Source organism: Geotrypetes seraphini, chromosome 6 (genome assembly GCF_902459505.1).
Source record: "Geotrypetes seraphini chromosome 6, aGeoSer1.1, whole genome shotgun sequence".
Lineage (NCBI taxonomy): Eukaryota > Metazoa > Chordata > Amphibia > Gymnophiona > Dermophiidae > Geotrypetes > Geotrypetes seraphini.
Window position 1 is genome coordinate 85,936,831 of NC_047089.1, and position 144,179 is coordinate 86,081,009.

The 144,179-nt window shown below is 42.4% G+C and overlaps 1 protein-coding gene across 1 annotated transcript; it reads left to right on the forward strand.

The window, feature by feature from the left end:
• Window positions 1-16,918: 16,918 nt before the first annotated feature.
• EDNRB (endothelin receptor type B) lies at window positions 16,919-97,604 on the forward strand. Its single transcript, XM_033949416.1, has 8 exons — window positions 16,919-17,069; window positions 22,999-23,573; window positions 75,123-75,235; window positions 76,142-76,346; window positions 92,046-92,195; window positions 94,902-95,035; window positions 95,424-95,532; window positions 96,364-97,604. The coding sequence occupies exons 2-8, from the start codon at window positions 23,094-23,096 to the stop codon at window positions 96,493-96,495; spliced, it is 1,323 nt and encodes a 440-aa protein (XP_033805307.1). The 5' UTR covers window positions 16,919-17,069; window positions 22,999-23,093; the 3' UTR covers window positions 96,496-97,604.
• The last annotated feature ends 46,575 nt before the right edge of the window (window positions 97,605-144,179 follow it).

Consider the following 144,179-nt stretch of genomic DNA (forward strand, 5'->3'; position numbering starts at 1 on the left):
TATTTATTTAAATGTTGAAAATAAAAAGCAAAATTTATAAATATAATAGCATATAAATCTAAAGGACCAATGACGAAAAGACACGTAAAGTGTACTACTATGAGAATGTTTTGAGCGGTACGTAGTGTCATTTGCACTACCTACTAATAGGGCAAAGGTTTATTTAAATTATGTTGCATTATTGTATTGATTTTATGATTGTTCATGATGTTGCACCTTTTTTTATTTATAATTTGGTTCATTTCTCATCTGAATGTGCACAATAACTTAATGTTGTACTTTCCAAATCTGAAGGGAAAGATGTCTAAGAAACTTGTTTTGCAAATATGTACTTTATAATTAAAACTGTAAGAGAGCTGTGATTTTAAGTATTATTATATTTAATGTTAATTGGAATTTCCTAGCTTCTTCTAATGTTATTCACGCAGAACCTTATTGGTTTTAATTAAATATAGAAAGCAATATGTTAAATTATAAGGACAAGAAGATCAAACAGGGACAAGAGATCATAAATAAAAACTGAGAACTAAAGGAAGGGAAATGTGAATAGCACATTACATACTATCACTAGATAAAGTAATCCAAGCAGCAGAGAGGTGACAGGAGTGGAGGAACAAAGAAATTACCCTTCTGTATGGCGAATGGGAAAATCAGTGGGTAGATCAGAGCCTAAGGACACCTAATTCATAAAGAGGAGCCTACCTCAATAACACCCCCATGATCTACCCCTAACTATGCCCATTTTTAGTGTAGGCAGTTTGGCCCGGATTCTTGAACCAGTACCAATATAGGCATCCGCCTTATAGGTGCTGCCGATTGTGGGTCAATCATGCATCAGCACCTGTTTCAGAATTGCGCTGACATGAAAGATAGGCACTGGAAACGTAGGCCAGGGTTTTCTGGGCCTACATTTTGAGCACCTATCTTCATGTGAATCATGCCTACATAGACGTTTTAGGCCACCTAATGCCACTTCTGGCATTGGCCAGGCATACTATAGCATTCAGCGGCCTGGCCTCCTGGTTGGCTTAATCTTCTGAGAAGAAATGACTCTGCCTAACCCCAGTGTTCTACCTTGCATACTGGGGCATTTTAACTCCTGTTTTATCTTTTCCTTCATAGATGTAACTCCCTGTACTGACTTGGTTGTGTGTGACAAATGATTAGAAAAAGCTAAATAGGTGTGTGATAGTGTATGTCCTTTATCATGTGTATTCCTGTTCTGCTTTTGCCTTGGCTTTGGAATAGGCTTGTCAGAAACCTGGGTTTCTGAGTTTCTGAACTTAGATTGGCGCTCACAGGGATCTCCCTGTGACACCTTTCAATCTTCCTTTCAAAATAGGGGCATTTGCCAGGAAATCCTGTCTATAATGGAGATACTCTAATACTTCTTAATACACACCTCAAACTGGCTCATTTCCTCACAAACCTCTGAGCTTAACTTAACTTTATAGGTTCTTCTTTGCCTCATTCCTGAGGATTTAGAATCTATACTGCTACAAGGGGCCGCTGAAAAGTTCTCAGCCCAACCCACAATGTTGGGGCAGTCTCCATTGAGGGCTATACACTTAGGGCCTGATTCCGTAATTGGTGCCTAAAAATGATAGGCACCTAAAGCTAGGTATCTATTACAAGTCAGTCACACAAAGGCGCCTGTTACAGAATCACGATTAACTTAAAACTTAAGCACCTGTAATGTAGACCAGGGTTTTAAAGGCCTACATTATTGGTGCCTAAGTCCTTTAGAGAATCATGCCTAGCTGTACCTAAGTCTTTCTTCATCCCTAAACATGTCTACTTTGGAGTTAGATGCTGATAGGCACTATGCGATAGGAACATATCTTTTGTAGAATCATACCTAAGAAGATAGGTACCTACCTCCCAATTAAATTAAATTTTTTTTCAATTCTGAACTTGTTAAAGCTCATTTTTAAGTCAATTTACTAATTAACTCCACCCCCACCCCTTTTATGACAGGCTGTGGTGGTAAAAGTTCCAATGCTCATATGAACCATGGCCTGTGATAAAAACCCTAATGTGGCTTCATAAAAAGGGGGGGGGGGGAGGAGGGTAAGTTAAGTGCCTATCTATTTAGGTGTCTAACTTTAGGCGCTATTTATAGAGTTCTCCAGTTAGACCAGTGATTTTCCACTTTTTTTGTTCTATTGGAAAAATATAGAATGAAAATGTGGGAAATTGCTGAACTAAGAGGGCTCATAATCAAAACAAAAATACGTCTAAAAACCCACCCAAGTGGGCACTTGGACAATCTAAAAGACAGGTAGTCCAAATGGCGATAATCAAAAAGGGTTTTTAGATGTATCGAGATTTTTTAGGCCTCTGAATCCCGCTGTGTGCCCAGAGCTAATAGGGGCGTTTTTGGAGGAGTGGTTAGGGCAGGATGTGGACGGGACGTGGGCCAACCTAGACTTAGTTGTACTACAGGGATAATCGAAAGTTTGACGAAGCTGCCTAGACAGAACTTATATGTTGTGACTTAGGTGATCTATAACCAGGTATAAGTGCTCAAAAGGTATCCAAAGTGTCCAATTAACCACTGCAGAGACAAAGTAAAAACCGACACACACACCCCATGTGCTTGCTGATCCCGTCGCAACCCCCACAAATTTCAGAATAAAAATGTACATACCTGCCTCTGAAACATCAGCACTTGGCATAGGAAAACCTAGTAGAGCTGCACAGAAGTGGCTTAAGTAGTCTGGGGGGTGGGATCTAGGCCCATAAGTCTAACCACTGCCTTCATGGTGGAAAATGTGTACCCACCAAAACCCTACTGTACTGCCATGTAAGTGGCGTCTGCAGCCATAAGGGCTATTGGGGTTGTTGACAGGTGGGTATAGTAGGTTTTGGGAGTGCTTTGGGGGGGCTCACCATGACCTGCAGGGGAGTTCTGGTGAGATGTTTATCTGGCACACTTTTTGTGACGTACACAGCAGTGCCTTGTAAGGTGCTCCATTGCTGTGTTGCCATGTCTGGCCCTTCCCATGTCCAAAAGGTCTTGTTCTAGGTGTTTGGGACTTGGACAATTTTTTAAATAGAATGTGGTATAATGACAGACATATTGGCGGTCTGGACAATCAAATGGATGGAAGTAGAAGTAGATGATTTTTGGGAAAAAAATATTTCCGACATACTTTGAGAATGGACATTTTACCATTGCCAACTTTGGGCAACTAGCGCCCTACACCCAAATCAGACTTGGATTTTTCTTTTGATTATGCCCTTCCACGTGTATAGCCCTCGAAGAAGACTGCCCCAACTTTGTTGATTGGGCTGAGAACTTTTCAGCAGCTCCTCATATGGTAGCGTTGCTTTATCTTTCATTTGGTATCTTAAAGTCTTTCTGCCAAAGTGAGTGCTTCTTTGTCCCACACCAAGAGGTTTCGGTATCTTCTTGACAATGTTGGTGCTACTGTATCACTCTTACTGTCTCTTGGGCCATCATTCTGCTTTTAGTGCTCAAGTGCTGCTTTTCTACTATTATGGTGGCTTGGGGTCTTTATCCCACTTTTGATGTATTGGAATACAGTTGCCTCATTAAAACCCTCCATTGTTTGACTATGAAATTTCTTTCCCATTGACTTTAATAGAACCAGATAAAATAAAATGCCATTGAGCGTGAGTGATCTGAAAATGAACTGAACCAAAAAATATTTTCCATCCACATTCTTGATGGATTTTGAACATTATTTAAGTGAACATTGCTCAAGCTGGGATTCAGTGACCAAAGGTCAGCAGCGCAAGTCATGTGATATTAGATGCATTAAAAAAAAATTCAAAAATATTCTTATTGAGACTGGAAAAAATAAAGGGATTTTTAAGTACTAAGATATTTCTGTCCTTAGTTATCTAATCTAATCTAGTTTTCGATTTATATACCGGGTCATCTCCCAACAGAGCTCGACTCGGTTCACATGTAATTAAGACTAGAGTACATAAGAAGAGCATGAAAGAAGTATTATTATCATTTCGTTGATACTATAGTTAAGCTGTTTAAATATTGTGTGAACAGCAGAGTTTTCAGGGCTTAACGAAATTGTTGCAAGTATGAAAGTCTCATAATAAGTTTTCTAACACTCTCATAGTATTTATAGTAATTGTAAAATCTTGAAATAAAGAGTTAAAAAAAAATATATGTAAGTTATTATGCAGCAGATAGAAGATAGTTTCAATGGAATGTATTAGTTAACAAAAAGCAGAAAAAGGAATTCAACATACTCATAGAGCATAAGTTGATGATGACCTTGGCAAGAAACCTATAGTCAAGCGGCAGCAATATGTTAATGTTTGCTAACCAGAGATAGAAGTAAGGAATAAAGATGTCATTCGTCCCTCTGAATAAGGCCCTTGTTAGACAATGTTTGTAGTATGAAGTTCAGTTATGATAAATCACCTGCAAAAGTTATATCTAAATGTGTGTGGGGGGGAGGGGGGAACCAATAAAAAGGTCATTAATCTAATATAAGGGATCCAATGCCTTACCTTTACTGAAAGATTTTAAAAGCTTTTATTTATTTATGTTTCCTTCTCCCAAGAAAGCATTTAATAGAGGGTGTATTTGTTCCACTGTTAAATATATTAGTAGAGCTTACTTGGATCCCACAGAAGAATCTTATACTCTAAGAGAAGCAAAATGAGCAAAACAGAATTATTCCAGTCTAAATGAAAATATATTTGATTGCCATAAGTTTGCTAATATGAGTCAAGTAACCGGAAATGGTTCAGAGTATAACTTTTTTTGCTTGCAGTGTGTTTTACTGCAGTTTTTGATGGAAGTATATCCCTTTTAGTTATAGATGCTGGAGGAGCCTCGACCCTGATGAAGTATAATTGAAACATGGACATGTTGGGAGAGGCACTCCATAAAATGATTCAAATGCAGATGTTATATTATTATTTTTTTAAATAAATTTATTCATTTGTTACAAAATATAACAATTTCATGAAATAAAAAACAATTCAAGGAAAATACGTCAAACTAAAACAAAATCTTTATCAAGTACACATTATATGAGGGCTGATTATCCTGATGGAGTCACCAAGGAGTTAAGGAAAATAACAGGAAAACAATTATTCAATAAACTTCAAGTCAGGCAAAAAAAACCTTCTATTTTCACTCAACCTCAACCTCTGTAGTAGTTACAGGCAAACAGATGTTATATTATTTGAATATGAATATATAGTATTAAATAGACAAAAAGAAAATATTAAAGAAGGGAAGATCCAATGACGATAGAGGCTCATACAACAGATGCATGAAAATTATGAAGGAGCCAGCTGAGGATCTATGAAATATCTACATTATTAATTCAAGTTATGCACTTGTCATAAGGGGAAAAGTGTTATATTGTGAAATTGGAACCCCTTTTACATCATAGCCAAGTGATGGAGATCTTGGTAGATTACCAGCATTGCGCCTCCCATTAGTAAACTCAGGCCCCTAGTATCCCTTCTCCTTAAGATTCTGATCATTGAACTCAATTATTTATTTATTCAATTTTCTATACCGTTCTCCCAGGAGAGCTCAGAATGGTTTACATGCTTTAATCAGGTACTCAAGCAGTTTTCCCTCTCTGTCCCGGAGAGCTCACAATCTATCTAACATACTTGGGGCAAAGGGGGGATTAAGTGACTTGCCCAGGGTTACAAGGAGCAGCGTGGGTTTGAACCCACAACCTCAGGGTGCTGAGGCTGTAGCTTTAACCACTGCACCAGTATAGTTCTTCTCTCTTTGAATAATCTTATAAAAAACAGACTTTGTTATGCTGAAAATTGACCCAATGATTTCATTTTGAGAATAATTGCAAATATCTAACCTAAAAATTATTCTTATATTCTGTGACATGCTATATATAGTTAGTTTTGCCAAATAGATATAAATGATACGTAAATATATATGCAAATATAGAATATCTAAATATCAGGGCTTCTAAATAATAACTATACATATAAGCTCCCGAATAGTGATACTATAAGTTAATATATTTGGTTCAGACAGCCCAAGTTACATCTGGTTTTCCCACAACTGAGTCAGACATATCTCTCCTACTTTCATCCCTTCTATCTGTCATATCCTATCTTTCACTTTCCACTTCAATTATTCCCAATGCCTTCAAACATGCCAGTTACTTACATCACTTCTCAAAAATCCCTCATTGTACCCTACCTGCCCTTCCATCTATTGCCCCATCTCCTGCGCCATCTCTTTCCTCTCTTTCTTATTCAAACTATTTGAATGTGTTGTTCACTGTTATTGTCTAGACTCAAAAAGAGGGTAAAACCAGGCTCAGACATATTTTTGCACGATTAAGGGCTGCTTTTACAAAGCTGCATTAGCGGTTTAACATGCGTAATAGCGCACGCTAATTTGCCGGCCGCGCTAGCCGCTACCACCTCCTCTTGAGCAGGCGGTAGTTTTTCGGCTAGCCCGGGGGAGTTAGCGCACGCTAAAAAGGTGTGTGCGCTAAAGCCGCTAATGTGGCTTCGTAAAAGGAGCCCTAAGTTTATAGATTAGCATTGCACAGAGTCTATTGGCTTAAATTTGACTTTTAAACAAAGGAGAGGGTTATTTTTAATGCCTGTGAGATTATCACCTGTAAATCCTCCTATCTTGAGAATTGATAGTGGAGGTTGGTTCTGAGGCTTTTTCCTCTCCTTTTATTTTTCATAATTGCCAATGCCTGTGCAATTATTTTTTTTTAGGATGTTGCTTTCTTAATCATTTGTTTGATCTGTTTAAAGGAAGAAGGTTATTGTGTTGTTATATTTATTTCTCTTCCATCCTCTATTGCATTTTCAGTTTTATTCTATAGGGTTGAACCATAAAATGTTTTATTCTGTATTCCATTCAGTTGTACCTTTCTGTTGTGGTATGAACTGGAGTTTACTCAACTGTTGGGATTAGTTAAATGCTTCCTTCTGAATTTTTTTCCCATATGAACGTAGCTCTATCTGATATCTACTGGCTGGTATAGTGTATGCTTGTACTGGGTGTAGAAGGGAGTCACAGCCTGTGTCGTTTGGATAAGAATCAATGCAGTAGGGACCATGCAGGAAGGATAGAGAATGAGAGACATAATGGGGAGAAAAGTGTAACAGCAGCTGTGAATTATGGCTGGAAAGACAGCTTGAGCCCAGATCCATGTAATGAGCAGCAATTTACATTGTGGGGCAGTGAATAAAATCAGGTCACAAATCATCAGGTCACTGATAGATACTGTTCCAGTAGGGGAAAACACATATGGGATGCATAGATGAAACATTAGCCAATGGGTTCCTTTTACGAAGGTGCGCTAGCGTTTTTAGCGCATGCACAAGATTAGTGCACGCTATAGTGCACGCTAGCTGAAAAACTACCACCTGCTTAAAAGGAGGCGGTAGCGGCTAGCGCGCGGCATTTTAGCGTGCGCTAAGCACGTGCTAAAACCGCTAGAGCATCTTTGTAAAAGGAGCCCTATGTGTTCTTATGGGGTATACAAACACTAGTATACAGAAATAACTGGGGCAATAATAAAACCTTACAGTCAATGCTTTTTAAAATTCTAGCCATAATATTTTTAAAAAATGTAACTATATTAAGCATTGCCCTATATTTATATGCATTGGGTTTTATTAAACCAAGGAAGTTGGTTTTACTACTAGTGAGGTAAATTCTCCAACGCTCATAGGAACTGAATGAGTGTCGGAGCAATTACCTCATCGACCCATGGTAAGAATCTCTTTTGTGGTTTAGTAAAAGGAGCCCATTGTCAGTAAAGCCAAATGTACATCTATATGTATGATGGCAATATTCATTCGCTACCATATATTTAGTATCCTAAACTGAGGTCGAACATCCATGTCATGCCCCATTCCCTCCCCACCCCCACATAGGTCTGGCCTCTGTCCAACTGACCAACTGACCCCCATGTCAGATCCAACCTATCTGTGGGACTCCCAAAGCACCAGCAGTGGCAGTGGCTAGCTGTCAGAGGCAGCACTATGAAGAGACTACTTGTGAATGGCCCCGCCAGGGTCTTCCCTTTGCTACATCATCTATCTACAGGAAGTGATGCAGCAGAGGGCAGGCCCTGATGGGGCTGACCGCAAGCAGCCTATTTACAGAGCTGCCTCTGCCAGCCGGCCACCACTGCTGCTTTTGGAGGCCCGCAAGTATGTCAGATCACATGGACGGGGTGATCGGTCGGAGAGAGGCCAGGCCCAATGGGGGAGGGGCAGTTGTCAGATCAGGAACAGAATGGAAGAACTGCATAGTGGGTGCAGAATTCTGTGCAGAGGGGGAATTCTGAGCAAATTCTATGCTATGCAGTTGGCATACATAGAGGTGAAGCATGGTAGGGGCATGGTGCTTTCCTGTGTATAGCTCCTACACATATGCTTTCCTGTGTATAGCCCCTACAAATGTAAGCTAAGTTAAATGGATATTTGTAAAATAGTATTTATGCTACCCGCTAGTATTTACACAGTTATTTATACACATGCACACTTACATGCTACTATTACAGATCATTTTTGTGCACAAGGGTTGCATAATTGTGGGCATCTAAATTATAGACTTGCCCTTTGTATGGTGCAGCCAAAACTTTGCATATAAAGCACTTGGGATTTTATCAAGCTACATTAGGTCACAAGGGCTAGATTCACAAAGCAAATCAATCGTATACCAATCGGTTTGCGATCCCTTTGCGACCAGATTTCCCTCGGGCCCCATTCACTAACCTCTCCAGCGATCCACTTCAAATCCGTGAAAATGAGAAAAAACGCATCCTAGTAGGCAGGAACGCGATTCACAACACAAATTTGGGACACCGATTGTGCTGGCCGATCAAGCATAGAAGCAACTGCTTGGGATCAGTCGCACAGATTTCTGCTAACTCTCCTACTCCATTGCCTTGCTCTCTGCCCCAATCTTACTGTGTAGGAAGAGGTTTCAGGCACCGGGAAAATCATGCGGCTCCTGTCCCTGCTCTTCTCTCTGCCCTGAGAACTGCTTTTGAGCTGATTTCTAACAAATAAAAGGGTGCAGAGAAAGATTAGACCTTAGCTCAAAAGTTCTCTCTCTATGAAACCCTCTGTGCCCAGCACAAATGTTCAGATTAAAGAGAAGGCAGGAAGTGTGACTCTCTCTGCCACCTTTCCTGCAGTGCAGTCCCGCTTTAAACCCACGGGCTCGCACTGCAGGGAAGGCAGCCGAGAGCAGGAGAGTCTGGGCGGCAAGATTGGAAGGGGAGAGCAGGAGAGTCGGCGTGCGTCCACATTCCCAGTTCCTGAATCAGAGAGCTTTCTAGAAGAAAAAAAAAAATCTATGCTGGGCCCAGAGGTCCAGCGTATGTGCAGACCATTTACAGATGGTCTGCGCATGTGCTGGGATTGCTATCGAGCGATCCGGGCAGGCAGATGGGGGGCGTTCCTCCGATCGCCAACATCTGCATATTTTTCTTTGTAGAATTCGTCGGACCTGCCCAGATCGGGCCCGATTGGGCAGGTTTGTGAATCTAGTCCAAAGTCAGGTTATTTGCCCCTTAAAGAATGTTAAAGAGCTCTAATGCAGGGTGTGGTGCTTTAAAATACCATTAAATAAGGGCTAGATTCACTAAATCTCACCTTGTTGGATGATCCGTGGGCGGTCCATGACCGAGTCTTCTCGGGCGACCGATTCATAACGCATCTTCATGCAAATTAATGCGATCGGAGGCATGCCCCACAGCGACCCCACAGAGCACTGCAGAATGATTCGGACGCATGCGCAGACCGCACAAGTGAGGTAAAAATAAAAGGGGGGGGGGGGTGGATTGGCAGCCAGATATGGAACAGAACATGCTGCAGCCAGATTAGAACACGCTTTTAACCCACGGGTTAAAATCACAGGCTTGAAGGGCGGCAGAGAGTAGAGCAACAGGGCAGCAGAGATCAGGGAGCAGGGCACTTTTGCACAAGGGAGAAATTTTATTTCAGGGTTGCAGGCCTGGGATTTGAGGGCAGCAGAGAGCAGGACAGTCGGAACGGACGTGAGCGATTGGTCCTCAACAGTTGCTTCTTTTATGATCAGCCAGCCCAGTTGGTGTTCCTTCTTCTCTTTAGTGAATCGCTGCCTTCTTACTTTGCATGCCATTGCCCCTCATTTGCATGTGCGGATCGGGTGCAGATCGGATCGGGAGAAGGTTAGTGAATTGGGTCGGGGTCGCAAACTGGTCAGGACATGATTGGTAAGCTTAGTGAATCAAGGCCTAAGTTACTACACATTACATAGTACTGAGATGCACAACATGCAAATCTATGTAAAACAGCTCATTACTATGTAAAAGTAGAATTGCAGAATTGCAAGTAAAATTACTCCAGCTTTTATTTTACATTCGGAAGCATTGAGCTGCCATAGCCCGAAGCTTCCAGGATATCTCATAAAGGGTCAGCACAAGACATAATAGTGGGTGGTGGGCATAGCTGTATATCTCTTGTTTATGTTACTTCTCTTGTCCTCTCTTTTCTTTCTTTCTCTTTATTTTCCTTTGCTCCCTTGACTTTAGTTAGGTGGTTGAGTGGGTGGGAGGGGGTGGTTTGGGTGGGAGGTTGAAATTGAAAATTGTTTGAGCTTGCTCTTTGCTGTTTTTGATATACTTTTCACTGAACTATAGATATCTGTGTTAGTTTTGATTGCTTTCGGTTCCTCAATAAAAATGATTTAAACATAATAATAAAAATAAAACAAAACAGCATAATCCTTTCCCTTTCTTGCTGTTTCTGTGCTTTTGTGGAGGGGGAGAATGAGGGAGGGGCATTGGGGTTGGTTTGCTTCCATTTCTGTCTGGTTTACTTTCCCTGTTGGATAGTCATCTGCATTTAGATTAGGTGGCATCTGGATCTCAGTCAATCAGCCGCATTTGACAGTTTTCATCATGCACTGTTATAGGACAAAGTGAAAAAAGATAAGAACCAGGGAAAGAATGTGGCAGGTTAGGCTCCTATTTAATGAGCCAATTAATATAAAGAGAACACGCTTTTGAAGTTGTCCTTTCAAATATAAGATCTGAATTGTTTTTCATACATTCTCCACCTAAATTTTATTTGGGAAACTTGCCCACACAACATTTAGGGCTCCTTTTACGATGGCGCGTAAGCTCTTGAGCAGTCGGTAGTTTTTTGGCTAGCGCGGGGGATTAGCACGTGATGAAAAGTCATGCACGCCGAAGCTGCTACCGCGGCTTCGTAAAAGGAGCCCTTAGTCGGGCAAAAGAAGCGGCACTAGAACAAATAAAAGCCTGAATGAGAGCTGGGAACAGGAAGGAGAAACTGATTGAAAGTTGAATTGAAATAGCTGAGTGAGTGCTGCAGATAGTGACATGAGATTAAAAGAGAGTGAATATCAGGGCCAAGGAGAGACAAATTAGAGACAGGGTGTATGAATTCTGGGGTCATAAAGGGGAGGAGGGGAGAGAGAGAGAGAGAGTGACAGAGAGTGATAGTGACAGGGAGAGGACTTGGGTGAGTTCCCTGTGTCAAGGCGAATAAACACGTCCCTCTGCTAATCTCTTATTGACTGGCTGAGGGACAAAGTTCCAATCACTACACTAGGTGGAGTTTACTTGAGGGTAGGAACCGCATTTTTCTACAGTTTCACCTGCATCACTGGTAGTTTCGTGCAGCCTCCCAAGAGGCCTCGTTGCTTTTAATTTTTCTCCATTTGTGTTGCCCCTACCTCAATCAATTCCCACCTATAATCCACATGGTTGAGTTCTTCACCTTCATATTTCATTGCTATAACTCTTAGCTTCTTGTTTCTGTCTTTGTCAGTCTGTCTTAATTAAATCATAACTTCCAAGGAGTAGTGATTTGTCATTTCTAAGGTGACCTCTTTTTTACACAGAAATAAATTTCCATGGGAAAAAGTTGACTATCACCTGAACTGACCCAGGTACACATTTTTCAGAATAGCCATAAATAAGGATCATTTAGCCATATTACTTGCCATTCATCATTTCCATATTTAACACTACGTTTACGGAATAACTGGCAGTGGAAATTAGAGCTAAGGTTAAGTATCTAAAGTTCAAAAACACTTTGAATATGCCTTTCCATAGTTTCCTTGCCTCTGCTAGGCAAGTTAGGGATGTAATTCCTAGAACTCCATAGCCCGCATGTTTAAGTGCTAGGGATGTCCCTAAGCTTCCATGCCCACTTGCAATTGCATGCTATGGGATTCATTTTCAAAAAATGAAGACATCCAAAATACATAAATCAGCACTTGGACTTTTAAATCGCCAAAACGTCCAATTGTCTATTTTCAAAACTGTTGTAAGAAGTCTTGCAGGGTTTTCACCCTCCAGAACAGTGGTCTCAAACTCGCGACCCGGGGACCACATGCGGCCCGCCAGGTACTATTTTGCGGCCCGCAGTCTGTACTAGTGCTGTCCACTCTTTGCAGCATCCTATGGCTTCCGCCCTGGCCTCCCGCTCTTACCTTCAGATAATTACTGCAGCCTGCAGAGAGGATTGCCTGTGCTATAGCGCTCCTTGCAGGCTGCTGTCGTCCTCAGCAGCACACTCCCTTTGCCGTGATCCTGCCCCTGATGTCAGAGGAGGGGCGGGACCGTAGCAGAGGGAACGTGCTGCATAGGCCGATGGCAGCCTGCAAGGAGCGCTACAGCACTGGCGATCCTCTCTGCAGGCTATGGTAATTAGCTGAAACTAAGACCAGGAGGCTAGGGGGGAAGCTAGAGGATGCTGCAAAGAAGGAGGGGAACATGCAGGTCTTTGGGGGTGGGGGGAAGATTTATAAACTATAAAGAGTTTTACCTCATGCAAAATTGTAATTTCCTTAATAAGACATTAACTATTTTTTTCTGCGGCCCTCCAAGTACCTACAAATCCAAAATGTGGCCCTGCAAAGGGTTTGAGTTTGAGACCACTGCTCCAGAACATCTAAATATTAAGGGGGCATGTAAGAGGCATGTTTTGGGTGGGATTTGGGTGGGCTTAGCACTTGCACATCTTGCAAGAATAATCAAACATTTTTTTCAAGATGTCCATTTAGATGTGCAGGGTTAGACCCGTTTTCAAAGCATCTACTGTAAGTGCCAAAATGTTATTCAAACTTACCAGATGACCACTAGAGGGATGAATGCAAAGCCCCACACACTCCCCCAATGGTCACTGATCCTTTCCTACCCCTCCCCCCCAGGTGTGAAAGAAACAATAAGTATCAGCCTCTATGACAGCTGCAGATCCTAGGGGACATCCTAGGTCATTTTCAAAAAAAAAAAATTAATTTGGATGTCTAATGGTTTTGAAAATGGACATTTCCCCACCCTGACTTTTGAATGTCTTGCGGGAAATGTCCAAAGTCAGACTTAGACACACTATCAAATGTGCTGTCTCGGATTTTGCACACAATACCTACTGATGACACTTATCTACTAATGACAGTTACATTGTAGCTACTAATTAGTGTCAGTTAGCACTAATTAAGAGCAATTATAACCAATTGCTGCTTAACATTGATTAATATTAAATTAAGTTATACCTGTAACTGCCAATTTCTATAAGTTACACACACAACTGTATTTATGTATTAATCATAAAAATGGGTGTACAAGTTATAGAATTAGGGAATAATGGATTAGATATCCATATGTTCTATTCTTTTTTGGTTCTTGAATTTGTTTTTTATGGGTGTTTGTTTTTATTCATTTCTTACCTCAAACTTTGTATTGCTTTTTATTGCTGTTTCTGTCGGAGGGCAGTTAATCAAATTTTAATATACAGTACCTTAAAACTTATATAAGAGCCACAAATTTTACAGATTGGAAGTTTTGAAGGTCAGTTCTATAACTGTGCACATAGTTATGCAGGTCATACATATGAGTGCAAAAATAATTAGCACATAATTGCTTGTTATTGGCACCGATTAAGCTTTATAAATAAATAAATAATCAGTTTATTCTTGTTTGATTCAAGAAAGTTCTTTCACTGATGATGTCAAAACGCATTTAAGATGCACGCGGTTCAGTGCAGGATGCCAGATCATTCGGGGCTCAGTGGACGTCATTATGTTAAGCTGAAACAAACTGTGAAATTGTTCCTGCCCCTGAAGAAAGACCAAAACAGGGCTCTGTCAGACACTCACAGCTAAGTTGGCATTTCCCATATCTTTGGCAAGTTTAATTTTTTGAATGTCTGTTGTTTCACTTTTTTTGGTCTTATGTCATTTATGTTTTGTACCAGATCTTGGGCCGGTATTATGGATTGTTTTTTGAGTGTGATATAAGAGTGGATTAATCCGGAGATATAAATAACTAAAAAAATAAAATAATTTTGCTACAAAATAACATTGTAGAGACTTTGAGCACCATGTACATAAGGTGCTACAGTTATGAGCTCTTAATTTAAGATACCATTAAGGGAGCATTCACTGGTATGCGGGTTGGCTCCCATTATTGATTTCTCTCAAAAAATTATTTATTTATTTCTATATATCTTTCTCCCAGGGGAGCTCAGAATGGTTTGCATGAATTTATTCAGGTACTCGAGCATTTTTCCCTGTCTGTCCCTGCGGGCTCACAATCTATCTAATGTACCTGGGGCAATGGGGGGGAGGATTAAGTGACTTGCCCAGGGTCATACGGAGAAGCGTGGGTTTGAACCCACAACTTCATGGTGCTGAGGCTGTAGCTTTTACCACTGTGCCACACTCTCATATGGTACTTGATTGTTTATTAACCTTTTCCTTGGATTATTCTCCTCAGACAATCATTATTTTTTGCCAGTTATTTCTAGCAATATTTTTTGGTTCTTTTTCATTACAGTTTTATAGAATCTGCTAGTTTTGTGCCTAACAGGTACATCAATGCCAACTTACACTAGTATTCTATAACACCTTGGTGCACAGATGTAGTTATAGAATTGGCGTACAACACTTGATTGGAAGAGATTGTAGTAAAGTGGTTAGAATTATAGCCTCTGCACTAGTGGCTTAGCGAGGGTGAGAGGCACCTGGGGCAGTGGCATCCCTACCCTGCCCTCACCTACTCCCCCTCCTTCCCCAATCCCCCTGCCGCACACCCAACCCCTTCCCTTCCCACATTCCCCTAGTTGTTTACTGCTCTGAGCAACGAGAACTTCAACGTGCTCCTCACAACCCCGTTGTTTCTCCCGCGGATGTCACTTCCTATGCGTGGCACCCGGAAGTGACATCACTGGGAGAATCGACACGATCACGAGGAGCATGTTAAAGTTATTGCTCACGGCGGGAAACAGCTAGAGGTACGGAGAAGGGAAGGCAGCGCGCACGTGGTGAGGAGAGGAGTGGGAGGAGGGATGCTGGCACCCCCACCAACATGGCACCCAGAGCGGACCACCACCCCCCTTACTATGCCACTGCTCAGCACCCTGAGGCTGCGGGTTCAAACCTTGGCACTGCTCCCTGTGCTCCTACGCAAGTCACTCAATCCTCTACTGCCCCAGGTATATTAGAATGACCCATATAACACCGGTTCTAAAACAGCTACACTGGCTGCCAATGTAACAAAGAGGGCACTTTAAAATTTTGTCAATAATATATCCGATATTGTACAATGCATCTCCTATTGTTCTGCAGATTTAAAAAAAAAAAAAAAAAAATCTATCAGCTCAGATGGAGTTTGAGATCGGAAGACAGTATGAAATTATGTTTGAGTGGTAGGATGACAATTTCTCATTCCAGGATTGGTGAGGCTATGTTGTCGGTGGGAGGGGTGGAAAGCTTTGAAATGCTTTGCCAGGAGTTCTGCGATTATGCTCTGTTCGATTGGGTTTTAAGAAAATGTTGAGGATGCAATTGTTCGCAAATGCCTTCTTATGTTGAGACTTTGGGCTCCTTTTACTAAGCTGTACTAGCGGTTTTAGCACGCGCTACAATGCCACGTGCGCTAAACGCTAACGCCTCCATAAAGCTTGTGTTAGTATTTTTCATTTAGCGCGTGGTTTGCGCGCGCGCTAAAAACGCTAGCGCACCTTAGTAAAAGGAGCCCTTTATGTAATATAAGTGCCTGCTGTTTTTTTATTAGATTGATGATTTGAATCTTATAGCAAAGTTTTTTGTAACCATTTAATTTGTATGTGCTGTCCATTATTTATGACTGTAGCTATGTAAACCGTATAGGTAATATACGGTATATAAATTTTTAAATAAATAAATTAGATAGATTGTAAGCCCACCAGGACAAACAGGGAAAATGCTTGAAGTACTTGCATGTGAACCACTTTGACTGTGGCTGTAAAAACTACAAAAAGGCAGTAGTATACGAGTCCCAGTCCCTGGTACACCTATTTTGAAACACCCACGGTGTATATGCTAACCAATTGACAATCTCATAACATTTACAAATGTATAATAAGGTCATCTGGATCCAGATTTTGGTCAGAAATGATAAAATCTCCGGTGTCAACTCCATGTAGGAACAGCAAAATAGGGCTGCGGTCATGCTAACACTCCCCAAGCAGGGAAAACATCCCGCAAATACTAATATTTTGTGACTCCTTGCATTGATACAGCTTGTATGTATCTTGCCTTTTTAACATTTATTGTACTTTTATATGCTAAAATCAAGAAAAACTTTTGAACTTAAAAAAGAAACGATAAAATCTGGCATGCCGCTCTCATCTGAAAAGTTCAACAAATATTTCAGAAAGGGGAAGTCAGACTTTTCCAAAAACCCCTTCAAGCTGTAGCTTTTGATCAGCCTCTCCAGGTTCAGCTGATGCTGCGGGGCAGGCAGCTTAAAGATAGGCCAAAAGAGATGAAATAAGGCGATTCTGCAGGAGAGAGCAGGCGGAGTTTGTGGGCGACTGATGGAGAAATATGTCACTAAGCCAAGGGATTCAAACGCTTCCTTGCACAAGCAAGGTCTGGCTGGTTCCTCACTCACATCCTCTGACTCATTCAGAAAGAGGCAATTCCTGCTGGAGTACTTCAGCACATTTCCAGGGTCACTTGCTAGCAGTCAGCAGTGCTTTGGTCACTTGTGTTTTACCAGGAGTGCCTGAGAATATATGCTTTAGAGGGAGCAATTCCTAAGGTAAATAGTTTTATACATTAATGTATTTAGAGAGTAAAGCATTCTGCTAGTTTTACTAGATAAAGCAATGTAATTTTTAAAAAAATCAGTCAGAAGAAGAATTTATGATTTTATTGCATATATAGGTTGCAAGCCACTCAGTTGTGGTGATGAGTGGATCATAAATTCTTTTAAATAATGAATAAAATATAACTGTAGAATATAGACACTGTGAAGAAATTGTATGTTAAATGTTGGTATAGTGGATTTATCCATATCACTACTTCTACTAGTTATTATATAATGTTTAGAAAATTGGAAGTGGGATATGTTTCAAATACAGATATAATTATTTTTCATCTGTCTTCTTTCATGGTAGTTAGGAGGAAAATTGTACAATATGTTATACTGGGCCGGTGTCTAAAATCTCTTGAGAAGTACAGTTTAAGAAGCTCCAAATTTTATCGTGACAAGTGTAGATGGTCAACCAGGTATCCTGTAACTTCTTTTAAGGAGGACGTTGTCATTGTGAGCTATTGTTAATACATGTTATTATACTATTATTAATAACTAGGTCTCATTGCCTACACTAGGACTTGTCCTAAAATAGTATGAATTAGTGATAAAATAACATCTTAACTGTAACTCTTTTTGATAGCCACGCCTCTTAATGTGACTAAAATCGAATTGAGTCCCAAATCCTTTCCTTTAGTTATGGACATTCACGAGTTTACAGCAATCTTATATAGATGCTATGGAAGCTGTTAGGTTTGAACAGTTTTCATTTTTATTGGGTTTTATTTTGACATGTGATAATGATTGCGTAGTTCCAAGGTGATTTACTTTCCTCCTCAACAGATATACTGTATAGGGATTGTAGACTTTAGTTGTATTAACATTTTGTATGGTGTCTTCAGGAGGACAAAAGTATGCAGGGTTAATCTTGGGCAGAACCAAACTATTGAAATTGGTTGCAAATACAAATGGAAAAAAAGAAGACGAGGATAGTATGAGGGGGGTGCTGAAAAGTTCTCAGCCCAACCGACCATCTTCCTAAATTCTGAGCATTATTTTGCCACTGTCGCTGAAAAGAATGTTAACTTATTTTGTTACGTGCCAATTTGCAGAAACAAAATTTTGGGCTCCTTTTACGACGCCGCGTTAGCGGTTTAACGCGCGTAATAGCGCGTGCTAATTTTCCGGCCGCGCTAGCCGCTACCACCTCCTCTTAAGCAGGCAGTAGTTTTTCAGCCCGCGCTAAAAAGGTGCATGCGCTAAAATCACTAACGCGGCTTTGTTTTTTTTGACTGTTTCAGATTATTGATTGACCCATATCTATGTCATTCTCTTATCGGTTGGGCTGGGAACTTTTCAGCACCCCATGATCTGCAGCCCAGCAGCAGGATTTTCTAAGATGTGAACATGGGCTGCACTTTGTTTCCATTCAATGAATGAATCTATTATAGAAAGATCTCTGGATAAGCAGAAAATTCACCACACAATATTGGTCTCAGATATATTACTTTTTAATTTTAAAATCACATTAAAGATGTTTAGTATTGTTAATATTAATAATTGATGGAAGGGGGTTGGGTATGGTTATGATTCTATAATATTAGTTTGAAATAGTGTATTCTCTGTAATATTTTGCTATTTTCAACCAAATGTATTACACTATTGTAGTTAATAAAATAATAAAAATGTTAAAAATAAAAATCACATGTATTTTGCAAGGAAAGGCTCTGAGGGCTCCTTTTATGAAGCCGCATTAGCGGTTTAATACAAGTAATACCGTGCACTAATTTTCTGGCCGCGCTAGCCGCTACCGCCTCCTCTTGAGCTGGTGGTAGTTTTTCGGCTAGCGCGGGGTGGGGGGTAGCGCACGCTAAAAAGGTGCGTGCAATAAAGCCGCTAACGCGGTTTCATAAAAGGAGCCCTGAATCTATAAATATAAAATAATTTATAATTATAACAGACACTTAACACACACACACCCTTTTACAAAATTGCAATAGTGGTTTTTAGCACAGGTCAGCGCCGGGAGCCGCGCAGAGCATTCAGCGTGCCGGCCTGTGCTATAAAATGCTATTACAGTTTTGTAAATGAGGGGTTAATTAGCTCAAATGTAGGTGTTTGCATAATTTTTTAATACAATTTCTATTTATTCTCTCCTGATATATTGCACTGTGATGCAAACATTTTGAGATAAGTTATATTTTGAATTTAGCTCATACCTTTTTCAGTTGTAGCTCAAGGTAATTCAGATATACAAGGTATTTCCCTTTCCCTAGAGGGCTTCCAATTCGATTTTGTACCAAATCAATAGAGATATAAAAGGGCCTATTTACTAAGCAGCATTAGGTGATGTGTGCCTAATGCAATTTAAAATGGTATACCATGGGACACCCTTAAAAGTTCTGTGGTAACCAGGGCAGGATTAATTCTTCGAGGGCCCCTAGGCACACAAGTACACTAGGCCCCCCCCCCCGGCCCGGCCCCGCCCGTACCCCACCCCATTTATCTGTTTTCTTATTTACTTCTTTATTTCCACCTGTATTTCTTTCTTTTTTTTTTTTAATTCAAAACAAAGATTAGCATACCAGTGGACAGTTTTTCTTCTATGCAACCCCAAACATCTCTGAACAAATCCCCCTTCCTTCCCTTCCCACCTACTTACCCAGGACTTTAACTCTGAACTCTTTCCATACATATATAAAAGTGTTCAAATATATTGTAAAACAGTAATACTATCTGAAATATAAGTCTATATTAATAACCAAGTTTACAACGCCTCTCAACTGCCTCACTCTACATCAACCAACTGTAACCCATATGTATAAACAACCAAATCTATAACTCCTCTAGTACGTTCCACTCCATGTATGTTAATTTGTAACGAAACAACAAGGCAAGCAGTCCAAATAATCCAACATGAAACAAAAGAAGATCGACAGACAATAAGGAAAGTCAAATCAGGTTTATTCAAGGTGCTCCCAAGAACCATGCCTAATGCATTTCGCCAAATAAGGCTAGTCAATGCTAACAGAAAACCATGTCTTTCATACACCCTCACCCAGTATGAAGGGAGCTCTATCTTCATGCGAAGCAGTGTCGGGCCAGCAGCACTCTAAACAGGCTGCTTGGCCTTGTCCATCGGAGATTTCACTCTGCCGCATTACTGAGTGAAATCCCCGACGGTCAAGGCCAAGCAGCCTGTTCAGAGTGCTGTCGGCCCAACGCTGCTTCGCATGAAGGTAGGGCTCGTTCGTGGTCAGCGGGGAGGGAAGAATGGAGGGTCAGTGGGGGTTCGGCTGCGCAGTGGGGGGTCGGAGGGTGCTCAAATGTTCTGCTGCACAAGGGATGGGAGGGAGGGGAGGAAAGATGCTGCACATGTGGGGGAGAGAAAGAAAAGAAGAAGAATTAGGGTGAAGGAGAGGAAGGGAGAGATAGTCATGTGCATACCCCGAAAATAAGACCTAATGCCTTTTTGGGCCCCAAGTAAATATAAGACACTGTCTTATTTTCGGGGTAACATGGTATGTAAAACACATTAAATAGAAAATACATATCAATAAAACTAATAAAGGCAGGGGGGCAAAAACAAACCAGAGCCACATACAACCAGGGAAATGCTGTTAAAATTGTTTTGTTGTTATTCAAGCTAGTTTTTCTAATTTTTTACATAAGGATAATAAAACTATAAATCAACCAAAACTGTTCACAAAGGAAATACTTGATAGAAACAATCAAGTTACCTTAAGTGCAGGCAGCCGGGAGGACCAGGGTGCAGGCAGCCGGGAGGACGAGGCGGACCCAAGCCGTGAAAGCAGTCCGGAGGGTGCAGGTGACCATGAGCGGTGAAGGCAGAGAAAGTGGGAAGCACAGCGTATTAAAGCATGGCGGCCGCATGACTTGAGGCACGTGAATCAGCTGATGCATCGGCAGTAGACAGTGTAGTCGTGGCGGCCACGAGACTTGAGGGCAGTGTCGTCCGGGAGGTTCGTTTTCAGGATGGTCCGACATGGCAGCATTTCTCACTAGCTGCTGGCAGCTGCTCTGAAGTTTTCTCTCTGCCGCAACTTCCTGTTTCCTACAGGGCAGATCGCTGCAGAGAGGGAAAGCTTTGGGGCAGCTGCTGGCAGTTTGTGAGAATGGCTGCCATGTTGGGCCCTTCTGAAAAGGAAAATTTAGCTTTTCAATAAAGCACTTGGACCACGGGGCCCCCTAGATCTGTGGGACCCAGGGCAGCTGCCCTGTTTGCTCCCTATAATGCCAGCCCTGGGGCCCCCCTGACAATGTCGAGCCCTAGGCACGTGCCTCATAGGCCTATTGGTTAATCTGGCCCTGGTGGTAACTGCCAAATATACATGTGCTTACCTCACACTAAAAAATATTTACAATTTATTTCAGGGGGTGTATCTGGAAGTAGATAATGGGTGTTCTTCTACTAATCCGTTCAGTGGCATCATAAGGGGTTGGGGGCAGACCGCCCCAAGTGTCATTTTGGGGGGAGGCACTGGCACCCCTCCACCCCTCAATGCCATGCTCACGCCCTCCCTTCCCCCCCCCTTGTTCTTCTTTAAATCTTTTCCAGTGCAAGTAAGTACGGTCTACTGCTTGCACCACCCTGGCTCCCCTCTGAAATCACTTCTGGATTGTGGGCTAGGACGTGACATCAGAGGAAAAGTCAACTCCAGCATGAGCAGCAGGCCAGAGAAGCTGCTCAGACTGGCGAAGATTTAAAGAGGTATGGGGAAGGGAGGGCGTTAGTATGATGTGGGGGGCATGGAAAGATCGAGGTAGGGTGGAGAGGAGGGTATAAGGGGTGCCACTACCCAGGGCACCTCCTACCCTTGCTACACCACTGAATCCATTGGCGCAGCTACATTACCATGTGCTAACTGGTTAGCACTGGTATAGCACATGAGTCCTTAGTCCCAGATTCTTTAAATGGTGTTGGACATTAGGCGCCTAGAATGGTGTGCCTGGTCAATCTGGGTGCCTAACCTCCCCTGCTTATACTAAGCCACGATAGAGGTTTCTACCGCAGTCCACTCCGACACTGCTCTGACACTCATAGAATCCCTGTGAGTGTTAGTGCAACGTCAGAACTTGTAGTGCTCTGGATTGTGGTAGAAACCTCTACTGCAGCTTAGTGAAAGGGGATCTTAAGGTTTTTTTTTAATTGACTTAATCAGTGCTGATAATTGAAAGTGCCATTAAAAGCCAATTAATAAAACATTTAAAAAAATTAATTAGCTGGTAGACACCTAACTCAGAAGGCACCTACCACTTCGAGGTAGACGTCTACACTAAGACACCTACCAGCAAGTAGTGTGGTTTCACTTTAGGCACTGGTAGGCACCTACCTTAGGTGCACTCATTTAGGCCAAGAAAACCCTGGCCTAAATGCCAGTGTACCTAAGGTTTTAATGCCTACTGATGCCTAAAAATGCTAGGTGCAAGTCTATAAATGGTGCTTAGTGGATGATTGACAATGATGCTCAATGGCGCCTAGGAGCTAGATGTCATTTATAAAATCAAGCCCTTACTGCCTACAAAAAGGATGGCAGTAAGAGCACACACACTATTTTTTTTTTAATGGCTGTGTACTAATAAAAACATTAGCACATGACCATTAAAACTAAAAATAGAAAAAAAGGACATTTTTACAGCTGCAGTAGAAATGGCCATAGCAAGTGGGAAAAACCCACATAAGGGCATGCTAAACTACTTTTTATCTTAATAAAAGGACCTCCTATGTGACTTGTCCAAGATAACAAGGCAGAGCGGAAGGGTTTGAACTGGACTTTCCTGATTGTCAGTCTGATACTATGACCTCTAGGTCATTCTTCTACTCTTCTTTCCTTAAAATTATATAATTTCTATTACTCTGAAGCAGGCATTACAATTTTATCCCCTTCTATTTTGATTCTCTGTCTTTGTTTAGGCACAGTCTGGATAGAGGCAAAAAAAAAAAAAAAAAGTGGAATTATCTCAGGTTTGGTTTTTGTCAAAATTTACTTGTTCCAAAGAGGACTTGCCATGATGGAGAGACTGAGCACACACCTTGCTCCAATGATCTTTATATTTTGTACTGCTCTTGTGCTTGGAGATGACAGCAAACCCCACTTAAGACCAGTCTCCAATGGAAACACCCCATCCCTGGGAACTGCAACAGCACCGCTGAGGTCAGCAGGGGCTAGAGATGGCAGCACCACTGTGTCTAACTCTTCCATGCCCCAACATAATACAACTGATCTGAAAAGTTTGAAACCCAAAGGACCCAGAGCGCCACCTTCTCCAATGTGCCCCAAGCAGACTGAAATCATGGAAACGTTCAAGTACATAAACACAGTGATGTCCTGTCTGATCTTTGTAGTGGGTACAATTGGTAACTCAACCTTACTGAGGATCATTTACAAAAACAAATTCATGAGAAATGGACCTAACATCCTGATTGCTAGCCTTGCCTTAGGAGATTTGCTTCATATCATCGCTGACATTCCTGTCAGTGTCTACAAGGTAAGTGTCCAGATGTCTTCAAGTACAAATGCTAAAGACACTCAATCCATGTGGAGTTGAAAATCACAAACTGCATCTTCATATATAGCTGCCAACAGCAAATATCATAGAACACATTTCAAGTAGAATCAATTATCCAAAGAAAGACTTTGCCATGCTAAAATATAATCAATTGAATGAAAGTATGTTTCAATTTGTATTACTGTTATTTAAGTGCAATTGATTTTTTTATTTTCAGTAATAAAATCCAACCAACAAAGTACAGTCAACCAAAGAATGGTAAAAAAGTAGAACCATTATACTAAGCATATAGACCAAACACCCCATCCCCCATTCCCACCCGCACAACCCCAACCTCAGAACCATGGTGCAGTAGGTAGCAAAGGTAACAGTAGGATATCTAATAGATTTTGCTGATCTGCAGCCCCAATCAATAAGCCATGGCTGTTAGTACCTTAAAGAAATAAGTACTAATTAAGGTAATAATTTATATATATATTGATACTACAAAGCACAAGAAAGGACAGTGGAGTGTTCCTGATGCCAGCATTTATTCAGTCAATCAAATGATGTAGAATCACATAACAACATAAGAATGTTTTGAAAATTTGAGACCCAACACAGTTCATGTTTCAACTAAACCATCTTCCTCAGGGGTCCGGAAATACCTGATTTCAAAGAAAAATGCCAATGTGGATACACAAGAAGCAGAAAAATCAAATTAAAACTTCTCGTTTAAAATATGGCAGCAATTCTTCCCCAAAGTTGAAACTGATCTTGTTGGGTCCCCAACTTTCAAAGCATATGTGGATTCTTATGCTGTTATGTAATTCTACATCATTCGACTGACTGAATAAATGCTGGCATCACAAACATCACCTCCGTGGTCCATTTTTGTGCTTTGTTTCACTGGATTTACTGTGGACCTATTGGGTTCTCTTTTTTGTTTTATATTGGCGCAGCAACAATCCCGAGCCGATATTTGCGAGCAGGACATAATTGCTGCTTTTAGCACTGTGAGGGAGGTGTGGGGGGACACTCCCCACTACATTTACAAGTCCTTGCGCTCCCATTGGGGGGGAACCCCCCCAAGTACACTGAAAACTACCGTTCTCCTTTCTGTTGTCGCTGTTCGGGAGTTTTCAATGTAGTGGGGAGTTTCCCCCCCCCACACACACACACCCCAATGAGAGTGCAAGGACTTGTAAATGTAGTGTGGGGGGGGTTCCCCACACACTCATCCCCTCACAGCGCTAACAGAAAGGCTTAAAAGCAGTGGTACGCATATGTCCTGTGTGCAAATGTCACCGTGGGATTGTAGGCACAACAAAGTCCGGCACACTTTTGACGGGTCACTGAATAAATCCATCTAGTGCCTGTCAGAAACTCCCTTTCTTACCCTCCTTTTAATCAGTTCTAAGAGCTTCTTAACTGTTTCTGATCTCACCGAACTGTTCATTTCCCTTACTCCCAATTTGGTTTTAACTTGGTGGTGGTAGTGGTGGGTGTTTCTGGGTTTGTTTAAGGGGGAATTGAGATTCAGCTACCTGGCTGGCTCCTAAAAGACGAGCCTTATCATGGACTGTCAAGAAAAGCTCTGGAGATGAATGGGTTTGGAGCCATTATTCATCCACTTAAGCCTGCTGCTTTTAAGATCTACTTAACAAGAATTGAAAAGCAGTGGAGAGTTTTTAAAAAATTAACCTTTTTCAGCGCAGTATCTCCTGCTGCTTCTCTTAGGGTTGTGTTCACTGTTTTCTGTTTAGTGTCATTGACACCACTGATCATCGTAATAATTTATACCATCTTATTAAAGATAACTCAAAATGTCTCATCCAGTTTCTGTTCTTAGTACACAAGTTATAGAATACTATATGAATATTTTCTTGCACCTCACTGGATCCTTAACCTCTACTCACTACTCTTAATCAAAATAGGCATTCATGAATACTTGCACATATTTGAAGATGAACCCTTTAATGCAGGGAAAGGATGTTAAAAGTGATAAAATAACATAAATACTGTATAATACAATTATGTTATTGTAGTTGAACATTTGTTTTCAGTACTAGAATGTTTCTGAGCATTTTTTTTTTTCTTGTTTCACACCTAACAAAGAGGAAATGTGTTCTTGCTGTGCCACAGTTATTGTTTCATATGACTGATTCTTACATTCAGTCAAACTGGAATAAAGAATATTTCCTCATTTTCAAATTTTAGGGGAATTTTCAAAACCAGATAGATCCAAAGCCTGTGGGTACTTTCCCCTTGGACTTATGTACCAGTTCTGAAAGGGAAAGTCACTGCATCCTATCTTCTGGAAAAATTTCCCTGCCAAAAAAAGGCATTTTTTCTTATGAAAATAAATGTGCAAAGATTTGAAAATATTCAGCTGACAGCAGTCACTGTTTCTTTAAATGGTGGCCCATGCCAGCTAAATTAGACCTAGATATTTGGTGCCAGACCTTATCTGGGGACCAACACTGAACATCCGAGCACAAAGTGGCCGCTGAAGTTACCTGGGTATTGCTGATATTCAGTAGCGATTCTTGGGTATCTACTTGGTTAAAAACAACCTTTTTGCTGTCCTAAGTTATCTGAGCAATTATCTGAGAACCGCATTAGTGTGCACCCATGCTATGCCTAGACTATGGCCATGTAAAATATGAACAATGTTGGATATGCATTTATTTGCAGAATAGTTCTTAGGTGCATATTCAGTTTATGTGGGCAGATGTGCATATATGTGTGCATTTCTTAGAGGTCCTTATATTAAGGTGCGCTAACTGATTTAGTGCATGCTAAATGCTAAGACATCCATTATATTCCTATGGGATCTTAGCATTTAGTGCGTGCTAATCTTTAGCACGTGCTAAATCAGTTAGCGTACCTTAATAAAAGGATCCTTTTAGTGATCTAAATTATTTGTATTTGTATAAGGCATGTACCCTGCCACATGCCACTTCAGAGAGAGCATTTGGCTACTAGATTCAATTCTCCCTCCTCAACACAGAGGATCTTGATCAGGTCCACTCTATATAGCAACCCTTCCCCTCAGTCAAGAGCCTCCAAAGAGCTGACCCTCAAACTGATCCTCCAAAAGAACTGACCCTCCCTCAATCCCATCCTCTACTCTACTCAAAGGTCTCCCCAGGACGGATCTCCCCAAAACTCTCCCCATAATCTGCCCCAACCCCTATCCAAACCCCCTGGGGTCTTCCTTGTAGTCTGAATATAGGAGCAGTTTTCTTATGTGGAAGGATGACCCTAGTGGTAGCAGTGACACTACTGCTAGGTGGTCATCACTGCTAGTTTGAACCCAGGGCAATGCCAGAACAGGAGTGGAGGGGGAACCTCTTATAGTTTATGTATAGTTCTGCAAAATCCATCATGTACACATGTATTTGCTGGTACTGACATATGTAAATTGCAAAATCATCATTGTCTCAGCTTCATCCTTCATCTAAATTTCTGGCTTTGCATCCTAGGTAGTCTGGCTTTAGATCACCTTTTAGTACTGAGACTGTTCTTACATCATTGTTAAGTGAAATTCACTCCTATCCAGATAGTCATAAGGTCTTCCTAACTATTCCTTGACTTGTCAGTAGCCTTCGACCTGATTCATCCAACACTGCTTCTCTCTCAATTGTCCTCACTAGGTATTACTGGAACTGTACTGAGTTGGTTTTCTTCCTTTTTAACAAATCAGACTTTTAAAGTGTCTCCTCCAATGCCTCTTCCACTACCCAATCTCTTCACTGTGGAATCTCCCAGGGCTCCATACTTTCTTCTCTCCTGCTTAATCTGTTTCTGAGTCCTCTAGCAACAGCCTTGATCCACTCAAAGGATATATCTGTGTCGACAACATGTTACTGATTTACCCAACAGATCCCTACTTTCCGTCTTTGTCTCCATTTCAAGAATGTCTTAACTCTGTAGCAGACATTGGCTCTTAGATCACAGATTGATCCTGAATAAGGAGAGAACTGTTGTGTGTTGATCCCTGGTCACCTCTCACAACCATCTAGTACCATCTCTTTGTTTGGTAATCTAATTACACCTGTTGACTCATTTAGATATAAACTTGGGGTTCAGCTGGATTCCAAACTTTCTTTCATTCCTCAAATGTCACATTTGTATGAGTACAATATTTTCTTTACACTTTGTTAACTGCATTCAGTAAGACATCTTTTTGAACATGATACTCTCCATGGTCTCATCACTGCTAATGACTAAGTTAAATTATTATAATATTGTTTATTCAGGCCTCTTCTCGGTCACTGATGAAAAAACTCCAAACTATTCAAAATGTAGCAATAAATTTATTATGCCATGCAAAGACTTTTGATCATGTCACTCTGCTTCTTTAAAAGAAAGTTTTGGCACCATATAAAACAAAGGATTATTTATAAAGTCTTGATTATTACATTTAAAGCTTATAAAATAGATTTCCCAGATTACCTATCTGTGCTCACAATTCCCTAAAGGGCATCCCACTTTTTTTGTGCTATAAATGACTACCGTCTAATCCTACCAGGTCCAAAGCAGGCTTGGCTTGAATTCACAAGACAATGTGCCTTTTATTTTCTTGCACCGGCAACCTGGAATTCATTACCTTTTACCATCCACAATATATCCTAAATCAAGGCAATTAAACAACCATAAAAACCTGGCTTTTTAGTTTCATATTTTTATTGAGTTTTTAGCATGAACAAAAACATGTACAAACATGAACAAGAATTGTTTCAGACTGTTGTAATCAAAACAAAGTTCAAGTTATCCCCTAAAAGTTGTCTATAGGGGACCATATGCGACATATGGGGTGGAGGAAAGAGGGATGAGTTTATCACAAATGTATTGTTCATATTTCTTTAATAAACATAATGAATTCCACCAAAAGGTGTAATCTAGTAGTGAAGCAGACTTCTAATTTTGCAAGATTTGTTAGATCCCACCGAGATCATGATGTCTATTACCTTGGGATCACATGAGCTAGCTTCAAAGCAGGGATGCAAGGAGCGCATGATAATAATAGCTTAAGTAAGAGCATAAGACCATAAGCAATGCCTCCACTGGGTCAGACTCGAGGTCCATCGCGCCCAGCAGTCCGCTCACGTGGAGGCCCAAACAGGTCCAGGATCTGTGCAGTAATCCTCTATCTATACCCCTCTATCCCCTTTTCCAGCAGGAAATTGTCCAATCCTTTCTTAAACCCCAGTACCGTACTCTGCCCTATTACGTCCTCTGGAAGCACATTCCAGGTGTCCACCACACGTTGGGTAAAGAAGAACTTCCTAGCATTCGTTATGAAACTGTCCCCTTTCAACTTTTCTGAATGCCCTCTTGTTCTTTTATTTTTTGAAAGTATGAAGAATCTGTTCCTCTCTACTCTCTCTATGCCCTTCATGATCTTATAAGTCTCTATCATATCCCCTCTAAGTCTCCTCTTCTCCAGGGAAAAGAGACCCAGTAATATCATTTTGAGCAATTGGTAATAGACTTGATTGTTACCCATAGCTTAGTCCAGAAAGGGCGAATCGAGGGCAGGAAAAAAGCATATGCAAAAGTATTCCCGGGGAGAGGGAGCAGTGCCAGCAAAGATCAGATGTAAGTTTAGCTTTCATTGCCTGTGAGGAGTCCAAATTGCTTTAAAACCTGGCTTTTTAATCAAGCTTTTGAACCTTGATTCTCTCATAGGTCATGATGACTATCCCCTTCTCAGCATCATACCCCTTGAAAGCTTGTCCATCTATTGGAAGTTTGGGATTTTTTGTACTTGTGTGAATGTACCGTAAATCTTTCTTGTCATACTATTGTAATTTCTTTCTATACTTTTATATTTAAGTATTGTAAACCACTCAGTTTTGTGCATGAGCAGCAAAGAAAGTCTAAATAAACCATAAATCATAAACCATAAGTGCAGTCACTTACTTGTGAAACACCCCACATGAAGCTAGAATTTTGGGGGCATGTTTTTCACAAAATGGTTGTTCCCACTGGGCATATTAACAAATAACCATCTACCTTTGAATGCCCTTTTTCATATTTTACAAAAGATCCCATGTTCAGCAAGCCTTTTGTAAAATACCCAGGAAATCTCAACTCGTACGTCCCTTTTCTGACCTAAATGTCCTATACAAAATTGGGCATTATACTGTATGTCAGGAAATGGATAATAAGAGTCATGAATATGGTAATGAGGCTTATAATGCATTCCACAGCAGATTGCAATTGGGCAGGTCCTAAATGCTTCATTAGACTCATGATTGTTCGGTTCACACACACTCTCTCTGATCAAACTTTGAATAACAAGTTCTTTTACTGTCAGCCTTCCAAATAGCCTCCATTCAAATGGAGCAAATAATCTCCAAAATAAGCAATTTGTAGTCTCCATTTTTTTCTTCTAGGATTGCTGAGGGATTGTGAACTATGTGTTGGACATTTAACAATATGCTTACTGATCCAGAAAGCTCCAGAATCACTGTTTAACTCTTTATTTGTCCCTAACGTAGATATAGATAGGTCCGTTAGCGCTATAGAAATGATAAGTAGTAGTAGTGTATAGGGGGTCTTTCAAAAGTACAAAGACTGGAGGACACTCAATGAAATTTCATGGAAATTCTTTTAAAACAAATAGGAAAAAATATTTTTTTCACTCAAATAATAGTTACGGTAAGCTTTGTAACTCATTGCCAGAGGATATGGTAACAGCTGTTAGCACATCTGGGTTCTAAAAAAGGTTTGGACAAGTTCCCGGAGGTAAAGTCAGGGCTGGATTAAAGGGTAGGCCCAGTGGGAACGTGCCTAGGTCCCAAAATTGTCAGAGGGGCCCGCTGAAGCAGGGCAAACAGAGAGCAGTTGCACTACCGTCTCCCTTCACCTCGCCTTTTTTTCAAATGAAATGGAACCCCCCCCCCACATACACACAGCATCAACGGGGCCCCCTTCCCTCTGGCATCAATGCCCCCCCCGCTGGCATCAATGGGCTCCCTCCAGCATCAATGCTCCCCCCCCTCCGGCATCAATGGCACTGAAGATTGGCAACATGGTGCTCAGCCCAACGCTTTCCTTTGACACGAACTGCCTGAGCGGAAACAGGAAGCTGCGTCAGAGGAGAAGCTTTGAGCTGAGCACCACGTTGCCGATGCAGCATCTCCTCAAGGCATTGCAAGCTTCCCGTTCCTTTAAATGGACCTAAACTTCCTGAAAATGAGATTTGCTGGGACAGCGTAACAATACAAGCAAGTACAGTGGAACCTTGATTTATGGGCATAATTCATTCCAGAAGCATGCTCGTAAACCAATTTACTCATATATCAAAGTGAGTTTCCCCATAGGAAGTAAGGGAAACTCGCTTCATTCATTCCCCCTCCCCCCCCCCCCCAGGCCACCGGTGCTGCTCCACCTTGCCCCCCACCCCAAGGCCACCAGAGCTGCTCCACCTTACCCCCCACCCTCAAAGCCATCGGCACTGCTCCACACACACCCCACAATCCGGCATCCCCCACTCACCCACCCAAACACAATCTCTTACCCTGATCTGGCATCAGTACCAGCACCAATGCACAGGACATGCCGATGCCGGTGCCCAAAGATCCTCCATCTTGCTTGGGCTGGGCCATGAGCATCTGTGCATGCTCAAGGTTTTCTAGTTCTCGCTCAGAGAGAGCAAGAACTAGAAGGCCTTGAGCATGCGCAGATGCTCAAGGCCCATCCCAAGCAAGAGGGAGGATCTTCAGGCACCGACACTGGCATGTACTGTGCGTTGGTGCTGGTGCAGGTGCCAGATTGGGATAAGAACATAAGAATTGCCATCTCCGGATCAGACCCTGGGTCCATCAAGTCCGGTGATCCGCACACATGGAGTCCCCGCCAGGTGTACCCTGGCATAGTTTTAGTCCCCATATCACTGTACGCTTTTCAAGGGAGATGTGCATCTAATTGGGTGAGTGGGGGATGCCGGATCGTGGCGGGGAGCGACACGAGGGGAGATGCTGGATTGGCCACTGTTAGAAACAGGATATTGGGCTAGATGGACTATTGGTCTGGCTACTCTTTTCACTTGGTGGTGGTAGTGCGAAGTCTATGTACAAAATGCAAAGTCCATGCAGAGGGCATGCCAAGAATATTGGATGCCCAGGATCTGGTTCTGCATTTCTTCTTCTCTTCATGCCAAGAATATGCCGTGCATTAAGGGGGCAATTCTATAAATGGCACCTCAAGTTAAGCACCTAGATGCAGCATGCTAAGAGCTAATTCTATAACAGCATCTGGGTGCCCAGAATGCATTATAGAATAGTAGTTTAATTTGGCATATATGCACCAACATTTAAGTGCATCTATATATGTGGTACTTTAGCCTATAACTTACAGTATTCTGTTAGTTGCATGCATACATGTGTGACACACCCAAGCCCCACTCACGGGTATAATTCCCTTGCATTTACATGCTAAGGCAGTTGTGCACTTATGTTATAGAATACCATGCACTGGGCAGTGTCTCTCAAACTTTTTAAGCTCTGGCACACTAAGGGCTCCTTTTACTAAGCTGCGCTAGCGGTTTTAGCGCATACTGCATTGCTGTGCGCAGTAGGCACTAACGCTACCATTGAGTTGGCATTAGTTTTTACGCCTAGCGCGGGGGGCAGCATGCGCTAATCAGTTTTGGAGACCGTATCTGGCGAAAGACGTAAGAAGACTTGAGGCGGTCCAGAGGAGGGCGACGAAAATGATAGGAGGCTTGCGCCAGAAGACGTATGAGGAGAGACTGGAAGCCCTGAATATGTATACCCTAGAAGAAAGGAGAGACAGGGGAGATATGATTCAGACGTTCAAATACTTGAAAGGTATTAACGTAGAACAAAATCTTTTCCAGAGAAAGGAAAATGGTAAAACCTGAGGACATAATTTGAGGTTGAGGGGTGGTAGATTCAGGGGCAATGTTAGGAAATTCTACTTTACGGAGAGGGTGGTGGATGCCTGGAATGCGCTCCCGAGAGAGGTGGTGGAGAGTAAAACTGTGACCGAGTTCAAAGAAGCGTGGGGTGAACACAGAGGATCTAGAATCAGAAAATAAGATTAAAAATTGAACTAAGGCCAGTACTGGGCAGACTTGCACGGTCTGTGTCTGTGTATGGCCGTTTGGTGGCGGATGGGCAGGGGAGGGCTTCAATGGCTGGGAGGGTGTAGATGGACTGGAGTAAGTCTTAACAGAGATTTCGGCAGTTGGAACCCAAGCACAGTACCGGGTAAAGCTTTGGATTCTTGCCCAGAAATAGCTAAGAAGAAAAAATTAAAATTAAAAAAAAATTGAAATTGAATCAGGTTGGGCAGACTGGATGGACCATTCGGGTCTTTATCTGCCGTCATCTACTATGTTACTATGTTACGCTAAAAACGCTAGTGCACCTTAGTAAAAGGAGCCCCAAATGAAGCAAATATTTTTCATGGCACATTATAACTGAAATTTTAAAACTGCCCTGGCTTTGGAATAAAAGAGTCTACTGTACTGCTTCTGCTTCAATGAGACAAACACTTTATTTTTTATTATGCAGAATATTTTGGACTCCGGTGAGATTAGAAAAATTAGATAGTACACACTCCAACAGATGTTGGCATTGTCAAATTGAAGCAGGTACTTTAGATCATCTTTTGTTTCATTGTCCTTCAATAAAAGTTTTATGGAGGTCTATTTGGAGCAAAATTATGCTCGTTCTTGAAGTGACTTTACCATTGTCTTATGATACAGTTATCTTCGGTACTTTTTTGTCTAAAAATCCGCTTAGAGCAGATAAAGATAAACTGTTACTAATTATGACTGAAATTGCAATACAGATGATAACGAGAAATTGGAAACATTGGGATTATTTGAATTTTTCATTCTGGTGGGAAACTTTATGCCAGTATTATAGGTTTGAAAGAGAGATGTCAGAAAAATCTGGGTAGTTTCAAAAATTTAAAGAAACATGGGGTCCGCTAGATACATATGTTAATTTTCTTTAAACATACTCAAATAAAATGTACCCTTTTGGACTTGGTTTCAGTTCAAGATCGTTTTATATACAGTGGTGCCTCGCATAACGGACGCCTCGCACAGCGAACGCTGCGCACAACGAACTTTATGTCTTGATCCGTACAACGAACTTCGTTTCACACAACGAAGTCGCCCGAGCTGCATCCTTCCGCGCAGGCACTGCGCTTAACTGCCCTCTCTCCGCCTGGCTCCCTCTTGCCCCCCCGACTCCCCGACACGATCGGGGCAAAAAGGAGCCCAAGCCCTCTTGCCCCGCCGATTCCCCAACTCCCCACACAATATCGGGCCAGGAGGGAGCCCAAGTCCTCCTGGCCACGGCGACCCCCTAACCCCACCCTGCACTACATTACGGGCAGGAGGGATCCCAGGCCCTCCTGCCCTCGACGCAAACCCCCGTCCCCCCAACGACCGCCCCCCCCCAAGAACCTCCGACCGCCCCCCCAGCCGACCCGCGACCCCCCTGGCCGACCCCCACCCCCCTTCCCCGTACCTTTCTGTAGTTGGCCGGACAGACGGGAGCCAAACCCGCCTGTCCGGCAGGCAGCCAACGACGGAATGAGGCCGGATTGGCCCATCTGTCCCAAAGCTCCGCCTACTGGTGGGGCCTAAGGCGCCTGGGCCAATCAGAATAGGCCCGGGAGCCTTAGGTCCCTCCTGGGGGCGGGGCCTGAGGCACATGGGCCCAACCCGACCATGTGCCTCAGGCCCTGCCCCCAGGAGGGCCCTAAGGCTCCCGGGCCTATTCCGATTGGCCCAGGCGCCTTAGGCCCCACCAGTAGGCGGAGCTTTGGGACGGATGGGCCAATCCGGCCTCATTCCGTCGTTGGCTGCCTGCCGGACAGGCGGGTTTGGCTCCCGTCTGTCCGGCCAACTACAGAAAGGTACGGGGAAAGGGGGTGGGGGTGTCGTGGGGGTCGGCCAGGGGGGTCGCGGGTCGGCTGGGGGGGCGGTCAGAAGTTCTTGGGGGGGGCGGTCGTTGGGGGGAGGGGGGTTTGCGTCGAGGGCAGGAGGGCCTGGGATCCCTCCTGCCCGTAATGTAGTGCGGGGTGGGGTTAGGGGGTCGCCGTGGCCAGGAGGATTTAGGCTCCCTCCTGGCCCGAACAACTAGGGGGGGGGGGTCGCCAGGGCCAGGAGGACTTACCGTAAGCACCGTAAGGAGGTAAAGAAGGAGATGTTAGGGCATGTAAAGTAAGGGCATGTAAACAGTACCCGGCGTATAAGACGACCCCCGACTTTGGGGAGGATTTTAAGGTACTGAAAAGTCGTCTTATACGCCGGCAAATACGGTATGTTTTTAGATGTATCTAAATAAAAATAATAACAAAAAATTTATCTTTTTTTATGTCATCTTAGCATATTTTGTGCTACAGAACGAATTATTTTTTTTAACATGTATTGTTATGGGAAAACGCGTTTCACATAACGAACTTTTCGCATAACAAACTTGCTCCTGGAACCAATTAAGTTCGTTGTGTGAGGCACCACTGGGGTGGGGGGTAGGCTTATTTGGGGGGTTGGTCTTAAGTTATTTATGTATAGTTCTTGGTGTTTTCTGAACATATTGCTAATTTATGTAAATTTTCTTACACTGTGTATGAACTATATTATGCTATTTAAAATTAATAAACAATTTTTAAAATTAAAATAAAATAAAATAAAATTGCAAAACCAACAAAAAAATTAAATTTGAGAGTTATTTATTTAAAATTATTTAAGCTATGTATGGGTAATTGTAACAATGGTGAAACTAAAGTAGAACAGAAGTGCTAATCAATGCAATGGATGTGCTTGTTTTTGAGTGCAAATTAACTCAAAATGCAACTCGATACTAGACAAGCAAACACACATTTCATTATCCACCATCTGCAATTCTCTTTTTTTCAATTTACCGTATTTTCGCGGATATAACGCGCGCGTTATACGCGTTTTTACCTACCGCGCATACCCCTCGCGCGTTATATGCCTGAGCGCGGTATACAAAAGTTTTTAAACATAGTTCCCACCCCGCCCGACGCCCGATTCACCCCCCCAGCAGGACCGCTCGCACCCCCACCCCGAACGACCGCTCGCACGCGCTCCCACCCGCACCCGCATCCACGATCGGAGCAAGAGGGAGCCCAAGCCCTCTTGCCCGGCCGACTCCCCGACATCCGATACATCCCCCCCGGCAGGACCACTCGCACCCCCACCCCGAAGGACCGCCGACTTCCCGACAATATCGGGCCAGAAGGGAGCCCAAACCCTCCTGGCCACGGCGACCCCCTAACCCCACCCCGCACTACATTACGGGCAGGAGGGATCCCAGGCCCTCCTGCCCTCGACGCAAACCCCCCTCCCCCCCCAACGACCGCCCCCCCCAAGAACCTCCGACCGCCCCCCCAGCCGACCCGCGACCCCCCTGGCCGACCCCCCCTTCCCCGTACCTTTGGTAGTTGGCCGGACAGATGGGAGCCAAACCCGCCTGTCCGGCAGGCAGCCAACGAAGGAATGAGGCCGGATTGGCCCATCCGTCCTAAAGCTCCGCCTACTGGTGGGGCCTAAGGCGCGTGGGCCAATCAGAATAGGCCCTGGAGCCTTAGGTCCCACCTGGGGGCGCGGCCTGAGACACATGGTCGGGTTGGGCCCATGTGCCTCAGGCCGCGCCCCCAGGTGGGACCTAAGGCTCCAGGGCCTATTCTGATTGGCCCACGCGCCTTAGGCTCCACCAGTAGGCGGAGCTTTAGGACGGATGGGCCAATCCGGCCTCATTCCTTCGTTGGCTGCCTGCCGGACAGGCGGGTTTGGCTCCCGTCTGTCCGGCCAACTACCAAAGGTATGGGGAAGGGGGGTGGGAGGGTCGTGGGGGTCGGCCAGGGGGGTCGCGGGTCGGCTGGGGGGGTGGTCGGAGGTTCTTGGGGGGGGCGGTCGTTGGGGGGAGGGGGGTTTGCGTCGAGGGCAGGAGGGCCTGGGATCCCTCCTGCCCGTAATGTAGTGCGGGGTGGGGTTAGGGGGTCGCCGTGGCCAGGAGGGTTTGGGCTCCCTCCTGGCCCGATATTGTTGGGGAGTCGGCGGTCCTTCGGGTTGAGGGTGCGAGTGGTCCTGCCGGGGGGGGGATGTATCGGACGTCGGGGGGGGGCATCAGGCTTTCAGGATGGGGACAGACCTTCAAGGGGGGACAGGACTTCAAGGGGGGACAGTGCACGGAAAGTCAGGGGGATGAACGGAGAGTCGGGACAGCGCACGGAAAGTCAGGGCAGTGCACGGAAGTCAGGGGGGGGTGAACGGAGAGTCGGGACAGCGCACGGAAAGTCAGGGCAGTGCACGGAAGTCAGGGGGGGGTGAACGGAGAGTCGGGACAGCGCACGGAAAGTCAGGGCGGGCGAAAGGAGCGTCGGGCATCATGCGCGGTATACCCGTGAGCGCGGTATACAAAAGTTTTTGTACATATCATCGTGATTTCTGCGCGCTATACCCGTGTGCGCGTTTTACACGGGTGCGCGTTATATCCGCGAAAATACGGTAATTTCTGTCAGAGCTGAAAATACAAGTTTGCAAAGATAAGACTATCCGAACGGTAACAAAGCCTTGATTGTTTGGTTGCTCAGGTTAGGATAACTACTGCATAAAAAATAAAGCTAAAAGTACTTGCCGTTAGTTTTCAAGAACCAATCACATCAAAGAATGATGCTTGCCTGGCCAGTTGTATCCTTACGCACATAGATGCTCATAACATTGATAGACTCTTGTGTATACGACGTATATGTCATCTATTCGAGTGTATACTTATGAAGGGAATTTTTAAAAATCAAGTAAAATTTTGGAATCTCTCATGGCACACCCGGAATCTCTTTGGGGCACACCACTGTGCTGTGGCACACAATTTGAGAGACACTGGACTAGGGTATTTAAGCATATGGTGTCATAGAATAGTACGAAGGCAGAGACAGACGAAAATCTAATTATTGCCAATTAACTTCAACAATTGATTGTTACCATTATTAAATTGCTAGTTAACAGCTCATTAGCTAATTAAAGATGCATGTACATCTTGCATCCATGCTTCATTTTTGTTGGTGAAATCTTGGCATCATATCTAGAATCTGAGGCCACGTGATCCCCTCCCAAAAAGAAACATGAAACAAAATATTTCTTAGTGCCCATCCCTCCTGTATATTCATTAAGGGGCTCATAATCGAAACAGAAATACGTCTAAAATCCTATCTAAATTGGCACTTGGACGATTAATAAGACAAGTCGTCCAAGTGCCAATAACCGAAATGGGTTTTACATGTATCTAAAAACAACTTAGGCCTTTCCAGTGCTGTTGTACGCCAAAATCTAAAAGGGGAGTTTTAGGAGGAGTGGTCAGGGCTGAATTTGGGTGGCACGTGGGCCAACCTAGACTTAGTCGTACTGCAAGTATAACCGAAAGTTCAACAAGGTTGCCTAGACGGAACTTATACATAGCAACTTAGGCAATGTAAAAACAGGTCTAAGTGCCCAGATGATATTCAAAGTGACCAGATAACCACTGCAGACACAAAGTACAGACCCCTCTCCCCCAATGATCACTGACCCACTCACCCCACTGCCATAAAAATCATAATAAAAACTTTACATATTTGCCTCCAGAACATCAGCACCTGGTATTGAAAGCCTAGTAGAGCTATACAGAGGTGGCTTAAGAAGTTTGGGGGATGGGCTAGTGAACCATAAAGAGGAGGACACAAGACCATAAGCAACTCTAACCACTGCATTCATGGTGAAAAATGTGAGTCCACCAAAAATAAACCCAAGCCCTACTGTACTGCCACATAGGTGGCACTTGCAGCCATAAGGGCTATTGGGGTGGTAGACAGGTGGGCCTAGTAGATTTGGGGGATGTTGGGGGGGTCACCATGATCTATAAGGGAGTTGTGGTGAGATGTTTATGTGGCACCCTTTTTGTGAAATTTGCAGCAGTGCCCTGTAAGGTGCCCCACTACTGTGTTGCCATGGCTAGGTGTCAAGTCCATCACTTTGCTGGCCCCTTCCACATCCAAAAGGTCTGACCCAGCAGTGGCAATTCTTATGTTCTTATTCTTATGTCTTGTTCTAGGCTTTTTTTTTTACTTGGATGAATGTTTAGATGAGAATGGGTTATAAAGATACACGACTTAGCGGTCTGGACAATTACATTACATTAGTGATTTCTATTAAACGGCTGGATGTGCAGGTAGACGATTCTCGGAAAAAAAATATGTTGGATGTATTTTCAAGCAGCATTTTTGCAATCTGAAGTTTGGTCTTTGAGTACTTATTCTTCCTATTTACATTAAAGAAGATTGTTAAATCCCTATCTATTCAATAATTTTTTTGGAGGGGGTTTGATGTATTTCTGCACAACTTTTTGGGAAGTTGTAATAAGTGTTTTGTTGATACATCTAGTTGTAATTTCCTGAATATGTACAGTGTTTTGTTTTGGGGGGGGGGGGGGCTTCTTTTATTAACTTTAGCAAACTTCACGTCTTTTGCAGGCTTGAAATAAAATTTTATTGACGACAGAGGATGCCTATCTATTCGACCTCCTCATCTCTTTAGCTTTAAAGACTCTTGGTTCCTGGAAAGATCTATCTAAAGCTTCTTCTATTCAATGGTGGAACTTAGTTTGTATGACATATAGATTTGAAGCTTACCTAGCGAAGAAATGTGATAGATTTCCTCAGTTTCAACGTATATGTCATTCTCTTAAGATAAGGCTCCAACTCTTGACCTTTATTTTTAAATTTTCTTGCTCCTCCCTCTCTCTTTTCTTTCCTCCTCTTCTCTTTGGTTGATGTGTTGATCCATGCTCTTTCTGGGTTTTAGAGCTAGATGCTTATTGGTCATATGTGAGATTTTCATTATTTGTGTACATATTTTGGAGTACTGGCATATGCAAGTGTGTTCTGTTCAATTTATATTATTATGTAATGTTTCATATCTCACATTGTTTTGTTACTTCCTTGGTTGCAAAACTTTTTCAATAAATAAACTTTGACTTAAAAAAGAAATTCAATTTTATGTTATGTTTTGTTATGTTGTCTAAGCTAATACTTTATTTTGCATTTACTAGGCAGTTCATGGAGTGGCATCTTTTAGGGTGACTCCTGCTTCTGGATGCAAGAGTGTCACACTGTTTCATATAGAGGACCCTTAGGAGTTCAAGGCTCTGGAGGATCAAATATGGCTAGTTGAAAACATGCATTCAATGAGTATATGTGGGTCCTGTCACACTGGTTTCTTTCTTTGTTTTGGGCACGGTCTTCTAGGGAATGCACATGCTTTTTCTGTGTACCTTTGGTAATTTCTGTTGAGTTGCTTATCTTTGTCTTTCTTTCTTGAATTGGATGTCTGCCATGTGGTGTTGGCTGTGTCTCCTGCCTTTCCATTCTATGCTCTTGCTCGTATTTCTATCGCCTCCTTATATTTGAGTTTCTTCACTCTTCTTCCAATTGTCTAATCCAGACAATTCTACCAAGCAAATTTGTATACCCTAAAGTTTGCCATCAAGGTGAAGAGCTGTCTTAGAGGTATAGTTTTATGTGAAATCTTTGTTATTCTGCATCTTCCGTACAGATGCTAAATATCTAAACTCCCTAAAAAGAGCTTTGTCCAGTCTACCCAGAAAAGGCCCTCACAAATTTACTAATTTAAATAAACTAATTTGTATCATATCTCTAATCTATATTTCTTTATAAAAGTTATTGGGTGTAAAGTATACAAACAGACATGTATCTATTTGGAAGAACACCAGTTGTTAGATCATCAACAGTCCAGCATTCAGTCAGACATAGAACAGAGACTCTCTTTGTCCTGGTTCCTGCTGATTTATTATGTTTTTCAAATAGAGATCCAGGCTCTCTTTTAGTTTTGCTGGACCTTTCAGCAACTTGTGATATGGCAGATCTTGGAATTCTGATAAAGAGGTCAGAAGATCAGATGGGAGGGGAAGCTGTTGCATATTTACCAGCTTGTCTTAAGGAAAGGACTGAGAAGATCATCACTGGAGATTTTTATTTTTCTTCTGCCAGCAAACAGAAATTACCAAAATTCAACAATATGTAAAAATACAAAAGGCAATGAACCCAGCAATATGCTGCTAACGATAATCATAAAAATGAGGAAAATGACCTCAAAACGCCACAATGCCAAAAAAAAAAAAAAATAATAAATAAAGCTTTAAAACTGCTAACAGGCTATAGGTATTCTTATTGGTCAAAAACCCTCGTATGAATATTTTAAATATTTTTGTTGTGCCTTTCCACTGAATAAATATGTGTACCCACAAAAAATGTTTTAAGCACTAATGGCTCATGGCCGTTAAATATGCACCAAGAGATAACCACTGAATATTTACAGTCAGCAGCTAGTCCAGTCATATAACATAGCCCGTTCGAGCCAATATTCATTGGCTGACCAGTTAAGTTAGCAACCAGATAGTCCCATATAAATAGCAAGTCTATCTTTGGCCACTATGACTTAGCCAGTCTGCCAATGAATATTGGCTTATCTGGCTATATCAAAAACAGCTAAAAAATAGACTGGAAATTCAATGTTGGTCACTAGCTATGGCCCGGCATTGAATTTCCAGGTTTGCTGCTGATTATGGGAGTCAACCCGGCTAACTTCTGTGGTCTGAATAATCTGCAAAAATGCCCCATTCATGCACCTCCCCCCGTGAACTCCCCCTAGCATTTACATACTAAGGAAGTTGAAAACTAAGATTATAGAATAGCGTCCAATTAGCATTTAGGCAGTATTCTTTAAAAAAAATGTGTGCTCAATTGGAACCTAATTTTAGGCACCAGGTTAAAGACTGAAAGGATAAACTGCTAAATTTTGGAGTATATCAAGTGAGTGACAACTGATGGGAATTTTGGGTGAGGATAACATGAGGATGGTCCCAGCAAATCTTGAAAAATGGTCTAGAATATGGCAGCTAGGATTTAATGTCAAAAAATTCAAGGTCATGCGTTTGGGCTGCAAAATCTTGAGGAAATGGTAGAGTTTAAGTGATGTGACTTTGGTATGATAATATGTGATGACCTTAAAGTGGTCAAGTAGGTAAAAAAGGTGATGATGAAAGGTAGAAGGATACTTGAGTGCATAGGAAGGAGAATGGCCAGTAGGAAAAAGGCAGTAATGATGTCTCTGTATAAGACTCTGGTTGGACCTCATTTAGAATTCTGGAGACTCACCTTCAAAAAGATATAAACAGGATGGAGTAAGTCCAGAGGATGGAGTCAGTCCAGGATGGAGTCAGTCCAGAGGATGGCTACTAAAATAATTGATGGTCTTCATCATGAAGTAAATAAAAAATAAATTGATATCATGACTTTGTCTTCTACTTTGTCATAAAGTGTCATCAAAGACAATACATGGAAACCTTCTGCCCAATGTGCACCCATGGCCAGGGCTGAATTAAAGGGTAGGCCCAGTAGGCACGTACCTCGGGTCTGAAAATCTCAGAGGGGCCCCAGGGCTGGCGTTAGGGGGGGGGAAACAAACAGGGCAGGGAGTGTTCCCTCTAAGCTGAGCAGGTGTCCTCCAGCTGCATTGCTACCACTAGGGGGTGGAATATTTTCAGTCGCTAAGGACAGGTATGTTCCCTGGAGTCCTGCAGAACTTGCCTGTCCCTCACAATTGAAAAATGTGACAGTAAAACAGCACCCTCTATTGGTGAGACTGTGGGTGGAGGACTCCTGCTCAGCTTAGAGGGAACAGTGCTAACACTGTGTGCACTGGCTTCCCTGTTCCTCTGAAACAGGAAGTTATGTCATTCCTGTTTCGGAGGAGTAGGGAAGCCGGTACACACAGTATTAGAGCAAACTGAGCTGCAGTTCAAGCTACTAGGCCTCTAGCACCAAGCTGTTGGATGCTACTTGGGGAAATATGGTGGCAGCACGAGCACTAGGCAGTGGACTCATGATTCTTAAGGTTTGTTTGTATGTTTATTTTATCATGTTTTTGTTTTAAAACTATGTATGCAAACTATGTAAACCGTTTAGTTGTAAAAGGTATAGAAAATTTTTAAATAAATAAATAATGTATCCAAACTGGCTAGATGACCTCTGGACAGATTAAGGCATGATCACACTTTACTCCCCCAGTGGCCATTGACCCCCCCTCCTTCCCCCCAAAGATGTGAAAGAAACATTACATACCAGCTTGAATGACAGCTTCAGATGGTTTGTTTTTTTCCTCTTGAATTCTTTATTTTGATTATTCATTACAATAATAACAAATATTCATGAATATCCACAGAGCATTTGTATATACATACACTGAAACATAAATCTGAAAATTAATCAACCATGATCTAGTTCACATTATAATGGTCGCCAGGTTTTAAATAGGAAATCAAATCTTTCTATTATAGTCTACCTTCATGACAGGCAAATTTGTGGATTAATTCCTGTATCATACAACATCCTCCTAACTGGAAAATAGCAAATTAGATATTAAACTTTTAACAAAGGTTGTCCCTTAATATAATCTTCTAGCTGAACTTGATCAAAAAATATGTATTTGTCACTACCGTACGAGATAAGGCATTTACTTGGGAATTTTAAAAAGAAAGTGGCTCAAATTGCCAAAACCAGCTTTAGCTGAAGGAATTGTTTCCTTTTAAATTGAGTATGTCTAGAGCAGGGGTGCCCAATAGGTTGATCGCGATCGACCGGTAGATCGCCAAGGCAAAGTAAGTCGATCGCGGAGCCCATCCCGGGCTCTGTGATAGACTTGCGTTGTCTTCACAATCTACCAGGCTGATCAGCCTTCCTCTCCCTGATGTCAATTCTGTTGTCGGAGAGGAAGTTCCGGGCCAGCCAATCGCTGCTTGGCTGGCCCGGAACTTCCTCTTCGAAGGCAGAATTGACATCGGGGAGAGGAAGGCTGGTCGACCCGAAGCAGAGAAGCAAGGAGAGATTGGGCGGAGGTGGCTTTGGGGCCTGCTCCCTGATGGCAGCAACAGCTTGGGGGCCTGTTCCCCGATGGTGATGGCAGTGGCTTGGGGGAGGGCAGAGAGAAAGAAAGAAAGGGGGTAGGCAGAGAGACAGAAGGAAAGAAGGGAACAGAAAGAAAGAAAGGGGGCATGAAGAGAGAAAAAATGAAAGGGAGGCAGGGAGAAAGAAAGGGCAGGGAGCAAGGAAGAAAAAGTTGGGGAAGGGAATGAGGTCTGGAGGAGAGGAAGCATACAGGCTGAAAGAAGGAAGATTGGATGCAGAAGAAGAAGAAAGTGCAACCAGAGACTCTTGAAATCACCAGACAACAAAGGTAGGAAAAATGATTTTATTTTCAATTTAGTGATCAAAATGTGTCCATTATGAAAATTTATATCTGCTGTCTATATTTTGTACTATGGCCCCCTTTTACTAAACCGCAATAACGATTTTTAGCGCATGGAGCCTATGAGCGTCGAGTGCAGCACTGGGCATTCAGCGCAGCTCCCTCTGCTAAAAACTGCTATTGTGGTTTAGTAAAAAGGGAGGAGGGTATATTTGTATATTTTTGTATGGTTGTTATTGAGGTGACAGTGCATAGGGTCATCTGCCTTGACCTCTTTGAAAAAAACACTGTAATATAAATGATCATTAACATTTTCTCTGCGTACAGTGTGCTTTATGTTTTTTTAAAATTTTCTTGTTGGCAGATCATTTTGACTTGGTCAGTTTAAAAGTAGCTCACAAGCCCAAAAAGTATTGGCACCCCTGGTCTAGAGACATCAGGAAAAATTTTTATTCGTTGGCCACAGAACAGATCTTGCTTTTTCAAAAAATATAGTTTTAAAATAACCTGTTTCTCTAATTCTGTCTTGAAAGCCACAAGAAGCGTTGCCCATTTATTTATTATGTCTTTAGAAGATTCGAGAAACTGGGATACATTCAAACTATCAGGTGAAACTAATTTGTCCATATCACCTTCTTCGGCTATTTCCTTAGAGGCTCTTGAGATGTAATAGAGGTTATCTGGTTCAAAAGTTTCCACATTAGCATAATGTAATGTTTCCCTCAAATACATTCTGAAGAGAAAGGAAAATTTAAAAGATGAAGGTTTTTAATCCTTAAAGAGTTCTCCAGTTTTTCTAATTTAGCATTAATCATTATGCTATCATTAATATTAGAAGCAGCATTAACCTGTAAAGTATTTATCCCTTGTTCTAATTTTTCTATCTTATATGCTGTTTCACCAAATTTAGCTTCATGCTCATTAATTTTTACTGTAATATCAGGTGAAAATTGACATAATTTCAAAATGTTTTTTTTTGTGATGACTCTATTCTGTTAACACTTAGCCATACATCATTTGGTGTGATCACTTTATCTTTAGGGAGAGCATCAGAGTCTGGCCCATTAACCATCTGCACAGGGGTCAGCCCTTTAGCTCCCATTAAAGATTGGCTTGATATCTCCAGTCCAGATAATAAATACAGTTGTGGGGATGAGACTGCTCTCACAATTTGAGAGGGAGAATCTACTGTCCCGACAGAATATAGTGGTTGAGGAAGTGGTGAAGGTTCACCAGAAGATAATGATGCAGTTTGAATATCTAGTTACCTGATCTTCCACATGCAGCAAAACAGGAGCCATAAGATGACGATCTATCGGGCCCGTCATCAAAGTAGGTGGAATTACTTTGGCCTTCCTTTTGCCCATAGTAGTAAGATTTGATATTAAACTGCTCCCTGCTCTTCTTGGGCTCCGAAGGGGCTCAAAAGGGGCGTGTTGCGCCCCTATAGCCATGCCCCTTCGGCTCGCGGCCCGAGGCTCGCGACCACAGGCCTCGTACCGCGACTAACCGGCAATTTAAGGTTTCCAGCAAGGACCTTCTCCAGCTGGCTGCGGGACTACCTGTCCCAATGTAAAGTGCTCAACAGCACTGGAGGCAGATCTCCTCCGTGGCTCTTGGCAGTTAAATCTCCCTGCAAGGACCTTCTCCAGCTGGCTGGGGGCTCAGGCGGCTGCGGGATTGCCTGTCCCGATGTAAAAGTGCTCAACAGCACTGGCGGCCAGCTTCAGATGTTATAATCAGTCCAATTAGTATACTTGTGGCGGAACATATGAGACCTCCTATAAAAACACCAAAAACCTACTATACCTAACTGTATACCACAACAATAGCCCTTATACCTGCAGATATCACCTACAGTATATGTAGGTACAGTAGATTTTTGGTGGGTTTTGGAGGGCTTCCCATACAATGTAAGAAGGTCATGCTAAGATGTATACCTGGGACCTTTAATTTGAAGTCCACTGTAGTGCCCTGCTCTGCTGGGATGTCTGTGTGGCCAGCCTACTAAGAATGCTGCCCCCTCCCCCCAAAAAATATCTTAATAGCTTCAGTGATTTGGGGGGTATGCATTTTTTTGCATTTGTTCTTTGGTCTTTTATTTTAAATGGTCCTAAAAGATAGATAGATATCAACTTATCCCCCTCTTTTACTAAGGTGCGCTAATCGCCTTAGCACGCTAATTGCATTAGCACATGCTAAACACTAACGCATCCATAGACTAACATATACGTGTTAGAGCTGTTTAGCGTAGTCAGCTTTCCTAATAATAGATTGCCTGTTTTTTTTCTCCATGGAATTATGGATCTCCCTCTTTTTAAATTAGTGGTCTATGAAGGATAATAATTGAAATGCCACATTTATAATTTTGTTTCATTTTGATGTTTTTTACTTTCTGTATTTCTGCAACAAGTGTATTACTTGTGATATTTTTAAAATTAATTAAAAAAAACCCAAAAACCCATACACTTGTTAGCATTTAGACTATGCTAAATCGATTAGCGTGCGTTAATTGGTTAGCGTACCTTAGTAAAAAGGGCCTATGTGTTTGTAATTAGGGTTTTATGCATGCATATCATCTAGACTACAGAATTAACAATAAAACCTCCCCTCAAATCTCCACAACAAACAGCATACATATCAATTGAATGGTCACATATGGAGTTCCATATATGTCATTGACTTTCTAAGTCAGGGGTGTCCAATGTCGGTCCTCGAGGGCCGCAATCCAGTCGGGTTTTCAGGATTTCCCCAATGAATATGCATGAGATCTATTAGCATACAGTGAAAGCAGTGCATGCAAATAGACCTCATGTATATTCATTGGGGAAATCCTGAAAATCCGACTGGACTGCGGCCCTCGAGGACCGACATTGGACACCCCTGTTCTAAGTAAAACAGGGAAAAAACAGAAGTGGCAAAAAAATAAAATAAAATTTAACATTGAGCTCAAAAACATCTATCAAAGGGACATTTTTGCTTTTCTGGTTTGAAAATGGCATTTTCCAAAATCATATTGAAAATGTCCTTGCCCAAAACGCATTTTACAGTTAGCCCATTTTGATAACTATTTCCCTTAGATTCTTCTATTACTGAGGTAAAATCTAATCCTGCGTACCTTTTAGATGTTTATGTTTCATTTTTGTGAGATTTATTTTATTTTGGGGGGGTGGGCGGGGGAAAGAGATTCTAGGACCGATTGTTAGGTCTACTCCCCCCCCCTTTTGGTCCCACTCTGTTGTTGAATACTTAAGAATTATAGGCAAAAACAAATTCTACTTTAGTTACTCAGATATATTAAACACCTTCCCAAAATGTTTTAATCTACGTAATACAGTATGTAGATATATGTACCTGTGATGTATGTCATACTGGGGTCCTTTTACTAAGCTGCATTTGTAGCTCAAGTGTCCTACAGTAAGTGCTATTGAGATGCATGGTAATCCATATGCTATAATATTTTTCAGTTTCTTTTTGGAGGAGGCATGTCAGAGGGTGTTCTAGTGCTAATCAAGTTAGCACAGCTAACTTAGGGGTCCTTTTACTAAGGCGCGCTAGCCGATTTAGCGTATGCTAAATGCTAACGTGTCCATCTAATATAATAAAATGCTAGGCCGCGCATGCGCACTCAAAAGTCGTGTTCCCTGATCCGTCGCGGAAACACGAGTGCGCATGCGCGCGTTTTACGTCACCACAGCCTCCCTGCTCTCCACCTCGCGCCACTGCTTTGGGAGTGGGAGTGTGAGCTACTGGAGGGCCCGGTAGAGATCGGAGTCGCTCCGGGGGAGGGGGCGGCTGACACAGCAGGATGAAGGTGTTGTGGAGCAGCGTTGGCAGTGGCAGTGTCCGGTAGGGAACACGTCGACGACTCCCCCCTCCCGCTCCAACCGCTGCCGCTCCTGTTTGAAACGGCCTGCTGAGGTTCGCAGCCGGCTGTAGCGAACCTCGCAGGCCACTCTCCACATGGAGCACGTTCCGTCTGACGCGATCGCATCAGAGGGAACATGCTACCATATGCAGAGAGTGGCCTGCGAGGTTCGCTACAGCCGGCCACAAACCTAAGCAGGCTGCTTTGAACAGGAGCATTTTGGTGGGAGGGTTGTGCTGAGTCACATACCTCTAAACTCCCATGCAGCCGACCTTGGAATCGTGCACGGGAGCCCCACCCCGATCGGCTCCTCCAGGCCGATGATGAACACAGGGCTTAGACGGCTGACCGAAGCACTGAATCCGACGCTGCAAAAACGGGGGATCCCCCGCTACGCCAGTAGCCCTGCATGCCGCTCCGAGGACCAGCAAGCCAACAAAGAGGAAAGCCCCGAGCGCCGCCCATGGCATCCGACGTTCAGAACCGGTCCTGCGTACTGCACAGGGAAGTGGAGGGGGAGGGAATGCTGCTGCTGCACAGGGAAGGGGGAGAGGGATAGGGGGTCTGGGAGCGAATTTGCTTTGCTTGGGGGGGAGGGGTGTGCTGGCGGCCAGGGGAGTTTGCTTTGAGGGGGGAGACAGATTTAAAGCAGTTTAAATATTTTGGTAGTGAAATTAAATGAATAATTAAGATGGGCAGAGGTGACCAAGAGGTGCTCTGACCTTATTTTGGACTGTATAATATGTGAAATGGAAGAAAGAGACAGGGGGCGAAGGAAAGAGGTGCTGCTGGACAGGGGGTAGGTAAAACAAAGGGAGAAGGGCTGCTGCTGGATAAGGAGAGCAGTGAAGGGGTGGTGGTGGACAGCCAAGGATAAAGAAAGACAGACAGAAATACAGAAAGCAGCTAAGGAGAGAGAGAAAGAAATAAAGACAGACGCACATATATTCTAGCACCTGTTAGATAGATTCCGTACGAATGTAAGGAAGTTCTTCTTCATCCAGAGAGTGGTGGAAATCTGGAGCGCTCTTCCCGAGGCTGTTATAGGGGGAAACACCCTTCAGGGATTCAAGTCAAAGTTAGACAAGTTCCTGCTGAACCGGAACGTAGGCAGGTAGGGCTAGTCTCAGTTAGGGCACTGGTCTTTGATCAGAGGGCCGCCGCATGAGCGGACTTCTGGGCACGATGGACCATTGATCTGACCCAACAGCAGCGATTCTTATGTTCTTATGTGTACTTAATCAGCAAGTGCACCTTAGTAAAAGAGGAGGTTACTGCATGCTAACTAGTTAGCTCAGGAATACTGTGTGAGTTTTTATGGGGAAATTTTATCGGTATGAACTTGACAGAGAGGAAACTAGAATTTTCAGTGATGTATATAAATAGATTATATTTCATACAATTTTCTATACCAATCTCCCAAGAGAGCTAAGAATGGTTTACATGAAATTATTCAGGTACTCAAGCATTTTTCCCTGTCTCTCCTGGTGGGCTTACAATTTATCTAATGTACCTAGGGCAATGGGGGGATTAAGTGACTTACCCATGGTCATAAGGAGCAGTATGGGTTTGAACCCACAACCTCAGGGTGCCGAGGCTGTAGCTTTAACCACTGCGTCACAACCTCCTTAGGAGGTGTGTAAAAATAGTGTATAGAGTATTTAGCTGCAATAGTAAACCTAGGGGCTCCTTTTACAAAGGTGCGCTAAGCGTTTTAGCACATGCTAACCACACGCTAAATGCTAATGCATGCATATTAGTCTATGGACGCATTAGCGGTTAACATGCATGTATATTTAGTGCATGCTAAAATGCATAGCGCGCCTAAATAAATGGGAAGATTGATTTGGTATAAACATGTGTATATAAGTAGGATGATCAATGTGCCAGTAACATAAGAAGGATGATGGGTTATGGCATAATCATACCATTATTAATAACTGTGTATTGCAACACCACCACAGAGCTCTGTGTATTTCAGTATGAGCCCATGTATTATAACACCTCACAAAAGCTCTATGCAACTCTGTATGGTAACATCTCTACAGAAGCTCATATATTGTAGCGCCTTATCAGAGGCTCTTGTAGACCGCTTTGAATTGACTCCCCAGTCATTAGTAGCGGTATAGAAACTTTCAATAAACAATAAATGGTGCCTAAAAGTTATGCACCAAGTAGTGCTGTGCTAAGCGCGATTCTATAAAAGTTAGGCGCACTTTATAGACACACATTTAGTGGCACTTAAATTGGCTTTAGGTGTCAGTAGGTGTCTTAACCTTGCGCTCACCCAATTTATGCTATGGTTTTCTTGGCCTAAATGAGTGCACCTAAGTTAGGCGCTTATCGGCACTTAAGACCAAAACAGGCACTTAAATTAAAAACACACCCACAATCCACCCCCTGTCCCCTCTGGTAGGCACCTACCATCCAAATGAGTGCAATTAACGTCGCTTATGAGTTGTTAATTGCCAATTATCGATGCAAATCAAACTTTTTAAACAATTAACCCCACCTTTCATCAAGCTACGCCAGAGGTTTTAGCGCAGGCCAGCAAAGGTCAGTGCTCCGACGCTCATAGGAATTCTATGAACGTCAGAGCACCTACCACGCCAGCCCACGCTAAAAAACCGCACAGCTTGATAAAAGGGGCCGTAAATTAGGCACTTAGATTGGCTAGGCACATCGATCTAGGTGCCTAACTTTAGGCGTTATTTATAAAATCGGGGCCTTGCTGTCTATAAAATGGGTGGCAGTAGGTGCTCAAATGGCCATTTTTATTACTGGCCTTTTCTGCATGGTCATTCATCCCAAAAATAGAAAATCAGCCATTTTATGGCTAAGACAAAAATGGCTTTAGCGTGCAAGAAAAATCCATGCATGAGCACACCAAGGGCACTTTTTTATCGCACCTTAATAAAAAGACCCCATTGTTTGTTCCTACTTTTATATATTTTTTTCTTTATACGCTTAATAAAAGTCTTAAACTAAATATAAAAAAGTAAAGCCCTGGAGAGGCATAATCGAAAGGAGCGTCTAAGTCCATTTTCGTCTAAGTCGCAAGTCATCCAAAGTAAAAAACAGCTTAGGACACATTTTCGAAAAACACGTCCAAATATTTTTTCGTTTCAAAAATCGTATAAATATACGTCCTGTTGATCTGATCATCCAAGTCGCTAAATTGTCCATCTTTATACCACATTTTCGTCCAACTTTTTATCCAAGTCAAAAACGCCTAGAACAAGCCCTGTTGGATGTGGGAGAGGTCTGCAAAGTGATGGACTGCACACCCAGACATGGCACCTAAATAGTGGGGTACCTTACAGGGCACTGCTGTGAATTTCACAAAAAGGGTGCCATGTCTTCTCCTCACTACAGCTCCCTTATAGTTCATGGTCAACCCTCCCAAACCACCTCCAGAATCCCCTAGACCAGGGGTAGGGAACTCCGGTCCTCGAGAGCCATATTCCAGTCGGGTTTTCAGGATTTCCCCAATGAATATGCATTGAAAGCAGTGCATGCAAATAGATCTCATGCATATTTATTGGGGAAATCCTGAAAATCCGACTGGAATACGGCTCTCGAGGACTGGAGTTCCCTACCCCTGGTCTAGGGGATTCTGGAGGTGGTTTGGGAGGGTTGTCCATGAACTATAAGGGAGCTGTAGTGAGGAGAAGACATGGCACCCTTTTTGTGAAATTCACAGCAGTGCCCTGTAAGGTACCCCACTATTTAGGTGCCATGTCTGGGTGTTCAGTCCATCACTTTGCAGACCTCTCCCACATCCAACAGGGCTTGTTCTAGGCGTTTTTGACTTGGATAAAAAGTTGGACGAAAATGTGGTATAAAGATGGACGATTTAGCGACTTGGATGATCAGATCAACAGGACGTATATTTATACGATTTTTGAAACGAAAAAATATTTGGATGTGTTTTTCGAAAATGTGTCCTAAGCTGTTTTTTACTTTGGATGACTTGCGACTTAGACGCTCCTTTCGATTATGCCTCTCCAGGGCTTTACTTTTTTATATTTAATTTAAGACTTTTATTAAGCGTATAAAGAAAAAAATATATAAAAGTAGGAACAAACAATGGGGTCTTTTTATTAAGGTGCGATAAAAAAGTGCCCTTGGTGTGCTCATGCATGGATTTTTCTTGCTTTAAGCTTTAAGCCCTCCCTCTCCTCCGACGTCAGCGCTGACGTCGGGAAGACTTCCGTTCGGCTCTGTGCTGCAAGCAGAGAAGGTAGAGAGAAGAGCCGCGCGACTGAGTACATCCAGCCCCGCAGGAACCCCGCGACCCTCGGAGGCGTCCCCACGGGATCCCCGCGACCCTAGGGGGCGTCCCCATGGGATCCCCGCGACCCTAGGGGCGTCCCCATGGGATCCCCGTGACCCAAAGGGGGAACCCGCGGGATACCCGCGGGTCCCGCGGGATTCCCGTCGTCCCCGTTCCCGTGCAGCTCTCTAGTACAAACGTAAGGAAGTTCTTCTTCACCCAGAGAGTGGTAGGAAACTGGAACGCTCTTCCGGAGTCTGTCATAGGGGAAAACACCCTCCAGGGATTCAAGACAAAGTTAGACAAGTTCCTGCTGAACAAGAACGTGCGCAGATAGGGCTAGTCTCAGTTAGGGCGCTGGTCTTTGACCAGAGGGCCGTCGCGTAAGCGGACTGCTGGGCACGATGGACCACTGGTCTGACCCAGCAGCGGCAATTTTTATGTTCTTATTATCGGCACTTGGACCGTATTTTGACAATGTTCGTCCAAGTGCCGACTTAGGCCGGTTTTTGGACGTTTTTCTCTTTCGATTAGGAGCCCCATATCCTCCATGTTTGCCGTGCACAGCTGAATTCTGAGCCCCTATACCACGCTACTTCAGAGATTTTATATCCAGTTTGGTCTTGGGAGTTTATTTTCTACCTAAATGACAGCCTCACCTCTTTTTTTCTTTTGAACTCCCTGTCTAAATTCTATTTTATTTTTGTTAGCAGTGCTCCTGAAATTTTGTTTGTGTCCTTTTCTGGGCCCTTTTATTGTTTGCGCATGAAAGCTAGTGTTTACAAAGCAGCTTCAACATTTGAAAACATGAAACAATCACGCAGCAGTCTGATAATGTCCAGATGTGGCCATCTTCACTCATGATTTGTGATGTGTTACGAGAGAAGAGCAGACTGAACTGAGAAAGATTTTGCCAAATGTGTTTATGCACCATGTTCCAAAAGCAGATGCTATTACAGTTTAGATTAAGTGAATTTTAAAGGAGCCGTTCTCAGCTCAGTTGGGTTTTCAGGTTGTCCACAATGAATATGCATGTGAGATATCTACAAGTGATGAAATCTGTTCGGTGACCTGTCAAAAAAAGCGTCGGACATTTGGCGCGCAGACAAAGCCGCAGCGTCAGTGGTCAGGACTAATGCGCGCTGCCGCTTCTGCTGGTTTTAGGGCTTCTGGTTGGCGCTTTAAGGAGGGTGTGGGAGTGTGTGGGAGGATGTGGGAGGGAACCCCCCCACACACACTACACTTAGAATGCCTGGCGCTTCCTTTGGGGGGGGGGGAACACCCCTCCCTCACTACATGGAAAACTCCCGTTCTCCTTTCTATCTATATAAATATCCTTGAGTTTGCCCCTTGGCATGCAGAAACTAAAATATTTACTATTTGGCCCTTTACAAAAAATGTTTGCCGACCCCTGCCTTAGAACATAACGATGCTAGACAACTGACAAGAACATTTTACAACTGTATGTAAATTTTGTCCACATTTTAATAAACTCAAAAAAATATGTGAAACACACCAAAACCTTTAACAGGCTAAGATACAAGTCCAAAAAATTCCCAACTGGGACTATAAGAGAGAATTAGAGGAATCTCAAGCGCTCACAGCTAAAAGCTCAATGTATCTTAAGAGCTGATAACCATAGGGTGAGCTATCATTGATCCTTTTGGATTCTCCCAAATATATAGTTATTTATCAAAACACTCTGTGTATTCTTTTAAATATTTCTTGCAAAAAAATTTTTTTATATATATATATACATCTTCTTCTTATAATTTAATTGTTGGTACTTTTAAGTTTCCTTATATACACAGAGTGTTTTGATAAATAACTATATATTTGGGAGAATCCAAAAGGATCAATGATAGCTCACCCTATGGTTATCAGCTCTTAAGATACATTGAGCTTTTAGCTGTGAGCGCTTGAGATTCCTCTAATTCTCTCTTATAGTCCCAGCCTGTTAAAGGTTTTGGTGTGTTTCACATTTTAATAAAAACAGTATATTGTAATCATGTTGATAAGAATTGCATAATCCAAACATAAAAATCAGAAGAGAAAGGAAATCAGAATGAAAAACATTATTATGAACAATTAAAAGTGGTGAATGACAGATTTCACTTACAGAAATCCAGCTTTCCTAATCAATGCTTTAGAACACAGGTGTCAAAGTCGGTCCTCGAGGGCCGGAATCCAGTCGGGTTTTCAGGATTTCCCCAATGAATATGCATGAGATCTATGTGCATGCACTGCTTTCAATGCATATTCATTGGGGAAATCCTGAAAACCCGACTGGATTACGGCCCTCGAGGAGGGACTTTGACACCCCTGCTTTAGAATATAACTTGGAGAGATTGCTTAGATTCCTGAGAATTACTTTGGATTGTATACTAACAATGGAAGATCCGATGAATCATCTTGAAGAATATGCAAATATTTACAACAAAAACAATGATGACTGGTAGTCCGATCTTTAATCTTAAGTAAATTGGATTTCTGAATCTGGGCATTTCGAAGAACATTTTGAAAATGTTATAGACAGTTCAAAATATGGCAATTTGGCTAATTTATGCCCTCAAAAAATCTGATAGCATAACTTCTTTCTTATTGCTCTTCACTGGCTTCCAATGAACATGAGAATTTTATATAAATTAACCCCCTCTTTTACTGAAGTGCACTAACCGATTAGCGCATGCTTATTGAATTAGCACTCGCTAAACACTAACGTGTCCATAGACTAACATGCCTTTATCTGCCATCATGTTTCTATTTTGAGAAATTTTTATAAATAGTTTGAAGGTTTACGATAGAGAATGACATGGGGACAATTTTTTCCCCGTCCCCACAGGAACTTATTTCTCCGTCCCGTACCCGCAAGTTCTTTTCCTGTCCCTGCCCCATTCCTGCAAGCTCTGTCCTCATCTGCACAAGCCTCAAACACGTTAAAATCATGTGTTCAAGGTTTGTGCTGTTAAGGTAGAGCTTACAGGAATGGGGCAGGGACAGCAACATAGAAACATAGAGTATGACGGCAGAAAAGGGCCGGCGGCCCAACAAGTCTCCCCACTCAAGAACCCTCCCTCCTCGAGAATCCATTTTTTAAGCATTCCTCTAGTGCAACCCCACCAGATGGTCCCTTCGTCCCTTGAAGTCGAGCGTGGTACTGGCCTCAACTACCTGACGTGGAAGACCATTCCATCGATCAATTATCCTTTCGGTAAAGAAGTATTTCCTGGTGTCCCCATGAAATCTTCCCCCCCTGAGTTTTAGCGGGTGCCCTCTTGTCACCGTGGGACCCATAGGATAAAATATTTCTTCCTCCACCTCAATGCGGCCCATGACATATTTGAATGTTTCTATCATGTCCCCCCTTTCTCTGCGCTCTTCGAGAGAATATAAGCGCAGCCTGTTCAGACGTTCTTCATATGGGAGATCCTTGAGTCCTGAAACCATCCTAGTGGCCATTCACTGAATCAACTCCATTCTCTTCACATCCTTTTGATAATGTGGCCTCCAAAACTGAACACAGTACTCCAGGTGAGGTCTCACCATGGATCTGTATAACGGCAGTATAACTTCAGGCTTCAGCTGATAAAGCTTCTTCTAATGCATCCCAGCATTTGTCTAGCCTTTGCTGACGCTTTCTCCACCTGATTGGCAACTTTCATATCATCCCGGATGATTACTCCCAAGTCCCATTCTGCTGCAGTTCTTGTTAGGTTTTCACCATTCAGGGTGTACGTTCTGCATGGATTTCCTTTACCAAGGTGCATTACCTTACATTTTTTGGCATTAAAATTCAGTTGCCAAGTACTGGACCATTGTTCTAGTAAAATTCAGTCCCGTTCCATGGTGTCGGGCATGGTTGCGTCGTTCGGTGCTGCCGCGCTGCCCACAACGTTGCATAGTTTAGCGCAGTGGTTCCCAACCCTGTCCTGGAGGACCACCAGGCCAATTGGGTTTTCAGGCTAGCCCTAATGAATATGCATGGAGCAGATTTGCATGCCTGTCACGTCCATTATATGCAAATCGCTCTCATGCATATTAATTAGGGCTAGCCTGAAAACCCGATTGGCCTGGTGGTCCTCCAGGACAGGGTTGGGAACCACTGGTTTAGCGTCATCAGCGAATAATGTAATTTTGCCTCGAAGTCCCTGAGGCAGATCCCTAACAAAGATATTGAATAGTACTTGGCCCAAGACCAAGCCCTGCGGTACTCCACTGGTCACTTCCGACATGTTTGAGGAAGTACCGTTCACCATCACCCTTTGAAGTCTGCCACTAAGCCAGTCTTCTACCCATGCTGTTAGTGTTTCTCCAAGGCCCATCACATTCATCTTGTTCAATAGCTTCCGGTGTGGGACATTATCAAAAGCCTTACTGAAGTCTAAATACACGATGTCCAGGGACTTTCCCTTATCCAGTTTTTTTGTCACCCAGTTTATCAGATTGGATTGACAAGACCTTCCCTTAGTAAATCCATGTTGGTGGGGATCCCTTAGTCTTTCATCATCCAGAAATGTGTCCAATCTGTTTTTGATCAACGTTTCCATAAGTTTACATACTATTGATGTGAGACTCACTGGTCTGTAATTTTCGGCCTCTGACCTGCATCCCTTTTTATGGAGTGGAATAACGTTGGCAGTTTTCCAGTCTAAGGGAACTTTTCCCTTGCTTAGGGAAAGATTAAAAAGCTCGGCTAATGGTTCTGCTAGGACATCTCTCAATTCCCAAAGTACTTTGGGGTGTAGATTATCTGGGCTTTGTTCACTTTTAGCTTGGATAGCTTGTGGTAGACATTGCCCTTGGTAAATGCAAAATCCCAGAATGGGTCGTCCGAGCACCCCTTTGTCTGTAGCTGAGGTCCGGATCCTGGCGCTTCGTGGGTGAAGACTGAGCAGAAGTAGTTATTGAGTAGTTCTGCTTTGTCTACGTCCGAGTCCACTAAGTTACCGTCAGGTTTTTTTAGGCGCACAATACCGCTTGAGTTCTTCCTGTCGCTAACGTACTTAAAAAATTATTTATCCCCTTTTTTAACCTGTCTTGTTATATTTTCCTCCATCCGGAGTTTGGCCTCCCTGTCCTCCATCTGGAGTTTGGCCTCCCTGTCCTCTATCCGGAGTTTGGCGACAGCGACAAAATTCATGGGGATGGGATGGGGAAATTGAGTTCCTGCAGGGACGGGGCAAATTTGTCCCTGTCTTATTCTCTAATTTAGAACTGCAAATCAGATTTTCAAGTACAGTTCAAGATATCAAATTTTCATCAGTCTGAGCTTGATTTCTTTCCATTAAGTAAAACATAGAAATATGATGACAGATAAAGGCCAAATGGCTCATCTAGTCTAACCATCCACAGCATCCCCTTTCTTCTCCTCTCCCTAAGAGATCCCATATGTCTTTCCCATGATTTCTTGAAATCAGACACAGTTTTTGTCTCCACCACCTCTACTGGGTGCCTATCCCACACATCTACCACCCTTTCTGTAAAAAAAGTATATTCTTAGATTATAACTTCATCCTATGTCTTCTCATTCCAGAGCTTCCTTTCAAATGAAAGAAACTTGTCTCAAGCACATTTATGCCATGCCATGTAGGTATTTAAATGTCTCTTTCATATCTCCCTTCTTACGCCTTTCCTCCAAAGTATATATATTGAGATCTTTAAGTTTGTCCCCATATACCTTATGATGAAGACTACTGACCATTTTAGTAGCCTTCCTCTGGATCGATTCCATCCTGTTTATATTTTTTGAAAGGTGCGGCCTCCAGAATTGTACACAATATTCTATATGCGGTCTCACCAGTCTTATATAGGGGCATTAATACCTCATTTTTCCTACTGGCCATATATCGTCCTATGCACCCTAGCATCCTTCTAGCTTCTGCTGTTGCCTTTTTAACCTGCTTGGCAACCTTAAGATCATCACATTCTATCATTCCCAACTCCTGCTCATCTTTCATGCACAAAAGTTCTTCACTTACTAAACTATACCATTCCCTTAGGCTTTTGCAGCCCAAATGCATGACTTTATATTTCTTAGCATTAAATCTTAGCTGCAAAATTTCAGACCATTGTTCAAACTTCACTAGAACCTTCTTCATGTTGTTCATACCATCAGCAATGTCTACACTATTGCAGATTTTGGTATCATCCACAAAGAAGCAAATCTTACCTGACAGCCCTTCAGCAATATCTGTTACAAATTTTTTTAAAAAAAGAACAGACCCAAGAACTGAACCTTGAGGTACATCATTGGTAACATCCCTTTCCTCAGACAGATCTCCATTGACCACCACCCTCTGTCGCCTTCCACTCAACCAATTCCTGATCCAGTTTGTCACTTTGTGGCCCATCTCTAGGGCACCCAGTTTATTTATTAGACACCTATGTGGAGCACTGTCAAAGGCTTTGTAAAAATCTAAATGCACCACATCTAGCACACTCCCTCTATCCAATTCTCTGTTCACCCATCAAAAAAATTGATCAGATTTGTCTGACAAGACCTGCCTCTAGTGAATCCAAGTTGTCTCGGGTCCTGTAATCCAATGGATTCCAGAAACTTCACTATTCTCTGATTTAAAAGTGTTTCCATTAATTTACTTACCATAAAAGTCAGACTTACTGGCCTGTAGTTCCCTACTTCTTCCTTACTTCCACTTTTGTGGAGAGGGACCACATCTGCCCTTCTGCAGTCCTCCGGCGGGAAAGGCGGGTTATAAATAAAATAAAACAAAATACTCCTAATTCTAGAAAAGCATTGAAAAGGTCAGCCAGCAGAGCCGCCAGAACTTCTCTAAGTTCTATTAGTACACTCGGATATACATGATCTTGCCCCATTGCTTTGTCCACCTTCAGTTTAGCTAGCTCCACACAAACACAATCCTCAGAAAATTAATCAGGGTCTACCACATCTCTCACAATTAGCATTTGTCTTCTGTGGTCCTACTCCCAGCACTTCAACCATGAACACAGAACAAAAATATTTGTGAAGCAATTCAGCCTTATCTTCATCAGCTTCTACATTCACCTTTGAATCTCACAATGCCACTTTTACACTTCTTCCTATCACTAATATATCTAAAAAATGTCTTGTTCCCCCATTTTACCGTGTTAGCTATTTTTTCTTCCATTTATATGTTTGCTTTCCTCACTACTCAACCAGTAAAAGACTGCAGGAATTGGCTGAAACCCAGGGAAAGTTATCCTTTGGCCTACCAGAGTAAACCTGGCCCTGACCTGTACCCAGGTCGAAAAACTGAACTTTGTTTTATAGATCTTAGTCAGGGATAACTGACCTGAAGAACTAACTGGTGCCCAAAGACTGTGTGAGTGAAAATGCTTGTCTCTGTGTTTTCTTACCAAGAAGCAAGTATTTGGGCCATCTTGACTAAAAAAGTTAGATTTCTAGCAGGTTTATATATTTTTTAAAAAGCAGTCATATAGACTGTTAACTGTAGATAAAACAACTCGCTGAGTATATGGTTTTTCTTGAGCTGAGACTTGGAAGGTAAAAACATCTCTTTTTAGGCCCCAGTATAACCCAAAGCTTCATTTACATAAAAGTCTCTTTCTACAAAGTTTCTGGCATCTGAACCATACTCTTTCTCCTTCTTGGGCTGTTCTCTGGAACCCATAAATAGCTACTGCTGGTGATGGACTGTTATCAAAGACATGGACTCTCATTCTGCACTCCACAATTTCTTTATTAATGCCATTGTGACAGTACCACAGGAATCTTAATTACCTAGTTTCTTTAATCTGGATGTAAAACAAAACAATAAAATATTTGCTGTATGTTAGCTGTTAGTGCACTTGACTTTTTTTCTGAAGCAGATTAAAACTCCTAACAAACATGTCAGGTCCAGAAAGAAGCATATTGTTGAGTGAGATTCCATGGAATCAAATACAGTTCTGATTTGGCCTGGTTTCTGTGGGTGATACACTCCAAAGGTAGTTAAGTACAAACACTCATTAGCTAATATGGTGTATCTTGCATGAAATTTATCAAGTACTTTTTTGTCTCTGGTTTTCTCTTAGAGATTGTTGTAATGAAGTGAGTCAAGAATGAGATTGGTCTCTGTTGTTAGGGAGTTGAGGTCTAGGCATCTGAAATGGTAGCCACCCAGCTATTTGACTCATCTTTGTCTTCAATTGAGAAACTTGGCTTATCTTTGGTGACTTGAAATACTATATTTCCAAGGTGTTTTCCCAAGTCTGATGGAGAGACGGTCTGGCTGATAGTAAGTCAGGACTTGGTTCTCCATAAGTAAAAACCTTAATTGTATGCAGATGGTTGGAACATGGCTTGAGTAAGGTTGTATGCCCATTTTCTAGGACACTAGTAATATATACTTCCACACTTGGTCTTCTCATTCTATTGAGGCATATTTTACCTTTTACCCATTCCAGGGTAAGTCAATGGTCGTACCATACCATACCAGTGCTGGGACCACTGTTGTTCAATATATTTATTAATGATCTAGAAACGGGGACAAAGTGCGAAGTTATCAAGTTCGCGGATGACACAAAACTCTCCAGAATGGTCAGAACTGTTGAGGAATGCAAAGACCTGCAGAGCGACCTGAACAAACTGAGTGAGTGGGCAAAAAAATGGCAGATGAGCTTCAATGTGGAGAAATGTAAGGTCTTGCACATAGGGAAGGGGAACTCCAGGTACAGCTATACGATGGGAGGGAGGGTACTCGGGGAAGGCAGCCAAGAAAAAGATCTGGGGGTATTGGTGGATAACACAATGAAGCCGGAGGCGCAATGTGCAGCGGCCTCAAAAAAAAGCGAGCAGAATGCTGGGCATTATCAAAAAGGGTATCACTACCAGAACGAAGGAAGTTATCCTGCCACTGTATCGAGCAATGGTGCGCCCACATCTGGAATACTGCGTCCAATACTGGTCGCCATACCTCAAGAAGGACATGGCAATACTCGAGAGGGTCCAGAGGAGAGCAACGAGGATGATAAAGGGTATGGAGAACCTCTCATATGCCGAACGGTTAGACAGGCTGGGGCTCTTTACCCTGGAAAAGCGGAGATTGAGAGGGGACATGATACAGACTTATAAAATCATGAAAGGCATAGAGAAGGTGGAGAGGGACAGATTCTTTAAACTAGCAGGGGCAACTAAAACAAGAGGTCACTCAGAAAAACTGAGAGGAGACAGATTCAAAACGAATGCAAGAAAGTTCTTCTTCACTCAACGGGTGGTAGACACCTGGAACGCGCTTCCCGGAGAGGTGATAAGCCAGAGTACAATTCTGGGGTTCAAAAAGGGACTGGATGACTTCCTGGAAGCAAAGGGAATAACGGGGTACAGATAGAGGTTTACCTCACAGGACACTGAGCAAATAGGGTATGGACTTTTTAGGTTAGGTAGGGAACATTTTCAGGTCATGGACCTGGAGGGCCGCCGCGGGAGCGGACTGCCGGGCGCGATGGACCCCTGGTCTGACCCGGCAGAGGCAATGCTTATGTTCTTATGTTATGTTCTTATATTGTTTCATATATCCCGCAATTGTCTGCTAGGAATCCTTGCAGCTTACATAAGATTAATAAGGACTCATAACAGTAACATCAAGGATCAGACATTATAGAGTTCAAGTCCTGGATTATAATGAGAATAGAGATATTTTTAGTGATTACCTGAATTGAAGGTAGAAAGGGATCTGTCACAAGTAGGTTGGAAAGCAATTCCAAATCTTGGGACCTTGGAACTTAAAGGTAGACTTGAAAAGTGATTTTCTCTGGATTTGATGTGGAGAGGGAAGTGACAGTTTGTAGCGTTGGATCATTCTTGAGTTGTAGAAGAAATGTGTGACCTGAATGGCAGATGTTAACAGGTGTATGGATTCTAGAGTGAACCAGCACATGAATCTCAAACTGTTAACAATTATGGCACATCTTTAACTAGAAAAAGCAGAATTTCAGCATTTGCAGGTGCTTGACTAAGAGCTTCAAGTGAGTGTATTGCTTTGCAACCTCTGGTGTGGGAATTTCATCCCGGTTATCGGGTATCTGCTTGCACTCAATAAGAGTAGGTAATTGTGCCACCTTATTGCCTTCCACTGCTTCTATAATGAACCCACTTGCTCTTTTCCCCATTATGCTCACCACCCCTGAACAGTTTCTGAGGCTGTAGGGAAAATAATCTCCTTGAATGTTTATTAAACTGAAGGACTCTGACCTTGCCAGAGATTGTTACTCTGTTCATCTATAACAGCTTATATCTCAGGATGCTCTTTGGGATATACTCTGACTGAGCATATCTTGGTATATGACCCTGCACTGAGGCCTTCTCTACACACTTGTGTGCAATTTGGTGTATCTGTTGATGATGTGTCTTGCTCTGTATCTTTCTCCCAACTGTGGGTTGACTCAGGAGCTGAGGTTTCTGAAGGAGCAGGTTTGGCTTTGTCAGGATGGAGAGCACTGATATGTCAATCACTGTCATACCGTACATTTGATTGGCCTTGTAATCGTTAGCCATATGATTGGTTGAAGAGCAGCATCTGTAACAAATTCTGAGCTTTTTCAACAAGTCTTTGTGCTCTTTCAAGGGTTTCTCCCTAAACCCTCGACATTTTATGAGAGGATGAGACTTTTTGTGGATTGGACATTGTTGATTTGGATCCTCTACTTTGTCTGTAGTAGGAGGATGATCAGAAGAGTGGATGCTGCAGATGATACCTCTGTCTGGAAAAAAAAATCCTGAAAATAATAAACCAGAATCAGAGCAGATCAGAAAGACACCTTCCAACTCGCAAGTAGAAGGAAAAAACTGAGAAGCTACAACACAGCCCTGTGAGGCAGAAGGCAGAGCAGAGGGAGAGAAAAAATAAATGTAGATGATTCCTTCTACACAGCTCGTAACTAGAGGTGAATAACCCACTGCTTCAAGATTCATGCCTTTTGCACTAGAAATTCCTTATATGGAACACACTATTGTTAACACTGATAGCTTCTCTAACAGACTTTGATCACACTTTGAATTATTAAATTAACTTTATGCTAAAATCTTTATCCTATCAGTCCCACACATATCACAGTTAATAACACTGACTGTTTCTGGCACAATTCAATGTTTCTTAAAGTAGATGTACTCTCAATGAAGGCACATTGAACATCTCTGATAGAACTGTCTGCTCTGTATAACAGTGGATGCTGAATTCTCTCAAACATAGCACTAAAATAGTGTTTTTTACTCTTTCAACCTCTGCTTGATCTTCTATTCAAGCATATCCTTAGAGATAAACCTGTGGTTGTGCAGAGGCTGTCTTCTATTAATGAGAGTTCTAAATCCTTAATCCAAAACTCATGTTTAATTGATGACAAATTAATCAACAGGTCACTTGTAATAATTAAGCTGGATCTGGATTTTGTCCATAAGAATGAGCCTGCTTTGTGTAATTTAATTTTCTCCCAGAGAGAGTTGTCAAAGACTAATAAAGATGTACTTTCAGACCAGTTCCAAATTCAGAAGTTACATCAATGGGCATAATACAAGACCTCACATTCAGTTCAGTTTAATCAAAAAGGAAAACATTCCTTCTCAACTCAGTCTAAAGGAAAACACTCCCAGCTTAAAAGCAAATCACTCCATGGGCAACTGCCCCTCCAGGAGTAAGCATAAGCATCTGCCTTTCCAACTAAAACACTTCTCATGCCCTACTTGAGAGTGCCTATGCTAGGGTTACCAGAAATCCAGGAAAACCCAGACATGTCCTCTTTTTAGAGGACTGTCCGGGCTCCTGAATGGACTTTCCAAAACCTAGCATTTGTCTGGGTTTTGGAAAGCCACAACGAGCTCTGGCCACATCTGGAGGGCCTCTGAGTATGTGCGGATGATATCACACACATGGGAGGGACTCTAGGTATCTGACCAATTGAAGTCTTAGGCCCATCCCAGTGCATCCCAGAAATCACTGGGAAGGAGGCCTAAGACTCTGGTTGGCCTATGTGCCTAAGGTACTTCCTATGGGAGGGGCCTTAGGCATCTGAGTCAATCAGGGCCTTAGGCTCCTCCCTGGCACATCCCAGAATGCACTGGGAAGGGAAAGATCCACCATTGTCCAGTGGCAGGCCTGAAGGCTGGAGGGTATGTGCCTCCCTCCAGCTCGACCTTCTTTTACAAGGTACTGGGGGAATTGGGTGGGTAGTGGTCTCCCCTTTAGAGGGATCACCAGGTGAGTGGGGGGTTGGTGGGTGGAAGGGTGGTCAATGGGTAGGGAGGGTTGGTCGATAGCTGGGTGGGGAAGTGTTTCAGGGTGGTATTCTGGCAGGAGAGAGTAGGCATCCCTCCTGCCTATAGTGGTTGCATGTGGGGGTGTTTTTGGGGGGGGTCTGTCAGGAGGAAGTGAGCATCCCTCCTACCTCCTAGGGTTGGGTGGGAGGGTTTCAGGGGGTTCCTGTAGGAGGAATTGGGAACTCCTCCTGCCAGGATTTGCTCGGGGGGTTCTGGCAGGAGAAATTGGGCATTCCTTCTGCTGGGGGATGCTTCAAGAGGGGATTGGCAAGAGGGAGTTGGCATCCCTCCTACTGCCCGAATTTACGGATTTCCTGCCACTGCGTTTGCCTCTGAATTGATCGTGGCAGGGAGATTCCCTTGCCACAATCAGCTCTACGGCAACACAATTCTCTAACCAGCGCCTTAAACATAGACGCTGGTTAGAGAATTGGGGTGGTTAGGCAGGATTAGACGGGGTTAGGTGTCTGTCCGTTAGGATAGACCCGATTCTATATAGGACACCCATGTGTGATCCTCAAAAGCTGCTTAGGTGGCTGCTGAGACCGGCAACCTATACAGAATCAGACCCTAAGTGAATACCCTCAATGGAGACTGCCCCAAATTTGTTGGTTGGGCTGAGAACTTTTCAGTGGCCCCTCATATCTTTGAAACGCTTTCATTGTAGTCCTATTATTAAGTTTCAGTTTTCAGATTTTAACTTTATCTCATTCATTGTATTTATGTTTATATTTGGTCTTTGTACTACTGTTATGCTGTTAACAAAATTGTAAGTTTTATGATGAATAATACCTGCTATACACCACCTAGAGTGAATTTCTTCTTAAATGCAGTTAATAAATCCCAATAAATAAATAAATGTTAATTTATGACATTTTTCATGTAAATGTGTGCTTATTCTAAAACTTATCATACACAATTGGTGCATAGAATTGGATGCCCTTTATACAATTGCCCTTCACATCAGGCAGTTTGGAAAGGGAAGTTGTTGCCTGGATCGCTGTCCTGTTTTACTTAGGGAAGCTCTTGACTCAATAGTATTATAAACATAACATAATTAATTTGTATACTGCACAATGCCTTTCAGTTCTAGACGGTAAGAGAAGGAATACAGTAAAGAAGGAATTACAGGGGATTTGACAAAGAAGGAATATAGTAAGGAAAGAATTAATAACATTTAAGAAAAGGTATTCCATAGATATTCCTAACTATCCTAGACAGGAACATAATTTTTTCTAAATAACCTTTAAAGATGAATTATAGGAAATAAAAGTACATAAGATGAAAGAGTACATTGGTTAGAGACAATAAAGGAAGAAAGAATGAAAGGGAAAGCTGTTAGGCAATAAAATTCCAAGAATTCAAATAATAAAATTAAAAGAACAAAGGTGAAGTGTAAAGGAATAAAATTAAAGTAATTCTTTTTTTTTTTTTTTAATATTTTTATTATTTTCAACTTAAATTTCAAGTATTACACTTGTACAGAAAGCAAGAATAGAATAGATATCAAATACAATAGTAATATAATTCCTAAGTTAACAAATATACTATTTATGCTCAAGTCCACAAATTAAGATCCAAGAATTAAAGAAAATTGGCGAAATTATAAAGAAAAACAGTAATAATAACAAGAAACTGAGAGCTATAGCATTGAGATGGGGTCACAATATCCAAATTATAGGGCTCAAAGATTGTTAACATTCAGACGAGACATAGCCACGAAATTGGTCAGTTGTGATGGTTCAAAAAACACATATTTAAGAGTACGGTAATATACAATACATTTACACGGGTGTCTCAAATAAAAAGTTGCCCCCAAAGATAAAACCCCAGGTTTCAAAAGAAGAAATTCACGGCGGCGCCTTTGCGTCTCCCGTGCCAAATCTGGGAACATTTGTATTTTATAACCAAAAAAGCTTTTTTGTCTATTTTTAAAGTAAAGTTTTAACAACCATGTTTTATCAATTGGCAAAGCTAAAGTAATAATCATAGTGGCTGGTGATGCTAAATTCTTCTCAGATGTTTCTAAAATCTGTGAAATGTTTAAGGGTTTTTGATCTGAAGATTTTACTTTTGGTTGTTGATTTTGTTCTTTATCAGGCAAATAATAAACCCTTGAAAATGGTGGTAATGAATCTTCGGGTATCTCTAAATTCTCCACTAGATATCTCTTAAGCATATCTCTAGGTGTTACTAACTCGAGTCTTGGAAAGTTAATTAACCTTAAATTATTGCTACGTGAGTTGTTCTCAAGCATTTCAATCTTCTTCCTTAGGTTAATATTGTCTTTAACTAAGGTCTCTTGAATTTGTTTCGATGATACAATTTCTTTTTCTATTTTTTGAATAGATGAGTTAGAAGTATTCGTTTCTTCTCTTAAGTTCTTCAGTTCCTTATCGTGTTCCTTAATTTTCCCTTCAATTTGTTGAAATGTAGGAGTAATATTTTTAACAAAACCAGCCATTAAGTCCCAAATAGAGTCTAAAGTCACTTCTTCAGGTTTAATCAGTACAATTGGAGTTTGTGTAAATGTAAAGTGCTCACCGTCCTGAAGTCCATCGAGGGGTGTCTTCTGCCCTTCCCCCTCATGTTGAGATGGTGTTCCCCCAGATACCTCCATGGGGGCCCTGGAAAGGTGGGCCCCATCCTCCAAACTCTCCAGTGAATCCTTCCTTGCCTCTGGAGAGGAGAAAACCAGTGAATCCGGGGTTTCCCCGCCCCTGGGAGAGCTGGTCGTCTGGGGCTGCGGGGGCGGTGCCCTAACATCGGGGCTCAGTGTAGTATCGGGCCCAGGAACATCCACAACGGGTTCGCCTCCCTGTGTCCTCTGCGGGCCGCCATCCGACGTCGCTGTGACCTCCTGCATGCGCCGCAAGAGTTCATGTATATTCCCGAGACCCGGGGCTCCAGGACGCCGCGAGGCAGAAGCGGCACTCCGGCCCTGTCTCTTCGGCATCGCGGTAAGTGAAAACCGCTAGAAAAGTTCCAACGAACACGATCCTGGGACAAGCAGCTCAGTGCGTCCTGCTCTCAGATCGCCATCTTGGATCAAATGTGTAAGTTAAAGTAATTCATAAACTTGAATAATAGAAAAACAAAAAATCAAGTCAGTCTGACTGAAATCCAGGCTTGAAATTATTTCTGTTGCTTGGCCCCTGATTCCCAGAAGCAGACATCGGATCCAATGCCTCAGCATATCTTAAGCCATACAAACACTGGCAATCCCAAGCCGCACAGGCCTCCAGAAATGTAAGGTACGGGGAGTCCAAACAGTCGAGGACAGCAGATCAAGGAAGGAAGCCAGGCCACTGGAGATCCCTTGAAATGATGGATCAATGGCGACGCTGGGCCCTGCTGCAGCCAATGGAAGAAGTGCCGCAGCATACCACCCTCACCAGAGACCCAAGAAGCCGGAGAAGACCGCGCTGCAGGGTCTTCCAGTTGAGCAGATTGGATCCTGAGGGGAACGGGCACACCCTTCTCGGCCTGCTGGACGAATCTCTTGCCTCCTTCACAATGCGCTGCTCTCGCTCCGGCAAGTCACACAGAGGGAACATTGCACCCATCACCACCATATCACAACACCAGACATCGGCAGACTGACAGGAAAAACTGACCCGGCAAAAGCAGGTAGAAGCCCAATGTTGTTAGAAACCTGCCTAGCAGAAGGTTTCTATCCCACTTTATTAAAACTGATAGCTCACTTCTTAAAAATAGACAGCTTTAAATCCATCCTCCTGTTAACATTATTGCCCTACTGCTAACATACTTTTTTGGTTATGTTATTGGAGACAGCTGTGGCTGTACAACTTAATTATTTCTTGGAATTTAATGATTTCATGGAGTGGGGAAACTTCCTGGCTCCAGCTCAGTCTGCTTTGAGGAAGACGTTTAGCTTGGAACATTGCTAATTGCCTTAATGAAGGAGAACAATTTCACTCTGGATAAAAACATAAAAATAGCCATACTGAATTGCACCAATGGTCCATCTATCCTAGTATCCTGCTTCCAACAGTGGCCAATCTAGGTAACAAGTACCTGGCAGAAACTCAGATAGCAGCAACATTCCATACTACCAATCCTAGGACAAGCATTGGCTTCCCCCATGTCTGTATCAATAACAGACTATGGACTTTTCCTCCAGGAACTTGGCCAAACCATTTTGAAACCCATCTACATTAACCACTGTTACCATATCCTCTGGCAACATGTTCCAGAGCTTAACTATTCTCTTAGTAAAATAAATTTTTCATTCTGATGGTTTTAAAAGAATTTCCCTGTAACTTCATTGTGTGTCCCCTAGTCTTTGTAATTTTTGATGGAGTAAAAAATCGATTCATCTGTACGTGTTCTACACACCACTCAAGATTTTGTAGACTCCAATCATAGCTTCCCTCAGCCATCTCTTTCCCAAGCTGAAGGGTCCTAACCTCTTTAGTCTTTCCTCATATGAGAGAAGTTCCATTACCTTTATCATCTTGGTCACTCTTCTTTGAACCTTTTCTAATTCCGCTATATCCTTTGTGAGAGATGGTGACCAGAAGTGAACTCAATACTCAAGGTGAAGATGCACCCTGGAGCAATACAGAGGCATTATAATATTCTTAGCCTTATTTACCATCCCTTTTCTAATAATTCCTAGCACCTTGTTTGTTTTTTTTAGCCGCCGCCACACATTGGGTGGAAAGGTTCAGCATATTGTCTGTGATGACACCTAGATCTTTTTCTTGGGCACTGACTCCTAAGGTGAATTATAGCATCTGGTAACTGATTTGGATTATTCTTCCCAATTTGTATCACTTTGCATTTGTCCGCATTAAATTTCATCTGCCATTTGGATGCCTAATCTTGCGATTTCCTAACGTCTGCCTACAATTTTTCACAGTATGTATGTGTTTTAACAACTTTGAACAGTTTAGTGTCATCTGCAAATTTAATCACCTCAATAGTCATTCCAGTTTCCAGATTTGCCCTCCTCCATTGAGAAAAATGTTCTTGACACTTCTCATTTTAGTGATATGAAATGAAATGAAATGTGTCAAGAAAAGTGTGGAATAACTCGTTTTCTTTTTTGAATCTTTATTAAGTTTTCAAGGCTATTATAAAGTACATAAAATTGTACATATATTAATAATCAGAATCAGCACTTACAATCCATCAGTAACAATACAAAATGAATTCCCCCCCTCCCATCCAGTATATTTAATCAAGTACTAAAACAAAGGAGATAATCCCTCCTTCCCTGGATGTGTGTATAATCTAGAGGAAATTAAGGTAAGAGACAATTATAACAAAGTAACAAAAGACGTCAATGGACTCAAAACTAATCCGAATAACATATTATGTCCCAACATGTCAGCGTTCATTTTTTCATACTTGTAACATAAATATACATTCGCACACCAAAAGGTAAAACTAAGGCGATCCCAATTTTTCCAATTGCGAGTTACCATTTAAATGGCTATCCCGGTCATGATCAGGAAAAGCTGCCATTTATACCTATCCAATGGGGATTTAATATGCAAAAGTGTCCCACAGATAACTATATCATAGGTTAATGGAATCGATGAATCCAATATGGTATTAATATGTCCCCATATCAACTTCCAAAAGTTGAGTATCAAAGGACAATAAAACAGATGATCCAGTGTCCCTATGTCAAGAAGACAGTGCCAGCATCTATTAGATTTTGAATTATCTAACTTTTGTAATCTAACAGGGGTCCAAAAACTTCTATGCAACAAAAACCCCATGTTTGTCTCATAGATGTTGACACTGTACATCTCATCCTCCAAGTCCAAATTTGTGGCCATTGAGACCGCAGAAATCTGCTGCTCAATCTCAATGCTCCAAATGTCTCTCAGACTTTTGGTTTTTTGTTCAAATATTCCAATATTAATTTATACCACTTGGTGGCTTGATGCCTTAGGAAATTTATCTGGAAGCATAGGAATAACTTGTAAGCTTCATGGCTCCACATCATTCTCTTCTTGTTTGGGCTGAGAATATTTCCCCCTCTCCCTAAGAGATCCCACATGCCTGTTCCACAATTTTTTGAATTCAGACCCAGTCTTTGTCTCTATTACCTCTACCAGGAAACTATTCCATGCATCTACCCACACATTCTGTAAAAAAGTATTTCCTTAGATGATTCCTCAGCCTATCACCTCTCAACTTCATCCCATGCCCTTTCACTCTGGTGTTTCCTTTCAATTGAAAGAGTTAGCGACCTTATCTATCCTTTTCTAAAAGCCACATAAAGAATAATTTTTTGTTAATTTCCCCCTCTATAAACAATATACATTATAAGCGACCTTATTTATTTATTTTATTTGTTTTCCATCCCGTTGTCCCCAAAGAGCGCTTAACGGGTTACAGGTTAAACATACACAATATGAGTACAAGATTACAATGCAAGTTTTCATCCTAGTTGGCACATATTAGGTGTAGTTATCCTTACGTGACACAGACTGGTCCGATTACCAATATACAATTCTTTGTAGTCCATGGATCAAGGGCAGGGGGTCAGATGAAGAGGTTTTTTTGCTTTTCTGAAGTTGAGGAGACCTTCAAGAGATCTGATCTGTGATGGCAGTCAATTCCAGTGGCTCGGTATGAAATGGGAGTAGGACCCTTGTTTGGCAGTTTGTAGTTGAAGGGCACACCAGGGGGCGTTTTGAGGCATATTCCATCCTGGGAGTGGAGGGACCGATTTGGTACATACGGAGGAAGTTTAGCCATCACATAGCCCTTAATTTGCATGTTTTCTTTATCAAGCAGTTACATTTTGGAATTCTCTACCATTACTAAGATTGGAACCTTCCTGTTTAAGATTTAGAAAATTACTAAAGCCCTATTTATTCAGGAAGTTCTTGAAGGTCTATATTTTGTTCTTTCTTTTATCATTATTATTATTTCTTATTGTATTATCTGGGATATTTTATCTCCCCTCTTAATAACTTTTTCATTGTATTCTGCACTAAGCCTTCTGTCAAGCTGTGGAATAGAAGTCCCCATATTGTATTATAATGTGGTTCAGTGAGGGCAGAGTAGAGAGGACAAGGCCCAGGCAGGATAAAACCTCCAAGCACAGATAAGCTAGAAAGACCCAGGAACGACAAGAGCAGCTCTCCAGCAGATATCTGTAAGCAGAAGAGGCTTAATTCAAGTCGGCCAAGTTTTACTTTGGAACCTTGTGAACTACTACTACTCCTTGAGACCAAGCCACAGCCTGGACTGATTTTGATTAATCTGTAAACTGGAAGAAAATATGGACTCAAAGGATATGATGTACGGCTTTTCTGTCATTAAGACAAACTCTTTAATGTGTGCTCCATAGAATATTGTGGACACCGGTTAAGTTACAGAAATTGGATGCTAACAAGTCTAATGCATGTTGGAGCTGCAAGAAAGAAGTGGGTACACTTGATCATCTTTTGTTTTACTGCCCACTGGTTCAAACATTCTGGCAGGAGGTGTGGAATAAAATACAAAATATATTGGAAGTTTGTATACCTCTTTCTTATGGAATGGTGATATGTGGAGCACGTGCTACTTCAACAACCTATTTGACAGTAAATAAAAATAAATTGTTCATGATACTATCTGGAGTAGAACTACAGCGAATAGTTAAGAACTGGAAGGTTTCACGTTGAATTTTCATTTTTGGTAGGAAACTGTGTGCTTCCTTAAAAGTGGCTGCTGATCGTGTGTCAATCACAAGACAGCATTGAGTACAAAATATGAAGCTAATTTAGTTGAAAGATCAGGGAATATGGCATCATTTAAGGATATTTGGAGCCCTTTAGAGGGTTTTGTTAAGCAATGTGTATGATGGAATAATTGATCTGTCAAACATATGGGAGGGAGGTAGGGTGGGGGTTTGGTTAGGGAGGAAGGGATGGATAGATAATGACATGTTTTTCGTTAAGAATTTTCTAATGTATGATAACATATGTTTATAATATATTTGTGTGTTGCATTTTTCTATAAGATGTTAAACTTAAAGATGGAACAAAAAAAGAAGAGAGTTTTGTTCTTAGTTTATCTGGTCTACAAAGGAGCGTGCTTAGGGGTGGAATGACTTAGGCATCGGTAGGTGTCTATGTTAGGTGCCGGTAAATTAGGCCAGGAAAACCTAGGGTTACCAGTCGTCAGATTCCCCTGGACATGTCCTCCTTTTGAGGGCATGTCTTCCTTTTGCCCAGGCTTTGTAAAGCTTCCTGACAAAATCGCATTGGAAAGGAGCTTCCAAGCATGCGCATGACATCATCTGTGGGAAGGGACTGGGGCAGAACAGGGCATGACAGAGGCATAACTGGGTGGTCCTGGGGGTGTGGCAATGGGTCCAGATTTTCCCAAAGGAAAATCTGGTAACCCTAGGAAAACCCGGACCTAATATAATGGCACCTAACATTATGACATCTACTGATGCCTAAGTCAAGTTAGGCACTGTTAGGTGCAATTCTATAAATGGAACTTTAATTTGATTGACATGAAGTAGGTGCCATTTTCAATGGTGTCTACCGATTTAGGCACTGGGGTAATTCTACTAAAGTGCATCAATATTTTATGATACCTCACACCCGAGTTAAAGAGTTTTATACTACAGTAGTTTGCTTGTTATCACATGTTAAATTATGCACTACTTAATTTTTCTGAATTTTCTCTGTCAGGGGGCATGGTATGGACAGAGAGTAATATAAATCACACACATCCCACTTATCTTTGAGTGCAAAATCTATTTTACATACAGGAGTCGGCCTCAGTACTGGAGCCTACGCGTAGTCGTAGTCAATGACTGGGGCATTCAGCGTAGTTGTTTTAGCTCCTTATTCTCCAATCATTGGCCATACTCCCATCTTTTATTTCAAACTCAACTATTCAACTTATCCTATTTATTTTAAAAAACTTACAATAATTTATTCAGTAATTTATTTTCTGAAAATTTTCTCTTTTATCATATCTCACTAAAAATTTTTCTTTTTGTCATATCTCACTCAATTTTCTGTTTTCCTACTCTTTTACTGTGTATTTTTGCACTACTTCGTCTATCAAGAAACTACCGTCTATAATCTATATCTTTTTTCAATTGTTTACAGCAAATCATATTCAGTGCTGTTAGAAAATTACTTAGCTTTTTGGTCAGCGCTTGTATTTCAAGAAGAGCCAACGTGGCCAGCGTTTCGTGGGTAACAATTCAAACCCACTGCATCAGGACCAAAGTGTATAGGAATCAAGCCATGTTCTGTATAGTTCGGAAGCAGTCTTGATGCAGTCTTGATGCAGTCTTGATAGACGAAGTAGTGCAAAAATACACAGTAAAAGAGTAGGAAAACAGAAAATTGAGTGAGATATGACAAAAAGAAAAAATTTTAGTGAGATATGATAAAAGAGAAAATTTTCAGAAAATAAATTACTGAATAAATTATTGTAAGTTTTTTAAAATAAATAGGATAAGTTGAATAGTTGAGTTTGAAATAAAAGATGGGAGTATGGCCAATGATTGGAGAATAAGGAGCTAAAACAACTACGCTGAATGCCCCAGTCATTGACTACGACTACGCGTAGGCTCCAGTACTGAGGCCGACTCCTGTATGTAAAATAGATTTTGCACTCAAAGATAAGTGGGAGGTGTGTGATTTATATGATTCTGTGAAATTTTCCCACTAGGGTATTTCAATTTAGTATGGACAGAGAGTAGACATTTGGGCCCGGATTCTGTAACCAGTGCCGTTGGTGGCCGCCTTAAAAGTGGCTGCTGATCGCGTGTCAATCACAAGACAGCACTGAGTACAAAATTGCGCTTCTAGAAAAGATAGGACTATGATGTGAATCACATCTCTGTAGGCGTTTTAGGCTGCCTAATGCCACTTCCATTAGCCATGCCCACAGTGGAATTAGGCAGATTTTTGAAACAGCTGTAGACACTTTGAAACTCAATTAAAAATGTTGTTTCAATGATGTGTTTTTACTGAGTTTGGGTGCCTACTGGTACCTTAAAAATTGGTGCCATTTAGAGAATCCAGGCTAACATTTATAATGCACTGCACTTACAGTGCACTAAGGGATAGATTCAATAAACGGTGTCCAAAGTTAGTCACCAAGATAATCTGTGCTAAGTTAGTATTCTATAAAAGGTGGTCTGAGTGTACATTTTGCACCTAACTATGGACACAAGTATTTGATTGGTGTAAATGCTGGCTCCCAACTGATGGCAGGTATTCTATAACATTGCCCCTCCCATGGTCAAACCCCCTTTGGAGTTGCATACCATGAAATTTAGGAGCCATATTATAGAATAGGGCAGAATGCTCATAACTTCTAATTATGACCAATTAACTGCTTGCTAACTCCAATAATTGATTTTACCCAAATCTAGGTGCCCAAATTCGGGTAACCTATACAGAAGCAGGAAGTAAGTGCCTAAAGCAGAGTTAACACGAGACCCTAATTAATCCAACACTAAATCATGTGTCAGATCATGATGGGGGGTCACACCTACCTCTCAGTATGACTTTGGAAATCACTTTGAACCCATTTTCTACAGCATCAAATAGATTTAAAACTGCCAGTGAACTAAAAATCCTGTGTTAACTGCATATGATGCATTGGAGGTTGGGAATTGGATGGGCTCTGGACAAAGAATGGGTGTGGCCTGAACAGTGCAGTTACTGCAATGTACTTACTTCTAATTAAAACAGAAGAGGTTATTGATCGTCCATTGATGGCTTTAAATATATATTAAGAGCAAATTTTACTCAGGGAAACTTTTATAAAAGGAATTCAACAGTCAAACAAAAACTCATTTTAACATTTTTTTTTTCTCTGTTAAGCTTCTAGGGCAGGATTGGCCCTTTGGAGCAGTGATGTGTAAGCTGATACCCTTCATTCAAAAAGTATCAGTAGGAATCATTGTGCTGAGCCTGTGTGCCCTCAGCATTGATAGGTAAGAATTATCACCTTGAATACTAAGAATGACATATTATGTCGATTGCCTGAAAACTAACTTCCATTATGTTACCAGGGTTTAAGACCATAGTTAATCCTGCTGCAGCCATGCTTTAGATGTCACTGATACATACTACCACTATTAAGACGTAAAACACCCCAGTGGGGTGTTCGAGTCCTAGTGACTTGATGAATTACAGTTCTAAAAAGAAATTGGTTATGTGCTCCAGTAAAGTCCTCCAGAATCATCCCAATAGTTGTTTTCAACATGTCCAGTCATCTGATTGAGGTGAACGTTTAGCCTACCTAATCCATAGGTAGGGCCAGCATTAGATTAGTGCAAAAAGGGCAATTGTCATGGGTATCATGTTAAAAGGGTCCCAAAGCACCCCCTCCCCCCCCCAAAAAAAAAAAAAAGCTGCTGCCAGACTTTAGAATTTCCTTCAAAATTTCTGCCCTGGGCCCCAGTGTGTCTAATATTAAATCTATCTATAGCATGTCTAATATTAAATCTATCTATAGGTTTTTAGCACAGTCCTTCAGATATATCAAGTCAATCTAGTTTTTAGAATATTTACAATGAATATGCATGAGAAAGACTGGCATCCACTGCCTTCACTAGATGCAAATTTCCCTCATGCATATTCATTGTAGAAATCCTGAAAACCTGACTACCTGAGTGAAGGACTGGGCTGAGAACTACAGACAAGCTAATTCACAATTTCTAGGAGTAAAGATAATATATTTGTTAGACATCTTAGATACAGATTAAAAAAGATACAGATTAAAAAAGAACGTGTGCCTCACTTCCATAACATCATGAATTAGCAAATTACAAAATTAGTCACTGTTGCCCTCTTCCATGTAGGCAGATATTTCATAATCATTCATCTTTGACATTTAGATATCGTGCTGTTGCTTCCTGGAGTCGTATTAAAGGAATCGGAGTGCCAAAATGGACTGCAGTAGAAATTGTATTGATCTGGATTATCTCTGTCATTGTGGCTCTTCCTGAAGCAATTGGCTTTGATATGATTGCTATAGTTTATAAAGGGCAGCTGCTTAGAACCTGCATGCTTCACCCAATTCAAATAACTCCTTTTATGCAGGTAAGAAATCATTTGTTTAAAATATATCACAGAAGTTTGAATATATTGACTCCCAGGTAGTATTTACTAAATACTGCATACACTCAAGAAGCAGAATAACCGCCACAGTGATTCAGGTAAGTATGGGGCCAGGGTAGGGCCAGGCGTCCGAGATTTTGCCAAGAAAAATATGGTAACCCTATACTTACTGTACCAAAATATATAAGCCATTGATAAGCCTGAAAGCTATTGAAGTTGTATACATTCAGGTACAATAGGTATGTTGGAGATTTCACAATTACATGCATGGACATCTATGTAGCCATGTTCTAAGAATGCTGCCATATAGAATTCTATGTCCCCCCTCCCCCCCATTCATAATGATGTTCCAGTTTGTAAAATGGCTGTTCATGCTGGACATCTCCAGCACACAGATATTCATCTCACATATTTTCAAATTGAAAATCTCAACATATTTCCTGTTCAAAAATACATGCAAGATGGACATTTCTATTCTGATGTGGACAGCCTTTCAAAAATGCCCCTTCATGGGTCTTTATAAGTCTAAATTGCCAGCCATACAAATTATCCTCCATAAGAGCAATTTTCTGTATATTTCTGTAGGTAAACTTTTTGTTTAGGTGCAGAAAATGCTCCACTGAAAATCCCCATTCCAAATGCAAATAAATATATACACCTTAGTTGCAAATCAGATACTTTTACCTATGATGTAAAAAGGACACGATGAAGTCAGTGGAGGGAGAGTACATTTTAAGGTTTCATTTTAAGAGCCACACGCATTTTCAACAGTAATCTTTGCACCTTATTGAAAGCAATTGCATGTATATGGCCAGAGAAACCAGTCCATTCCCACAGCTAGCGCATTTTCAAGGGGAAATCCCATGCAGTTTCCCTTTGAAAATGAGCTTATAGTCCTGTGAATACAAAGTAACTGCATCAATGCAAGCCTCATATTGGATTTAAAAATTGACCTAAGAGACCTATTTTTTTTGAAATGTGATAAAAGTGCATTACTAAAACACAATTCATGCACTATTCATATGAGGCTTAATATCCTTTGAATAAAAATGTGTTACTGTGTGCTATTAACACATAAAAACTTTGATGGGCACTTATAACTTGGTGGCAAGATGTATATATTAAACTGTTATTAGGGCCATCATCGAATTTTATCTTATTTTCTCTGTGAGCCTTCTGTTGTTTTATATTTATTTTAAGTTTTATTATTTTCTTGATATTTTCTCACTTTTTATCATATTTGTATTTTAAATTACTCGATCAAGTGTTCTTAAAGTATTCTTTACTGAACTTGCTGAAAGCTGTGTGGTACTTAGCTCAAAGATAGGAGCCGGTTGACGTCCACACTAAATGAAACTGCAGACGGAAGATCTCCGTTTCGCCCTGTATGTGTACTCAGGGCTTCTTCAGAACCGCTGTTTTATAAGCAGCAAATTTTGCACATTTGAAGTTTTTGTTGATGTGGTTTGATTGTACGGACTATGCCGACGCTGCCTCGATCTTGACCGAAGAGGAATATGTCATATTGGCCAGATGCGGCCAGGAGGTCAGGGCTTTCCAAAGCCCAGACAAACTACCAGGTTTTGGAAACTCTATCCGGGCACCCAGATAGTCCTCTAAAAAGAGGACATGTCCGGGTTTTCCCAGACATCTGGTAACCCTAACCTAAGTCAGGCAGGACTTAGGAACAAAAGTTTTAGTGGTTTGATTTTAAATTCTTCTTCTTACCAGGCCTTTAGAAGATCATTAAAAACGGTATCTGTTTGATAAATATGCATAATCTAGATAAGTTAATAATTTCATAATGTTATATTTTATATATAATGTACTGTGTAAATTTGCTGTCTTTTATAGTTCTTACCTCTTATTGAAACGTGAGGTATTGCAGTATATAAATAAATTTATTATTATTATTATTAATATTAATATTAGTGTAAACTAAACTAAACCTTAAGTTTGTGTACCGCATCATCTCCATAAAGATAGAGCTCGACACGGTTTATAGGTAATTCAATAAATGAGGGAAGGACATAATAAGAAATTAGGGGTTATGAAGAGGATAGCTAGCTTTACATTTTAAATAGATAGCTTTTTTTTTTGGAGAAAAGCCAGGTTTCCAGATGCTTTTGGAATAATTAGAATGAGCCTAGGTTCCGCAGCGGGGCAGGGAGGTTATTCCAAAGCTCAGTGAATTTGAAGTGTAAATAGTGTAAATATGCAAATACACCTTGGTGCACCAAAGATTGGTGCACCCACTTATGGTAGCTCAAGTATATTTGTGTACCTAAGGGTCCTTTTACAAAGGTGTGCTAGGGCCTTTACGAACACAATAGCGCACGTTAAATTTCCGAGCACACTAGCCACTATTGCCTCCTTTTTAGGAGGTGGTAGATTTTTAACTACCGCTCGCTAAAGCGCACGGTAATTTGTGCATGCACTAAAAACCCTAGCACACCTTCTTAAAAGGAGCCATAAGTATACTAGGCAGTATACAAAAGTAATAGTGATTTATAAGTTGAGTGTGTAATTTATTTATTTAAAACATTATAATCCTCCTTTATGGTAATATGGTGACATGCTCATGGCCTTTCCATGCTCTGCCCATATATTCATACCCTTGCAACTATGCACTAAACAACTTTGGGGTGTATTTTATAAAAAAGCACCTAGCAGTTACATGCAAATATAGCAATCATTGGCACCTAATAGTAGGCGCCAAGTTATAGAATGGGAGTATTTCATGCTTAGATTACAGTAATGCACTATACAAAGGAATCACTAAGAAAGAAATAAAATATCTTCATATTATTCAAAATACTGCCATTAAAATTATTTCAAAAGCACGTAAATACGATCATGTCATAAGAACATAAGAACATAAGAACTGCCTTCTCCGGATCAGACCTTCGGTCCATCAAGTCCGGCGATCCGCACACGCGGAGGCCCTGCCAGGTGTACACCTGGCTTAATTTATAGTCCACCATATCCTTATATGCCTCTCTTAAGGAGATATGCATCTAGTTTGCTCTTGAAGCCTAGGACGGTCGATTCCGTCATAATCTCCTCTGGGAGGGCATTCCAGGTGTCAACCACTCTCTGAGTGAAGCAGAACTTCCTGACATTAGTCCTGAACCTGTCCCCCCTTAGCTTCATTACATGTCCTCTAGTCCGTGTCAAATTGGACAATGTAAATAATCTTCTCTGCTCTATTTTGTCGATTCCTTTCAGTATTTTGAAGGTCTCGATCATATCCCCACGCAGTCTCCTTTTCTCAAGGGAGAACAATCCTAGTGTTATAAGTCTGTCCTCGTATTCCAGTTTCTCCATACCCTTCACCAGTTTTGTTGCTCGTCTCTGCACCCTCTCCAGCAGTTTTATATCCTTCTTTAGGTAGGGAGACCAATGTTGGACGCAGTATTCCAAGTGTGGTCTGACCATTGCCCTATAAAGCGGCATTATAACTTTCTCCGATCTACTCGAGATTCCTTTCTTTATCATGCCCAACATTCTATTTGCCTTCTTTGCCGCTGCCGCGCATTGTGCCGACGGCTTCAGGGTCCTATCTATCAGTAGGACCCTGAAGCCGTCGGCACAATGCGCGGCAGCGGCAAAGAAGGCAAATAGAATGTTGGGCATGATAAAGAAAGGAATCTCGAGTAGATCGGAGAAAGTTATAATGCCGCTTTATAGGGCAATGGTCAGACCACACTTGGAATACTGCGTCCAACATTGGTCTCCCTACCTAAAGAAGGATATAAAACTGCTGGAGAGGGTGCAGAGACGAGCAACAAAACTGGTGAAGGGTATGGAGAAACTGGAATACGAGGACAGACTTATAACACTAGGATTGTTCTCCCTTGAGAAAAGGAGACTGCGTCACACCTCTTTTGATCAATGCTCACTGGCTTCCTATAGATCATCAAATTTCCTATAAAATAATGTTACTGACTTACAAGACCAAAACTTTCGGCCAACCTGATTTTATTAACAGGTTACTAATCCCCCAATCCCCCCCATCGTATATTACATTCATCTAATCAAAACTTGCGAGCCATCCCCTCTTTAAGATACATTAACACTGTTACGGCCCCTACCATCTGGAATTCAGCACCAAATTATATAAGAGAAATTGCATCCCTTGATAAATTTGAAAGTAACTTGAAGGCCTTTCTTTTTAAAGATGCATTCAGTGTATAATAGTCCTTCTAAGGACCATAATGGAAATCTGTTTCTTGCCATTTTTTTATTATTTTAGCTTATTTTACACTAGTCTTTAAGCCCGTTACATTAACGGGTGCTAGAAAATATGTCTCTGTCTTTCTTTCTTTCTGTCTCTCTCTGCTGCTGTTTTTCTTTCTTTTTGTCTCTCTCCCTGCCCCTGTCTCTTTCTTCTTTTCTTTCTGTCTCCCTCCCTCCCACTATTTGTCTTTCTTTCTATCTGTCTCTCTCCCTGCCCTCTTTGCAGCACCATTTCTCCCCCCCTCCTCCACTTCCCTATTGACCTGTTAATTAATAAAGATGTTTGGTGAACAACTTTATGAATCAACAGCTCGGCAGAATCGAGTATTTAAGCAAAGCTGACAAAAAAAACATCAAGAAGAAACCAAGAAAAAACTGCAGGCTATGTACAAGATGCAGGCAATAAAAAAAACATGCAATTAGCAAGTATTAAATGCTGGCTTAATCAACTTAAGCCTTTGTTAGAAGATTAATGGAATGGTTAAGGCCTGGGAATTTGCAAGTCTGTTGATTTTATTCCTCTTAAAATGTATGATTTTCAAAACTTCCTGTATGTGACCTCTCAGGAGTTTACTGGGTATTTTTCATGCTCTGAGTTATTTACTTGTCTGTTTGCTGTTTGTCTCTATTGCACAAGCAGTACTCACTGAGACTTGGAGGAAACCTACCCCACAAGAGGTTTTGCTTAATATAATTTCAAAGTGCTTACGATCTGTTGCAGGCGGCGAAGAAAGGCAGGCTGGATGTGTGACATCATAGGCGATGCGTTTGGAACTGCGACACAAAAGCACATCTGGACGGCGATCTCGCAGCACTGTCAGGAAAAAAAAAGCCCACACGATTGTGTAGCACTTTTGGTACTTCCTCCAAAAATGCTTTTTCCAATATTGAAGGTGGTTTTCATAAAAGTGGCCACTACACGATCGTGTGTGTGTGTGTGGGGGGGGGGGAGATGGGTTCTTCTGACAGTGCTGCGGGATCGCCGGAAAACAAACAACTGAGCGCATTTGGGACGATCCTGTAACGTCAAAACTTACACATTCGTCGATCCTATAGCACCGACGCAAAAAAATAAGAGCGCATTGGAGACACACACCGTTCATTGTAGCACCAATGCAGGGCGTCTCGTGAGAGGATCCACTGCAGTGGCGCGAGGTGGAGAGCAGGGAGGCTTGTCTGACGCGCATGCGCACTCTTGTGGGTGCCTTTTCTAAAAATGTTTACCTTGACACATTTTGCGTTCTAATAATATATAACTTTATTCGGCCAGTCCCGCCTCTCCGCTGCTCCCCCTTCCGCTCACCTTCTCCCTCGTGGCTCAGTGTCACTGAGGCTTCCTTCGCTCTCCTGGGCCTGCTCTCCTTCCCCTAAGTCCCAGCCCCTCACTCCGCGCCATCTAGCGCATGCGCACTCGTGCTGCCACATCCCGACAGATCAGGGAGCAGGAAACACGTGGCGCGAGTGTGCATGCGCACTTAACGTTTTATTATTATAGATTATTTTAGACTATTTATATTTTATTCCCCTTCCATTTGTTTTGGTCCTTCCCCTCTTTCTCTTTACACAAATTGTATTTCTGCCCTTCTCCATCTTGTATCGGAAAGTTAATGTTTGTCAGTGCATCTGATTGTTTCTAGCATTGTTTGTAATTTGTTTATAATGTACACTCTTATTATACTTTGTTTTTATATTATGTAAAACCGCTTTGAATTTTAATAAGGCGGTATATCAAATTTTTAAATAAACCTGAAACCTGAGAATTTACACCTCATTACGAAAAGAGCAAATGTTAAATGCCAAGCTTGTTGATGAATGCTAGCGGTGCTTTAGCATGTATCAAGCTGTAACATAGGCCTTTAAGGTATATTAGTACTGTATTAATGCAGGGGCTGGAGGAATTGTCGTACAGCGAAAGATTAGAGAAACTGGGCCTCTTCTCCCTCGAACAGAAGGGACATGATCAGAACATTCAAGGTACTGAAGGAAATAGACTTAGTAGATAAGGACAGGTTGTTCACCCTCTCCAAGGTAGGGAGAACGAGAAGGCACTCTCTAAAATTGAAAGGGGATAGATTCCGTACGAACATAAGGAAGTTCTTCTTCACCCAGAGAGTGGTGGAAAACTAGAACGCTCTTCCGGAGGCTGTCGTAGGGGAAAACACCCTCCAGGGATTCAAGTCAAAGTTAGACAAGTTCCTGCTGAACTGGAATGTACGCAGGTAGGGCTAGTCTCAGGGTGCGGGTCTTTGACCAGAGGGCCGCCACGTGAGCGGAGTGCTGGGCAAGATGGACCATTGATCTGACCCAGCAGCGGCAATTCTTATGTTCTTATGTTCTTAGTTTAGTAAACGAGCCTGCTAGGATATTTGTGAAAGGAACAGTCACACTGTTAAATTATCATATAACATTAAAGTGTAGGGAGATGTATCAATCAAAACTTCAAATCCATGCTTATTCTGCTGAATAAAATCACTCAACAAATGTAAAAAAATGTATCTTTAAAATATATGAAAAATATTTTAAAACTGTTTTTAAAACGTTTAAAAACGTTAAACGTTTCTTTTACCTCTCGATGGACCTCAACACCTCCCCCCACGGACCGGGAGCACTCGGGGCAGAGCGGGAGCAGAGTAAGGCTCACTCTGGGCATGGGAGCGAACTCCGCTCCCTCCCCTCCCGACGGTGCACCGCTGAGCCAGTTGGAAGGCTCAGCGGGATCTCCCCAACAGTTTAAAAGTTTGTTTTTGACGGTTTCAGTTTCTTTTACCTCTCGACGGACCTCAACACCTCCCCCCATGGACCGGGAGCACTCGGGGCAGAGCGGGAGCAGAGTAAGGCACACTATGGGCATGGGAGCGAACTCCGCTCCCTACCCTCCCGACGGTGCACCGCTGAGCCAGTTGGAAGGCTCAGCGGGATCTCCCCAACAGCTTAAAAGTTTGTTTTTGCCGGTTTCAGTTTCTTTTACCTCTCGTCGGACCTCAACATCTCCCCCCACGGACCGGAAGCACTCGGGGCAGAGCGGGAGCAGAGTAAGGCACAATCTGAGCATGGGAGCGAACTCCGCCTCCTCCCCTCCCGACGGTGCACCGCTGAGCCAGTTGGAAGGCTCAGCAGGATCTCCTCAACAGTTTAAAAGTTTGATTTTGCCGGTTTTAGTTTCTTTTACCTTCTCGCTGGTCCTCAACACCTCCCTTCACAACCCACTCTCCTACCCAGACACTAAACACAGCCAACAACCTAACCACTGGAAACTACACTGCCTCTACCAGCAGCCCCACCTCCATAATGAAGCTAATTCCACAAACAAACACCCAGATTATCCTATTAATAATCCTTCTCATATCCAGCTGTAAGGTAGAAGCAAACAACCTACCCAACATTCCCACTAGCTCAATTGCAATCAAAACCCTTCACCCTAACAGGAGAGTTCCAATAGACAGAAACTCCAACCACCAAACAAGCATTCAACACCCCATAACACCAGCATGGGGAAGAAGAGCAACACAACCCAAGACCAAACCGCACCATAACCCAAATTCACTCATCTACCCTAAAACGATTCACAACCACCAAACAGAAACCACCACCCTTAACTGTGCCTACTTAAACGTCAGAGCCCTAGGTCCAAAAACAGAACTTATAAAAACCTGGATAAAAAATGAAAACTTAGACTGCCTCTTCCTCACAGAAACCTGGCTAACATCGGACACAGACCCAAGAATTACAGAAGTCTGTCCTCAAGGATACAAAATTACAGTGACCTGCAGAGAGAAAAAAAGAGGAGGTGGATTAGCGATCTTACTCAAAGACTTCCTAACCTTAAACATATTGGAAAAAACTTCTACCCCTTACATGGACCTTTTAGCATGTCAAATCTCTTCCACCGCACTGAAAAACTCACTAAACTGCATGCTCTGTTATATAACACCGGGAAACTGGGCCATGGTTAGATCCGAATTTTAAAACTTCATATACCAAAACTCACTTACAGCAGCACACAATCTTATCCTAGGAGACCTAAACCTTCATCTTGAAGACCATTCATCCAAGCCAGTAGACAATCTACTTTCTTTCCTCAATGCCCTATCCTTCCAAATTTTAAACCCACAAACTACTCATGAGAAAGGACACCAACTGGACATTGCAGCCTTCATGACCCATCAAACATCTACTTCAGAAATTCAAATGTCTAATGGAACCTGGTCCCCATCCCTCTGGTCAGACCACTACACTTACACCTTCAACATCATCTGGACCAAAATCAAATCCAAACCAATATACAAAATAGTAACCTACACATCACGCAAACGCATCAAGCCCGCCATTTTCTGGTCAAAAGTAGACGAAAGAATCCAAGAAGATAACCCCAAAGACTTCATTTCACACTGGGGCTATTTGAGCAACAATATCCTTGATGAACAAGCCCCACTTCTAACCAAAACCAGAACATGCAGACGATCAGACCAATGGTTCGACGAAGAATTACTCCTACTCAAGAGACAATGTAGACATCTGGAAAGAAAATGGAGAAAACCCAACCAAGATCACACGAAAACCGCCTGGAAAAAAATTAACAAACAATACAAACTTCTATTAAAAGAAAAGAGAAAAAAACATTACACCAACCTAATAGGCACAGAAACCCAAGACACCAAAAAACTATTCCAAATATTAAAAGATCTAACTAACACCATACCCTATTTGACCACTAACAATAACTCCTCCCCTTCAGCCTCCCTCCTAGCTGAACACTTCAAGAATAAAATTACAAACACCAGAGCTACTCTCATTAGTAACCCAACCCACCTACTCGAAGTCACAATACTCCCCACAGAAAATGAATCTTGTGATGCAGACAGATCTTGGTCCCAATTCCCTAAGATACATTGGACCGAATTCAACAAACTCTACAATAAGTACAGCCACGCATCATGTGAACTCAACCACTGCCCGCCATATCTCCTGTCATTAGCTAGCACTAAGTTCCGTACCTTACTCCTACACTGGATACAAACCATGCTCACAGATGGCATTTTCCCGAATGACCTCAGCGAAATTATCATCACCCCAATATTAAAAGACCCAAAAGGACCAACAGACCTCTCATCCAACTACAGATCAATAGCCTCAATACCTCTATATATCAAACTAACAGAAGGATTAGTAGCCAAATTCCTCACCAACTATCTCGAGGACCATAACTTACTCCATCCCACGCAATCCGGCTTCAGAACTAACTTCAGCACAGAGACACTACTAGGCTCCCTTATCGACACAGCAAGACAACACCTCAGCATTGGAAAAAAAATGCTGCTCATACAGTTGGACCTGACGGCGACATTTGACCTGGTAGACCATAACATCCTACTGCAAATCTTGGACTCAATAGGCATCTCAGATAAAGTATACTCATGGTTTGAAGGTTTCTTAAAATCCAGAACATACAAAGTAAAATCAGACAAAGAAAAATCCAAACCTTTGTCCAACCCCTGCGGTGTTCCACAAGGGTCCCCACTGTCCCCTACTCTCTTCAACCTATATACGGCCTCTCTTGGTGTTTACCCGAACAAACAAGGCCTATCCTCTTATAGCTATGCTGATGACATCACCATCCTCATTCCTTTCGACCAACCAATGCTCTTAATGTCAGACACACTACACAGAACTCTAGCTACAGTTATGACTTGGATGGAAGACCACAAACTGAAACTCAACCCAGACAAAACTAAATTCATCCTCCAAGAAAATAACAAAATCCCAACCATAACCAACTTAGAAATCAACTCTATCAACTACCCTTTGCAAACCACCCTAAAACTTCTAGGTATGACTATTGACAGAGGCTGTACCATGCAACCACAAATTAACAAAACAATACAGAAATCTTTTGCAGTTATGAGAAACCTTAGACAAGTCCGAAAATTCTTCGAAAAAACACAATTTCAGCTCCTAGTACAATCTCTAATCCTAAGTATCCTAGACTATTGCAACATCCTCTACCTCCCCTGCCCTGCAATAATGATTAAACAACTACAGACAATTCAGAATACAGCTCTGAGACTCATCTATTCATTGAAAAAACATGATCACATTACTGAGGCATTCATCAATTCTCATTGGCTTCCAATCCAGGAAAGAATACAATTTAAATTCTACTGTATACTATTTAAAACTATAAATGGAGACAGCCCAACCTACCTAAACGACCGCCTCATCCAAACCACCTCTACCAGGCATAGAAAAACACACACCCATTCACTTACCCCCCAATCAAAGAAGTAAAACGGAAAAAAACTATACAACGGACTACTGGCCACTCAGGCAGCGAAGATAGACAACCAAGTCTCCAACCTATTGACAACAACCCCAGACTACAAGATGTTCAGAAAGGAAATAAAAACTATACTCTTCAAGAAATCCCTTAATAAAGCTTAATACCATGATAAAGCTTAACCCCCTTCTTACCATCCCCTCCCTAACCCCAGATCCTACTTTTCCCTCTCTTGGAAACCTTCTCTGATCTAACGTTGTAACCCTTCTTCCATAACTCTTTTTGTAATCCGCTTTGAACCGAAAGGTAATGGCAGAATAGAAATCTGTAATATAATGTAATGTAATGTAATCATACCATTGTAGGACTGTGTTGATCAATAGCTGTGAAACTGTAACCATCTATCCCACCCAAAAATTGTTGCTGTAGAGTTCAATAATTGTTCTAACCAAAACTCCATCAGGTTTAAAATGCTCAAAAAAATAGGCATTACCAGGCAACAGCTGATGTTTTTAGACATACTGTATACTGTAAATGCCTCTCCTGTTCAATTAAGTGAAGAAAATATTCTTCGTAAGCACATTCATACTTATTTCAGGTCAAATACATTCAAGGAACATAACTGCATGCAGTGCATGGCTAATTGTTGTTTGGGGACTTTTTTGTTTTTTTAATCACCAGATATTAATTTTGCATGGGTCATCCAGATAGGAAAATGGAAGCCCAAGTCTGGATATTCACAATTTGTAGGGAATTTTTACAAAAAGGCTCATTGAATAGATGGATTTTTGTAAAATACCTACCTACAAGGCTGCAGGAAATACACGTGCAGTTGGCAGCACGTGAAACAGATACAACCATTTCCAAAAAAAAGCACATTCAAAAAAAGTGCAACATCACTCAGGATTTTGTTTTGTAACCCAAGTATGTAAGTGCCCGATTTCACAAAACTGAATATTCAGGGGGGGTCAGTTAAGAAGCCTAGCTCCAAACTCTTAGGAGCTCCTTTTATTAAGGAGTGCTAGCGTTTTTAGTGCATGCACAAGATTAGCGCGCACTAGCTGAAAAATTACCACCTGCTTAAAAGGAGGCGGTATCAGCAAGCGCATGTGGCAATTTAGCACGCCCTTAATTTTCACCTTTTTTGAGATGTTTAAATACAGCAATTATCCCCCCAGGCATACATCCAAAGACCTAAATCCAAACTAACAGTTAGCTAACTCTTACACATGACTCAGACATGCTCCTCGCTTTCAAAACCTTTCATGAAACGATTCCGTACTTCATGAAAACTAAACTACGAATCTACTTCCCAAAGCGACCTCTGAGGTCCCAAGGAGAAAAACGACTGACCATACCTTCTGGCCGCTCCCTCAAAACTGAAACCGCCCGCAAACGCTCCTACTCACATTTCATACCCAAACTTTGGCACACAATCCCCCCATCTGTCAGATCACTAGATGGACTTTGGAACTTCAGGAAGGCCGTGAAAACCTTCCTCTTTATTAACCCAGCGCCTTAAAGTCATTCACCTTGAAATGCCACCCAGTCAACGCACCTATGTCACTTAATCTCACCAGATGCTACTTAGTAAATATGTTTTATTGTCATGTCTATATTGTAATTTATGTAAACTATGTCATCTCTGCTCTGTCTGGATTATTATGGATGTACTTTGTAACCCGTTCTGGGCTCCTTTGGGAGGACGGGCTAAAAAATCAAATAAATCAAATAAAAATAAATAAATGTCAATGGGCACATTTTTTTCAATTAGGCATGTATTATTGATTATTTATTTATTTATACATACTGATTTATATTATACCAGTATTCTAGAAAGATTACATAAAAACATCCATGTTTCATATAGGAATCATTTTACAATGCTGCTCTATAATGGTGCACCAAATGCGAAGAAGCTCATTAGAATAGAATGGACTTCTTTGCATTCAGCATGTGCTAATTAGTAGTGCAGCTTTGCAAACGGAGCCCATAATCTTTATAATACAAAGCATAAAAACAAACATCTCATACATCAGGCCATCCAAATTGTGGTACTCAAAATCTATTAAAAGTAGCTATCATATGTAAAGATTGGGGGAAAAAAACCCTTCTAATGAATATGGATAGCAAACAACATGGCCTGCAAATCAGCAATTAAAAAGCTAGCATTATCAATAACTCCAATGAATTTGTAACATTAGTAAGTAGAACAGCTAATTTGCCCAACAAAAGCTTGTGAAAACAAGAAGGTGTTAAGTTCTTATTTAAATGTCAGCGAATTGGAGAGCAATCTTAACTCTTTTGGAAACTTGTTCCATGTGAAGGGTCCCACAATAGACAGATTGTGGATCGACGGTATTAAAAAAAGCCAAACGCCATCATACCTTAATGCTCTAGAAAGGTGATATATTTTCAACATGGTCAACAGATAATATGGAACATTTGCCTGAATTAACATATGTATAAACAAAATGATCTTAAAAGTAATACTCTACCGTAGCAGGAGCCAATGCAAGGCCTGAAGATAAAAAGCAATGTGCTAAAGTCTCAGTATGCCCCCACCGATACAGGGGTAATGGGTTGAACCTTCAACTTTATATCTCCACTCCAATTAACTTTTATGCCCATAATTTTGATAATTCTATATAGCCATGATCATCCCACATGAGGACAATTTCCCTAGTGTTGATGATCCTTTGAATTCTATGACTGTCTTTACCTCTTACTCTCGTATTTTACTTTGACTACAGTTACTCTTAGCTGCCCTCAAGAAGCTGCTAAGTTAGGCAACTGTCATGTATAATAGTTAAAAAAGCCCTGGGTAAACACATTATTTATTTATGTTATTATTTATAGACCACTTATGCCCTAAGTAGTTTACATTCAGGCATTCAAGTATTTCTCCCTATCTGTCCTGGTGGGCTTACAAGCTGACTAATGTACCTGGGGTGTGCTGGGCTTGAATCTGCAACCTCAGGGTACTGAGTAGAGAATGACACGGTGAAAAAATTGGTCCCCATCACCGCCCCGTCCCCGTCTCACCATCCTCTGCACCGCCCTGTCACCGCCATTCCCTTCACCGCCCCGTCACCGCCACTGCCATCCATTCCATTCACCGCCCCGTCACCGCCACTGCCATCACATTCACCGCCCCGTCACCGTCACTGCAGCATGCATAAAAGCCTCAAACTGACACATTTTGATCACTAAATTGAAAATAAAATCATTTTTCCTACCTTTTTGTCTGGTGATTTCATGAGTCTCTGGTCCTTCTTCTGATCCTTCTTCTTTCTTCTCCTGCCCCCCTCTTTCTTTCTCTCTCCCCCTGGCTCCCCTCTTTCTTTCTGCCTTTCTTTCTCTCCCTCTTGACCCCCTCTTTCTTTCTGCCTTTCTTTCTCTCCCCCCTTGGTCCCCCTCTTTCTTTCGTGCCATCGTGCCAATTTCTCCACTTCCACGATTCTTTCCCTACCCTCACCCCCAAGCCAGCAGCCAATTTCACCCTGCTCCTTCCTCGATGTCCTGAACTTCATCGGGCAGCAGCAGCATTCACAATTCACTTCTGTTGCCCGCTTCAGGCCTTCCTCTCTGTCGGGTCCTGTCTTCATGAAAACAGGAAGTAGGCAGGACCCGGCAGAGAACAAGGCCGAAAAAGAAAACCGGCAAACTAAGGAAAGCTGGAGAGCAGTAGCGTACCAAGGGGGGGGGGGGGCGGGAGGGGCGAAAAAGGTAATGGCGCCAGGCCTTGGAGCACCGAGGCAGACCGAACCCCCGAACCTCCTCCCAGCCGAACCCCCGCTGATCCTCCTATCTCCCCCCCCCAAGTGAACCTTTCCGACTTTCCCAGCGAAAGCAGCAAACCTCCCAACAGTAGCGTCATCAGTGACGCGTCAGAGGGAGGAGAAAGCCGCGAAGGAGGTTTAATTACAGGTGTGGCAGTAGCGATTGGTCCTCTTCTTAGGGGGCGGAGTCAATGCGGCAACGTGCAAGTCGGGTTGAGGAGACAGACCACGCGAAGACAAACATGGCCGCCGGAAAAAAAAATGACACCCGGTCAAGACCAAAGATTCACGGTGAAGATACGGTAAATAGCGGTTCTTTGAAGGGGGTACATTGGCCTGCGGGGACAAATCTTTTCACCTGCGCCTGCGGGCGGTGAAAACTTTTTTCCCCGTGTCTGCGGCGATTTGAGTAAAGAGTCTCTGAAGCCCGCAGCTAAACCGCAGGCTCCCCGCGGCTCACTGCGGGGATCTCTCCCCGTGTCATTCTCTAGTACTGAGGCTGCAGCCCTAACCACTAGGCCACGCCTCCATTCCAAGCCTTCTAAAATAAACTCCTTCATCTCTCAGTTTACTTCATATTTTTTGAAATGAAGACCATGCACTTTGTATTAGGTTTGATCTTATGAAGAGTGATGTACTTTTTATACTTTACGATTACTGGACTTTCAAATGTTAATATAATTAGGAGCCCCTTTGCAACAACAAATTCTGGGTAGGTGAATTCAGTCTCACAGCTATTGATTAAGATATTGCTGCAAAGATCTGGCTTGTATATATTTTGTATATATTAAATGGGGAGGTTGTATAGATTTATTATACGGTTTTAAACATTACGAGAAGAATTAGGGCCCTTTAACCAAGCTGCGGTAAATGGCTTAATATGGGGCATGCTGAGGCTTCCTGTGGTAATTTTTGGATGTGCGCTCACTACCCTCATGCTTAAAAAAATAACATTTAAGGCTCCTTTTACAAAGGCGCGTTAGAGGTTTCTACCGTGTGCCGGCGAGGTAAATGCTCTGACACTCAGAGGAATTCTATGAGCATCGGAGCACTTACCTCACTGGCCCATAGTAGAGACTTCTACCGCAGCTTTGTAAAAGTCAGTGTTATTTTATAGCACTGCGGGTGGATCTGGGGGCAGAGAGCGAGCGCATTTTGCTACATTGCCACATGCTAACTAATTAGTACATTCTTAATGCGTGAGCCCTTACCGCCTACATATTGGGTTACAGTTGGGGCTCACGTGCTATTGGCTCTGTTCCCCTATAAGTTGATATTGAAAAGAAGTAGATGAATTAAAAATAGCAAAATACCTCATTATTGTAAAATATTATTTTTGAGAGGTAATACTTTCCCTGAATTTCTCAATTCTTATATGTTTTCTAGCTGTACAAAGAAACAAAAGACTGGTGGTTGTTCAGTTTTTATTTCTGTTTGCCACTGGTTGTTACTGGACTTTTCTATACTCTTATGACCTGCGAGATGCTGAAGAAGAAAAGCGGAATGCAGATTGCCTTAACGGACCATCTTAAACAGGTATGAAACAAGCAGCTCCACCCAAAACTAAAGCGATGCATTGTCTGTGATGCACTCATCTGAAAGCCACAAATGTATTCAAAGTAAAAAATATCCCCAATCCTCATGTTCCAAAAATCATTAGAATACGAACAGGAGAATCTGCCTTCACAACCATGAATAGCAAAAAACAACAATAAAGATGACCAATGGTGTTCAGTCTCTTTTTATTGTGATTGACTCGATACGATTGTGTTTCAGCCCACAAGGGGCCTGCCTCAGAAGTCTTGTAGTTAAGTCGTGATAGACAAAATCAAAATGCTCTTTTACTCATCATGGAAAGTACTGCTCCGTATAAAACCTGCATATGCGGCTGAACTGCTGGCTTGAAGACATGGACAGCAGCATACGTTGGTTCTTCAAGCCAGCAGTTCAGCCCCATATGCAGGTTTTATACGGAGTAGTACTTTCCATGATGAGTAAAAGAGCAATGTGATTTTGCCTATCACGACTTAACTACAAGACTCCTGAGGCAGGTCCCTTGTGGGCCAAAACACGATCGTGTCGAGTCAATCACAATAAAAAGAGACTGAACATCATTGGTCACCTTTGTTGTTTTTTTTTCCAAAAATCATTAGACACATACACACCATAAACAAATATGCATATACATAAAAATAATATAAATGAAACCTTAAGTTTGTATGCCACATCATCTCCACAATCGTTGAGCTCGGCATGGTTTACAGGAACTGGTATAGAGAAGGAACTCCATAGTAAAGAACCCCCCACACCCACCCCCGCTATGGAATCATGAACTACTGAGACCTACCTTCATTATTCCTTTCCTATATCTCTTATTTATATATTTATATTTAAATACTCCACAGAGTCTAAACAATATTACTTAAAGGGGTGAATAAGCTTCAGATTATGGAGCTATTAACCCAACTGGGTTTCAAACGTGATAAATTCACTTGCTCCCAATCAAATATAGGCAAATTCCCCCAGCCTATCCTGTTCATTAACTAATTTTTTAATTTTTTACTTTTTTGCTTAGTTTTTAATATCTTGTACTATATTTTGTCTAGACTTAGGGGTCCTTTTACTAAGGCACGCTAGCCATTTTAGCATGCACTAAATATTAGTGTGCGCTAAACGCTAACATGTCCATTATAGTCTATGGACGCGTTAGCGTTTAGCGTGTGTGAAAATGGCTAGCGCGCCTCAGTAAAAGGACCCCTCAGTGTGTGCTTGCGTGTTCTTGAAAAATTTCCACCTGCATACAGTCAAAGCAACGCTCACAAAAGTTGTTTTGGTAGCCTCAGGAGGTCACAAAAATTCAAACCAGCAAACTTCATTTTATCTTCTTAACAGTTCATATAAGCCAAACTACTTATCTGCCATCTGCTATTCATAGAAATATCGCTGCTGTGCTGTAATCCGCTACCACACTGTAACTGACACTGACAGGGTTTTGCAGTGTTTTAATCTCGCCTGCTGCATCAGGGTAACTCATAGGCAACTCTTTTTAAACATTATTGTATGTTTCTCTATGGATACACATAAAGAAGGTTTAAAAAAATATAAGGATTGGGACCAGAATCAACTGTGTATATAATGGGGTCACAAGAATCATTTTTAATGATTTGTAGAACATTTTGGTGTTTTACTCTGTGTGCCTAGATTTTATTGAACAATAAAAGTGTGGACACTGCAATGTATCCAAATAGACCAGGAAAATATGTCTTCCTCTAGTTCATGTGTTGATGTTGTTGATATCTCTTCTCCTTCTGGCGCCTCTGGGAATGTCAATAGCGAAGCCCCCTCTCTCCCCTAGTCCCCTCCCTTAAAGGCAAAGGAAACTCTTGCAAAGTCCTTTGTTACTTTTTTTGTAATGGAAGTAGTGGCAGTTTAGAAGTGTTGGAAGAAAGGTAAGACAGGAAAGGTTGGGAATGACAGACAGAAGATTGGTGGGGCAAATTTTTTCTTATAATTTACATGTGTTCTCATTATGTCATCCTTTTTCTGTGCCAAATCCTCTGGAGTTTTTGGTAGTAACCCCATGCATGGCACTTGAGGAATTACCTTGCTTACCCCATCCTAGCAGCGTAGCAAAGCAGCTGATTTAGGATGAGTCTGAGAGCAAAGTGGGTGGTCCAAAAATTTCATGTTGGGAGGCCGCCACCATTGTCCTGGAGCCACTGCCACCAGCCTCCGAGTGCATATGCTGAATTCTCTGCAAGCATGAAAACTGAGCATGCACAAGGGGGGAAGTAGCCTGCAGCTGGGACCAGTGGAGGCTCCAGCACAGTGCCAGTGGCCACCCAACATACAGAATAAATTCTTTCAGTGAGGAGGAGGTCCTTGACTGGTGGGTTTGGGAATCCCTGCCAGCCACACTAAAGGAGATGAAATTTTGGGTGGGCCTTAGCGCAAACTGGGTGGGCCCCAGCCCACCCTGGTCTATCTGTGGCTACGCCACTGCCCCATCCTATATCTAGCTATACACAGGAGCTAGTATTAATGATAGTTTCACAAGAGTTTCAATTGACATTGTTTTGTGAAAATGGAGTATCTCAGGAAGTGAAGTAGAGCTTGAAACTGGGATCATTGGTTTCTGAAATCTGAGCATGGAATCTGACCAGCTCCAAAGGCAGGATAGTTTTCTCATTTGGCAGAGGAAATTCATGACTAATTATCTGGGTCTCCAATCTATTTTTCTAGAGACGTGAAGTGGCGAAGACAGTTTTCTGCCTTGTGTTGGTATTTGCTATCTGCTGGTTTCCCCTCCATCTCACCAGGATTTTGAAACTCACTATTTATGATGAAAAGGACCCAAACAGATGTGAACTTCTAAGGTAAGAATAACATTGAGTAGCTTGTTTGAAAATCATGAGATATAAAAAGGCCTGACCCACACTAAGGGGTCCTTTTATTAAGACGCAGTAGCCTTTTTAGTGCGTGCTAAATGCTAACGCATCCATTATATCCTATGGACACATTAGCATTTAGCCACACTAATTTTTAGCATGCGCTAAAACGGCTACCGCACCTTAGTAAAAGAGGAGGTAAATATTATCTCCCCATACTCTGACTAATCCAGCCCTAAGTAGTAAATATTGAAACATGATTCTCAACCCTTCTTCCCCCTCAGAAAAACGTTGACTATGTCAATAAATTTGGAAACTGTGAGGTGACCAATAAGTGAGCTGACAGTTTGTTATATTTTGTTTTCATGCATTTTAGTGTTTTTTTGGTCATGGGTTACATTGGTATCAACATGGCTTCCCTAAATTCCTGCATTAACCCAATAGCATTGTACATGGTCAGCACGAGGTTCAAAAACTGCTTCAAGGTAAGAAGTTGTATTTAGTGTTTCATTGTTATTGGAAATTAGCATTTTAACTTGTGTAAAGTCTGAAAGTAAACACTGGGTTCCTTCGCACGCAACTTTTTAGCGCGCGCTAACCCCCGCGCTAGCTGAAAAACTACCGCCTGCTCAAGAGGAGGTGGTAGCGGCTAGTGTGGCTGGCAAATTAGCACGCACTAATACGTGCGTTAAACCGCTAACGCGGCTTCGTAAAATGTGTTCCATGTTATCTGACTTTTAAAATATCCAAAAATGGGCCGGTCCTGTTTATGCTAGATAATCAAGACTCTATTATATAACATTTGAAACTCTTTCTTTCTTTCTTTCTATCCTATTATAGATTGTATTTTTAATTTCTATTAGATTTTTAAAATTTTATTTTAATATGTATAGATGTGATTTTATTTCAATATGCATAGATGTGATTCCTAATGTGGTATATCAAATGTAAATAAAACTTGGAAACCTAGATCTCCAATTTCACTTTTTTTGATTAGTATGTGATGTCAATTATAGGGATGTAAAAAAAAACAAAGCTCTTGGGGCTCCTTGTACTAAGGTGCGTAAGGGCATTAACGCGTGGAATAGTGCGTGCTACAATGCCCCGCGCTAGACGCTAACGCCAGCATTGAGCTGGCGTTAAGTTCTAGCCACATAGCACAGGGTTAGCGTGCACTATAAACGCTAGCACACCTTAGTAAAAGGAACCCTTACTTCAAATGGTTTTGGACATTTCTTCACATGTAAATCTGTCAAATTTCTGTACTTCAGACCCATGAAATAATTCTTTTTTATATATGTCTTTATCTGAAACAGTCCTGTCTGTGCTGCTGGTGCCAGTCTAAAGATATGCTATCCTTGGAAGAAAAGCATTCCTGCCTAAATTTCAAAGCGAATGATCCTGGATATGACAATTTCCACTCAAGTAACAAAGATAGCTCATCATAGAATAGAAAGAAGATGGATCCTTTTCAAGTTTATTTCAGCTTTCTTTTCTACTTTGATCTACTTTAAACTGCTCTTCTTAATCAAGGCAATAAGACTTCTAACAAGATACCTATGTTCGTACAGATGTCTTAAGCAAAAATACTTCCCTGGAGTCCATTCACTATGGGCTCCTTTTTACGAAGGTGCGCTAGCATTTTTAGCGCATGCACCGGATTAGCGTGCGCTAGCTGAAAAACTACCGCCTGTTCAAGAGGAGGCGGTAGCAGCTAGCGTGCGTGGCATTTTAGCATGCGCTACTCCGCGCATTAAGGCCCTAACGTGCCTTCGTTAAAGGAGCCCTATAACATTTATACCAGCGGGTTTGTTTTTATCAGTTTACAAAATGGTAATAGCACATAGGAGAAGTAGTATAATAGAACTAAAATCATGTTGCTAAAGCACTTAAAACATGTGGGGTTTACACTTAAAACTACCACCCATAAATGAAAATCAATGGCTTCAAATTATTATAACATTGAGAATGTATATAAAGATTTTAGTTTACCTAAGAAAGCCTTTTAACAAAATACTTTTTAACATATTTTCAAAAACACAAACTTTCTTTTATAGAAGAGATTGAAAGAAAACAATTGCTCTTATTCTTTTAATCAGGATGTAATACTATTGCTCAAGCATGGTATTAATTAAAGGGGTTATTGTAACTCTGCTGAACACACTTTAAAAACATTCTGTTCTTTTACAAGAGATTGATGGAAAAATTCAATTTACTTTTAAATAAAGAAAAAATAGTGTTGATGTATAATCTCAGTTATGCTTTGCTAAACAAAAGACCTCAAACATATTAGGAAAGATGAGCTTCTTTTTAGAAGCCTTATTCATAATTTCCACATGGAAATACCAGCATTTACACCTGTCCAAAAGATGGTATTTATACGTGGAGACCTCACACTACATAGTCCTGGCAGGACTAAAATCTACATGTGTATTCCCCATTTCACAAAGGGTATATGGGGGAAATTTTCCATTTAGCTTTTCCATTTGCCCAAAAGCACATATAGGGGTTTTTAAAAAAAAAAAAAAAAAAAAAAAGGGCTTGTTTCAACCAGGGCTTTACACAAAGGATTAAGTGAGTTATTCTTCTTAATCCCATTAGTGTATGTCTACCTCTGAAATAACATTCCAGCCTCAGCTGGCAGCATTTACATGTATACATTGGTAACACAGGGAAGTTACAAGTAGAAGCTGCAAATTCACCACTTCTATGTGGAAGGGTTGACACTTCCACATGGCAGCTGCCAGGTTAATGCTGTCCATTATTTCAACATGTATATTTGCAGAATGGCTATTTCTGGGATACAAGTCAGCAAACACATGTGCATTCCTGCAGGTAACTTAGAAAAGGTTCTCTGTCAGCAGATTCTTTCCTAAAATACCAATGTGGAACTCTCACTTCTGATCTCCATATAGAGGAAAACAATATTGGAGATGAGATATAAATGAATGTGTTCTGTTGGTATTTGTGGCCTTAAAAGGTTATGATAGCTGTTTCACAGATCAATATCAAAAAGATGTTGCGTTGCATTACCTTTCAAATCCATCTTTTCAAAATTGTAGAAGTCCTTTCTGCAGAAGCTCATGTGCCATATCTTACTGTATCTTGGACATTTTAAAATTATCTCTACCTATTAGTCTCTAGGAACAATAAGGCTACTAGAACTCCACTATTACCTGTTGTACTGGCCTGGATTTCGACACAGACAACATACAAGGAGGTGCTGAAAAGTTTTCAGCCCAAACAAGCAGAGGAATGACGTGGATGTGGTCAATCTGAAACAATGTCAAAACATAGAAAGTTTCTGCACATTGGCACTTAAAATAAGATAACACTCTTTTCAGCTACAGTGATAGAATAATACTCAGAATTTAGGAAGTTGGTTGGCTGGCCTGAGAACTTTTCTGTACCCCCTTGCAGGCAACATCCTAGACTGTTAATTACTGAAGGCGCCAAATACTCAGGCCTAAAAGGAGCCTTCTATTACTCACTTAAAGGCCATCAGCCAGTATTACTCCCAGGAGGCACCATAATGGCATCCTGATCTAACACCTCTATCCTTGCTTTCAAGTTTCCAGGGAGTCTTTCTTGATTCTCTAAGCACAAAGGGAAGATTCCTGTCCTCACTCTCTGGTCCAGCCTATGAATGTTGAAATCTTAAATCTGGCCCTGCTCTTGTAAACAAGTGATCAAGCTTGATTTTAAAAAAAATAAAATAAATAAGAAACAATTGTTTCTCACCATACTTTGAAAGTTGTTTTTTCTTATGTTCTTCTTATATAGTATAATGGTAGTCCAAACATGCTTCAGTACTTACCCCCTATTTTATAAAGCCACACTAGCGACTGCCATGCGGCAAAAGCCCCAAAGCCCTTTAAATCTCTGTGGGCTTCAGGGCAGTTACAACAGCAGTTGCTAGGGTGGCTTTGTAAAAAAGGGGGAGGGGCGGTTAATGCATTTAAGGCAGGGGTCTCAAAGTCCCTCCTCGAGGACCGCAATCCTGTTGGATTTTCAGGATTTTCCCAATGCATATGCATGAGATCTATGTGCATGCACTGCTTTCAATGCATATTCATTGGGGAAATCCTGAAAACCCGACTGGATTGCGGCCCTCAAGGAGGGACTTTGAGATCCCTGATTTAAGGTGTATGAGTAAAACCAGATCATGGAGCTGAGGGCAGGACCCATTTTTATGTCTGTGGAGCAACCGAGGTATTGCCTGGAGCAATATACAATTTTTTGTAGAAATAGTAAGTTAAAACTTCAGTAGAGCAAATTAAACAAAACTCCTGCTGCTACACTATTTAGCTTAAAACTTTATTAGAATATCCTCCTTGACAATGCAATCCCAAAGCTTTACTTTTAAGCAGAATATTTTTATCTTCAAGTTTACTCAAAGTTTATATGTAGGTCTGAAATGAGAAAGTGTACTGTGGTAATAAAGACATCATTCTAGTAAGGATTTAATTGATACACTATAGCTAAATTTGTGCATGTACAGGACTGTATTGTACCTCGGTGTTTAAATATCTTTGAAAGGAAATTATGTTCTCTGCACAGAAGCTGTATTTTATTTACCATGCAATTTTTTTCATAAAAGGGCATTTTTCTTAAATTTCATATTAGCTTATTACAATTATGAGGATTCTTTATTGTCTGACTTTTGCTTTCTAATAAGAGTTTAAGCAAAAACAAATGCACAAAATCTCTGAACTTGGGAAATTCTGAGGCTTTTGGAACATTTCTTTTTTTTTTTTCAATCCAAAATCCCATTTGTACAAAAATTTGCCTATAGTACATTGGCTTGTATAAGCTTTTGAGGGAATCCTGGATGATATAAAATCTTCCTAAGCATTACTATATACAATAAGCCACTCCATGTCCTTTCATACTGGTCAGACTGTGATTAGTTTTTCTCTACAGTTTTTCTTGGAATAAAATATAAATCCAGGCAACTTCAATGAAATGTTTTATTTCTCTATGCAGAAAACCATGAAAGGAGGTTCCAATTTAACCAAGTTGACTTGTAGAAAACTAGTGATAGCTAGGCTAGATAAAACCTATTATGATTAGCTAAAAATTCAGGTTTCAATAGCCATGTTATCATCAGCATGAAAAGTATATCTTGTTTCCAAAATGAAAGTTGACATATTATCGTGTCATTTGTACATGTAACAATGGATTAGTGGTTAAAAATATAATTTTCTACGTTTCTGTATCATGTTATCCTCACCTCTTGAGCCCCCATCTCAAACAATCCTTTAATGCAAACCAATAAGTGATAGAAATTGTCAGTACATATAGCCCAGTGAATGAAGGGTTAAATATCCATGATTTTAGGAGCAAACGCCATCCTTGGGGCATGTCACTTTCTGTAGTAACAGATGTTCATATCAATAGAATTTTATTTCTGTGACTTAAAGGATGAGTAAAAAGTTTGACTGATATGATGCTATGACTGACTGATGGATTAAAATCATTTTTTTATTGATTTGCATACTTTCTAAATGCTTATGATAATGTTCTAGTGTTTGTAATGAACCTGAATAAATCAGTAATAAAAATTGGTAAGAAGGTTCACTCCTAAACTTTATATTGTTCAGTCTTATTTTTATAATGTAATAACAACACTATTGTACATGTATTTTGTATGCATTTTTATATTTAAACTTTAACTGTATTTAACAACTATGTAATAATACAGTGAGATGTTCTTATTCTGTTTGTACAAGATATTGCAAAATCACTGACTATAGAGTCAGTTATAACCATGTAAATTAAAATATCAGTGGTGTTTTCTTTGTATGGTGGCTCAGTACTTTATAAAACTGGATTACCAATAAAGATATTTTACTTAATACTTAATACAAACAAACTTTTTTTTAAAAAAAATTACATACTTTCCATTAGTAAGTTCTACATTAAAATTAACATCCAGCAGTCCCTATTTAATCCATCTGTATCCCTAGTGGACTAGGTCCTTTAAGGCTTTTATGTGGATGAATTTATGTGGATGAATTTATTTTTATGTGGATGAAATTATTTTATGTGGATGATTTTTGTGTACCTTTGGAACTTTGACACTTTCAAATAAAGTCCATTTAGGAACATCGTCACTCCACAGAGTTTTTTTTTTGTTTTCTCTGGACTTCTATCAGCCACCTAATTTGAAACAAAAATTGGTAAAAAGCAAGCTCCCCACACAAATCCATGAAGAAGAGAATGGCACATATCCTTGCGGTGTAGGAAACTGCAAACTGTGTGATTTCATCTCAAAGGATCCCACAGTCACTCATATGGGAAACACATTCAGCATAAAGGAACTCTTCACATGTTCATCTTATAATGTGCTATACATCATTCAGTGCAAACAGTGTTTTCTCTGGACTTCTATCAGCCACCTAATTTGAAACAAAAATTGGTAAAAAGCAAGCTCCCCACACAAATCCATGAAGAAGAGAATGGCACACATCCTTGCGGTGTAGGAAACTGCAAACTGTGTGATTTCATCTCAAAGGATCCCACAGTCACTCATATGGGAAACACATTCAGCATAAAGGAACTCTTCACATATTCATCTTATAATGTGCTATACATCATTCAGTGCAAACAGTGCAAAGAGGCATGTTACATTGGTGAAACAAGCCAAATGCTAAAGACTAGAATTAACCTACAAAGACATTATATTAAGAATTGCAATACCAGCTGGGCTATCACCTCTGTTGGCCTATGTGCCATTTTGTTTAACAAGAAACTATACTCATTAACTTAAAGTTGACTAAACCTATACCACAAACTCAATCAATACAAGCAATTCCACCTTCTAAAATATCAGTGCAACTGTAGGCTAAACTTCCGCTGGGTCCTCAGAATGCCAGCAAAGTAGTGTAACTTCAGCTGGCTAGAATCGTCATAGATCCAAACACTGAAGTAAACAGAATTTTTGTCTTACTTTTTTCTTTTTTAATAGCACACCCATGTGTTTTCAATTTTTCTTCGTTTTAAATATTTTTGTTTTGTAATCATGCCATAATACGAGGGTCATTTCATAAATAATGCACACTATTATTTTTAATTTACATGTTTTATTTTTTTTTCAAGTATTTCTTTACAATCCTTCACTGCTTTGCAATGACCGAGTCCCAATGTCCGGGAAGCTTCATTATTCTATCCAAAGCACTTTTTTTGTTCAGTTGCCAAATGGCTCAGGTACCGGCAGAAGAAAGCTCTTCCAGAGATGCAAAACAATGTCCACGCATAGGTTGTTTCAACTTTGGAAAAAGGTCGAAGTCTGGTGGACTCATGTCTGGACTGTAGGGAGCATAAGGTAACACCTCCCAGTCGTATTCATGTAGTTTTTGAATGATGACATTCCCTATGTGCGGGCAAGCGTTGTCGTGAAGAATGAGTGGCCCAACCAAGAGCAACTGAGGTCGAGTTTTGTGCATTTTTCTGTGCATTTTATGCAAATAAAATCACGATAATACACTGCTGTGATAATTCTTTCACATGGAACTTTGTCTGTGATGATGATGCCTTCATGATCATAAGCAAAAATCATCATTTGTTTGACTTATGATTGAGCTCATCGAAATTTTTTGGGTTGTGGGGAAGATGGAGTGCTCCACTAGTCATTGAAAAACTATACAAATACGGCTGAGAAGTGTTACCTCATGCTCCCTACAGTCCAGACATGAGTTCACCAGACTTCAACCTTTTTCCAAAGTTGAAACAACCTATGCGTGGACATCATTTTGCCAGTACCCGAGCCATTCGGCAACTGAACAAAACGGTGTCTTGGATAGAATAATGAAGCTTCCCAGACATTGGGACTCGGTCATTGCAAAGCAGGGAGACTATATTGAAGGATTATAAAGAAATACTTGAAAAAAAACCCAAACATGTAAATTAAAAAAAATTAGTGTGCATTATTTATGAAATGACTCTCATAATAAGTTAGTACTTAGCTTTAGCTTAGTAGTTGCAACAACACCTCATCCAACGAACATTCGTTTCATTTTCCTTCTTCAGAGCTGAGGTGAGTCTTAAACCAAGACACGCTGCTAGCGCTACTCCATTCATCTGACAGTTGCAAAATCTGTCCAACTCCGTTCGTCTGACAGTTGCAAAATCTGGCCAGCACTTTGAAAAAAACTGACCACTGCACCAGTGATTTTACGGTGAGAACAGTAAAAGGGAACTTTAAAACAATCCAAGAACCTAAAACCTTTGAAATCAAAATGATAAGGTATTTTGACACCTATCAGACAGGACTTAACAGAGATCTGGGCTTTCTTTCCCACTATAAAGGCATTTAAAACTGATCTGCCAACATTCTGCCCCCTGCCCACCCCTCCTTCTTCCTATCCTTAAAACATACATATTAACATAGTAGATGATGGCAGATCAAGACCCGAATGGTCCATCTAGTCTGCCCAACCTGATTCAATCTAAAAATTTGTTGTTGTTTTTTCTTCTTCTTCTTAGCTATTTCTGGGCAAGAATCCAAAGCTCTGCCTGGTACTGTTCTTAGGTTCTAACTACTGAAGTCTCCGTCAAAGCTCACTCCAGTCCATCTATACCCTCCCAGCCACTGAAGCCCTCCCCAACCCATCCTCCACCAAACAGCCATATACAGATACAGACCATGCAAGTCTGCCGAGTACTGGCCTTAGTTCTTAAATATTTACTATTATTTTCTGATTCTAGATCCTCTGTGTTCATCCCACACTTTTTTGAACTCCGTCACCGTTTTCATCTCCATCACCTCTCTCGGGAGCGCATTCCAGGCATCCACCACCCTCTCCATAACGAAGAATTTCCTTACTTTGCTCTTGAGTCTACCACCCCCTCAACCTCAAATTATGCCCTCTGGTTTTACCATTTTCCTTTCTCTGGAAAAGATTTTGTTCTACGTTAATACCTTTCAAGTATTTGAACATCTGAATCATATCTCCCCTGTCGCTCCTTTCCTCTAAGGTATACATATTCAGGGCTTCAAGTTTCTCCTCATATGTCTTTTGGCGCAAGCCTCCTATCATTTTCGTTGCCTTCCTCTGGACCGCTTCAAGCCTTTTTGTGTCCTTCGCCAGATATGGTCTCCAAAACTGAACACAATACTCCAAGTGGGGCCTCACCAATAACCTGTACAGGGGCATAAACACCTTCGTTCTTCTACTGATTATGCCTCTCTATACAGCCCTGATGAAGGGTTTCACCCGAAACCGGGCACGGTTGATCTAATGACTATTCTGATCTCCTTCAATTTTTATTGACTTCATTATCATTTGGCTCATCTTAAAGCTAAGTTGGCTATGGTTTCATTATGCATCTTGGGGATTAGGCTGGGGAGGACTTTATGAATATGTTTTCAGTTTTTTCACTCTTTCATTAGTTCACAGTTTGTGATTCATTTATTGATATTGATTCAGCACAGTTGATTTTGCACACAAGGGGCGCCCGATGATGGTGTGCAGGCAGGGGTGATTCACCTTCGTCTTTGTATGTGGAAGCGCTGGAGTTTTCTCCCGTCGCTAAAAACCTCACACTGAGAGCGCCCCTATCTCTAAATTGATATTTATTGTTAGTATTGTATGGTTTGGTAGCGGTGATTGACTGACGTACTCACTCATAGAATCCTTATTGACATCATTGCCTTTTTTGTATCTTTATAAGCACCTTTTGGCAAACGTTGAGGAGTTTATTGTGTTAGTTCTCTATACAGCCCAGCATCCTTCTGTCAGCAGCCACCACCTTGTCGCACTGTTTTTTCACCTTTAGATCTTCAGACACTATCACCCTAAAGTCCCTCTCACCTCCCAGCATATACAGCTACTTTCAATTATTAATCCCCAAATGCATTACTCTGCATTTCTTTGCACTGAATTTTTAGTTGCCAGTTTCTAATCCAGTTCTCCACTTTGAGTCCTAATGACAGCCCTTCAAGTTTGTTCAAGAGCCTCCTATGAGGAACCGTGTCAAAGGCTTTGCTGAAATCTAAGTAAATTACATCTAGCATATATCCTTGAAATACTTTCATGTTTTCCTTATATATACTGATATTTGTCAACATTTTCTTTTTTCTAATCTGAAGAAGAAGGGTTACCTTCGAAAGCGTATCATAAAATGCATTGAGTTAGTCCAATAAAAAGGTATCACCTCATTTCCGTTGTTTTATTTCTTTATACTACCTTAGAAAGTGGACTAACACGGCCACCACACCATTTCACTCAACAATTAATACTAAATAGAATTAGTAAAAAAAATTGGGCCAAAGCTTTGGTATGGATTAAGGAGTCTTTTCTGATGCACATTTCTACTATTTCTGAAAAATGAAGTTCAGCTTGCTAAATTCCAAAGGTATCTGTTTTGTTTCTGCTTAAGCGACTTGACAGCTTAAGCAGAAACAGGGACTCATTAGCTCTTTGGTTTTACAACAGCTCAAAGTCAATTTGCACACAAAGTTTATTACGCAATAATTGTAAATTAACTTCTTATCCCTTCTTACTTCAAATCCCAAGAAAATAAAGCTAAATATGGAATAAGTATTCAGCCATTTTAAGTTCATCTAAAACATATCCTGAAAGGATACAAGTTGGTAACATCGATGCTCGTAATTCCATTTGCCTTTCATAACTACAGTCACTCCCAAAATAACTTCAAAAAACTTCAAATTAGTGGCAAAACATTGGCCGCAGCTTTATTGCAGCAAACATAACTTCAGAGCAGTAATATTTTTTTCATAGTTTGAAATGTTGGACTGTGAGAATATTATAAGCCTTGATATTTTTAGAAAGCAACGCTAATAATATGAATATGGTTTCTTGCATATTTAACAAAGCAATGCCCACTGTTTTGTATTCAATTTTCACAAGTTATAGATGTGCTTTGGGCCCCCTTTTACAAAGCCACAATTGCAAAGTACCAGCATGACGAATGTGATTTGGCCCATAGGAATCGCACTTGCCACGTGAGAATCACTACTGCGGCTTTGTAAAAGGGGCCCTTTATGTTTTGTTGGGTTGGATGCAGGGATGGAGAAAAAAATCTGTGAGGTTGGAAGCAATGTGATACAGATGGAGTAGAAATGGATAATAATTGACTCGGGATGAAGTGGAGAATGCCCTCTAAGTAGTGGTATGAGTAGAGAAGGACATGATGCAAAAGATGAATATACTTACTTTAAATGACCTTGTTGATTACCCAGTGAGCAAGTTTAAAGCTTCACATTTATTAGGCTTGATATACCACCTATCATAATATTTTTAAGCAGTGTATCCAAAATCAATAAAATATAATAGAGCAGGAATACACAGGAAACAAATTAGAAGCCTGGGTGCAGAATTTGATTCTATATTATCCCTCTTCCCCAGATTTCCTCAGTTTGTAGGTGCTGCTTTGGCTAGTTGTGCTTAATTCAATTGACTATTTGAGGAAGGTGGTTCAAGAGAGAAAGAAGGGAAGAGGATAGGAGCAACCAGAAAAAAAAAAAATTTGGTCCAAAGACGGAATGTGGAGACCCAAAATGGAAAAACTGGAGCACATAGAAAAATAGAGGGTCTAGAACAGTGAATCACAAACTGTGTGCAGCGGTGAGATTCAAAGTGTGCTGTGAGATGCCGGCAAGGAGGAGAGTGGCCGGCGCCAGCTGACTGCCTACAGGATTTGCCTCTCACAGAGAGAGGCACGTCCTGCAGACAGTCAGCTGGCACCTGTGCCTCTCTTCCTCCCCAGCACCTATACTCTTCTCTGCGCCTCTCCTGTTGACACCCCCCACCCCCCAGCTTAAGGCCCATCTGCAGGGCCTTCTCACATGCGCAGACATAGACGTGATGAGGTGCATGTGACATCATCATGTCATCATCCACGCACTTCCAGGTGCCCTCGAACCACGGCTGGAAATAGTTTACGAGACACTGGTCTAGAAGGTGTTAGAACCTGCATAAAAGGGACCATTTCTTGATATCATAGACGTAAGAAAATCAGACACAGCATGGTGCAGCAAAATTTATTATTGAGAAAGTTCAATTGATGAGGATATAAAGTTAAAAAAAAAAAAGGAGACAGATAACAACTGCTATTTGGAAAAAGCATATAGAAGAAAAAATTAAATTAATCCTTGAGAGCTATCACTGATAGATGAGTAAATTAATGAGCTGAGGACACCTAAAATAATGAGAAAGATTCAGAACCTCAAGCTGAATTATGTCTCACTAACAGAAGACATAATAGGGGGTAGTTATCAAGCAGTATTATTTACAAATTATTTACAATGTCCAATGTGACACGGACAAGAGGACACAGACTGAAGCTGAGGGGGGACAAGTCCAGGACAAATATCAGGAAGTTCTGCTTCACGCAACGAGTGGTGGACAACTGGAATGCTCTCCCAGAGGAGGTTATTGTGGAATCCACCGTTCTAGGATTTAAAAGCAAACTAGACACACATCTCCTTACGAGAGGCATAGAGCAATATGGGTGACTAAAATTACCCCAGGTGTACACCTGGCTGGGCCTCCGCGTGTGCGGATCGCCAAACTTGAAGTTTTTGTTTAGTACCGATCTTCAGTCTCAGCAATCACGTCACTATTGACGCACTTCTGGTGGTGACGTTTCTCCATCGGGAGTGTTTAAAACCTCAAAACCTGAGCCACCCTATGGGATTCTTTTCAGATGTTTAAGGCGCTTCGGCATCCCTTTTGAGAGGTATATTCTTTGTTTTTACACACAAGGAAGAGATGAAGAGAGTTCTTCTACTTGTATTTTCTCTGTTGTGATTTTCAGAAGCCTGATTGGTCGGGACACACCCTGATGTAGCCTATCGGTGAAACTCTGGCCTTCGTTGGTGTGCCGATCAGCAGAATTTTTTCTTCCATTAGTCTTTTAAATTTTGAGTGAAGCACAGCTTGAGGCTTAAGTGTCCAATATACATTGAAGGTTTTTTGCCAATGAGGTTATCGCTTGACCACCTTTACAATCCATTTCGGTGGTGGTGGGAGGGCCTGTTCTGAGGCTTTTTCCTTCATTTTTAATTGGAATATAGCCTTGACTGTCCTTACGCTATACTATAGAACATCATAGTAATCTACATTGAAAGTGTTTATTATTTTATACATAGCATATGTGACACCCGGGGTCCATCATTTTTTGACACACCCCCCATCTGTATGGAAAACATGATTTTTAGTAACAAACCACACATCACACATGAGTACCTAGGAAAACGCAACATCTTACATACTGCAGTGAGCAGTAAAACATCAATATACCCATTGTAAAACTAAACAAGCCAGACTAGTACAGATCAATCATGCATAGTCAATCCTAACAGAAAACCATGTCTTTTGAATACATAGAACATAAAAAACACCTTTACCTAGTATGGAATATATAATTACAAACTACCCCCCCCCCCTTTTACAAACTGTAGTGTGGATTTTAGTCATGGTGGTAACAGCTCAGACTCTTATAGAATTTTGAGCATCAGAGCTGTTACTACCACGGCCATTGCTAAAAAACACTCTACAGTTATGTAAAAGGGGGGACAAAATAGAAATACGTGGACAAAGGTTAAACTGAACCACCAAGAAGCTGGACTCTGCATACAATGCAACACCACAGATGCATCTCCCCTAAAGCAAAAAAATAAATAGAAATTTTTTCTACCTTGTCTTCTCTGGTTTCTGCTTTCCTTATCTTCTTGTCACTCTCTTCCTTTCATCCACCGTCTACCCTCTCTCTGCCCCTTCTATAGGGCATCTTCTCTCCTTCTATTCCCCTTTCAGAAACTTTATGCCTCCCCCTTCCATTTCTCCCTTCACCCTCATTGGTCTGGCATCCATCTCCATCCCTCCCCCACCCAAGCCTTGGCATCTCTCCCTCCCCCTCCCCATCCATGGTCTGGTATCTCCTTTCCTTTCCCTCCTTCCCATGAACTTGGCATCTCTGGTTCCTCTCCCTTGTCTTCCTTCTCCCTCCTTCCCTCTGTCTCCCCAATTGGGTGCTACAGCAGCAGCAGCATCATTTCTCTCTCCCCTCTTCCCTTCCCTGTGCAGCAGCAGCATTTCTCCCCACCACTTCCCTGTGCAGCAGCAGCATTTCTCTCCTTCCCTTCCCTGTGTAGCAGCAGTATTTCTCTCCCCTTCCCTGTGCAGCAGCATTTTTGCCCCCCCTTGCCTGTGCAGTAGCAGCAACATTTCTCTCCCTCCTCCATTCCCTGTGCAGCAGCAACATTTCTCTTCCCTGCCCTGTTGCAGCAACAGCATTTCTAGCCGGTTCCTTGCTTCCACTGGTTTTCCATTCAAAGCCGCGGGCATCGACACCTTGCGCAAACCGCGGCTGCATCAGAAGCCTTCTCTCTGATGTCAGAGGGAACGCTTCCGACACAGCTTCAGATCATGCGAGGAGCCGACAGCTGCATCTTTGAGCAGAAAAACTGCTGCAGGGGAGCCATCCAGAAACTAAACACCTGCCAGAGGGAGCACACCCCTGATTTGAAGTTTACTGCCACTGCTGCTGGTTAAGGAAAGCAGTAGCAGCAGAATAGGGAGGGTGGCCGGCTGTGCACCCCCTTGGAGCCTGCACCCAGGGCAGTCTGCCCCCCCCCCTTTGGTACGCCACTGGTGGGAGGGAATCTTCCAACTTTATTGGGTTAAAATTTTATTTGAAACTAATTTGAAACTTCATTTTCATGGTGGTAGATCACCGGCACTTTTGGCCAGAAAAAGTAGATCACGACCTGTTCGAAGTTGGACATGCCTGATCTAGTTAGTTCAGTATTACCTGGTAATATTAGCGTCACTATCTGAACCCCTTGGACATTTTCTAAGTCTACTATGTCATTGTTTGTTTTTTTTAGTAAATTCTGCAATTGACATCAGTGTCTTCTGTAAAATCTGATTTCCACAAAAAAAGCTGATTTTTGGCAGCAGATCTTTTACACAAATGTGTAGAGATTTTTCATTTGCATGAATTCATAAATGTTCCCAAACTACACAGCTGCTGAAAATGAGTGTAGCTAATAAGAGATAAGGAAATCTCACTCATTCATGAAGATGACTATGATATGACTGGATAGCCCATTTGCAGAGAAGAAGAAAGTCTTTTTGCCATAGAAAAGCAGAAAATGGAACATGATGAAAGCTGGAGAAAAAAGAGAATTACTCTAAATAATACTTTTTCAAGACTTTAAACCACTCCCTTTAGTATAAGTCATTTTCTCACACTATTTGTATATAAAGAGAAAAGTGTTAATGGTGTGAGTACAAAGATAAATCCTATCAGTGAATACATGAATAGAACAGAGGCTTTCAACACCAACACCATCAATTTTCTGACTCACCTACATCAACGTCAAATGTTGCATAGCCTCAGTCGCCCAGAAGCAAGCAAAAACTCATGCATTGCAAAGCCACATGCCCAGCCTTATCCCTATCAGTTTACTTCTGATAAAAATAGCATGAGAAGGTAAAGACCACGATAAAATCAATTCCCAACTTTAGCCCCTAAACCAAAATGCTAGGTGGCTCATAATCAACCCTACCATCAATGCCATAATCTGTGAACTGTGATACAAAGGAGCTAATTGGAATCAAAGTTGGGCCACAGCCAGTTCTCAAACCCTGATTAAAATGGACCACTAACGAGTTTGTCAGCAGAACAGAAAGCTTGTTTTTTCTGAATACTTGAAAATCATTAATTATAGCTTCAGTTTTAACTAGATGGGCCTGAATAAGGCTTGAGCCCTTTAACAGCTATTTCCATTGGACAGCAGCATTGTTTGGGTCTATCCAGGCACCAAATGCATGTTGTACCCTATGATGACAAAAGACGGTCTCACAAACTTTTAATGGAAAAGTACTGGCTTATAGGACAATGAACAATTTAGCATAGCTCAATTAAATGCAGAGGGGATTCTGGGAGAGAACAGTGTATTTCGTAAGTACAGTATGTATGAGGTAAGCGCTCCAAGGGCAGTTAATTAGAGTGGTACATCTATGCAATAGTCTAAAGTCTTTCAAGCAAAAAATTTGCCATTTTCAGCACTGATGTGTCACATCAAAGTACAGTATTTTGAACAGAGCTGCAGGACACAGCATCCCTGTAATAAATACATTTCTGGCCAGGATAAATAAAATCTGTACTGTGATTATACAAACAGCAGCCATTTCCTTTTCGTGCAACGTTAGCTGGAATAAATTGAAATGATGTCATCGCACTTCAAAATAGTAAGAAATAAAGATTGTAAGATAAAATTAGAATAAGATATCCACAATAGGTTTGACTTTTAAATTCTTGGCCAAACTTCGGATATTAACAAATCAGCTTTCCAAAGTGAGCTGACAAGTACCGTATTTTCGCGGATATAACGCGCGCGTTATACGTGATTTTACGTACCGCGCATACCCCTCGCGCGTTATATGCCTGAGCGCGGTATAGAAAAGTTTTTAAACATAGTTCCCACCCCGCCCGACGCCCGATTCACCCCCCCAGCAGGACCGCTCGCACCCCCACCCCGAACGACCGCTCGCACGCGCTCCCACCCGCACCCGCATCCACGATCGGAGCAAGAGGGAGCCCAAGCCCTCTTGCCCGGCCGACTCCCCGACGTCCGATACATCCCCCCCCCCCGGCAGGACCACTCGCACCCCCACCCCGAAGGACCGCCGACTTCCCGACAATATCGGGCCAGGAGGGAGCCCAAACCCTCCTGGCCACGGCGACCCCCTACCCCCACCCCGCACTACATTACGGGCAGGAGGGATCCCAGGCCCTCCTGCCCTCGACGCAAACCCCCTCCCCCCAACGACCGCCCCCCCCCAAGAACCTCCGCCCGTCCCCCAGCCGACCCGCGACCCCCCTGGCCGACCCCCACGACCCCCCCACCCCCCTTCCCCGTACCTTTGGAAGTTGGCCGGACAGACGGGAGCCAAACCCGCCTGTCCGGCAGGCAGCCAACGAAGAAATGAGGCCGGATTGGCCCATCCGTCCTAAAGCTCCGCCTACTGGTGGGGCCTAAGGCGCGTGGGCCAATCAGAATAGGCCCTGGAGCCTTAGGTCCCACCTGGGGGCGCGGCCTGAGACACATGGTCGGGTTTGGCCCATGTGCCTCAGGCCGCGCCCCCAGGTGGGACCTAAGGCTCCAGGGCCTATTCTGATTGGCCCACGCGCCTTAGGCCCCACCAGTAGGCGGAGCTTTAGGACGGATGGGCCAATCCGGCCTCATTTCTTCGTTGGCTGCCTGCCGGACAGGCGGGTTTGGCTCCCGTCTGTCCGGCCAACTTCCAAAGGTACGCGGAAGGGGGGTGGGGGGGGTCGTGGGGGTCGGCCAGGGGGGTCGCGGGTCGGCTGGGGGACGGGCGGAGGTTCTTGGGGGGGGGGCGGTCGTTGGGGGGAGGGGGTTTGCGTCGAGGGCAGGAGGGCCTGGGATCCCTCCTGCCCGTAATGTAGTGCGGGGTGGGGTTAGGGGGTCGCCGTGGCCAGGAGGGTTTGGGCTCCCTCCTGGCCCGATATTGTTGGGGAGTCGGCGGTCCTTCGGGGTGAGGGTGCGAGTGGTCCTGCCGGGGGGGGGGATGTATCGGACGTCGGGGGGGGGCATCAGGCTTTCAGAATGGGGACAGACCTTCAAGGGGGACAGGACTTCAAGGGGGGACAGTGCACGGAAAGTCAGGGGGGGTGAACGGAGAGTCGGGACAGCGCACGGAAAGTCAGGGCAGTGCACGGAAGTCAGGGGGGTGAACGGAGAGTCGGGACAGCGCACGGAAAGTCAGGGCGGGCGAAAGGAGCGTCGGGCATCATGCGCGTTATATGCCTGAGCGCGGTATAGAAAAGTTTTGGTACATATCATCGTGATTTCTGCGCGCTATACCCCTGTGCGCGTTTTACACAGGTGCGCGTTATATCCGCGAAAATACGGTACTACCAAGCGTGTATAAACAATTGCTAATAAAAAGTCACTTTGTGAATGTCTTATTTCTTTGGAGAGCTGGATTCTGTTCCAAATTCAACACCCATGGCCACTGTATAATTTATTGCATCCTGTGACATAACATCCTCTGATAGTAGCAATAAAATTCAACTGGGTGTGCACCATTTTCTGTATGATTGTTTATAGTTTATAGGTTTTTTTTTATTCATAGTCCTCCTATACCAAGGCAGATCACAAAATCACATACATAATAAAAATCACAAAACATGCATATAAAATCAAACCACAAAACAATTAACCCTTGAACCTTCTGTACATTTTCCTCTAGATGGCAGCTAATTCTTATAATTGTCGACTTGCTATGCAGTGGCGAAAGGGTCCAGAGAAGAGCGACTAAAATGGTTAAGGGGCTGGAGGAGTTGCCGTACAGTGAGAGATTAGAGAAACTGGGCCTCTTCTCCCTTGAAAAGAGGAGACTGAGAGGGGACATGATCGAAACATTCAAGATAATGAAGAGAATAGATTTAGTAGATAAAGACAGGTTGTTCATCCTCTCCAAGGTAGGGAGAATGAGAGGGCACTCTCTAAAGTTGAAAGGGGATAGATTCCATACAAACCCAGAGAGTGGTGGAAATCTGGAACACTCTTCCAGAGGCTGTTATAGGGGAAAACACCCTTCAGGGATTCAATACAAAGTTAGACAAGTTCCTGGTGAACCAGAACATACGCAGCAGGTAAGGCTAGTCTCAGTTAGGGCACTGGTCTTTGACCTAAGGGCTACCGCGGGAGTGGACTGCTGGGCACGATGGACCACTGGTCTGACCCAGCAGCAGCAATTCTTATGTTCTTATGTTCGGGGGTGCCATCTTGGTAAGGGTGCAGACACCCATCTTCCTCTCCGCCCCCCCCCCCCTTCCCTGGCTCCTTCACTAACCCCTCCTCCTCCCCCCCCTACCCCCCCCCCACTGCCGCATGTGTCTGCCACTTTCCTTCCCCCATACATCTGTAACATTCCTGGTGCGAGCAGCAACCCCTAAGATGCTGTCATGCCAGCGTTGGCTTTTCCTCTGACATCACTTCCTGGATCCAAGCCTAGAAATTGATGTCAGAGGAAGAGCCAACACTGGTAGCTGTTGCTCATGCCAGAAACGTTACAGAGGTACATGGGAAGATAATCCCTGTGCGTGCTGCAGGAGGGGGCAGGTAAAAAGCATGTATAGATGAGGGAGGGCAGAGAAGAGGGCGGGGGAGGGGTATCACCACCCCGAACGCCTCACTCCCTACACCACTGTTGCTATGTACTTCTTTGACAAATTTTCAAGGTAGCTAGGCTATTTGGAAAGAGCTGAGCATTGCTGTAGCTAGGAAGAATGCTTCTACCTACTTTGCCCCTACTTCTGTATTTTTCTTTACCTCCAAAAACACCTATTGCCATTAGTTGAGGAACATTAGTAAAAATTTTGCATTCTATTTATGTCAAATTTAACTTCTTGAAAGTGAATAGAGGAAACTTGCTAAATAGAAACTGTTACAAAGGCAGATGTAAGGTGGAAAAACAGAAAATACCAATGATCTAAAAAAAGATGATCAGTACATCGAATTAATTTTAATTTAATATGGTATTTATAGTATGCTTAACCCTCACAAGTTCAAGGTGGATAAAAACAAACAAACAAATAAAGCAAATGGAGCTGGAGGTAAGGGAGGAATGAGTCCATACCTAGAGCTTTCCTTTGTATTGAGTAGAATGAGAGACACATGAAGAGGGCACAGGGTTTAGTGCTCTACTAGGAATTTATTGAACAAATACGTTTATAGTCCTCGCCTGAAAACGACCCTATAATGGGGAGAAATTCCTGGCTGTAGTGAGCTGCTTGATATGATAGTAATTTCATCATGCAAGCTTTTTTAGGTTTTCCTAGCAGGAAGGGGTAGGCGAAGATGGAGTGGAGTGCAAACGGTGGGTCAGGAGGGTAAAATCAAATACTTCAGTCATGTAGTTTGGTAGGAGACCATAGAGAGCCTTGTACATGAAGCAACGTAGTTTGAAAATAGATTGGGCCTCAATCGGGAGCCAGTGCAGTTGCTTGTAGTAAGGTGTGATGTGGTCAGTTTTCCTTAGGCTGATTAGGTACATCACTGTGCTGAATCATCCGGAGTCCGTTGAAGTGTTTCTTGGGGCATGAGATGTAGATGAGGTCTAGCATGCTGAGGATCAGAGCTTGGCATAGGATTTGGAAGGGAAGGGTGTCAAAGTAGGAACGGATTGATCGTAGTTTCCGATGATCTCTATTGTCTTCTTATTTCAAACGTACCTATTCAGACACTTTATTCCTCTCAAGCTAATCGTCTCATATTGCCATCATTCACGAGACTGAAATATCCCTCTAGACCAGTGATTCCCAACCCTGTCCTGGAGGAACACCAGGCCAATCGGGTTTTAAGGCTAGCCCTAATGAATATGCATGAGAGAGATTTGCATATGATGGAAGTGATAGGCATGCAAATTTGCTTCATGCATATTCATTAGGGCTAGCCTGAAAACCCAATTGGCCTGGTGTTCCTCCAGGACAGGGTTGGGAACCACTGCTCTAGACATATTCCATTAAGGCACCTACTCTTTGGAACACCCTTCCTTTAAATATTCAATGATTCCTATAAGACTGATGTTAATCGTTTAAACCAGTGGTTCCCAACCCTGTCCTGGAGGACCACCAGGCCAGTCGGGTTTTCGGGATAGCCCTAATGAATATGCATGAGGCAGATTCACATGCCTGTTATCTCCATTATATGCAAATCTCTCTCATGCATATTCATTAGGGCTAGCCTGAAAACCCGATTGGCCTGGTGGTCCTCCAGGACAGGGTTGGGAACCACTGGTTTAAACAATCATTTTAGTTTATTAAGTGAATCTGATAATTTTGGTCTTTCATGACTTCCACACTTCAGAATCCACTTCTCCTCTTCTGTCTCTGGAATCTTTGTCTTTTGGAAGTAATTGTTCTACAATTTCATCTCGTATCCTTTTGTTTCGGGTTTTTTGCTTGTTTGTTTTTGTTTTTATTTTATTGACTATTTGTACTGTGGTTTCCATTGTTGTAAAGTGGTGGTGTGAAATAATCAAAATAAAATAAAATACAGCAGCAGCAGTTAATTTGGCAGTTGCAGCCAAATATCCTCCTTCAACGCCTTCTCCCCCATTAGCTTTTGAATCAGTCTCTCTAGTCTCACTGTGATTCTCAACCCTTGGTGTTGAAAACATTCCTTCCAAATTTGGAGACCACATTTCTGTTCTTTGCCAATATTACTAACACTCCGATGTCAGCAATATTCACATTGCTCACACCAGCCGCAGTTGCAAAAGCTGGAGATACCAGCAGAGTTCCTCCTGCTGAGCTCAAGGCCTCAGAATAAGACAGGCAGCAGAGCTCAGGAAGACAGCATTCTACCATCAGTTATCGTGATTCTTCTGTCTGAGATCTCACAGTTTATAAGATTTACATTACATTTTTTAACAAGTGAAAACAAATGTATGAGATTAGTCTTTACAAGTTCATATTTATGATACTTCATTGTATGTACAAACTTTCTGATATATATTCAGGGTTTTACTTCCACTGTACTCTTATCACAGATTCTTGATTTCCCTACATTGTGACTTTATGTAACCAAAGTCTTCATTGTTATTTTTTTCACTGACTGTCCAGCTCTTCTTGTTGTAAACCGCCTCGAACTACTATGGCTTTGGCGGTATATAAAAATAAAATTATTATTATTATTAAGTGGAGGATTGTTTGGCAAAACTAATATGTTATGTTAATCAGGTTTTCTATTCCGCCTTTACCTATTCCATTCAAGGTCTGATTACATTACAAGAAATTGGGTCAGTTGCCCAAGAAGTTACAATGGACAGTTTGACAGTATAAAGCACAAGTTTCTCCCATGGCTCAGTGCAGTTATCGATATTCAGCGTGGTTCCCAAGGCCAAAGTGATAGTTATGGGGACTGTGTGTGAGGTATTATGAAACCACAGAACTTTGTTCTTTGTTGCATTTAGTTTGAGTTTGACGAATGTCATTTGTTATTCTTTGGATAACATCATTAAAATCACACGATTGGGATGAGAAGGAGGATATCATCTGTGTATGTTAATAGGGTTTCGTTGTTGCTGAATTTGATGTGGCCTAATGAACTCATGAAGAGGCTGTATTTGTGAGAGAGGAGATCCTTGAGGGATGACAATGCATGTCAACTTTTGGAGAATGTTCCATCTTTGTAGACGTGGTATTGCCTATTCTATAACAAGTCCCTGAACCAGTTTAAGAGTGTGTGATAAATGCCTATTTTTTTTAGTTTGGATAAAAGTAGGTTGTGCTTGACCGAGTCTAAGACAGCTGATATGTCGAATTGCAATAGGATCACCTGATATTCTATGCTTAAAGTTTGTTTGATTTTGATGCTTAGGGTTACTGGAAGAAGTTCTGTGCTGTGAGCACAGGTGAACTTTCCAGTTTAAGCGATTATGCTATTATCTGCTTTTATATAGCAGTCCCTCCAGTTCATATTTTGTACTCTTTCTACACCTTTCTTCCTGTTGTGTATTAGACAGAGCAAACTGATCATTGGAACAATAGGACAATGCCTGAGTGCCCTCAGCAGTAGGGGGGCTCAATATCTCTTAGCCTCTATCTAGTTTAATCACTTCTTATTGGTGATTAGGAACCCATTGCCCAGGGGCCCAGATCACTGTCCATCTGCCCCAATGATAGATTAAAATGTAATAAAAATTCTATTTTTCTTATATATAATTAATAAGATCATGATTGTTTCAAAAGGGCAAAGCAGCTCCCAGTAGAGAAGACCTGCAAAAGAGGCAAAAAATGAATGAAAGTTTACATTGTTTCATGTGTATATTAACATTTGATATAGAAAGTTTGTTTTAATTAAAGTACTGTGTATTGCCATTTCAGGTAAAATTCTATGTGAGGTGATGTGTATGGTGCAAAAGAAGTGAGTGTAAGTGCTATGTTTATGCTGAGATTTTGTTAGAAATTTATAGATTTCAGAAGCCATATGTAGCTATTAAAACATTGCAACCACCTTTTTTTCTCCATCTTTACAACCTTATTTGGGTTTTCTCTGTTTGATGTCTAATACTTTGCCAAGAATAACCAGGCTTAAAACTTGATAAATGCATATGAATGCAATTATGAATTTATGGTGTGTTTCTCTATACTTGTTAGAGTAAAACCTGATACAATGCATTGCCATATTTGGGGGAAAAAAAAAAAGGCTTTTCAGGATCATAGCATGATTTTTCCTCTGTAACTTAATCCTGCTGTAAGAACATCTGTCTCTGAGTCAAAACAGGATCTTATCTGAGAAATGGCAATACCATCATTCATATAAACTCATCAACATTTCAGGCCCTGTTGCAAATATTTAAAATAGTGAAATATTCACAATTATGTACTGAAATGTTAAAGTTATACTAGTGCAGGGTTTTATCTATTCAAGACTGTACTAACAGACTACAGCTCCGCTATGCATAAAGTTTTATACTGATTCATGGTACTGTAGTGCAACATATTACAAATATGTGAGTTGGTTGGCTCAGTCTTTTGATTATGCCTTCTCTTGATAAGAAAGCAATGCAGAAAAGTGGCTTCCTTCTAGTTTGACTGATTTATCATCTGGTTGGGCATGAGAAAGATCTGAATAAACTATGAAAAAAGCCAAATTGTAGGAGACAAAGAACAACCCTTCAGCTTCTCAAACAACCTCTATTTATAACGTGTGAAAGAGTAATGACAAGGAATGTCTGTGCTCATTTTCAAAGAGCCCCAAGGGCAGATCCAGCTTGTAAGAAGTCATTCTTTCGCTAATACAGGCTAAATTATTGAGAAAGACCAGGGTTAACAGTGTACTCTAGGGTTCTAACCTAGGGAAAGGAAGTATTTTATGAATGATTTGGTAATGACTGTCAACCATTTTTGTCATCTAATGAAAAGGAAGCTTTGTAAAGATAGGGCAATTATTGATGTGGTCACCTTTGGTGGGAGGGTGATAGACAATGAAAACTCCCAAAGATTAACAAACAAATGAACACTTTGTTTCAGGACATACTTGATCAATAGCTATGCAGCTAGGCATTTTTTTGTTGTCATACTCACTCACTCTTTGAGGTTACATTGGCCAGACTTGACAGTTTTTAATGGCATTTACTTTGGGCTAGATTCACGAACCTGCCCGATTGGGACCAACCTGTGCACGATCCGGGCAGGTCCGATGGATTCTCGAAACTCAAATATGCAGATGGGGGCGATTGGAGGAACGCTCCATCTGCCGGCACGGATCGCTGGTGTGCAATCCCAACACATGTGCAGACCAAGTTTCAAGTTTATTAGGATTTTATATACCGCCTATCAAGGTTATCTAAGTGGTTTTTACAATCAGGTACTCAAGCATTTTCCTTATCTGTCCCGGTGGGCTCACAATCTATCTAACGTACCTGGGGCTATGGAGGACTGAGTGACTTGCCCAGGGTCACAAGGAGCAGTGCGTGGTTTGAACCCACAACCCCAGGGTGCTGAGGCTGTAGATCCAACCACTGTGCCACACACTCCTCCATCTGTAGATGGTCTGCGCATGCATCTAGACTCGTCCAAGCCATGACTTTTTTTTATTTAATTTTTTAACTTTACTTTTTTTATACTTTTTAGCCCAGTAAGCCTGTGGTTTTAACCTGCCTAAGCCCGCGGGTTAAAACCACGGGCTCGCAGTGCGGGGAAGGGCAGAAGAGATTCGGAGCAGCAGGCAGGAGAAAACCGGGAACAAGCAGGGTGGCGATTGGGGCAGAGCAGGAAGGAGAAGAGCATTGGGGCAGAGCAGGGCGGCGATTTGGGGCAGAGCAGGCAGGAGAAGAGCATCGGGGCAGAGCAGGGTGGTGATTCGGGGCAGAGCAGGCAGGAGAAGAGCATCGGGGCAGAGCGGGGCAGAGAAATTCGGGGCAGCAGAGAGCAGGGTGTGAAGAGAGCAGGGCTTCGGAGAGTCAGAAAGACGTTTTCGACTGATCCCCAGCAGTCACTTCTTGGGTTGATTGGCCAGCCCAGTCGGTTTTAAAAATTTGGTTGGTGAATCACATCCCTGTCAACTGTGCATGCGTTTCTCCTCATTTGCACGCACGGATTCGAAGCGGATCGCAGGAGAGGTTAGTGAATGGGGCCGGAGGGAAATCTGGTCGCAAAGGGGTCGCAAACTAATCGGTACACGATCGGTTTGCTTTAAGAATCTAAACTAAACTAAACTAAGCCTTAAGTTTATATACCGCATCATCTCCACAGAAGTGGAGCTCGGCACGGTTTACAAAGCTTAAAAATATAAGAAGAGAGAGGAGACAGGTTTACAAGAGCATATGAACAGAGGGAATATAAACAGGAGAAGAAATGTTATATGTTAGAGAAAAGCCAGGTTTTCAGTTGTTTACGGAATAATTGGAGGGAGCCCAGATTCCGCAGCGGGATAGTGAGATAGTTCCAAAGACCCGTGATTTTGGAGAGGAGGGAATTTCCCAGTTTGCCTGCGTAGAGAATACCGTGTAGAGAGGGGAAGAATAGTTTATGTCTGTGGGCGGTTCTGGTGGTAGTAGGCCTCAAGGCATTAAAGGATAGTAGGATTAGGGGAGGAAGGATGCCGTGAATGATCTTGAAAGCCGGACAGGAGCATTTGAAATGAATTCTGGAAAGCACTGGGAGCCAGTGAAGGTTGGTAAGGAGAGGGGAGACATGGTCAAATTTGCGTTTTGCAAAAATCAGCTTGGCTGCAGTATTTTGGATAAGCTGGAGTCTATGAAGACCTTTTTTTGTTAGGCATAAATAAATGGCATTACAGTAATCGAGTTTGGAGAGGATGATGGATTGTACAAGGACGGTGAAATGTTTTTGGTGAAATTAGGATCTTACTTTCCTCAGCATTTGGAGGCTGAAAAAGCATGATTTTGCCAAGGAATTGAGGTGATCGTTGAGGGAGAGAGAAGAATCAATAATGATGCCGAGGACCTTGCTTGAGAACTCAAGGTGCAGAGCAGAGCCTGTGGGTAGTGTGAAGAGGGTGGGCAGGTATTCTAATTTTGGGCCGAGCCAGAGTAATTTTGTTTTAGATTCATTTAATTTCATCTGTACCGAGAGGGACCAGGCGTGAAGTCTCATTATGCATGAAGTAATGTTATCTTGGAGGTTTGTGAGGTTCTGGTCTGTTTCGAGGAGGATAAAGATATCGTCAGCGTATGTGTATATTGTTTCAAGGGGAGAAAGTTTGAGGAGCTTCAGGGAGGTCATATAAATGTTGAAGAGCATGGGGGATAGGGGAGAACCTTGTGGGACACTGCAAGATGGTGTCCACGGAGCGGACCTGGAACCGTTTGTGTTGACAATGTAGGAACGAGAGCGAAGGAAGTTTGAGAACCATTATAGGACGAAGGAGTCTATTCCTATCTCAGAAAGTTGGTAAATTAGTATGTCATGGTGCATAACGTCGAAAGCCGTGGAGAGATCGAATTGTAGTAGAACAGCAAATTTGTTTCGAGAGTGTAGTTGCTGCACCTTTGAAATTAGGGAGACTAGGAGGGACTCGGTGTTGAAATTGGGTCTGAATCCGTATTGGTAGTGTTGCAGAATGGAGAATCTCTCTAGGTAAGCGGAGAGCTGAGTAGTGACTATGGTCTCTATCAATTTAGTTAAAAGAGGGATATTTGCTATGGGGCGGTAGTTCGATGGTAAGGAAGGGTCGAGATCGGCTTTTTTCAGAAGAGGGGATAAGGCAATGTGTCCCATTTCTGCGGAGAACAGGCCCGATAGTAAAACTTTATTTATAAGGCTGGTAAGGGAAGAGATGGCCTGCGCAGGAATGTTTTCGTAAAGGTAGGATGGGAAAGGATCTAGGATGCATTTGCAGAATTTAAGTTTGAGACAAAATTTAGAGATCTGGGGTTCGGATACGAGTTCGAAGGAAGTCCATGATCTGTCAGCAGGGATAGGGCTGGAGTCATTCGAAGGAAGAGAATTGTAAGAGACAGCTGGGGGGAACAAACTCTTTATGGTAGTGATCTTCCCATTGAAGAATTTGGCAAGGTCATTAGGAGATGGAAGGGAGGGGTTGGAGGTGGAGTCGTTTTTTGAAGTTAGGTTGCGCCAGATGTAGAACAGTGTACTGTTTTGTTTTTTTGACCTGGAGATTTTGTCTCCATAGAAATTCTTCCTAGCTTTTTTTAATACGGTGTTATAGAATTTGATGTTGTCTCTCCAGGATTATCTGTCTGAAGGGGATTTCGATTTTTTCCATTTTTGCTCCAAGGCTCGACATTTCTGTTTTAATTCCTGTGGTATGGGAGATACCAGGGAGCCTTGTGGGAGTTGGAGATGGGTTTAGTGGATAAAGGGGCAAGCGCACGGTACTTGGTCCCGGAAAGAGTTACCCAGTTGTGCCAGTTTGAGTCTGGGTCCGCGTGTTTGGGAGAAGGAGGAAGTTTGTTGAGAAACTGGGACCAGAACAGTTCACTTGTGATTTTTTTGCAGTAGGTGATAGAGTTTGTGGCTCGGGTTGGAGTACCAAGGTGTGACATGAAGATGGGGAGGCAGAAAGAGCCTAGGAGGTAATCGGACCAGGGGACATGTTCCCAACGGGTCTCATCGATAGAAGTTTTGTGCTCAGTCAGGTCAAGAAAGCTGATGATGTCAAGAGAGTGCCCCTTTTCGTGGGTAGGGGTGGGCGGAGGAGCAGTGAAGCCTAGGGAAGTGAGGAAGTCTTTGAAGTCAGTTGTGTCCTTATTGGTGTTGTCGTCTAGATGAAGGTTTATGTCGCTAATGATCAGTAGTCTATGGAATTTTAGGTAGGCCCTTGTTATAGTCTCAAGAACAAAATCGGAGGATTTATTCCAGGGGGTGGGTGGGCGGTAAAGTAGCAGGATGCCTAATGGGTGGGGATGAAGTTCGTCATTTATTGAAGTTAGCATGAATTCTAAAGAAGAATGGCTGCCCTTTTCGAGGAGCTCGACATTAAAGAATGATTTGTAGAGTAGAGCCAGACCTCCTCCTTTCCGGTTTATTCTGGGAGAGAAGAGGCCATGGTAGCCTGGGGGACAGAGTTCGTTTTGAGTGAATAAATCATCTTTTTCGATCCATGATTCAGTGATGCACAAGAAACCCGGATCAAAATCTTCGAGTAAATCTTTTACTATTTGGGTCTTATTTCGGACAGATCTGGCGTTACAGTAGAGTGTAGGGACTGGGGTCAGAGAGTCAGAGGTAAGGTTGAGTAGGTTTGCTGGGGGAACAGGCTTTAAGGATGTGAGGTTGACTCCTCGGTGCTTTTTGAAAGGGTGGGTTCTGGTGAGTATTAGTGTGGGAATTCTGAGGCCAGGGCAGATGTTGTTGGTGTATATAGAATCGGGAGAGTTTGGGGGGAGAGGTTTTTGGCAATGTGAAGTGTTAGTGAAGGAGCAGAGAAGGAGAATAAGGGGCCAGAGCGATGGCTTCATGGTGGGAGTCAAGGAGGGCCAATGAGAGGGGGGTTGGTCAGAGATTTGCCGGGAGGGAGGGGGGAGAGAAAGAGTCAGGGGAGGTTGAGAGCGAACTAAGACTGAAGAGGAATTTGTATCTAGCAGATTCTAGTGTGATACCGGACAGGTTGGAACTTAAACAATTGCTAATAGCGCGATACAATTTGAGGTGGGGCTTGGCTAAATATGCTGGCTAAGCAAGTAGGCTAAGCAAGCAGGCTAAAAGCGTATGGTAGCTGGTAATGTATGCAGCTAACCTGTAGTATAGGCTATACGTGCGATAACAGGTATTTCATGCAGTAACAGGCTATAGATGTAGTTTTTGCAAGATTTGAGCAGACTATAGAAGAATTCTAACATACTATAAACAAGCGGGTAGGTTATGCAAGGTTTAACAGGTTTTTAGATGCAGTTTAAAAGAACAAGCAGTGGTTAGGTCGTGTGGTTGATAGTAAGTCAAGGAGTATATCCGGAGGTCCGGGAATTTTTGTGTGGATTCGCCGACCTGGGGGGGGGGCAAAACTGGTTCACACGCCTGGTTGTAGGGAGGCGGATTCGGAGGAGGCTCTGTGGAAGGAGCTGGCCCCGGATTTGAAAACGCTGTGGTTTGCAGCTGAAGAGTGCCCGATTGGATTCAGCGCAGGAGCAAGAGAGAAAAGCTCCGTGGAGGAGCCAGATCTGAAAGACGGTTGAAAACCGGCCAGGAGTTAAAGTCAGGCAGAGTCGGCCCGATCAGAAACCTGCATCGGCAGAAGGCTATCGGCGAACCCCGGTGGCTGGAGGAAGCAGGGGCTCAAGAGAGCAGGAGCAGAGCCCTCCTGCTTGAAATGGCATTGGGCGGAGGATGAAATGAGCGGGTAGTCGCAGGGGGGTTTCGGGGGCGGAGCAGGGATCCCACGCGGCCCAAAGTTACTGGTATTCAGTGGGAGCAGCTCATTGTACTGTATCACAAACCCTTTTAGATTATTAACATAAGCTATTATATGGCTTTGTATTCGCCTTAAAGCAGGGATTTCCAAACCTGTTGGATATCTGCAGTGAAAGTGTACATCTAAGGATATCTCTCGATTCCTTAGGAGGAGACATTGGGCTAGATTCACTAAGCCCACCGATTAAGTCCCAACCACTTAGTGACCCCTTTGCACCTCGATTTTCCTCCGACCCAATTCACTAACCTCTGTCCTGATCATCCTCTGATCCGCGCATGCAAATGATGGGGAATGGCATTCAAATGTAGGCAGGCAACGATTCACTTAAAAAAATGAGGGACATCGACTGGACTGACAGATTAAAAAATAAGCAACTGCTGACCTGCCTTCTGCTGCCCTGCTCTCTGCCCTGATTTCTGCCCTGACTCTCCTGCCCTTTCCCACAGTGTAAGCCCATGGTTTTACCCCGCGAGTTTAAAGCGGGGTAAAACCATGGGCTTGCGAAGTTAAAAAGAAGTAAAGTAAAGCAGTAAAGCTCCTCCCGACTCAAAAAAAAAAAGTTTCAAGCGCGGTGAGCATGTGCAGACCATTTACAGGCAAAGTAGATGGTCTGCATATGTGTCGGGATCGTTGGAGAGCGATCCAGACGGTCGGTTGGGGGTGTGATTCCGAATGCCCTCATTTGCATGAGGGCACTTTGTGAATCAGCCCATCGGCCATGGAGCAAATCGGATCGCTCTTGGATTGGATCCGATCCATGGCCTTCATGAATCTAGCCCATTCTTGCTCACTCGTACTCTTATATAAGTGGTGTCTAGGTCAGACAGTTTGAATAAAAATGAATGCACAGAAATTTTGGAAGGTAAAGGTGGGATGAATTTGTTTCGCCACAGCGGAGTATTCCAGAGATCGTTTCATTGTTGCTGTTTTTGTTTGCGGTTTGATTTCATACCTTATCCACCTAGGACCCCTGATGAAGGCGTGTTCACCGAAACACGGACCGTGTCGGGTCCTTTGGTTTGATTTAAGTTGGTAACATTAACTGCATTCATGACTTTGGTTTAATAAATTTAGCCTGCATCTTTGTACATCTGTCTGCCGTTTAGGAGAGTGCTCTCTGTCTCCAGATATCTAATTAGCCTAAAAATAGCAGATTTATCCTTCCTTCCCTCCCAATCCACTGCAATATCTGATCAACCGCTGACCTGAGAATCCTAAAAATGTCTGGATATAATATCAACACAATGTGACACAAACATCATCATCCCTAAGGTATAATTGACTTTTGCCATCTTAAAAAGCTGCCTTGACATCAGATTTATGGGCCTGAAACCCCCCCAGAAAGAAGTAACCATCTATGCACTCAAACATGGCTCACACTTCTGAAGTCAGAAGGCAACTCCCAAAAGTAAAATATAACACAATTTCCAAATGAAGCCAGCAGGAGGACAGCCCCTTACCTCCTAAAAGATCTATCTCCCATTTTCTACCAAGCTTCCATCTCCAGTTCTATGTTCAACAAAGGGCTAAGCAATATCATTCAAATGCAGGTATAGAGCAATTAGAATGTAAGGAGCTTCAGGGAGAATGGTACTTGGAGAGGCTGAGGTTGGGGGTGGGGTGGGGGCAAGGTGTCACTGTATGTTTTCTAGTGAGAAATCTAGATGGGCCCAGAGTCTGGGAGGCATTACCTAGGGTTACCATATTTGTGAAGCCCCATCCCCGGCCCAACCCCTGACCCCACCCTTGACCCTCCTCTTCCCAAGACGGTTGCCTGCTGTGTGAAGTCAGGGTCGCAGCAAACTATAATTGCACTCTGTGGAATTTGCCCTCCATGGCACCCCCATCCTTTCTTGTGCTGCACCCATGATATATTAGACTTTCAGTTGTGAGGCTATAAAATACAGAGTGGTGCCCAAAAGGTTGATCGCAATCGATCAGTAGATCACAAAGACAATGTGAGTCGATCGTGGAGCCCATAGACTCGCATTGCTTTTGCGATCTGTTCTCTCTGCTTCCCCGATGCCAGGCCAGGCTCGTGCAAACGCCAGGCCCACAGCCTTCCCCCTCCCCGATGTCAATTCTGACATCAGAGAGGAAGTTCCGGGCTAGCCTGGAACTTCCTTTCCAATGTCAGAATTGACGTCAGGGGTGGGGGGGCAAGGCTTGTGGGCCTGGCACTTGTACTCACCTGGCCTGGTATCGGGGAAGCAGGGAGAAATCGGTGGTCGTGGCTTGGTAGGGCAGGGGGAGGGGGTAAATTTATACTGAAGAGTACCAGTATGGCTGTTTATGTTTTGGGGTGGAGATTTGGTATTGGGTGTGTTGTTTTGAGCTGTATTTGCCATTGTGAAAATTCAATAAAACTTGTTAAAAAATTTTAAAAAAACCCAAAGGGAGGGGCAGGGAGAGGGAAAGAAAGAAAGGAAGGAAGGGGAGTGGCAGGGAAAGAGAAAGAAAAACTTGGATACACGGAGGGACAGAGAGAGATGTTGGTTGGGGAATGGAATGAGGTCTGGAGGAGAGGAAGCATACAGGAGGCAGAAAGAAAGAATATTGGATTTTCAGTCAGAAGAATGAAGAGCAACCAGAGACTCATGAAATCACCAGACAAAAAGGTAGGAAAAATGATTTTATTTTCAATTTAGTGATCAAAATGTGTCCAAATTTATATCTGCTGTCTATATTTTGCACTATGGACACCTTTTACTAAGCCGCGATAGCAGTTTTTAACGCAGGGAGCCTATGAGTGTCGGGAGCAGCGTAGGGCATTCAGCGCAGCTCCCTGTGTTAAAAACCGCTATCACGGTTTAGTAAAAGGGGAGGGGGTATATTTGTCTATTTCTGTATAGTTGTTACTGAGGTGACAATGCATATTTTAAAGTCATCTGCCTTGACCTCTTTGGAAAAAACCCTGAATATAAATGATAATTAACATTTTCTCTGCATATAGTGTGCTATGTGTTTTTTTTTATTTTATTGTTGGTAGATCATTTTGACTTTGTCATTTTAAAAGTAGTTTGCAAGCCAAGAAAGTGTGGGCACCCCTGGTGTAGACTAGTGCTACCTGATTCACGATTCAAATCAGTTAACCGATTCACTTCGGGTGAATCGATTCGAATCGATTTAAATTTTTAAAAAATCGGCTTCCCGATTTGGACCATCTCCCCTCACCCCCTAAAGCAGGAGAGGCAGCGCTGCTCTTGCTGGATGGCCACTGCCGCATCTGTTTTAGAGGGCGAGGAGGGAGGGTTAGTCGGGAAGTGCTGCTGTCCGGCTTCCCTCCTGGCCTCCCCGAAGGACTGCACCCCCCCAAAAGACTGCACACATCCCTATACCCCCGGGAAAGCCTCCATGTTTCCCCTGGCCTCCCCGAACCGTTTACCTTATAGCTTCAGCCTGCAGCCGAAGATCGCAGTTACAGCATCTTTGCAGTGGTTTGAGCTGTTTCCTCTGCTGCAATCCCGCCCCTCCTCTGACGTCAGAGGCAGGATCGCGGTGGAGGAAACAGCTTAAAGTACTTTGCAAAGACGCAATAACCGCGATCTTCCCTGCAGACTGAAGCTATAAGGTAAACAGTTCGGGGAGGCCAGGGGGAACACGGAGACCTTTCCTGGGGTGTGTGCAGTCTTTTGGGGGGATGCAGTCCTTTGGGGAGGCAGTCTTTTGGGGGTGCAGTCCTTCATGTGGTGGGACAGGCCTTGGGGGGTGCAAGCCTTTAAGGGGGGAACAGGCCTTTAAGTGGGGTGCAGACCTTTAAGGGGGGACAGGCCTTCAAAGGGGGGACAAGCTAGGAATGGTGGCATAGGCCTTCAGGGGGGACAGGCAGGCCTTCAAGGAGGGGGACAGGCCTTCAGGGATGGGGGTACAGGCCTTCAGGGAGCAGATGCAGGCCTTCAGGGGGAGGACAGACCTTCAGGGGAAGGGGGCCCTGGTGTAGAAGTACACGGAGGGAGGGAAAGGGGGTTCAAAGAGACCTGCATATCCCGGACTTTGGGGGGAAGAAATAATGGGTCTAAAAATAGAGGAGAGGGAGAGAGATAATGGACAATGGGATTTAGGGAGGGAAGGAACAGAAAGGGAGAGAAGTTGGACACAAGGGATGGTGTGGAGGGGGAGATAGAGATACTGGATAGGAGGGTAGTTGGGAAATGAAAGGGAGAGATGGTGGACCCTGGGTTGGTGGGGAAGGAGGGAGAGATGCTGGATGAAAGGGTAGTTAAGAAAAGGTGGCTCTGTTGATAGAGACAAAAAAAATGAATGATGCCAGCAGTGGCATACCAAGCATATGTGACACCCAGGGCCCATCATTTTTTGACACCCCACTCCCCATCTATATGAAAAATATGATTTTTAGTAACAATCCACATATTGCACAAGAGTGTACTTAGGAAAAGGCAGCATCTTAAACACTGCAGTGAGCACTAGAACACCAACACATACATTGTAAAACTAAACAAGCCAGATCCTGCACAGTCAATTGATCCTGTACAGTCAATGCTATCAGAAAGCCATGTCCCTTTCATACACACAGACAGATATACCCTCGCCCAATATGGAATAATCACAAACTAAAACTAGAAATATGTAGACAAAAGTTAAACTGAACTGCCAAGAAACCAGACTCTGCAACACCATAACACCACAAAAACAGTAATACATGTCCTCTAATACTGTGCAAAATATAAAGACAGTAGATGTAAATTTGAAAAAACTGATACATAACAATCACCACTTTACAAATTAACAAATAAAAATAAAACAAATAATGAGAAATAAGAAAATACCATTTTATTGGACTAATCCCCGAAAGCTTGGTCCTCATCCTCACAAACCACCTGATTCCATCCACACAAGTCTTGAATTGTTTTATGTTGAACTTATTATATTAAAGTATAAAAAGAAACAATATTCTGTACAATTGTCAATTTATAAATCAGCATCTTCTCCCCACTTTCTCTTCCCCATTTCCCTTCAGCGTCCTCAGCCCACTCTCTCTCCACTTTCCTTCAGCGCACGCACATAAAAACAAGCAAGTAATTTTATATCATTTTCATTCTATTCATTCATAGAAATTAAAGTCTAAATAATGCCAGTCACATAACAAAGCATGATTTTACAAAAATAATTCCCTGCACAATCAAGCTTGCAAGGATTACCAGATGTCTTTCAGCAGCTCCCCTCCCTCCCTCCCCCTTACCTTTCTGGCCAAGTCAAAATGATCTACCAACAATAAAATTTTAAAAACACAAAGCACACTGTACGCAAAGAAAATGTTAATTATCATTTATATTCCGCGGGTTTTCAAAGAGGTCAAGGCAGATGACTTTATGCAATGTCACCTCAGTAACAACTATACAAAAATAGACAAATATATCCCCTCCCTTTTTACTAAACCACGATAGCATTTTTTAGCGCAAGGAGCTGCGCTAAATGCCCCACGCTGCTCTCGACGCTCATAGGCTCCCTACGCTAAAAACTGCTATTGCGGTTTAGTAAAAGGGGGCCATAGTGCAAAATATAGACAGCATATATAAATTTTCAAAATGGACACATTTTGATCACTAAATTGAAAATAAAATCATTTTTCCTACCTTTGTTTGGTAATTTCATCAATCTCTGGTTGCGCTTTATTCTTCTGACTGTGCATCCAGTATTTCTTCCCTTCTTTCAGCGTCCTGTATGCTTCCTCTCCTCCAGACCTCATTCCCTCCCCCAACTTTTTCTTTGTTTCATCCTGTCCCCTTCTTTCTTTCTCTCTCCATGCCCCCTTTCTTTCTGTATGTCTGTCTTTTTCTCTCTCTCTCCGTGCCCCATTTCTTTCTTTCTTTCACCCTGCCCCCTTCTTTCTTTCTCTCTCCATGCCCCCTTTCTTTCTCTATGTCTGTCTTTTTCTCTCTCCACATGCCCCATTTTTTTTCTTTCTTTCTTTCACCCTGCCCCCTTTATTTCTTTCTGGATCCCTTTCCCCCCCCAGTGGTGTACCAAGAGGGGGGGGGGGAGCGGTCTGCCCTGGGTGCATGCCCCAAGGGAGTGTACAGCTGGCCAGGGCCAGATTAAAGGATTTCAGGGTGCTCAATGCGTAGGGGTTACCATATGTCCAGATGACTCAGGATGTCGGGGAAGATTTTGAATTTGCTCTCGGAAGGTCTCATTTGTCTGGGTTTTAGCATTGGGGTGGGGGAGGGAGCAGCAGAAGAGCAAAAATGCTGCTCCGGAGGACCCAGTCATTGCGCAGACACACAGCCTTGTCAGCGCGTGCCGGCTGGTCACCTGATGCTGCGCTGGAACCTTCTCTCTCCTCTTCGCCCTCCCATCTCGTGCACACACAGCGCGGTGCATGCCGGACAGCCAAAGCCAGAAGGACTCTCTTCCTCCCCCCCTCCCCTCCGGGCTAACATTAGGGGAAGCTTTCCTGGGCCCTCCGTTTTTCCACTAATTTCATGCTTTTCAGTCTCGGTAGTTGTGATTTATTCTCTTGGTGCAGTTGTTTCCCCCCAGAACGGACAAAACAGGCTGACGGCTTGGCCTTGCCACCGGGTTCTTCAGAGAAAAAGTAAGGGATGACAGACAAGAGAGGTGAGGCAAAGAAAACGAATAAAAAGGAATGGGAAAAGCAAGTATTAAGTACAGTTGTATCAAACAGTCCAGTTTTATTGCCCATGACGTCAGTATATGCACATGTTGGGATAGTTTCACAGTGGTAAGCAGAAATTTTTTACTGATGGGAGGTGGCATCATCGCAGGTGCATATTTACATTCTAATGTATAAAACAATACCAATTCAATTCCCCAGTGGATGGAGAGAAGAGGAGAAATGGGTTGGGCTGTGGAGGTAAGGGGGGAGAGGAAAATTAAGGTAACAGGCTAGGAAGGAAGAATTGGAGAGCAAACTTCTAATGGGAAGATACATAAATAAAATAAAGAGAATACAGTATAAACAGATAAGAGGAAAAAATAAAGAGGTAGAGTTGAAAGTCTGAGGAAAAATAACTACTATTTGGGTTTCTGACTGGTACTTGTGACCTGGATTGGCCACTCTGGAGGCAGGATACTGGGCTAGATAGACCATTGGTCTGACCCTGTATGGCTATTCTTATGTACGGATCCAGGGGGCCCCGCAGTCTGAACTTCTTTTCCTCTTCTCTCTATCTCCCTCACTTCCCTGTCTGTTACTTTTCACTGGGGCCCAGACATGGCAACCATCTCTCGCAAGCTGCGGTGATCTGCCCTTATGGAAATGGGAAGTTGCAGCAGAAGGAAAACTTTGGGGCAGCTGAAAAGTAACATTTTGAAAGTGGCATACTGGGGGGATGGGAGAGAGAGGAGGAGAAACAGTCTGCCCCGGGTGCTTCAAGGCCTGGTGTCATTAACTTCTTCCAGCAGCAGCATTCACAATTTGCTGCTATTGCCGGCTTCAGGCCTTCCTCTGTGCCAGGTCCTGCCTACTTCCTGTTTCCATGAAGGCAGGACCCAATGGAGAACAAGGCCCAAAGCCCGATGGAGAAGAAGGCCCAAATTGTGAATGCTGCTGCTGCCTGAGAAATTCATGACGCCAGACCTTGGAGCACCCGCTTAGGTGCTAAACTGCTGACCAGGGAAGGGGTGATAGAAAAAGGAAAGGGAGCAGATGGAGAGAGAATTGCTGCACCCAACTGGAGGGAGAGAGAGAGAGAGGGAGTAAAAAGATGAGGAAGGAATGAAAGGATATGCCAGTGCATGGAGGGGAGGGAGGAAGAGATGCCAGGGCATGGAGGGAAAGAGGAAGGTATGCCAGGGCATGGAGGGAAGGAGGAAAGTATGCCAGACCAAGGGTAAAGGAAGGAGAGGAGATGCCAGAGTAGGGGGGAAGGGGAGGAAACCGATACCAGACCTGGGAGGAGTAAAGGAGGAAGGAGACAGATACGAGATCTGAGGGGAGGAAAAGAAGAGAGAGAGAGATGCTAAAATCTGCTGGGAGAGATGGAAGGGAGAAGCAGACAGTTTCTGGAAGAGGCATAGAAAGAGAGCAGATGCCATATGGAAGAGGCAGAAAGAGGGCAGACAGTGGATGGAAGGAAGAGAATGATAAGAAGATGAGGAAAGCAGAAACCAGACAACCAAGGTAGAAAAAAATTTATATTTGTTTTATTTATTTATTTTTGCTTTAGGATAAAGTATTATTGTAGCTGTGTTGATAATTGTTTATTAATAGAAAATGGAAATAAGGTGATCCTGTTTATTGAACTAATTTTAATACATTTTCTTACTAATTCAGAGATCATAACTCCTTTCCTCAGGTCACCACAGGGATACTCTAACAGCAGTATAGTTTACTGACCTGAAGAAAGAGGTTTTAACCTCTGAAAGCTAAGTGAGAAATGTATTAGTCAAATAAAATGGTATTTTTTTATTTCTCATTATTTGTTTTATTTTTATTTGTTAATTTGTAAAGTGGTGATTGTTATGTATCAGTTTTTTCAAATTTACATCTACTGTCTTTATATTTTGCACAGTATTAGAGGACATGTGTTACTGTTTTTGTGGTGTTGTGGTGTTGCATTGTATGCAGAGTCTGGTTTCTTGGCAGTTCAGTTTAACTTTTGTCTACATATTTCTAGTTTTAGTTTGTGATTATTCCATATTGGGTGAGGGTATATCTTTATTCTGTGTGTATGAAAAGAACATAGTTTTCAGTTGGCATTGACTGCAGGATTAATTGACTGTTTGGGATCTGGCTTGTTTAGTTTTATAATGTATGTGTTGGTGTTCTAGTGCTCACTGCAGTGTTTAAGATGCTGCCTTTTTCTAGGTACACTCTTGTTGTGCGATATGTGGATTGTTTCTAAAAATCATATTTTTCATATAGATGGGGGGGTGTCAAAAAATTGATGGGCTTCAGGTGTCACATATGCTAGGTACACCACTGTTCCCCCCCCTTTCTTTCTTTCTGGCTCCCTGTCTCCCCCCCTTTCTTTCTTTTTCCCTGCCCTCTCCCATGCCACTGCCATTGGGAAACATGCTGCTGCCACTGCCGCCGGGGAAAGGCTGCCACTGGCTATCGGAAACAGGCCGGCGTCGAGTTTGCCCTGCTTCTCTTCCCCGCGGGCCGACCAACTCTCGCTGCCCGACATTAATTCTAACGTCGGAGAGGACGTTCCGGGCCAGCTAGGCAGTGATTGGCTGGCCCAGAACGTCCTCTCCGACGTCAGAATTGACGTCGGACGGCTAGAGTTGGTCGGCCCGCGGGGAAGAGAAGCAGGGAGGGAGAACTCGGCGCCGGCTTGTTCCGGATGATGCAGTGGCAGCCTTTCCCCGGCGGCAGCCTATTCCCTGGTGAGTGGCCAGCTGTGCACCCCTTTGGGCCATGCACCTGGGGCGGACACCCCCCCCCTTGGTACGCCACTGAACCAGAGCCTTGGACCAACAAGATTTGAATAATGACCAGACAACAAAAGGTAGAGAAACTAATTTTATTTTCCATTTTGTGATTACAATGTGTCAGATTTGAAATTTGTATCCTGCCAGAGCTGGTGTTAGACCGCAAACGTGAGCTAGGATTTAACAGAGAGAGGAAAAGTCTTTTTTTTTGTTTTATTTTGTTTACACCACAGCGCCAGTGTGGTTAGGAGCAGGCAAAGGGGGTGAAGAAGCTATAAAATAAACCCACCAGGATGTTTGAAAAAAACACCCAATTGGGCAGGAAAATTGAATCGAAAAACCAATTCAGTAGGCTGAATCAAATCGAATCGATTCAAAATTTTTTTTTCCTGAATCGGGTAGCACTAGTGTAGACCAACACTTGACTTGACAACTATGTGAAAACAACATTAAACAGTCCTCCAGCTGTAACAGATCCGAAGCATCAAGAGCAATTGCAAACACTAACCAAACACCAAATAGCAGGCTCTGTGGGCTTTATTTCAAAGCATAGCCAGGGAAACTAGTTCTTTTTCCTGACAATAGTCAGGTTCAGTACCGCTCCCTCCCAACCTTTTAAAAACATTCAGCATATGGTCATGTATAACAAATAGCCCCTGAGATCTCAACAACACATGAAGAACACAAGTTACAGACTGTCAACTCTCCTCCCTCAAAAAAAACCCCAACCAACAATTAATGCAAAATGCAGCGGTCAGACTAATTTTCGGGCTGAAGAAGTTTGATCACGTGACACCTTACTACCGACAGCTGTACTGGTTACCGATGGAGGCACGCGTAAAGTTTAAATTTGCCTGCCTCTGCTTTAAAGTACTATACGGACTAGCCCCTAAATACATAACTGACCTTTTCTCCTTCTCAGCCAACAGGCATAAAAGAAGCTCACATTTGAACTTTGTTTCTCCCCCCCCCAAGTTAGAGGATGTAAACTCAAAAAACACCATCAACACCGTCTCTCACATCAGGCAGCATTATGGGGTAAAGATCTAGAACAATTGCTTTCGCCCACTACTTATGAGGAATTCAGGAAGCGCCTAAAAACATATCTGTTCCTGAAGTACCTAGACAGCTGACCCGTACAACTCTTTCTCTTCAATAACCGTTATCTTGACCTATTAACCACTTTCTTTCACCTCTATTAAGTTCAATCAATTTGTACCATCTTTTAATCTTTGTAAACCGCATAAAACTTCATGGTCCTGCGGTATATAAACTGTTATTATTATTATTATAATTCATGGTGGCAGACCTGGCCTGTTCCTGAAGGAGAAGCAAAACACAATGAAGAAAATGCTGGAAATCAGCTATTTTCTCTGTAAACACTTGGAATCAGTGATTTCTCTAAGCAAGCTGATGTAATTTGGGGGGAAGGGGCCAGCAAGCTAAAAACCATGAATAATCAAAACCGCAATTGCTGAAACCGCGAATACGAAGGGAGAAGTGTACTGCTGTTACAGTATCCTTTCCTGACCTGAAGAAGGGGTTTTTGGTTTTTTAAAGCTAGTCAAAAATGTCCTAAAATTAGTCTAATAAAAAGATCACCTTATTTCCATTTTCAAATTATAAACATTCATTAACACATTATAATACTACTTTATCCTCGAGCGAAAAACAAAAAACAACACAAACCTTTTAACTACCATGGTTGTCCCTGGGTTTCTGCTTTCCTCATCATCTCTTCACTCTCTCATTCTTTCCGTCTGCCCTCGCTCTTTGACCCTCTTCCTCCCCATTCCATTCAGCCTGAGCACCCATCTCTCCTTGATCCAGCATTTCCCTTTTGTGTCCATCAGTGTTACCATTCCACCTCTTTTCCAGAATCTTGATTGTGTCCTTGTCCTTATTTCTCCCCCCCCCGCCTCTGCCATGTTCAACATCTGCCCGCTCAATGTCCTTATCTTCTCCTTTTTTTCAGCTTTGCTTCTCTGTGTCTCTATTTCACCTCCCTCTTTTCAGCATTATCCCCCTTCAGCATTGCTCCTTCTCTGTGTCCCTATCTCCTCTCCCCCTTTTCAGCATTGCTTCATCTATATCCCCATTAACCTTACATTTCAGCATTATCCCCCTCTGTTTGCCCATCTAGTCTCTTTCAGCTTTGCCTCCCTCTGTAAACCCATCTACCCCCTTTCAGCATTGCTCCCTCTGTGCTCTATCTACCCCTCACCCTTTCAGAATTTTCCCTCTGTATCCCTATCCTTATAATTCCCCCTTGCTCCTTCTTTGTGTCACTATTTGTCTCCATTTTCAGTGTCCCCTCTCTTCCCTTATTTTCGCACCCTGTAGCCAGAATCTTTCCAGTCTCCTTCCAGCCTGTTTGACATTTCCCACCAACTTTTTATCTCTCTCCTTCTCTCCCCTCATCCAAGAGTTCTGCATCTGACCCTCCCCCTTCCACCTGCATCCCCTTCCCCACAGCCCTCTTCGGTGACTCTGCACTGGCAGCGATCAAGACAGACTGCCAACGTTGGGGCCTTTCCTCTGCGAGTCCTACCTGTGCAAAAACAGGAAGTTGAAACAAATAGGTGAGGCTCGCAGAGGGAAGGCTCCGACGTCGGCATTCTGTCTTGATCACTGCCGCTGCAGAGTTGCTAAAGAGGGCCATGGGAAACAGGTTGCGGGTGCAGATGGAAGGGAAAGGGACAGATGGGAAGGCTGCCGGAAGAGGAAGGAGCTCCGGAGCATAACACCAATCACAGCTGAGTTGATTTCTTTTTTAGGCTGCCGCCTTCTCCCCCCCCCCCTCCAAAAATGGCAAAATCCGGACTATAGCAGCAAATTAGAAAAGCAGCCCGGACATCCGACGGAGCCCCCCAAAAGAGGACATGTCCTGGGAAATCCGGACATCTGGTAACTAGAGCACTAGCACTTTATCTAGAGAGAAAGGTAGATGGGCTTCAAAGCAATTTCTTTTGTTAAATGAAAAATGCCGGTTGAGGGTAATTGTTGGGTATATAATGGGGGAGGGGTTGGATATATATAATTGATATGTACTATAATTTGATAGCAATAAATAAGAATGCTCCACTTATTTAAACTATAGGCACTACCTCCGACGGAAGAAAAAGCCTCAGGTATTATTGTGGCACAGCAAGAAATGCTCAAAACTCCTCTACCCACATCATCGACAAAAAACTTCCAGAAGAAGCGTGCTGCTACCACTACTCTATTTATGCAGGACTGAGATCGATGAAATAGGAGACACTACTACAGCGACGGGACGCTAGTAAGAACAGAAAAGCAAGCCAAGCAGTGAGTAGCCTAGCGGGTCACATCGAATACTGCTCAAGATTCTACAATAAGGTACATAAAATGATTGTGTTTTTTCCACAGACACAAGTGGGGAAGTGACATTTAACAAAGCCCTGAAGAAACAGCTATACTCTGTGAAACGTTGGCTAACATGTTGTTTCATCTTCACAGTTCATAGGCTGCAAACGATCTCAGTCCTGCATAAATAGAGTAGTGGTAGCAGAACGCTCCTTCTGGAAGTTTTTTGCCGATGATGTGGGTGGAGGACGTTTGAGTATTTCTTGCTGTGCCACAATAATACCTGAGGCTTTTTCTTCCATTGGAGGTAGTGCCTATAGTTTAAATAAGTGGAGCATTCTTATTTATTGTTATTTATTTATCCACTTCCACTTTTTTCAAATAGACTATAATTTAATAGAACATTAAGTGCTGTTAAAGTGTAAAATGTTTTCATTAATTATGTTGAACTTATTGTTAGTTTTAAACTGAATAAAGATTTAAAAAAAGAAAAATGCCCTGCATTAACCAGCCATTTTCCTTTGTACCAATTAGAGAGCTGCATGGGAACGGGGACGACGGGAATCCCGCGGGACCCGCGGGCATCCCGCGGGTTCCCCCTTCGGGTCATGGGGATCCCGTGGGGACACCCCCTAGGGTCACGGGAATCCCATGGGGATGCCCCCTAGGGTCGCGGGGATCCCGTGGGGATGCCTCTGAGGGTCGCGGGGTTCCTGCGGGGCTGGATGTACTAAGTCGTGCGGCTTTTCTCCCTACCTGCTCTGCTTGCAGCACAGAGCTGAACGGAAGTCTTCCCGATGTCCGCGCTGACGTCGGAGGTGAGGGAGGGCTTAAACAAAGCCCTCCCTCACTACGACGTCAGCGCTGACGTCGGGAAGACTTCCGTTTGGCTCTGTGCTGCAGACAGGGTAGGTAAGGAGGAGTAGCCTCGCGGCTCGAGTGGCTACCAAGGGAGGGGGCGGTCCGCCCCGCCCCGGGTGCAGCACAGCCGGCTAGGTCCCCTCACTTTTGTGGCGCTTCCTCGATCGACCGACAACAGCCCTGGTCCGACAAACCTCCCTGCCCTTAACCGCAAATCTAAATTACCTTCTTACAGCAGCTGAAAGAAGGAAATTTAGATTTGCGGTTAAGGGCAGGGAGGTTTGTCCGACCGGGGCTGTTGTCGGTCGGTCGGTCAGGGAAGCGCCACAAAAGTAAGGGGCCTGGCCGGCTGTGCTGCACCCGGGGCGGGAGAGAAGGAGGGGGGAGAAGGACGCTGAAAGCACTGGGGAAGACAAAGGGGTGGAGAAGGACGCTGAAAGGCCATGGGGAAGACGGGGGGAAGACACTGAAAGCATTTGTGGAAGACAGAAGGGGGAGAAGGATGCTGACAGGACAAGGGGAAGACGGGGGGGAGAAGGATGCTGAAAGCACATGGGGAAGACAAAGGGGTGGAGAAGGACGCTGAAAGGACATGGGGAAGACGGGGGGGGGTGGAGAAGGACACTGAAAGGCCATGGGGAAGACAGAGAGGGAGAAGGACGCTGAAACGACATGGGAAAGACAGAGGGGGGAGAAGGACACTGAAAGGACATGGGGAAGACAGAGGGGGGAGAAGGACACTGAAAGGACATGGGGAAGACAGAGGGGGGAGAAGGACACTGAAAGGACATGGGGCAGACAGAGGGGGGAGAAGGATGCTGACAGTACATGGGGAAGATGGGGGGGAGAAGGACGCTGAAAGGAAATGGGGAAGAGAGAGTGGGGAGAAGACGCTGACAGGGAAGAAGACAGAGATGCCAGACTATGGGGGGAGCGGAAGGAAGAAGATGGGTGCCAGACCAATTTGGAAGGGGGGAGAAAGGGAGAGGCACAGTAATAGAGCAAATGGAAGACGCAGAAGGAAGAGAGACAGTGGATGGAAGGAACTGAATGAGAACATGAGGAAAGCAGAAACCAGGCAACAAAGGTAGGAAAAGAATTCTATTTCTTTTTTTCTTTTTTTTTGCTGCAGGATAAAGTAGTATATTAGTTGTGTTGATAAAAATTTATAAACAAAAGAGGCTCTGGTAGAAACCCGTTTACAAAGTATGTATTCTTCCCAATTAATATTTCCAAATTAATAAAGTCTTTTTGCTTATTTGTAAATGGGTTTCTACCAGAGCCTTTAATTCAGTAGCATAATTAAATGAAATAACTATTTCTGAAGTTTATAGGGACGGGCGGGGACGGAGGGGATTCCTCACGGGGACGGGCGGGGACGGAGGGGATTCCTCGTGGGGACGGAGGGATTCCTCACGGGGACGGGTGGGGACGGGTGGGATTCCTCACAGGGACGGGTGGGGACTGAGGGATTCCTCACGGGGATGGGTGGGGACGGGTGGGATTTCTGTCCCCGCGCAACTCTCTAGTACCAATTAGCATAGGAAAAACTTAACTGTCTTTCGTATGCTCATTTTAAAACCACTAGTTGCTGCATCTCATTAGTGTCATGTATTTGCCATTAAAATCAATATATTATTTTAATCACTAGATAAACTACTATCTTCTCTAGGTTTCCTCCTGTTGGTCACTGTTGGAAACAGGATACTGGGCTTGATGGACCTTCGGTCTGTCCCAGTATGGCTTCTTATGTTCTTAACTGAAATGAGCCATGATTTTGCATGTCTCAGTGGAACTTCTTGGGTTTCTCACAGTATTTTACAGACAGACTGAGTAGCAAATCAAGTTGCTGTATATCAGTCACTGGAAGAGTTTGAATCAGTTCCCAAGAGATTTTCCCATCTGCTTTTGTCCTTTCTGTATTAATTTCTTTAGAGAGATATTTATCCAAGTGTTGTTTCAGATTTGCACTAACATTTATCTTATTGAAATCCCACTGCTGTTCATTGTGACCTTGAGCAAGTCACTCAACCATTGTCTCAGGTATCAAATTAGATTGTAAGCCCCTCAGGGTCATGGAAAATATCTAGTACACCTGAAGGTGACTCTCTTCGATCATCTATTCCAAATGATGGGCTTCGGTGCATTTACAGAAGCAGCATTGTTATCGCGGATTTGTAAAAGGGGACACGAATTTGGACTTGGAGGATGAAATGTACAGCGTCAGCATCTATGAGACAAACATAGTTTTTTTTCTGTTACACAGATCTTTTTGGACCCCTGTTAGATTGCACAAGTTATATAATTCTAAATCTAATAGATGCTGGCACTGTCATTTAGACATCGGGACACTGAATCATCTGTTGTTCTATTGTCCTTTGATACTTAGCTTTTGGAGGTCAATATGGGGTAGAATTAATAACATTTTGGAATCAATTCCTCTGACGCATGAGGCCGTCATTTGTGGTACAATATTACATGTTAAGCCCCCTATAGATCAGTATAAAGGCCGTCTTTTCCTTATAATGACTGGGACAGCCATCCAGATGATCACCCAAAACTGGAAAAACTTTGATTGTTTAAATTTTTCGTTCTGGTGGGGAAGCCTTTGCTCCAGTTATAGACTTGAAAGGATGATAATTTGGGACATGGAAATATATTTAATTTGATATGGGGCTCATTGACATCTTATGTTACCTCTTTATAATTGATTATTGATGTGAATTAGTTTTTGTTTATTTAGGTACATATCCAGGGAAGGGTGGGGGGGAGGTTATTTCTGTCTTAGGTTGGTTCTAGGGTACTTACATTTGGGGGTGGGTGAATGGATGGGAAGATATCATTAATTAGAATTGGGTATGGTTGGGGATTTTTTGCGGTAATCTATGTTATTGTGTTTTATTGAATAATTATTGGGTGGGGAAAATGGTTGATTAAAAACATGTATTAGTTGAATGTGCTTTTATTGTATTATTACATGTTACATTTGTTGTATTGCACTACTGAAGTTTTAAAAATCAATAAAGAATTTTTTTAAAAAGGGGCCTATAATAATTTATTTCCCAGAGCTAGAGCCATTATTTATTTGTATTTTTCCTACTACTGACATCTAGTAGATGCATAAGAACATGAAAGCAAAGTTGTGAAAGGTTTGCCTCAGTGCAAAATTGATCAAAATTTATTAATAGTCATGTTTACTTATATTTATTTAGAGTTTGATAGACTGCCTACTGAGCCAAACACAAGGTGGTTAAATAAGAAATAATTGATATTTATTTGGAATAGATCAATGAGTCACCTTCAGGTACACATGTTGTAAGTTTGTTTGTGTGCTTTATATGGATTTTAAATTAACAGCTATTGGCTTCACATTGCCACTCTGAGGGGTCCCTTTAATAAGGTGTGCTAGCTGTTTTATGTATTTATTTATTCATTCATTCAATTTTCTATATCGTTCTCATGAATTTATTCAGGTACTCAAGCATTTTTCCCTGTCTGTCCTGGTGGGCTCACAATCTACCTGGGGCAATGGGGGGATTAAGTGACTTGCCCGGGGTCACAAGGAGCAGCGTGGGTTTGAACACACAACCTCAGGGTGCTGAGGCTATAGCTTTAACCACTGTGCCACACACTCCCCTTTTGTTTTAGTGCACACTAAATGCTAATGCATTCATAGGATATAATGAATGCGTTAGTGTTTAGCGCGCACTAAAACAGCTAGTGCGCCTTAGTAAAAGGACTCCTGTGTTTTTAATATATTTGGATTGCAGCATCCACATATGCATGGAGGAGTGTCCTGGTGGTTAGAGCAGCTGCCTCAGCACCCTGAGTTTATTAGTTCAATTCCTTGTGACTCTGGACAAGTCACTTAACACTTTATTGCCTCGGGTACAAAATAAGTACCTGTCTAAAATATGTAAACTGCTTTGATTGTGTATAGCACACAGAAAAAGTAGCACATCAAGTCCCATCCTTTTGTGTAACTGTACTTTTTTGAGCACCATTTATAGAATTCTCCTCTAAGTATGTAACAGATCATTTCAGTGAGCTATGTGGTTATAAGAATTGTAGACTACCAAATTGCTTTTATTTCATCCAGTTGTATACCATATAACCATATGGTATACAACCCTAGAATGTGGTTTTAATAACCTTAGGACCTCTGAGAAAGGAGTATTTTTCGATGTTAGGTCCCTGTTTATTACCCAACTAGTCTTTAAGCCCGTTACATTAACGGGTGCTAGAATAGATGTCTGTCTGTCTTTCTCTCTCTCTCTCTCTCCTTGGCCGCTTTCTGTCTGTCTGTCTTTCTGTCTGTGTCTCTCCCTGGCCCCCTGTCTGTCTGTCTTTCTTTCTCTCTCTCCTTGGCTGTCTGTGTCTCTCCCTGGCACCCTGTCTGTCTGTATTTCTTTCTCTCTCTCTCCTTGGTTGCTGTCTGTCTGTCTGTTTTGTTCTTTGTCTCTCTCTGTCTCTTTTACCACTGTCTGTCTGTCTCTCTGGCCCCCTGTTTGTCTGTCTTTCTTTCTTTCTGTGTCTCTCCCTGGCCCCCTGTCTGTCTGTATTTCTTTCTCTCTCTCTCCTTGGCCGCTGTCTGTCTGTTGTTTTTCTTTGTCTCTCTCTCTCTCTTTTGCCGCTGGCTGGCTGGCTGTCTCTCTGGCCCCCTGTCTGTTTGTCATTCTTTCTTTCTCTTTCTCTTTCTCTCCTTGGCCGCTGTATGTCTTTCTTTCTTTCTGTCTGTCTCTCTCCCTGCCCCCTGCCTTCCTGTGTCTTTCTGTTGCGCCATGCCTGCCTGTCTCTCCGTGGCCTCCTTCTGTTCCCCCCCACAGAGGAAACCAAGATTGCTGTCTGCCCCCCCAGCACACCCTTCCCCCCTAACCTACCTGTCTCTTTCTGTTGCGCCATGCCTGCCTGTCTCTCCGTGGCCCCCTTCTGTTCCCCCCTCCCAGAGCAAACCAAGATTGCTGTCTGCCCCACAGCACACCCCTCCCCTCAAAGCAGCCCCCTTTCCCTCTCCCCCTCAACTTCCCTGTGGAGCTGTAGCACATCATGTAATTCTTACCAGCTCATCAGCAACTAAACACCTTTTCTGACAACCCTTCTTGCAGCATCCGCAGGAGACAAACCGCTGTTGAAAGCACTGTGTGCCGCAAATAGCTGCACATACCACGAATGGAACATGGCCATGGAAACACACAGCAGAGCGGCAGGGATCACAGCCTCCTAAGTGCACATGCGCACGTGAAGTTTTATTATATTACATTACATTACATTACATTAGGGATTTCTATTCCGCCTGTGCCTTGCGGTTCTAGGCGGATTACAATATAGAAAATATCTGGGACATTCCAGTAGAGTTACATTTCAGGATAAGAGTAAGTTACAGGAACAGTAATGAGTTATAATACTACAATTTCACAGAAGATAATACTTATTACAGAAGATATTACATATAACAGAAGATAATGCATTTTACAGAGGTAATACATGTCAACTCGATCGGTTAAATCGGGTGTAGTGTAGAAGAAATTACAGTACATTCTAGATCACAGATAAAAAGATGATATAGGTGGGTATTTCCGAAGTCGTTGATTGGGAGCTCATTGGGTGGTGGTTAGAGTGATGGGAGATATTTTTTTAACAGTAATGTTTTTATTTCTTTGCGGAACTCTTTTATGTCTTGTTTTGGTCAGTAATTTTGAGATGTCAGAGTCTATTTTAGCTGCCTGTGTCCCCAGGAGGTTGTCGTAAAGTTTCTTACGACGAGTACCGTTGAGTGGAGGGTAGGTGAAAAGGTTCTGTGTTCTTCTTCTTCTTGGTGGGAGGTAGTGGTGAAAACGGTTATTTAGGTAACTGGGTGCCGTGCCGTGGGTTACTTTGAAAATGAGACAGTAGAGTTTGAATTGTGTTCTTGCTTTTATTGGTAGCCAGTGGGATTCAAGGTATGCATTGGTAATGTGGTCGTGTTTGCTGAGTGAGTATATGAGTCTGAGGGCTGTGTTCTGGATGGACTGCAGTTTTTTTATCGTGTTGGTCGGGCAAGGTAAGTAGAGGCTGTTGCAATAGTCTACAATACTTAGCACAAGGGATTGGACAATGATCCTGAATTGTTCTTTATTGAAGAATTTTCTGATTTTTCTTAGATTTCGCATTGTGAAGAATGCTTTTTGGGTGATT

Coding starts and splice junctions, on each gene's coding strand:
- EDNRB (XM_033949416.1), top strand. CDS start 23,094: ATGATGGAGAGACTGAGCACACACCTTGCTCCAATGATCTTTATATTT. Junction 23,574..75,122: donor TTCCTGTCAGTGTCTACAAG/GTAAGTGTCCAG, acceptor TTCTCTGTTAAG/CTTCTAGGGCAGGATTGGCC. Junction 92,196..94,901: donor TAACGGACCATCTTAAACAG/GTATGAAACAAG, acceptor CTATTTTTCTAG/AGACGTGAAGTGGCGAAGAC.